The sequence below is a fragment of the Erpetoichthys calabaricus genome, chromosome 2 (assembly GCF_900747795.2).
Source record: "Erpetoichthys calabaricus chromosome 2, fErpCal1.3, whole genome shotgun sequence".
NCBI classification, from domain to species: domain Eukaryota; kingdom Metazoa; phylum Chordata; class Cladistia; order Polypteriformes; family Polypteridae; genus Erpetoichthys; species Erpetoichthys calabaricus.
This window is the reverse complement of record NC_041395.2, coordinates 76832939-76977117: the sequence shown is the minus strand read 5'-3', so window position 1 is coordinate 76977117 and position 144179 is coordinate 76832939. Positions and strand designations below refer to the sequence as shown.

At 40.3% G+C, this 144179-nt stretch overlaps 3 protein-coding genes and 2 long non-coding RNA genes across 9 annotated transcripts; 4 read left to right on the top strand and 1 right to left on the bottom strand.

Moving 5' to 3' along the window:
• Positions 1-55995: 55995 nt before the first annotated feature.
• Positions 55996-67438, top strand: LOC127526680 (uncharacterized). Its single transcript, XR_007934112.1, has 2 exons — positions 55996-56197; positions 67084-67438. It is a non-coding gene; the product is annotated as an uncharacterized LOC127526680 (long non-coding RNA).
• A 2450-nt stretch (positions 67439-69888) lies between these two features.
• On the bottom strand, positions 69889-127694 carry gabpb2b (GA binding protein transcription factor subunit beta 2b). Of its 5 annotated transcripts, none has more exons than XM_028793956.2 (9): positions 127524-127691; positions 118650-118757; positions 115068-115235; positions 109466-109660; positions 109093-109246; positions 106041-106130; positions 105600-105764; positions 94910-95025; positions 69889-71689 (listed from the first exon to the last, which is right to left on the bottom strand). In XM_028793956.2, the coding sequence occupies exons 2-9, from the start codon at positions 118755-118757 to the stop codon at positions 71363-71365; spliced, it is 1323 nt and encodes a 440-aa protein (XP_028649789.1). In that variant the 5' UTR covers positions 127524-127691; the 3' UTR covers positions 69889-71362. The 5 variants fall into 5 exon arrangements, with proteins under 5 accessions (XP_028649789.1, XP_028649791.1, XP_028649793.1 ...); XM_028793958.2 differs by lacking the exon at positions 127524-127691 and adding an exon at positions 122394-122569; XM_028793960.2 differs by lacking the exon at positions 115068-115235 and having other exon boundaries at positions 127524-127694.
• On the top strand, positions 83505-85063 carry LOC127526673 (uncharacterized). Its single transcript, XM_051922786.1, has 3 exons — positions 83505-83643; positions 83720-84826; positions 84921-85063. Exons 1-2 carry the CDS (start codon positions 83512-83514, stop codon positions 84764-84766), a joined length of 1179 nt encoding a protein of 392 aa, XP_051778746.1. The 5' UTR covers positions 83505-83511; the 3' UTR covers positions 84767-84826; positions 84921-85063.
• Positions 85151-86657, top strand: LOC114646001 (uncharacterized). The gene is made up of 3 exons (XM_051922787.1): positions 85151-85587; positions 85702-85950; positions 86033-86657. The coding sequence occupies exons 2-3, from the start codon at positions 85706-85708 to the stop codon at positions 86622-86624; spliced, it is 837 nt and encodes a 278-aa protein (XP_051778747.1). The 5' UTR covers positions 85151-85587; positions 85702-85705; the 3' UTR covers positions 86625-86657.
• Positions 126879-127767, top strand: LOC127526677 (uncharacterized). Its single transcript, XR_007934107.1, has 2 exons — positions 126879-127295; positions 127663-127767. It is a non-coding gene; the product is annotated as an uncharacterized LOC127526677 (long non-coding RNA).
• Positions 127768-144179: the final 16412 nt, after the last annotated feature.

The window sequence follows — 144179 nt, the reverse complement described above, 5'->3', positions numbered from 1 at the left end:
AGGACAGAGGGAGAACATGCAAACATGCAAACAACACTAAGCAACACTACGCACTGTATATATACAGTATATATAACATTTAGGCTCACGGACCACAGAATGCGTCTGTCATTAATGTGCTGCATACGTTAACTTTATTATTGGCCTGATTTTTATTTCATAATGCTGTGGGTGATACTATTTTAAATGATCTTTTCACTCTCACTGTCATGTTGTTTGTGACAATGACTCCAACTGCAAGTCATGTTATTCTCCAACATTGCAATGTTTCACATCACAACGTTGGTACTATAGTTACAAGTGACATCTCTGTATGGCCGGTGGAGTAATCTTCCCCCAACATATAGCACAGTTGTACAATAATTAAATAAGTATTAAACTCTCCTCATTAATTAAAAGTAGTACTAGAAAAATATTATTTTTGGAGTATGCGAAATTTTCTTGCACCTGGTGCTGCTAGCCTGTTTCCAGTTTTTCTTGGGCAGGTCCTTTGACCCTCATGCCTTTACTCAAGTGTGCACATGTGAGATCTGAACTTTTCAGTTCCACCTTGGGGCTTAATGTCTAGAGCCCTTTAATGTGACCCATTAAATTATTTTTTGTGATGCAATTTAAAGGGTGCACAAAGTTGAACATCTCACTATTTTGGAGTAGTCATTACTGTTATCATATATTATGTTGGTTATTTACATACAATATTATTTACCACATTCCCCTAAGAACAAATCTGGAAATTTGTGAATATTCATTTGAGTTTTTGCTTTCAGTGTTGAACATTTGATGTTGAAATATCTTTTAATATTGTCGATCACTGGTTGTACTATAACACAGTATGTTGATAGATCTCCATTTTGTATGATTTTGTTTGGAATTATTAAGCTGACATTTCATCATCACTAGTGCTGGTAGCCTAATAAATTGTGAAATACAATGTCTCTTACTTATTGCAATGACTGCCTGCACCAGCTCCTTTGGAAACTGCTAATTTGGGGTTAGAGGTAGCAACATCAGCACTCCCTTTCTCCAGCTCTGTGAGTCCATTCAAAATGGGGTCCTTTCAAAGAATTGCAGAGGCCATGTAATATGACCAGAGGAGCAGGGCTCGTAAGTTCTGCTCTTTTAAAGCTTCATCAAGTCACTATCTCTCTCTTGCTGGCTCCTTTTACGGCCGGCTTCTTAGGATGGCTCTGCCACATCTGTCAGTCCACGGATACCTCTGCTACATCATTCTCCCAGGTCCGTGTGGTCCCAACAGGATTTTCATGCCAAAAATGTCCCTGTTGGTTATTTAAGATGGTGACAAGCATAAGTTGCTGCCCTGGCTTTGAGAACAATTTAAAAAGCAGAAAACTCATTCTTTGTGGAAAATGTAAGCAAAGGTATTTAGTCTAGGGTTGATAATTCTTTGATTTTTAGCCTTTCTCTTTTTCACAATCAATGTTCCTCTTACCTTTGTGTATTGTGTATGACCCTTACTTACTCACTGACCTCTTATTTGTCATGTTCTTAAAGAAAGTTTCTCATCTCCTGGTCTTCTGTCTGTAAAAAGTCATTGTGTCTTCTCTGCTTCTTTTCCCTGTATCTATAACAGTCTATTATGCCAAAAATGTGTTGGTACATTAATTATTAAAGTAACTAGAGCTGCTGTACTGTATGAACTATCAGGCTGTCCTTTGGACACATTACATGCTGTGCATTTATTTCATACCAGATGTTTAAGAAAATAAATTGGGTTGATATTCTGGGTTTACACATGTGAAGCCTTGGTTGACCTTAGATGATCAGTGTCCTGAATGTAAGACATAATAACCCTGCACAGCAATGTCACCATAATAAAGCATTGGGGGTTGTATACATTTTAGATATAAAAACAAAGACGGAGCAGACAAAAGGTCCAGAAAGGATAATGGGATAAGAGGAAGATGACAGATTCACAGAGAGAGATAAAGAATGGCAGCTATAGGCACACTTGGATTGCAGAGAAAGTGGCTATGTTCATTTAAATAAAGACCATGCCACATTATACAAGTTTTCCATAAATTTTCAATCACAAACTTCATTTACATGACCTTAGTGCATTGGAAGCAGTCGCTGTGCACTCCCATTATTAACATCATGTAGTTTGACATACCCATAAATCATTGACAGATTTGATTTTGAAAATGTAAAACTGTGCTGAAAAGTCATTACCCAGTAATCTAATTTAACATACCCTGCAATTACTGGCCATGTAGTATGAAATGTTAAGGCGACTGCAGTTGTGCGTTCCAACTAGATGTCATGTAATCTGACATGGGCTTAAGACAATGAGAGGTCAATCTTAAGCAGAAAGTTTGGACTCCTTTAAATGGACTTCTCACATTTGCCAGAGGGTTCCACAAGCAGTGGTGTACTGAATTGTTCTGCTTCTTTTTTTGAAGTGTTCCCTTTCTCTAACCAAATCTAAATCTTTTCCAGGTCCAGTTGCCCAATCGAGAGCCAAGATGGAGCATGACCACCTGAGTAGCACCCTGTCTGCCTCCGGCTCTGCTCTACCTGTGACTTCTTCTCTAACCATGGAGCAGAAGGCTGCCTTCGTTTTTGTCTTCTTCTTGTTCATTTTCTTGGGCCTTCTTATCGTGCGGTGCTTTCGCATCCTCCTAGACCCGTACCGTAGCATGCCTTCCTCTACATGGACAGACTACATGGAGAAGGACACATTTGATTACAGAATAGCATGAGAGACCAAAATCCTAGTTTCTCCAGTCCCACCAAGGCTAGAATACTGGGAAATATGTAAACCTAGTGACACTAAAGCTTGGGGGCTTCTTTAAATGAAATCCTCCAATGTGAAGGAATTTCTAAGAAAGAACTCAAGTATGGTATTACCTGTCCCTGATGTTTCCCATATAAAATAAGACTGTTTCTTCCACTTTTGACTCAATCACAGCTCCATTGACAGCTCCCTACAAAAAATAGTGGATGCACACACTGGCCGTCATTTTTAACTAAACTGAAATCAACGGGCAGAAAAAAGGGAGAGGATTGCCAAACATGAAGCCTGATAGAAATGGCCACTGCCTAAAGACAGCTCCAGGTAAAGAGCCCTGGCTGCCACTGGGATACAGCGTGGGAACAGTTTTCAAAATGGCTGACCCTTACCCACAGGGTAGTCATAGTAAACACCTACCTGTGAAGCGAAAATTCGGTAAAAATGTGAGAACTGGTTCAGCGTCGCTCACTGTTAGGCAAGTTGATGTTTACATTGTGCTGTGAAGCTCAGTATTTTGTCAATCTGTTTACAAATTTGTAATACCAAGTGTTACTTAAAACGTAAGTATTCCTCGGTTCTCTTGTAAGATGCACCAGAGTTTGAATCCTTGCAGTGTCTGTTTACTCACATTGTTTAGCCTTCGATACTTGTGAACGAAAGCACACTTTGTTGACAATCTGGTTTGTTTACCTCATCCTGCTCTTCCGTTGGGATGCAGGTACACTTTTTACTGCTGCGCTATTCCTCAAACCAGACACATACCACCTACACCATCTTTGAAATGTAAGGGTGGGAAGGCTGCTTTCTGAATGTATGCAAACTAAAAATGCAAAGGGGAACATGAAATATGAAACCAACATTAAAAAACAGTCCTTTTCCTACTCAGATCGGTGCCACCATGGCTAAACTGTCAGGCTAGCTGGTTAGCAAGAGAAACATTCACAGCGTAAGGATAGATAGCCGTGAATGCTGGGAGTGCTACCATTGTGATCTGACTGTGCCATGTGCAAGCTATCAACTGATTTGCATAAGGTTTGGAAGCCAACAGTACAAAAACACTGAAAGCCTTTTCTAAGCATCTCCAAGTATTTTTGGTAAAAGTGTTAAATTGGACCATAAACCATGGAATCATTCGAAAATCAATTTGTTAAAGAGCTACACTTATTACAGCGCATTTTTGGCTACCTTTTCTAATATTGAATCAAATGGTGAATTCCGTTGCCAGTAAACAAAAGAGTAGGAAAGATAGCCCAGACAGAGCAATTTTGCAATTTGCCATCTATTTTCTGTTCCCACTGAAGGAGATTCTTCTTTTAAAGCACCTTTCCGGAAGAGCTTATTTCTATCAACATTAACATTACCATTAGCTTCACAGACAAAGTAGATAGGTTTAACGCAGAAACAGATGGAGGCCTCCCTTTTACCAGTATCTTCAACGTACCTCTATGTCAGTCAGCCATCACAGGTTTGTTGTGCTTGATATGCTGATTTGTGGATTAAGAGTGCATGAACCCCAAAACTGACGTAGCCAAACCCCTGAAAATCCCCTACAGACTATAGAATAGTCCCGAGCATCCTTCCAGATCTCAACATTCATTTTTCAATGCTGCCTATTCCATTACAGGGGTCATTTCAACATCGGGCAACAGGGAAGAATTTACATCATGCATAGTGTTTTCAATGATCTCGTCTGTGCATCTTTAAGATGTGAATGAAAACCGGATTACATGTAAAAATGCCACAAGGCCACAAGGAGAATGAGTAAACTCTGTACGGACAAGTTTATTGTCACATGCACAGAGTAAGGAGGAATTCTGACTTACACATCACCACGTTCTGCAGGTTTTATTATTCTAGCAAGGACCTCACATTTCCAGGGACCAAATTCATAAAATGAACCCAGCTTCTCACAGCTGTGATGTATTTATGGTAGCAATTGCAGTATGAAAATTTTGAACAAATGTAAGTGGCATTGGTTTATTGCTATCTGGATGTCTAGGATTATACATTGAAGGTGCATGGAATGTGACGTCCTGGACACAACAATTTAAAGGGTTAAAGACAGGCATTTCCATGTTGTCCAAATTTATTTTCTCTCAAAAGTTTCATAGCAAGTTTCATTATTTCTTGTTAATGATCTTTTGCTTATTAACATTTGACTAAGATTTAGATCTAGGATAGGATTTTGAAGACAGATAGGAGAGATTGCCAATTTGACATTTGCCGCTTCTTTCTCAACACCTTTTTTTCTGATTGTTACCAAACTCAATCAGCCTTTTTACTTTGCTAGGCCTGAACGGGCCCTTTTTGACTGGTAAGCTACAGATTTATGGAGAACTAAAAAACTAGCAACTGTGCCTACTGAGTTTGAAGAAGACATTTGAAGAGAATTTGGAACTTGGCATCCCTGAGTTGAGCAGCACCACATAACACAATTCAACACATTCTCTCCTCATCTCTATTACAATATAATGGATTTTGTTGATAAATTACATTTTAGACAAGAGATCATTTAATGACGTCTGCATTATTGCCTTATTCTGGATCCATTTTACCAGTTAAAAATTTAAACAGTCTGATTCATCTCACAGTTTATGTCAGCCATCTGTTGCATTTGGCTTGCTGCGTTTTATTTATGTTGTTTGACTGAATCCAGTTGCAGTTCTGACTTTAATAGCCTGAGACATAGCAAATAGCTTTTAACCCTTTAATGCAACGCTTAACAGAAAATGTCCGTTTTTTACTTATCCTGTAGATGCCAGTAACTTACTGATCCATGAAGGGAGAAAAGAGACACTCAGTTCCATGCTTGTTCATGTGAATTTGTTTTTGTTTAACTGTCACACAAGGCTTACTGTGTTTTTGCTCATATAAATTTATGGGCATGATGGCATATCAAGTGCATTTCAAAGAACAAAAACATCCTGCTATTTCCTAAGCTCTGAACTGACCTCACATAATCTATTGTTCTTTTTTTTTTCTTACTCAAATTTGGGAAACCACAAATGTCTTTATTTGCAAGGGCCTAATTTTAAGTAAACATACGGAAATCAAAGAAAAAGTAAATCCTGCTCATCACTTTTATTATACATTGGTTTTTGTGTAGTAAGCAACATAGAATTGGTGGATGTAACTTGTATCCATTGTGGTAGGAAATAACTTCTGAGAGCTCGAGCCAAATAACTGCTCCTATGTTAGAGAAGCTCTCCGTATCTACAAAACAATTCATGTATTCAACACATTTTACCTTTACTTTGTGTAAAGTACCTCAGTTGATTTTGTGGAGAAATCTCGTCCACAACATTATATTATTACAAAACAACAGAGAAAGGCTAATTTCACACTCTAATGGCATATAAGAAGAAGACATTGCATTTATATAGGGAGTTTCAAGACTCTCAGAGCATGTTTTGTTGAAACTCTTCAACAACCACCTAGATGATGCAGTGGCAGCCATTTTGTACCAGTAAGCTCACTGCACATTAGTGATTAGGTGGTAAAGGTGTACGAATGATGGATGGCCAGTTAGGGACGGGGGTGATTAGGAGGTAGTCATGATGTAATTTAGCTGGGACAGCAGGATACACCCTACTCCTTATGAGAGATGCCCATGGATCTTTTATGACCACTGAGAGTCGGGATGTCAGTTTTACATCTCATCCAAAGGATGCGTTTCTAGCTTTCCCTTAATTTTTTATCATCCAATTAACTTTCACCTACTCATTTCTGTTCACAAACATAAATCTTAGCCTTGCCCTAATTATTACTCCATGCTGTGGCTTCCTCTTTTCTGAAAGAAACTGGCTTATTTTCATCAGAGGTTCACATTATTTTAGCCTTCTTCTACCTGCCAAACTATACCGAATCAAATTGCTATGCTTAATGTTGTTGGGCTCAATTTTTTTCATCCTTTCATTGTTGACACAAATCTTGCCAACTTCCTGTCATCATTCCTTTTGTCAGGCCAGCAGTTGGAACCACTAGCGCATCTTGATTAGAGTCACTTATCTTCTTCTATACAAGTGAAAAGTCTTCTGTCTCTCTCTCTCTCTTACTTAAAAGTCAAGACATAGCTTGTCTCAATGAAATGAATTTACTTCTGGGCCATGAAATATAGGCTGCCTTTTTGCCAGAACTATCCCACATGCCCCCTGGTAAATTTCAATTAGGGTCTAGATGCAGCCACATCAGTTTGTGACTAAAATTAAGGACTATTCTGCAGAACTGACGAAAGGCAAAGTAATCTCAAAATCATCATCATCATCAAATATTTAAAAGCCGTTTTTTGGGTTCATCTAGATTAGCCAGTTGTCCTCCAAATCTTTTTCCTCCTCAGTCTTGGGCGTCCTTTGGAGTGAGACCAGCAGGTCTTCTTCCTAAAACAAATGCCTCCAATTTCTTCAGTCTATGTGTTTATAACCACACCTGGATGTTTTAAGTAGAAAGCCAAAGATAGTTTAAAAAAGACCTGATGATTAGGGAAAATAAAAAAGCTAAAATGCTGTTATCAATTAAGGAGCTCAGTGGCCCAAACTTAATTGAACTGAAGCTTAATAATTAATTTACACATTGTAATTAGCACTGCAACAGTAGAGACAGACAGACAGACACACACATAGACCACCTGGGCTCCAGATATTTGAGAAGTACTGCTGTCTGCTACGATATCTTTCTGTCATTTAAACTATTGCATCACTATATGACGTAACAACAGCAAATAGAGTTTAGATAAGCATTGTGGCCTATACACTACGTGTTAAAATTCTGTATCTGTTTTGTCACAACATATTTGCATTTAACATTATACAATAATGTTAAATTTCTTTAATTATACTTTTAGAAGTGCAATCAGAAGTTGGATGTTGTGCAGCCTCGTCTGTGCATCTACTGGTGTTATTACTCAGATTTGTTGATTCGGTTGTTTTGAGTACTGAAATCTACATCTTCTGTGGCTCTTCACTGTCGGCTCTCTTAATGGCAGTCCTTTTGACACACTGTTTACATCAAGTGTATATTTTGCAGGTCATATTTTCATGAATATAGCTACCAATTTTTTCAAGCTTACATCGAAGTAATGCTGAACAACAGAGAGCACACACAGCACCTGCTGCAACATACGGTATCATTCACATTTACCACTCATCCATTGATGCCATCGAATGCCAATATATCTCTGATGCTCCTTTGCATCGGGTTGTGTTTATTTTTAAAACATGTAATGAGCTCACTGAACATGCAACCCACATTTATATGTCTAACGGGGTTTTTTAGGAGATTTTTCGACTTTTAATCATAAACAGAAGCTTGCTGTTGGACCAGTCGAACGAGAGAAACTCTGACTTTTGTGGCTCAAAATCACAGCCCCTACTTTGAGCACCGCCTTTTTGAGCCATTGGATTGGTTTAGAAATGTGACATTCAGTCAGCCGTCTAATTGGACCAACCCAGTTTTAGGCAAAATTCACACAAGGTGGTTTCCAGATGTATGTATTATACGTCTGGCTTCAGTGACACTAATGATACGCTATCATGATATAGTGGAAAGATAATAAATATGTGCAACTGTGAAATTTGTTTAAATTATAAATAACAATAGCTAGATACTAATGCTAACTGTAATTTTGAACCGTAATGAGTCAAAGAAATTATTACATTGCTTTTATATGGTGTGACAGGCCCTTGGAACCCAGACAGAGACGGACTCAGAATGTCCCAAAACACTCTTTTATTTTGTTCCTTCTCCTCTGCACAGCACAATGCAGAGTCCTTAACTGCACACTCAGTGCACAAACCAACAAGAATAATGCTCACAAATACCCAGTGCGTTACTTTCTTTCTCTTCTCTTCTCTTTTTGCTTCTGCGCCTCCGCTCTTCTCTCGCAAGCTCTGTCCTCTGCCACCTGACTCCGGCTCTCCGAATGGAGTGATGCGGCCCCTTTTTATTTTGCACCCAGATGTGCTTCAGGTGCGCCCTGATGAACTTCCTGCAGCACTTCCTGGTGTGGCGGAAGTGCTGCATGGGCACCCGGAAGCACTCCACGTGCACTTGGTTCCTCTTCCTGCAGCACCTCCTGGTATGGTGGAAGTGCTGCCATCCAGGTCTCCGGGATTGTCCTGGCGTCCCCTGGCAGTTGCCACGGACCCCAACAGAGTTGAGCTTCCAAATTCCCAAACCGTGGCCCTGATGTAATCCGGGGGGGGCTGCCCTCTTGCACCCTGGGGAAGATATTGCCCCTCTCCCGGTCCTTTTCTTCTCCAGGCATCCAAGTGGGGCAAGATCCCCGGTTGTCTGCCACAATGGCCACTCATTCATTTCCTGGACCTACATAAGCAGTATAGGATGAATCGTTGCTGGTGCCACTGTCACTGCCATCCACTGTCTATAGTACTACTTCATGGTGACAAACACCTCCTCCAATGGCAGTGCGCTCAAACCTTTTTCTTGTTCCATTCCCAGGCGTATTAAACTATTATTAATTGTGGCAGCAGCTAGACATTAGTAGAATTTCAACGCACAGAGCTAGTTGGGCTCACAGCTTTGGCATTCTAAAGCATGAAGTTAACTTCACAATGCAACAAAATGTGCCTGCCCTGGACAAACAAAAAGCAGCTGTGACAAAAAAACAAATAAGATGCCATTTTATTTTGAAGATTTGCGTAGCGTGTTGTATATATCCTAGCCGGCCATAATTGTCCTGAATACAACAGCATCACTGATGATTTGTCAAATGAATGAATGGGTGAAATTTGTGCTCAAGGTGGAAGGGAATTTACAGATCGTGATCTTCATTTTGGTCTAAAAAATATAAATTCCATAATCTTTACCTTTTTATGGAAAAACAAACCTCATAAGGTTAAAAAAAATAATTTTTGCAACTTTTTTCCAATTAAATCTGGTCACATATTCCCAAAACTACATTTATTCATCTATTTTCTTGACCTGCTTATCCTATATTACAGCCTCACAGAGGATTTGTTGGCTATCTTGGGAGGATCTGATGCCCAAAAATAATTTGATTTTAATAACATATGACTATAATTCAAAGAGGCTGCTAAGCAGAAGATGACATTTGAGAGGCGTCACGATGTTAATGTTTTCTCCTGTTGGTCCTCTGGAGGAGTGATCACATCTGATCTCCAAAAGTAGGGCAGTTTTTGTTTCATTCAGGCCGGACATAATTTGTCCTATTTAAGCCTTTCTGAAGATGTCAATGGCAATGTAAAGGGTGCTGCTCAGGCTGTAATGATTTCATTTTCAAATGCAGGTCTAACATGAATTTTAAAGTGTGTGCCCAGTGTCAGACAACAAGGCATTCTCAGGTTTGGCAGGCTGAAGACAAGTACATCTCAGGCCAATAGCTGTAAAAACATGCACTCAAATCAAGTTCACCAGTAGAAATACAAGGGGGACCCAAAAATAACCGGAAATATTTTTAAAACGTGTTTAATTTAATTTTCTGTACAAACTACAATTAGTCTCCTTCAAAGTACTCTCCATTGGCGGAAATACACTTATCTAACCGTTTGTTCCATTGTTCGAAACATTTTTTAAATTCGTCTGAAGTAATGCCCATTAATGCTCAGGTCGTTTCTTGTTTTACCTCTTCGACGTCAGGAAAACACCTTCCTTTCAAGTCTTTTTTCATCCGAGGGAACAAAAAGAAATCACACGGAGCTAAATCCAGTGAGTAGGGTGGGTGGTTCAGAGTTGTCATACCGTTTCTTGCCAAAAATTGGCAAATGCTGAGAGCAGTGTGAGATGGAGCGTTGTCATGATGAAATAACCAATCGCCCGACTCCCACAAATCAGGGCGTTTCCTTCTCACACTGTTGTGCAACCTACTTTTACAAAAAAATTCACTGAACACAAGCACAACCTTCCAGACTGATGGCACTTGGCAGACTGACTTGTGAGGAGTGTAACTAGATCGCCCTAGCGGCCCAACCACGTACTACAAGTACCAACCTAACAACAACAAAATTCTGGTTATTTTTGGGTCCCCCCTCATAGGTACCATTAACATGATAGCACTTTTTCCGTTTAATACCCCAACGAATGGACAAAAGAGATCTGTGTGACAGCACAAATAAAGCAACATTCATCGGGCCAGGCCAAGTAAAAGTCATATCTCACAATGTCTCCATTTTACATATACGTTTTCACACAAAAGCAACCTCCAAATAGCATGTGGACTATAAAACTGATGGTTCGTTTAAGCAGTGAGATCATGGACTTGGTGACATGCATGGTTGTGGTGAATAGTCCAACACCTTTGCCATTGGCAATTGCAATTTCACTTTAAAACTATCCGGGGATGCCAATGGGGGATCTCTAACGTCAAACCATGTCTTACAATGTTCATCTGCACATTGAATATGTCTTTGTGGATTGAGAGCTTTTACACTTAGTCACGTTTTAAGATACCCATATGTCTCAACACTTCAGCCCAAAAGTAGCCAATGAAAGGAAAGTGTGAGAAATATATACCGACTCTGGGAATTATTCAGAGACAAGTAGGTTAAAGACATCAACGAATGGGACAGAGAAGGGTTAAATTTTTCTGTTGCTGTTAGTTAGAAAAAAATGTACTCAATGAGTCAAAACTGCCATTACAAATCAAAAGATGTAAACTTGTGGTGCATTTAAATGCTAGCTAAGTCACAACAGCGGACTTGGAGTGAAACACACACAACCTCGCCACGAGTCTCCTCTCCTTTTCAAGTATTCTTTTATGGATTTGAGTTGACGGGGCTAAACAGCCTACTCTGCAAAGTCACAAAGAGTTTCTTGACCAGTTCATGGGTTCACCATGCTTGGGTGCTTTGGCGTCAGTGACTGTTTTTTGGGACTTTCACTTGCATGAGAATCTTTGTCTTCAATGTGGCCTTAAGTGACAGTGCCATTGTGGGCTGAGTGGCTTCGTTGCCAAGGTACATCATCAGTGAAAAGCTCGAGAAGAACCATATGCCATGCAGTAAAATAAAAATATCCAAGTCCTGCAGTGGATCAGCCCTTGCACTGCAGTCCATTATGTTTCAATCACAACTGACTCTAGCTACACATTTATAGTTTTAGAGATTTCTAGTTTTTTTACAATAATAATAATAATACATTTTATTTATATAGCGCCTTTCCCATGCTCAAGGCACTTTCAGAATATAAGAAAGAACGGAAGGGAATAAAGTATATAGCATTGTACAAACCAGATAAATAAATAAAGAAGATTACGACAGTGAATAAACAAAACAAGAACTTTTCATTTTTACTCCTGACAAGTGAATACAGAGGATGGGTTTCTTTCATATTTTTTTACTAATTTCAGTATTCCAATTTATTCTCATACACCCTAAATATACTTCAGTAGGGAACAGTGAACATTACTAGAAATTTTGCCTGTCAGAACAGTCAAGCAGAAAATGATGCAGGAGGACTTTTGTGAATGAGCATTGCTCCTGTGTGATATAAGTAAAACATTATATTAAATTTTGTTATTATCCCTCTGGGCACAGTTTTCATAATTACGCCATCTTGTATAAGCATCGTCATTTTAACATGTGTTTTTATGCTTCAAACACAGACATACCATACAAAAGAAAATAAGAAATCAAAACAAAAACTACACGTAATGTCATGGGGGAAATGCAAAAGTGTACACCATGTTGTGAAATGGGCACCGCTGCAGTGACTTTGTGCCCAGATTAAAATGACCGAAGCGTTCAGGTCCAGAGGGATGAATAAATAAACCTAATGGATAGGGTGCAGAATGACACTGCGAGCTGTGAAGCTGGGATATCTCCTATCCAGTCCTGTCGAGTGGTGTAAAGCACAATCAAAATGTTCAGACATACTGTAAGACTGGGCGGACGGCTCCCGACAAAGAGCCAGCAGCAAACAAAGGAGATGAGTTACAGAGCACTTTCTGTCATTTAGCTGAGATACTAACCAAATTATGGCTCAGGAGGACTGAGGAGCTTTGCTAAGTGTCCGAGTTAAGTGCCAAAGCCGGCACTGTTACTTCACTGTGTTTTACCAGCCTCAATGCTGAGGTTACTTTGATTATTTTAAAATGACTGAGCAGCCGGACGGACGTCATTGAATGACTCTTCATTGGGGAGGTGCACCCAAGCATGCAAACATTCTATACTTTCTTACTTTCGCCATTCTTTTACAGGCTGCTGAGATGTCCTTCATACTTACTGGTAATCCAGGGTATATAAAAAAAAAAAAAAAAAAAAAAGTGAATGTAATGTTTATTATGGTTTATTTTTCTATAACTGTTAAGGCTGAAGGTTTGTTTTTTTTAACTGTGAAAATAATGCTTACTTGTGATGTACAGTATAAGGGTTTTTCTTGTGCTGCTGTAAAAAAATTTTGTTTACAATTATTTTTTTCTTTTCTGGAAATAAAGATTTATCGTTTTGCTAAAGTATGTCTTGCCATGTTTGGATTAACAAAATTATATTTCTTTTCTGAATCCTTTCTATCCATCAGTGAGAGATGAAGGATATCCTGGCAGCCTTGGGCACAAAGCAGGAAGCAATGGTGAATAATACGCCACAGCAACTTCTCAAACGGATGCTCATTCACAGCATAGCAAAGACACCAACGCCTTCAATATGTGGGAGACAATCCGAGTGGACATGGGGAGAACATGTAAACACCACAAAGACAGAAAGTGACTAAGAATCAAGCCTACTGAAACATCCATTTTTCTGCATATTACCATATATACTCACGTATAAGTCTGGTCTTGAAACCTGAAAAATCGATCATAAAATCAGATCTCGATTTATACGCCCTTTCAAAAATGCGACACTTAATTTTTTTTTACATCTTCTTGCCTCCTCGAATTTTGCATCAGTTTCTCAGATGCACAAATTTTGTTGCAGCAGCACAGTTACCAATTTCTTTCGCTACTTCAACGACATTTAAAACCAGCTTCATATTTTCTTCTGATCAAACTCTCCATCATACAGTAGATAAGGGATGCTCTTATGATAAAGGTGTTTGAGGGTGTGAGATACAAAAAACCCAAACCAGTGTAAACGTTGCTTCTGAATAGTTTGGGTGTTACCGTGTGGTCACGTAGGCACAATAGAGAGAGAGCGGTTAGGAGTACGCGCTGATACAGCGCAATGCCACACCCACATAAAAAAAAAAAAACAGTGTGCTCCGTGGTTATTCTCTCAGGTGGGCATTAGCATATCATAATCTCTTGGACCAATAGCATGAGTTTTCTGCATTCGACTTATACGACCAATATTATAAAATTCCAGAAATTATACTGTAAAATCAAGTCCGACTTATCCACGGGAGAACTTGTCCGCGAGTATATACGGTATTTATAGTCACTGCTCCAGTAAAGAATCATGGGAGCCAGAGCAAGTAGAAACCATCCCTGGACAAGGCGCCATTCCACTGTGGGACTCACTTATGTTCAGTCATGCTCTTTGAATTTAGATGCAGTTGCCAGTTAACAGAATACCAGTCCAAGGAGGTTATGCTCAGGCTTTATAACACAATGGTGAGGCCTCATCTAGAGATCTGCATGCAGTTTTGGTCTCTGGCTACAAAAAAAAAGACATAAAAGTGCTAGAAAAGGTCCAGAAAAGAGCGACTAGGCCCATTCTAGGGCTACAGGGGATGAATTATGGAGAAAGCTTAAAAGAGATGAGCCTTTTCAGTTTAACCAAAAGAAGACTATAAGAGCCAGTCTTAGAAAGGTAATGTTAATGTTAAATGTACATCTAATTTCAATGGAATACCAGCTTCCCATAGTTACTTATTTATGGTATAGCCTTTTACCCCCTGTATGTTAACATAAAATAGAACCTGGTTAGCTTTATCTGTGTAACATTGTGTTAATAAAGCCAGTTAGGAAATAGTCTTACTGCTAGCATGGGCTGTTAGATAAATTTGCAAATAAGATATTGGCATACAGTTTTCTGATCATTCTACATGTGATTTGACTGTATGACCAAACTTAGAGAGAAATAAGCCTTAAACAGCACTTTCTGTAAACAAGAACTTTTCTTTTCTTTGTAATATCAATTTTTCTCTATTTTTGTATGAATTTTGACTTTGAATTTTTACTAAAAGTTTTAAAATGAAGATATTTGGATTGTAGGACTATTTGAAAACACGTCATACTATTGCCTGAACTGTCCTATGAAGCAAACTGAAAGTTGCAGAACATTAGTAATTTTGAAGAAATGCAGCTACAAAGATTAAGAGGTGACATGATTGAAGTGTTTTTACAGGTTATTTTAAAATGAGTTCATCAAGAACACAGGGACACAGTTGGAAACTTGTTAAGGGTAAATTTCGCCCAAATATTAGGAAGTTTTTCTTTACACAGAGAACCACAGACACTTGGAATAAGCTACCAAGTAGTGTGGTAAACAGAAGGACTTTAGGGACTTTCAAAACTCGACTTGATGTCATATTGGAAGAATTAGGTGGATGGGACTGCTTTGTTGGGCTTAAAGGCCTGTTCCTATCCAGATTGTTCTGATGGTCAACAATCAACCAAAACTTCACATAGATGGTAAGTTTCAAGGTACACTGCTGCTGCGTTACTACTGCGTACTGTAGAAGTGGTTGCTCAGCTTCTCTGACTGAACGTTTTCACAAAATAAACACCTCAAAATGTAAACAAAATTAGCTGGGTGATGATCACAATTTGATCAGAAAAATCATTTATTACAATGGAGTCAGGTTAGGCACACAAATGAACTCAAGTTATTTAAGGTGGTCATCTGTACAAAACCAGATAAATACTGTGGATTCAGAAAGTATTCACACCCCTTCACTTTCTGAACTTTTTAATGTGTTGTAGATTCATTCTATGTCCTGCGGTGGGTTGGCACCCTGCCCAGGATTGGTTCCTGCCTTGTGCCCTGTGTTGGCTGGGATTGGCTCCAGCAGACCCACGTGACCCTGTGTTCGGATTCAGCGGGTTGGAAAATGGATGGATGGATTCATTCTAAATAGATAAATATGGCCATTATTGCCCCTCAATCTATACTCAGTAACCTATCATGACAAAGTGAAAACATGTTTTCAGAAAGGCTTTCAAAATTATTAATAATCAAAAATGGAAACCTCTAATTTATATAAGCATTCATACCCTTCACTGTGGCAATCCATATTATGGTCCCATTTGCTTTAATTATTCTTGAGGTGTATGTAAAACTGGATCGGAGTCCACCTTTGGCAGCCTGTTTACAGAAGGTCCCATAATTTACACTGCATTTCTGGACAAAAAACAAGCCATGAAGTCCAAGGAACTCTAAGTAGACGTCTGTGATCAGATTGTGGATGAAGCACAGATCAGGGCAAGAGTATCCACATCTAAAGATCTCAATAATTGTGAAGTTGAAGAAATTCAGAGCCACCAAGACTCTTCTTAACATTGGGCATCTGGTCAAACTGAGTAACCAGGAAAGAACATCCTTGGTCAGGGAGGTGACCAGCAACACAAAGGTAACTTTCACTTCAACAGAGCTTCAGAAGTCCCACACTCGGAATCCCGGTTGGCAGTCCCCCAGGCAGACACGTGTTCCAGTACCAGCCTCCGGAAATGACCATCTATGTGCCACAACCAGGTGTTACATGGGCACCCCCTTGGCTTGGGCCAGCCAGTCAGGTCTTCAGCAATGAGGATACTGCAAGCCAGATCACCCTCGGGGAATCGCCCTTCAAGCAGCTCAGCTGCAAGATAGTGGGCGTCTAGTGCCCTCCCCCGGCGGGTTGGCAAGCGAAGTGAGCAGGGGGAGAAGCCCCCGAGTTTGTCAGAAGTACTTTTAGATGATACCGGATGAATTTGTTTGCTGCCTTGCTTCTGCTGCTGCTGGCATATGTTCTGACTACCTGCATCCTCGCTCTGGTATAACAGCCATTTTCTGGGCTCTTGCCAGTTGTCTCCTAGATTTGGGGGGTATAGGAGCAGATGTTTTATGTTGCATGAGTGCCCTTTGAAACATAAACCTCCTTTACTCATCTTTTACAGCACAAAAGAGGAATGGTGACTTCATTCTAACTCCATGTCACATGGATATGCTTACCTGTGACACTGTATTGGATAAAGCATGTTCAGAAAATGAAGGGATAGATGGAATTTAATAAAGACTGAAGATGCTTCTCTTTAAAAAAAAAAAGCTGAGAAAGATACATGGAGCATAAAATAGACCAAATGACATTCATTTAAATGCAAACAGAGTAAAATAATGCAAAAAGCAGCCCTTGCACTATCTTGTTCTGCCACTGGAAACTGATTAATAGCCATTGGCCAAATCTAGCAAAGAGAAGGAATGCACCATCAAAACAATTTAATTATACCTCAGTATGAGTCACAGAGTTGGTATTTTTGCATAGATTATCATGAACTGGTAGACATCAATATATTAAATATAATTGCCTCTGTAATTTTACTCAATAAATACTGTCAAATATAAAAGCTCAAAAAATGGCATAGGCACAATATTGTGACTTACTTTCAATTTTTATTTTTTTGCTTCAGTACAGCGTAAACATATGTTGACGGATCTTGGCTCAGGAATATTTGTACAAAATATCTACGCCAAAATAAAATCCTATCAGCAGCACCTACATACCATTTTTGCATTTGAAGCAGTCCTCCATTGTACATGTCAGGACCTTTCAGTAGTCAATAATTGTCACAATTGTGCAAATGTTGTGTGTTGTGTTGTGTGGGTGCCACCATTTTGTGTATTTGCTTGTATAAGCACTGTCATTTTGTGTTTCTAGTTTTCAAGGGTGTAGCCACGGCCAATGTGTCTAGTCACAATGATGTTTCATGATTGTTAGACACTTGATACATGTGCCACATAACCCTTGATAGGTGGCCATGTTATAAAAGACGGTGTGGACACCATGGGATGCTCCAGCTCCCCAAACACCCAACACAAACAGGCACGGACACAACAGTCTTTATTTATGGGAAACTCTTCTTTATCAAGTGTTTCCCACCATCACAATCAAGCATATGCAATAAGCACAATTCTTGGCACAATAAAGCAACTATTTTCTTTTTTCTCTCCGTCACTGCCTCCTCCACTCCACCTTGCAAGCTTTGTCCACCTTCCACCCTACTCTGGCTTTTCCCTGTGAGGTGGGTAGCTTCTTTTATCTCTCATCAAGGAGTTCTTCTGGTCCCCCGTACACATGGTCCAAAAGCAATTTCAGGTGAAGTTGGAACCCTATGAAGTAGGGCTCCCTAATACCTGCAGCACCCCCTGGTGGCACCTGTGGAACCCATCAGAGCTGAGCCAAAGAACTCCATTTCCCATGATGCCCTTTGGGAATCCGAGGCACCACGGCAACACAGGGGGGCTGCCATCTAGCACTCTAGGAGAGATAATGCTCTGTGCACGCTGTCTTCCCCAGCCCTTTCATCCTGTGTGTGGGTAAGGACCCTCACAATGATCACAAGCATCCCAACTTTGTAGCAACTGCAAGGCACTCAGATTCTCTACTGGATGTAAAATTAAAGAACAACTTAGTGAAAGACCTTTCTGAACACTCTTTTGTTGTAGAATTTTGTGGTTATTGCTATAATTTGGTTAGTGATTTTCGATTTAGTGAACTCTCTAAAAATGTGGCAATCTATTGACCTTTATTTTTTGACTTAAAAGTCTGTCTGTACTTAAGTCGTATCTGGAAATATCATAAACTCAGATTGACAGTTGCCAACTATGCCTCCAAATTACAGAGCCCTGCAGACATCTGAAAGAAAAACTTAAATCCAGAATCAGGAGTGTGAAAAGTCTTGCTGTTATCATAAGATGACTCAATGGACCAACATGCATTAACAGGCACCTTCATGATTCAACACATAGAAGCAGCTGATCCCATTGGTGAAAGGGAGGACTTGAACCTTAACTCATCTGTGGACTTTGCTTTGAATCTTCAAGTAGCTTTTTGGATCCTGCAACTTTGGACCGCTCTGTAGAAAGAGCTGACAATGCAGGAGCAAAATGTCTCTGAAGCAAAAGAAATAAAAAGGCAAACCTGTCAGTAGCCTAAATTAAAATGGACACCTAACTGCTTCCCTCAAGGCTACATTTGGGAATGATATGTACAGTCATATAAATCTTTCAGATTGTTTAGAAACAATAAACCTTCTTTGTTTATCTTCAAAATAAACTCATTATGGAATTAGTGAAATAAAATACCAAGTCCCTGACTCACCTCCATCACACTGGGAAAATGTTCTAGGCAGAGGCGGCTCACACATTCTGCTGTACTCACCTGCAGGGTATGGTGTTTGTTCTTCGTGAAGACGTATGCAGCAGAAGTAAAGAGCAACGCGCTGCCCCACTACAAGCTGCTGATCAGGTGAGACACATTAAGAGCGTGGGCTCAGAAAGGTAATTATGGTGAACTTGGATATTGGAGCCAAGACAAAGAGCCAGAAAGACAATTTGAGAAACAGTCAGACTGTATGTATAAAAATATGTATATATAATACTTCATTATTCAGAAAAGTAAAACAAACAGGCAAGAGGTTAAACATACAGGGAGGCAGCCAAAGTAGACACAGAAATCCAAACAAGATCAAAAAAGGCAAAACTGCCAAACTTTCATAAAAAAAAAAAAAAAGATTCACAAAATCACTAGACTATAGAAAACACTGCAGTCTGCAACTGTAAGCAAAAGAAGCATTCCTGGGAATGTTTACTCCTTTATTTCTAAAGCTCTCCGATTGCCTGACTGACACATGGTTAGTGTGTTCTGCTTGGAAGTGAATAGGCAGATAAATATTTTAAAAAGATCAGGAGATGAAGCACAGTCGATAGTGATGAGCAAACCCCAAGGAGTTCGGTAAAATTGCAGAAATGTTTGAGAACTCTGCAAAATACCTTGTAAGGAAGGAGGAAATGAAGTAGTTTTGAGCGGACAATAATGGCGCAATGGACTTTTAAGTCCCTGAGACCTAGAGAGGCATCTATGCTGGATTGATTATCGTGGCCAAAAATAATGAGCTGTGATACAGCAGAGCTAACTACTGTGCCACCCTGTAGACAGAGCGATAACCACAAAAAAATGACAAAAAACTAGCAATCAGTTAAAAAAAGTACATGACGTATACCATTGTACTTACAGAGTTCAAAATCTTCATGGCACTGATTGGCTGTGCCACAAATCAGGGAGCGCAAACCGACCTTTGAGTCCCAACAGCTGGAGCCACAGCCTACTTGCCATAATATAACTTAAGGGGGCCTGCATGTGAAATTGCGCCAAGACAATAAGCAAACCTTAAACCCTGTGAAGTAATGATAATACTAGGGTGTTGTACCATGTTAGCCATTATGAATGTAGTGAGAAGTCAAGCAAAATGACACCTTTTATTGGCTAACTAAAAAGATTACAATATGCAAGCTTTCGAGGCAACTGAGGCCCCTTTGCCTGAAGAAGGGACCTGAGTTGCCTCGAAAGCTTGCATATTGTAATCTTTTTTAGTTAGCCAATAAAAGGTGCCATTTTGCTTGACTTCTCACTCGAAAAGTGATGTAATTTGTTTTTGAAATTCTTAATAAATAGAGTTAAAACAAAAGTGAGGGAACATTTTGAACATCCCTCATATTTACAAGGCACTCTTAACTTTTAAATGGAAGAAAAAAGCACAACTGCATCAGCACAGACAGACCAGATGTAGCTGACACATTTTTTTGTTCCCCTCTATCTGCACTATTTTGCTACTGCTCTGGGATGTCGCGCTGGTCTTGCAAAGCATCATGGGGTGCTGGGAAAAAAATGTTCATCTATGCAAGCAACACTGCAAATTTCCAGAAGAAATTTGGACAACAAGGTCACTGGCCAACACAGCATGTTTGCTGCAAAAAAACACTTTAGTCAATTACCAAGCCAAAATTCATTACCAAAAGCTTGCAATTGCCAAATCAATCAAGACAAGCAAGTCTATAACTAGAAAACCTAACATTTACATAATGAATAACTATACACAGAGCAAAACTAGTTCTTCAAAAAGTGAGAAATGAAAAAAGAAACATTTTTAAAGATGGCAAAATCATAATATAGTGCTGCCTAGCAACATAACAAAATCGCAAGCATGTAGTATGTAAAGAGAGTTCATACCTGAAAACAAGTCAATTCACTGATGAGGCCGCTAGTGGGTATTCATTTTAGTCTGACAGCATACAGTTTTCTAGTTCTACACTTTAATTTGTCTGAGATTGAAAGCAGTGAGGGAAGACATTAATGAATGAACTAATATCAAAAGAAAGTGCCCTGCATTTTTATTTTTCTTCTAAAAGCTTGTGTTATCACTTGATAATAATTGTTCTGTCATTTTCTAACCCATTTAGTCCTGATCAGGGTTGCAGGGAATGCTGGAGCCTATCCCAGCCAGCACAGGATGCAAGGCAGGAACAAACTCTGGACAGGGTGCCAGTCCATCACACATAGACACACACACACCCACACACACACACACACACACACGCACACACACGCACACGCACACACACACACACACACACGCACACACACACAACACACAAATCCAGGCCAATTTAGCATCACCAATCCACCTAACATGCATGTCTTTTTACTGTAGGAATAAGTTAGAGCCCCTGGAGAAAGCTCACGCAAACACAAGGAGAAAATGCAAACTACACACACACTGAAAAAAGTATAACCTCCATTCAACTTAAAATAATTAAGGTAATGATTCACACTTAATATTTTCAATCTGAACCAATATAATTCTTTTTATCTTATTGAACCCCCAATTTTTAAGTTGAGGCAAATCATTTAGAGTGACTGGGTGTAATTCACTTGTTTCATACTGAAGTATGAAAGTAATAAAGTAATAAAGTATCTATCTATCTATCTATCTATCTATCTATCTATCTATCTATCTATCTATCTATCTATCTATCTATCTATCTATCTATCTATCTATCTATCTATCTATCTATCTATCTATCTATCTATTTTTGAGTTGTTACAATTTAAAATGGTTTATTGGTCGTAACCTGTTTTTATGCTATTAGAAATATTATGAACATAATACATTCCAATACTGTACTTTTTACATTTATTATTAAATCTAGTGCAAATACACAAGCATTGTGCAGTGTAAATCTTATATATACAACAAAAAATTATTAAACGTTTCTACAGCTTTCTTCAAAGTATGTTTTATTACGAGTTCTTATACTTAAAATTAACAGTTGAGAAACAGGATTACTTACCAGAAATCCTCCGTTATAAAAGTCTGCTGCTGAAAATGACCAGACCTGTATAGCCACGTCCACTCCACTCGGGAAAGTGTTCTTCTTTTTTGGCAGTTGGAAAGCCAGCACGCTGGAAAGTTCGACCAGAAGAATATACAAACGGCCCCTCTCACACAGCACATGAACAACCTAAAATATTAGGTTAACTGAAATAGGATTTTTATGTTTATTCCCTCCATCATAACTTACTTTGGTACAAACAAATTTTTTTACTTTGATTGAGATCTGAAACCAAATATTTCAAGCTACAACACTAAATGACTAATCCTGTTGCTTGAAAGAGAAAATTTACATTGAATGAACAACATCAATGTTATACTTTTTTCAGTGCAGGGTGGACCCTGAATGGAAATGCTGGTCTCCTTATTGCAAGGCAATATGATAATATTTTTATGTTATGCTTTTCATGCATTGCATTTAAAATGACATACAAAACAAAATAACAGTTTGTTAAAAGAAATTAAAAAGAGCACAGCAAATTTTCATGTTATCTCATTCTCAGACCCAACTTAATTTAATTCATGTTTAAGGTCCCCGCGAGACGTTCGGTGGCCAGAGTTTTTCTGGGCAGTACTGGGCCTAAGACAGGAAAACAATAGTCCACTCCTGAAAACAGCCGTTTTGTTTTACAGAATCATAACGTGTACACAATATGATGCCAAGGGCCTCACAGAGCCTTACGGTTGAGATTGTCGACTGAAACGGCTTTTATTTCAAAAAACACGGCGCATAGCTGACCACTTTACACATTTATGTCCCTGTAAATAATAACAGTTTGATCGGCTGAAACTTTAGTATTTCATTTATAGTATACTGATTAGCAGTCTGTGTGTGTCCAAGCCATTTCTGGCTTGCACAGTTCTGTACACACGCCTACATTGGTGCTTTGGCCAGGTGTCTGTGGGCAGATGGATGGACTCACTTTGATTGGCTTAGGGATTGTCAGTGTTTTAAGGAAGTCCAAGTTCAGTTTAACTTTTTAGGAATTGTTTAGTCTTCTTTGTATGAGTGTCTTTTTTTTCCATAATACGTGTGTCTTTTGTGTCTTGTTTAAGAGCTGCAGTACTGTGGGTAGTGTAAAGATGTAAACGGTTTCACACCTTTGTAGGGCTCAGAAGCCAAGATGGGATAGGTGAGCAAGAAACAGTTTTCTTTTATTACAAACAGCAATTGCTGGAGAACGGGGTCAATCCATCTAACGGGTACAGCCAGGGTACTTCATGTGAGCAGAGCTAGCAAACTGAAGAACTGTGTGGTGGTGCTGCAATTGGCTGCCATATAGGAGCTGTAAGTTTACTCCAAAGAGCCATTTTATTCAGCTCCTATAGGGGAAGGCTACAATGGGGTATGCCTATGAATGACTTCATTTGTGTGGACTCAGCGTTGATTCAACTTTTGTTTTGTTGGAACTTTCTGCATTTTTTTTAGAATATGTTCAATCTCTGGTTGGTTGAAACCTGTGCATACAGAGTACCGACTGTATATAAAATGCGAAGAGTTGTGTATGTCTGTCGCATGATTACTTGTGACCCAATGGGGCTAAAATGTTGATCTCTGTCTTAATCAAAAGCTTATGATGTGATCTGCGCTGGTGTAGCACAGAATATGCCTGGCGGCAGCCTTCACAACATTATCAGAATTTGTGTTTTTCCTCTGGTAAAATGCATAGGGAAATGGATTGAGAAGGTGACATGTCAAGAAGAAAAAGAACAACAGTGACATCTGCAGAGTGTGAAGCGAATTTCAGAAGTTGACTACATGATAGGAAGAAGAATGACAGCTCCAGCCTCTGTAGCACTCTGTAGCGCTATATAAATGTAATGAATTATTATTATTATTAAAGTTATCAGGATTTTTCTCTTTCTAATGGCAAACTGCATACACTGATGGGAGTTGTTTTGCTTTTATTTAGCATAAAAATCTGCCAATGGGATAAGCAAAATTTACTTGACAAGATTTCTTAAAGTATGCAAGGCAAATAATCATAAATACAATTATTTTTGATAAGTCAATAATTCCCACAAACAGAAAAACAAGATTTAATGTCATGATATAAGTACTTTTTTCATTTTTTGCAGTGTAGGCAAACTGTTTGGGAAGGTGACTTGGCTACTGAGCGTGAAGCAGAAGGCAGAAGCCGATTATGTGAAGAAGAAGAAAAATGACACCTCCAGCACCCACTGCCAATCAAAAACATGTGGCACAGCAACCTGCTGGTACTTTCACAATACTGGTGCTGAAATCTTGATCATGGGAGCACCAGAGGTCTGTGTGTTTTAGTAGTTTTAATAAAAAACATAATAGGACAAAAATACAAAGAAAAGACAAAACAGAATTAATAACAAAATGTCCAAAATAACAACACCGAAACCAAATGAACAAGAAACAAAACTGAACCAGGGTGCTAGCCCTGGCTGCCCTTTAACAGATGGCTCAGCATACAAATTAATGTAAGATCTTCAGAAGATGTAAAGCCATGAAAGTTCCAAAAGATTACAGCAGAGCTAGTTCTAGGATTTTTGCTGCCCTAGGCGAAGCTGTAAATAGCGCCCTGCCACTCTCTTTGCTTTGAGAGGAATCATCACTGCCAGACATGTACATAGAGACTTGGAGACAGGACTGGGGACAGAGAAGTATTTAGGACCTCGAATTCACAATTTGAGAATGTCGAGTTATAGCAATGTCTGTTTACAAGACTGTCTCATTGCTTTTAACATTTCTCTAAAGAAAATGAAGAAAGAAACACTTAAGTTATTACTAAAATTGTGGTTTAGTTTATATAGTTGTCTATTTAAACCACCAAGTAAATGTGTGCCTTTTGATGATGGTGACATTCAACATATATCTCTCTATTATAAAAAAAATCCTGTAGAGAAACAGTACGGCTATGATACATGATCTTCACTTTAAGATCACAGAAGACACTTAAAGGACCCACGAAACTAGAGAGACTGGCCAACGAACATTGTGCGGGGACCTTAAACATGAGACTTTGTGCCAAGAGATTGACCCAGGACTGTCTCGCGATGACGTAGAACATGAGATTCTTGTAAGACACGCCCTACTTACAAATAAATAAGAGCAAGGGCAGCCAGCAATACACTCACTCGTGTTTTGGCTTTGAGCACACACAGATCCAGGGCTCTCAGTGCATATAAAGCGTACAAGGACAATACGTTATAAATGAAACGTAGACGACAAAGCGAAGAAGAAAGCAGCACGAAGAAAAGAGACTCAAAAGCGTTGGAGAGACAAAAAAGAAAAAGAATAATCTAGGTGCAAATTCAGAAAATAAGGAAAGTAATTATCAGCCCGGAACAAGTGGAATTGAAAAAAAAGCATGTCCATTCTGGACATTGGCGCTATACACATGCAGAGCAGGTTAGAGATTATGAAAGCAATGGAATTCGAAAGGCTCAAAAAAAAATAGTTGGCACGATACACATGTGGAGAAAGTTAAAGAATATGAAAGGAAAATTAGAAAGTATAAAAAAAAGAAAGTAAAGATCGCAGGAGTGCAAAAAAACAGAAATTATTACTCGAAAAAGGGAAAATAATCACCACGGACCAGGTGTCATTAAAAAAAAGCAGGATAAAGCGAGGTCAGAAATGAAAGACAGAGTAGAAAACAAAGTAAAACGTCATAAAAAAGGTTAAAAAACAAGGGGGCCAAACACATGCAGAGCAGGTTAGAGATAATGAAAACTGGAATTCAAAAGACTCAAAAAAAACGTAAGCACAAAACACATGCAGAGCAAGATATGGAATATGAAAGCAGAAAAAGACAACAGTGTCAAAAAAAGAAAGTAAACATCGCATTAGCGCAAACAAATAGAAATCATTACTCGGAGAAATAACTAAAAGGTGAATAGAGATTGAATATATGGACATAGGTGATATGTCACAAGTATGTAAATATTGTAAGGCTTTGAAGTTTAAGTCAGAGAATTTCAAAAACAGTTTACCTCACATGCATTTATTGGTTACTTTGCAAAATAAATTATTAACTGCTGATGATGTAGATCATTTTGTCTGTGCTGAAATTCCAAACAGAGAAACCTATCCTGAATTATGGTACAAAGTGGCTCTGAGGCTAAGGATCTGCGCTGGTATCCAGAAGGTTGCCAGTTCGAATCCCCGTCACTGCCAAAAGAGATCCTACTCTGCTGGGCCCTTAAGCCAGGCCCTTAACCTTCAATTGCTCCAAGGGCGCTGTACAATGGCTGACCCTGCACTCAGACCCCAAGGGGTATGCGAAAACTAACAAATTCCTAATACAAGAAATTGTATAAGGTGAAATAAAGAACAAAAAAAAAAAAGTCATTAAACACATGTCTCACTGACCTCATTTAAAAGATTCAGCATGTTGGGACTCAAAAGATTCCAAATATAGTTTTTACAGAAGCTCAGAAATAAAAGTGAAACTAATGAAATAGCAACAATTCAAAGAAAAAAAAAATCTTAAAAGTGTGTATCCGGAAAAACAAAAATGGGGGTTGGCGAGCGAAGCGAGCAGGGGGCAAACCTCCCTAGTATATATATATATATTGTCACACATGTGTGAATAGGAGACGGTTGAAGGGCTTGGAGAATAATGGTAACACATCTGCCCAGGGGGTGGCGGGGTGCACTGACGCTCTTTCTAAGTTCCCTGCAGACCTTTCCCGGAAATCCCACCAGGAGTCACTACCTCGACTCGGGACACACCACTTCCAGTCCCGGCCCCGAGGATGACATCACTTCCCCCAGACTTCCTATAAAGCCTCACTCCCTTCCTTTGGAATTCAGTTCTGATTTGGACTCTGTCTTGTAAACTTCACTTGCTACCAAACCTTTGACTTAGGAACACATTATACGGGTGGCTGCCCCAAACCTTTACAATGTCTCGGGTCTCTTCTTGTCACAATATATATATATATATACAGTGATCCCTCGCTATATCGCGCTTCGCCTTTCGCGGCTTCACTCTATAGCGGATTTTATATGTAAGCATATTTAAATATATATCGCGGATTTTTTGCTGGTTCGCGGATTTCTGAGGACAATGGGTCTTTTAATTTCTGGTAGATGCTTCCTCAGTTGGTTTGCCCAGTTGCTTTCATACAAGGGACGCTATTGGCAGATGGCTGAGAAGCTACCCAACTTACTTTTGTTTCTCTCTCTCTCTCTCTCTCTCTTGCGCTGACTTTCTCTGATCCTGACGTAGGGGGTGTGAGCAGGGGGGCTGTTCGCACACCTAGACGATACAGACACTCGTCTAAAAATGCTGAAAGAGTTGCTACCTTCTGTGTGCAGCTGCTTTGTGAAGCGACATGCTGCACGGTGCTTCGCATACTTAAAAGCTCAAAGGGCACGTATTGATTTTTGACTGTTTGTTTTCCTCTGTCTCTGTCTCTCTCTCTCTCTCTCTCTCTGTCTGCTCCTGACGGAGGGGGTGTGAGCTGCCGCCTTCAACAGCTTTGTACCGGCGGTGCTTCGCATACTTAAAAGCCAAACAGCACTATTGATTTGTTTGGTTTTCTCTCACTTTCTGACATTCAGTGCTCCTGACGCGCACTCCTTTGAAAAGGAAGATATGTTTGCATTCTTTTAATTGTGAGACAGAACTGTCATCTCTGTCTTGTCATGGAGCACAGTTTAAACTTTTAAAAAAGAGACAAATGTTTGTTTGCAGTGTTTGAATAACGTTCCTGTCTCTCTACAACCTCCTGTGTTTCTGCGCAAATCTGTGACCCAAGCATGACAATATAAAAATAACCATATAAACATATGGTTTGTACTTCGCGGATTTTCTTATTTCGCGGGTGGCTCTGGAACGCAACCCCTGCGATGGAGGAGGGATTACTGTATTAACTAAGACATTACTATAACTTATACATGTCATTTAACTTAATAAAATAGATTGAAAACTTAGCATATTGACAATATTCAGTGAAACTGAGACTATAATGACTGTCTCTTATGCTTATGTATGCAAATAATGCAATCTACTTATTCAAAAAACACACAACTGCTTTACTGTGCCCAGAGCGAATCTCCCAAATAGTAGTGAGCAACATATGATGATATTTGCTAAGTTTTAACACAAGTTTTAATGTATGTCCATTTGGGAGACGATCATAGTTTGGGTTAAATCAGCTTTTAGCAATTCACTCAGGAGCTGCATTCCTGTTGCCATTTTGAATGTTTAATTTTAATTCATCATGTCTGTCTCTTCTATACTATAGTTTGAGGACTATTGTTATTGGCATCATCATTGTTGTTGCTGTTCATGTTATTGTTGAACTCTGTAGGTCGTCAGACTGTAATATCGAACATCACTAGTACACAAAACAAACAAACATTCGCTGTGAGTTGAGTGTTTGTAGGTCTGTATTGTTTAAAATAAATGTTGTATTGCTCAGGGCAGTTTCTGTGCAACAGATTGTGCTGCGCATAGTGCAGATAGTCCATGCGCTGCTAAGGCACACAACATAAACATTTCTATGTTTTCTGGTCCAGTTTGGAGAAATTTTTCTAAAGAAAATAAAGATAGGAATGTCTACATGGGGTGGTAGTAATGTACCAGTAGAGGGCGCCCTAGATGCTTGCCTAGACCACCTATGCCCAGAAAAGGCCCTGAACTACAGATATCTTTGATGCAAAATGGGAAGCCCCCACCTCAATTGTTATCTGTAGGCTTATTAATAAACACAGGTAAAACTTTTAAGGGACTTTGACTATGGGCAGTGGCCCACAGACCTATAAATAATGTATTTGAAATAGCACTGTTTCTAGAGTTTTGAGGTACTATAAAATCATACTTTACTTGGGAATGAGCCACCAGTCAAAACACATCCAACAAACAGTAGTACGGTACTGTGGTGAGATCAAGTTTGTTGAGGAAAATGAGCAGCAGAGATAGATACAAAAAGGAGAAGGCCATCCAATAAAGTCAGCTTAGATGTGCCAATGCACAATAAGTTTATTGATGATCTATGTAAGTATGGACGTTGTATCAATAGTAATGAGCATTAATGGATTTACCATGAAATGATTAACAATACTGAAATATATGATATCATGGCTAGTAAATAATTTCACACTGTCACTCTTTTGCACCGTGACGCTGGCTGCGAACTCAGGACCTCTAAATCATAATACACCTGCTCACTCAGTTGAGCTGAAGGGAGCTCCCACCACCCAAGTAAGCCAGTGGGCTTTCTATGACTACAGAAACTCCAAGGGTATCATATTATTCGGAGACAGTCTCTTTCTCTCTCCTCAGCCTCACTACCCTTTACTCAATGTTCATAGCTCAATAAATGTTAAATTATGCTCATCTGAAAACTAAATCAATAGAGGACATGATGGCATTGAAAAATTGTCTTAAAACAAGAGTTAGGATACATCATCTGTTTAAAGGCAAATCAAAGTTATCGATAGTATTAAGACTTGTCAAGAGTACAATCACTATTCTGCCTTTACATAGAGCAAATTAAAGAAGACAGGGTAAGTTGTGGGACATTTACTTCAGAAACTTACTGACCTGTGTCTTTCCTTCCCCTTTGCTGTGGCACAGACGGAAAAAAGGTCATATGTCCAAAACCAAGATCTGTCCGATGGTCTCTCTATAAAAAGGACCTGAAGACTTTCATCATCATCAGACTGACCAGAATGCATGGTGGACATTCCTTTCAAAAGGAGGAAACAAAAGGAAAGGACTGCAGTACATAATCGGCTATTCCACACTGCAATCTTCACAATCATTGGGTGGCTCCAACTAGACCCACAAAACCTTTTTTTGCTTTGTCTTTGAAGAGTAACATACCTCTCACAGTGAAATTCAATCAGTTTTGTTTTTTTCTCATTTCCAGTACAAAGCTCTTAAAACATTTACAAATGCATTATGTTTAATTGTCCATACAATGTTGAACCATCACTGTGAATCAAAGACTATCCTAGCAGCATCTGGTGCAAAGTGGGAAACAACTCTGCAGTGCCAGCCCATAGAAGAGCTCGTTCATGCCAACCTAGAATTAATGTCACATGTATGTCTCTGAGGGGTACTGTAGGTGGAAAAATGGGGAACCTCAAGAAAACCTTCTCAGAAATAAAAGCAACGTACACAGTGGTTAGGCTGGGATTTGAGTTGTGAGGCTGGAGGGGCTAACCATTATACCACTGTGCCATTTCAATCAAAATACTTATTGTGGTGGTGCCAGTTATGACACTGGATCCCGATAAATATTGGGCTACCAACTGGGTCACCCTATTTAATTAACAAAAAAAAAGTTTAAACAGAAATAGAGCATGATGGCATGTATAAGGCAAAATAAAGAACTGCTGACACAATTCTATACTCTTTCAAGTTTGGTTTGGAGCTCCAACTCTGTTGAGCACCTTCTGTGAGTGCCTCAAATATATACTCCTCCGACTGGAAGAGGCAGAGTCAGTTGTCCTCATTGGGCATCTTCTCTGTGCTGTCAGAACAGAAAGAGACAATACCATTTGCAGCAGCACCCCCTCTCTTCCCAGAGTGGGATTGCTCATCAAGAATGAGCCAGGAGGGTCATCCTCAGATACACAGGATACAGTATGTCAGCTGTCCATTCAATTTATAGTCCTCTGACCGTAAGGGGAGGAGTCAGTTGCCCTAAATGTGGATCTTCTCTGTGCTGTGAGAGACAAAAGAGATGATATACCCACAGAAATAAAGGATTGCTGGGAACAGCCTATCCTGGCAGCAGCAGGAACAAGACAGGAACCTACCGTACCTAGGATGGGGTGCTAGTTCATCCAAAAGCCCACTTACACACATGCACACTCACATAGGCCCAGTCTGGAAATCACCAGTTTGCCATCCTCTTCACCTAATGTCCCCAAAATAATATCAAGTTGAGTTTTAAAGGTCTTCAAAGTATTATTTGGCTTCTTTGGTGCTATCCTTGGGAGGTGAATTGTTACTGTATAATAGCAACTCCTTTGTGCAACAGCATGGGTCTGGTCAGGTCAGGCCGGGATGGGGAGCACCCACCACATGACAAAACAGCTTAGGATCCCAGTTGGCAACCCCCCAGGCAGACACACGGTCCAGTCCCACCCTCTGGAAATGACCATCTATCTGCTGCAGCCAGGTGTCACATGGGCGTCCCCTTGGCCTGGTCCAGACCCTGGGGTCCTGGGAGCCAGATAACCCTTGGGGAATTGTGCCACATGGCCATAGTGCCGTAACTGACACTCCCTCACAATGCAGGTAATGTGCCTCATTTGGGACTCCATGAACAACCACTCGTTCAACATAAAGTCAAACCAGAGGTACCCTTGGATTCTCTGAAGAGACACAGTACCAAACGAGTCCAGTCTTTGTCTCAGGTCACTGGATGGCATCCGTGTCTCACAACCATATAGCAAAACAAGAAGCACCAAAACTCTAAACACAGACATTCTTCCATTTCCAAAGATATCGGTAGCGCCACACATCCCTTTCCAGCGACCTCTCCATTCTCTCCCAATCCGTCTACTGGCTTCATAGGAAGAGTCACCAGAGACATGAATGTCACTCCCGAAGTAAGTGAACCTCTCGACAAGGTCGACACTGTCTCCACAGACAGACACACTGCTAATGGCTGTGCCCAAGAGGTCATTAAAGGCCTGGGTGTTGGTTTTTATCCAGGGCACTCGCTGTGTTTCTTAAGAGCCCCGATCAGAGCCTCCATTGACTCCGCAATGATCACAGCATCGTCTGCAAAGCCAAGATCAGTGAATTTTTCTTCACCAACAGAACACCCAGTCCATGCAAGCATTGAACAGAGTAGGAGTAAGAACACACCCCTGACGAACCTCAGAATCAACTGGGAAAAACGCAGAGGTCCTGCCTCCACTCTGCACAGCACTTACAATACCAATGTACAGGCCGGCCATGATATCCAGCAACCTCGAGGGGATCCCGCGAACCCTCAGGATGTCCCACAGGGCAGCTCGATCAACTGAGTCGAACGCTTTACAAAGATCAATACAAACTAACATAAAATAAAAATATTTCTATATTTCACAGCTCCTATGTCCTAAGACTAAGCAAACATAAAGCAAACAAAATCAAATCCAAGCACAAAACAGATCTCAGAAGACGGGTTACTTCTGATACTTCAGACATTCTTGAAAGTAAATAATTGACGGAACTATTGAGCATTGTTAAGATGGCAGAGAACACTTCCATAACAGTCCGGCAAGTTATCTGCTGTGTTGCTGTAAGTGAAAATCAATGAGGAGAATATTCCGGTATGTCTTGATGGGTTAGTATGCCCTCCTTATTTGGTAGCTCCTAGAGGGTAAGCTAACTCGTTACCTACATGGAGTTGTTTGGCGACATGTCCTGTTTACACCATAAGGGCAGTGGTCATTCGCCTGGCACACATTATGTACTACTCTTTTATTCCGGTGATTGTTCCCGTAAAGTGAACTTCACAACAAAGCACAGCCCAGGTCAGTGCTAAAGAGTACAGATGTGTGTGAGCCCAGCTTACGTGCATCAATATAACAGCAGCATGGCCAGAGGAAGGTGTCTTTAAACATTATATCCAACAAGAGTGTTCACAAAGGCCCCCCCAACTCGGCTGATTTTCACACCATTCCTGTTTCCATGGAAACTATTCTTAAACAGGAAATAGGCATTGATCAGACTGACACCAGTGTGTAACTGTGAGATACCCAAAATCGCCAAAAAACAAAAGGTAGAAAGAGGAACTATTGGATAGAAACAAGCAAAGAAAAAGGCACAAAGCGACAATATGCTTGTTCCACTCCGGCCCCCTGTAAAGACTCAATTGAACTTGTCATATGGTTAGTCCAGTACTTTGCTCACCTTCTGGGAGATAAGATATTCTTACAAAAATAGGTTCATTCATTATATCTTCTCTGGAATGGAGATGACAGAAGAGCACAGAAGTGTGTCCCTTAACGGAAATGAAAACCAATGCCTGTAATTGGATCTCTTCTTTTTAATCAACTGATAAATGAGTCTCTTATCTGTGTTGGGCGATAAAGTCACAAAAGACATCCAAAATGTTAATTGCATTGCACAGGAATCTTGAAATATCCTTTTTGGTAATTTACAGTTTTGAACTTGGTATTAGTTTGTATTCATTCTAAGTATCTCAGTAACCTGAATTTATTATTTGGAAAACTCTGTGGAACATTTTGAGCTCAGCAAGTGCTCAGAATAAACACTGCACTTTTGTGTGATTTTAGCCAAAAGATGAAATCTGCTAAAGTTTAGGACATTCGTATAATCCAAGTTGGTATCATAAAGATCTCACGCCTAGTGGAAACTAAATACAAATACTGTGCGAAAAGACTTCATCTGCAGGTATGGTAATCAGCAACTGTTGTGACTTATTCATTTCAAAATTCCTTCACTATTAAATAGATCTGAATTCTGATGTATTATACAGCAGAAAGTAACAATGTTGTTAAAGGAGCGCTAATAACTCATTTAATAGCCAAGATGTTCACATATCAGTACCCTTTGAAACACAATGTGACGGCTTTGAAGAGGGCCTTGCCCCAAAAATACCGGTCTCAATAGCTTTGTAGGGTTTTATCAATTTTTTAATTCTTTCAAAACTTTCTTAAAACAGAAAAATATATTATGAATTTCAAAGACAAGAAATTAACTTTTTTACTAATTTTATTACTGAAGCAGGGTGGTTATCCAGGCAATGAACCGTACACGGAAAGGCTAAGAATTTGTTGACAAAAGAATAATTCATAGTCCAAGCTTTTAGCTTTGTCATGTCATTTTCTAACCCAGTGAATCCAGACCAGATCCATCTTGGCTATTAAATGGCGGCTCTGAGGCTAGGGATCTGTGCTGGCATTCGAATCCTGTACATGCCGGAAGTGATTCAACTCCATTGGGCCCTTAGCAAGGCCCTTAACCTGCAATTGCTCTGTCTTGGGTATGACGTTACCTTCATCCAGCCCTGCAAGCAGGTCCTCCAACTTGCAAGGAAACATGGGGGTTGGTGGCAGGATTGGCCCGCCAGAGACTTATAAAAAAAAACTCACCCTGTTCCATTCCATTCGAACTTGTGTGGTGCTGAGGTGTCACCCGTTGGGATCCTGTGGAGGGTGCGGCAATGTGCTGTATCAGTGCATGCCACCAACCCCTCCTACAGACAAGGGTCTCACATCCAACATAGGGAGCAAGGCAAGAACAAATCCTAGAGACGGCGTCACTCCATCGTAGGGCAAATACACAAACTACAGCTGATTTAGTTTCACCAATTCACCTAACCTGCGTGTTTTTAAAAGTGGGAGGAAATTGAAGCACACATTGTTCAAAAACCAAACTAGACAAACAAACCCAACCACAATTCTTTTTGAAACTAAACTCAAAGCACACATGAGTTTATCCCAAAATGAATACTTTAAACACAGTACATATTAAGTAAGGTGGTGCAATAACGTCACACTTAGTGACTCTACCAATCGTTTGTATTAACAAAGCACAAAATGGCGCTACATACGATGCCAAAATACAGTCACAAAATGGCAACACATGACATCATCATCATAATGATAAAAATAAACAAAAATTAAAAGGTCAAAACTATTATAGGAATAACGGTGACTGATATTTGGCAGATAAAGTGGTGGCTCTGTGGCTAAGGATCAGCACTGTTATCTGGAAGGCCGGCCGTTCAAATCCCATTACTGCCAGAAGGGATCCTACTCTGTTGGGCCCTTGGGCAAGGTTCTCAACCTGAAAATTGCTCCAGGGGAGCTGTACAATGGTAGACCATGTGCTCTGACCACCAAAGGTCACGTGAAAAAGCAATTTCCCCTTAGGGATTAACAAAGTATATCAAAAAATAATTATATTGAAATTATATTTTGTGTCAGTAGTGGTATAAAATGACTGCTTATTAGGATCTTTCTAATTCCACTGCCTGTTGGTATTTGTTGCATTTCATCAGTAAAACTGCCATACTGTTTAATGTCTTGGCAAATCATACTGGGCAAAGTGGCATGGTGGACTTCAAGCATGCCAAAGAGCTTCTGAGACATGCCACCCTCCAGGGTGAGGATGATGTGAAAAGTGTGGCAGAGCTACAAGTAGCTAGGGGTCCATATAAACAACAAACTGGACTGGTCTGACAACACAGTGTCTCTATATAAGAAAAGTTAGAGCAGACTGTACTTGCTAAGGAGACTCAGGTGTTTTGACGTGTGTAGCAAGCTACTGGAAATGTTCTACCAGTACATAGTAGCCAATATGGTGTTCTATGCTGTGGTCTCCTGGGGAAGCAACCTGAGTTCAAAAGAAGCACAATGTCTGAACAAACTTATCAGGACTGCCAGCTCCATCACAGGCCGAACCCTGGACACACTGGAAGCTGTTGTGGAAAAAAGGATGGTGGCAACATTGGATGTTCTGTCATCACCTCCAGGAGGCGCTCTCTTGGAGCACTATTAGCCATAGGCTCATTCCACAACTGTGTGCTAAGAAGTGCCTCTGGGGGGCTTTTCTGCCCATCAGGTATTGCAATGGTTCTTCCCGGGGCACTCAATCAGTTTATTTTCAAATACCATTTTGAAATATCTGAACAATATGCATTTATTTATTTATGCATTTACATATAGATTGATTGATTGGTTGTATTATCTGTCATGTGAGTCTGTATCCGTATTTTTTTGTTTCTCTTGTTGTTTGCTTGTGAATTTCCCCTTCGGATTAAGTACTAGGATGTTATACCATATTAGCCATTATGGATGTAATGAGAAGTGCAGCAAAATGACACCTTTTACTGACTAACTTAAAAGATTACAATATGCAAGCTTTTGAAGCAATTCAGGCACCTTCTTCAACGTCTTCCCTTCATAATTTAAAACACTTCAATCACGTCACCTCTTTCTTTGCTTCAACTGTAAAGGCTCAGCTCTTCTCATATTTCCTCAAAACTCATCTTCTGTAGTCCTAGAATGAGCCTGGCTGCTCTTCTTTGGACATTTTCCAGTGCTGCTATGTCCTTTTGTAGCCTGGAGACCAAAACTGCACACAGTACTCCAGATGAGGCCTCACCAGTGCATTATAAAGGTTGAGCAGAACCTCCTTGGACTTGTACTCCACATACCGTGCTATATAACCTAACTTTCTGTTAGTCTTGTTAAGGGCTTCTGAACACTGTCTGAAAGTTGATAGTGCAGAGTCCACTATGACTCCTAAATCCTTCTCATAAGGTGTACTCTCGATTTTCAGACCGCCCATTGTGTATTTAAACTTAACATTTTTATTTCCTATGTGTAATACTTTACTTACACTAAACCTGCGGTAGGTTGGCACCCTGCCCGGGATTGGTTCCTGCCTCATGCCCTGTGTTGGCTGGGATTGGCTCCAGCAGACCCCCGTGACCCTGTGTTCGGATTCAGTGGGTTGGAAAATGGATGGATGGATGGATACATTAAATTTCATCTGCCACAAATCTGCCCCAGCCCATATGCTATCCAAGTCCCTCTGTAATGATACAACAGATTCTAGACAATTTGCCATTCCATCTTTCTTGGTATCATCTGCAAACTTAACTAGCTTGTTATTTATATTCCTATCTCAATCATTTATATATATGATGAGGGGCACCACTCTTAACATCAGCCTATTCTTATAGGGTTCCTCGCACCATCACCCTCTGCTTCCTGAGTCTGAGCCAATTCTGCACCCATCTAACAACATCACCCTGAACTCCCACTTCTTTAAGTTTGATACTCAAAACCTCTCACTTGGTACCTTATCAAATGCTGTCTGATAATGCTTTTGAATTACATAGTAGTTGCATTGGGGAAACTCTGACTTAACTAGAAATTGAATTGATGCTCACCCATTAGGTTTGAATGCACAATGGGTGGTCTGAAAATCAAGAGTACACCTTATGAGAAGGATTTAGGAGTCATTGTGGACTCTAAGCTATCAACTTCCCAACAGTGTTCAGAAGCCATTAAGAAGGCAAAAAGAATGTTAAGTCATATAGCACGATGTGTGGAGTACAAGGCCAAGGAGGTTATGCACTGGTGAGGCCTCATCTGGAGTAGGGGAAGACAGGGCAGGTTGTCTCAGGGGTATGCTGTCTCAGGGGTTGTCTAGCAAAAGTTATTATATCTATGGTGTGCTGACGTCACTGGATAGTGTGTAAACAATACAGTGATGAGTAGCAGACAGTCAGGTAAACAGTAGGATTGTTAGTTACATCACAGATTAAAACTCGTATTTTTGTCAACGAAAAAGCATCTTTTCGTGTATCAGAGAGTTTCACATTTCCGGAGAGTATTTCAACACAGGTTACTTTTTCAAGCACTGATTTGAAGATCTTTGAATCTTGAATTTATTGTGTAATATGCTAGTTGTTTAAGTTAACTTCGTTGGTGCTGCTGAAAACTGAAATGTACTGAGCTCTACTGGGGCATGTTGTCACATGCATCGAATTTCGTCAAAACAAGACTTCATTTTCATCTTCCTGGAAAAGGATGAATTATGGGAGCATGACGCCACTGATATCATCATGAAGCTGCCTGTTTGTGTTGGTTTAACTGCCAGAAGCAGCAAGCAGTTTAAGTTTCATTATGGATTGCTGTGCAACTATGGAGCTGACATAGGCCTGGACTAGACCTGTAACAGTGCACAGCCTATGACAGTAAAATTGTGTTTTGTTACAGGAACATGATGCTGTTGCAGCTGAGTTAGTCTGTAGTAGTTGGTATGTTCTAAAGGCCTACTTGATGACAGCTTTAACTATTCGTGACAACATGCCCCTGCTTGTGAGACAACATACCCCATCCTGGGGTGTGTTGTCACATCTCAAATGTTCCGGTTTAAATTAGTTTATTACATACTAAGTATCTCTGTTGATAATGCTTGTTATTTTGTATCTGTTTAATGGTAATTTACCTAATCAGTGCAGGCCTTTGCTTGGCAATAACTTTATATTTGACCCATCCACAGCTGACTAAGTAAAACTTGAGACAACTTGCCCTGTCTTCCCCTACTGTGTTGCAGTTTTGGTCTCCAGGCTACAAAAAGAACATAGCAGCACTAGAAAAGGTCCAGAGAAGAGCGACTAGGCTGATTCCAGGGCTACAGGGGTTGAATTATGAAGAAAGATTTAAAAAGCTGAGCCTTTTCAGTTTAAGCAAAAGAATATTAAGAGGTGACATGAGTGAATTGTTTACAGAATTAGTACAGTGGATCGAGACTGTTATTTTAAAATGAGTTCATCGAGAACACGGGGACACCGTTGGAAACTTGTTAAGGGTAAATTTCGCACAAACATTAGGAAGTCTTTCTTTACACAAAGAATGACAGACACTTGGAATAAGCTACCAAGTAGTGTGGTAGACAGTAAGACTTTAGGGACTTTCAAAACTCGACTTGATGTTTTTTTGGAAGAAATAAGTGGATAGGACTGGCGAGCTTTGTTGTGCTGAATGGCCTGTTCTCGTCTAGAGTGTTCTAATGTTCTAATGTTCATTAATCACACCCCACAACCAATGCACACATGTGTACAGTACTGTATGGTACAGTGGTATACCAATGGATATGTTTAAGATGTTACCGTTGTGAGCTTTTTAAAAATTAAGAACAAACATTTGTAACACTTTAGGTACTGCAAAGATGCATCTATTGCTCATTTACTATGTAACTACAACTTAATAAACATTTCTTTGGGTCTTCATAACAAAGCATCAGTAAAGTGTTTACTCATCTCTCCAGTGTGACTTCAATATTTATACAGAATTTCCATGTTGTCCATGTGTCTCTGGGGGTTTTCCCAGGTATTTAGGTCTCCTTCTCATCTCTTGACTCAGAAATGATGTATTATGAGTGAGTATAATAGTGTGCAGTGATAGACTGACATCCCATACAGGATTTGTTTTTACTTTGTGCCTGATGCTGCAGAAGTAGAATACTACGACATTGTTTTAGGGAGAAGTCAGTTCAAATCAAGCATCCTGCCACTTCCAGTTTAGGCCATTTCTGTAATAACAATGTAAAATGTTTGGCTTCTTTGTACTTTACAAGGTAGTGCACTGTGCTTTTCATCCTCATGCATAGCGGCCATATACAATGGAATAAATTACATTTTACCTGGCCTTTAGCTTTCCTGTGGTTAAACTTTGTTGGATGCAAGAGTCTCCTCTGTTCAGAATGCACTATATATTTTTATAATACAATGAACTCATTAAGATGGGAATGTAAGTTTTACAATTTGATTCTTATCTCTGAAAAAAAAAGTCAATATAAATTATGAAGTCCTTGAGACACCCTTTAACAAATGAATAAACAGAAGTAGCTAAATTGAGCATGGTTTAATTTTGATGCATTTATTTGTGTCTAGAGGTCAAAAAGCAAATTTATTTAGGGCTGCTGTGTCAACAGTTATTGCACACTTATAATTCAGCAGTGCTAAATATAGTGTTATAAAACAGGCATTATTAGACTAACTGTAAAGTATCATTTTAATTAATATGACTAAATAGTAGCTCCAGTAGATCTGGATATGGATCTTTTTTACAATTAAAATTGAACATGATCCTCAAAAGTGCAGCATCGGTCCCAGAGATCTCCCAGTCAGACTCCTTACTCACCGTCATCAGCTAGCATGGCGATCTCATGGAGCCCACTGACACCAGAACGGTGGGCCGCTTTCATACTATCATCAGTCTGCGCTGCCTTGTCTGCACAAAGCACATTGCCATATTAAAAAGTGAAGGAGGTGTTGATCAGAAATGATGAAAGACAGGAAAACTTTAACTACCAAAGCATAAGGAAATGCACAAAAACTACAAGAAGTAATGAGGTTATTTTAAAATTACACGTAAAATGGGAATTGTGGTACAATATTTTAAATCATACATGGATTAAAAATATCATTTAATATTTAATTTAGGATTCTATCCTACAATCAAATTTCATATTTTTCATATTTATATTACCGTAACTACAAGGCAAAAATGAATTTCCAATAATGAATTCATGTTCATTACAATACTTATTCTTGTGGTATATTAAATATATCTAAGTTTAATCTGGCCATTTAGCTCCAACAAAGTCTGGTAGGTCATATTCACTTCTATCCTGCTTTCATCTTAGCATATGCGTTCTACTTGAAAAACTCAGTTTAAAGCAATGGACAATATTCACCCTACCAATTCTCACCATAATTCAAAATTCTTCTGTCATGACACCTCTTAAATTTTGTGTTGTTCTTCTCAAATCAAATGGAATCACTGCACTCATTCATTCATTTTCCACCACTTATCCAAGACTGGGTCATGGGAGCAACAGTCTTAGCAGTAAGGCCCATATGTACCTTTCCTAAGCCACACTTGTCAACTCATACTGTGACCCCAAGGTGTTCCCAGGCTATCTGGGAGATATAATCCTCCCAGCAAGCCTTGGGTCTTCCCTGGAGTCTCCTCCTAGCTGGCCATGCCCATAAAACTTCCTCAGGGAGGTGTCCAGGAGGCATTCATATTAGATTAGATTAGACGTATTAGACCCACCTTAATTGGCTCCTCTCGATTAAGAGGGTTAGCAGCTTATACTCTACTCCCGGATGCCTGCACTTCTCCCCCTGTCTCAATGGGAGAGCCCAGCCACAATGCGCAGAAAGCTAATTTTGGCCACTTGTACCTGCTATCTCGTCCTTGAGGCCATTACCCAAAGTTCATGACCGTAGGTGAAGGTAGGGACATAGATCAACTCAGCTCAGCTCCTTCTTCACCATTATGGATCAGTACTGCATTTTCTCCCCCTATCCACCTGTCAATCTCACCATCCCTTATCTGCTCACTCATGAATAAAACCTCGAGGAACTTAAACTCTTCAGGTTGAGACAGTAACTCACCTCTGACTTGGAGAGGAAAGTCCACCTTTTTCCTATTGAAGACCATGCCATCATATTTGGAGGTTGGAATCCTCATCCCTGCCGCTTCACACTCGTTTGCACACGATCCCTGTGCATGTTGGAGTTCTCAGCTCGATGAAGCCAACAGGACTATATCATCTGCAAAAAGCAGTGGCACAGTTCTAAGGCCACTGAACTGGACATCCTCCCCTCCATTGATGCGTTTTGGTATCCTTTCCATGAAAATCATAGACAGGATAGGAGACAAAGCATAGCCCTAGCAGAGTCCCACATCCACTGAGAATTATGCAGATGTTCTTCTGAGTATGAAGACACAGCTTTCACTGCAAGTATATGGGACTTAATAGCTTTTATTAGGGGCCCCGAAACCCCATACTCTCCCAGCAACCCTCACAGAATCTCTCCAGGAACACAGTTATACTGTGAATCAATCCACTCATTTATGGCCATCATTTCTCTCTATTATAAGAAAAAATCCTGGGGCGAGACAAAACTTTTTCAGAGAGATAATTTCTCATGAGACGAGATTTTGTACCAAAAGATTTAACCATGCTCACAGTCCACTCACCTCTCATTCATGTAAATCCTATTGTCAGAGCTAACACATGGAAATTATTACTCAGTGAAATAACGGAACAGCGAAAAGAGATTGAATGTATGGAACATAGGTGTTATAACAGAAGTATGTAGATATTGTTCGGCTTTAAAGTTTAAGTTGGAGACTTGTAGATCGTCTAATTCGTGTTGCTATCAGGGAAAAGTAGTGTTACTTCCCAATGAAGACACGTATCTGCGAGAAATAAAGGATTTGTTATTTGGTGAAAGTGAAATCCACAAACACTACAGGCAAAATATCCGAATCTACAATAATCTGTTCGAGTTCGCATCATTCAATTTTCAAAACGTAGAATTACATGATTCAGGACCATACGCTATGAGAATCTGTGGTCCCGCAATAATTAAAGCTACTACAAGTTTAATTTCAAAGAAACCACAATTCGGTCAGGTTTATATTTATGATCACGGAGAACATAGAATCAAAACAGTTAAATGATCGGCTGTATTAGAAATTCTACCGCCAATAATGGATAACAAATCCATATGTCCAAAAGTATTGCACTTTACACGAAATTTATCTGAAAAACATGGACAAAGAAGTTTTCTTGGATTTCTATATGAATACAAAAGATCATGCTCGCATATATAATAAATCAAGATGTGACGAATTGTCAGCGATGTTTTGAAAAACAGAGATATCAAAGACAGAGTTGATATTCATGTTTATCCAAAAGTACAGCACAATTCATCGCAAGCAGCAGATCCGGGACATGATGAGCGTGTAGGGCCCACATGGGGGTTGGCGAGAGAAGCGAGAAGGGGGCAGAGCCCCCTAGTGATACAAAAATCATACAGCACTGCATACAATGAAGATTAAAAAAACAAAAGGCATCCTAGGAGATTGCTTCTCTCCTAGGGATTGCGATCGTTTTTAAAAATCTAATTACAGAGCTCAGTTTTACTTCTGCAAGAGGTATTACATTTATTTCTTCTTTTTTTAAAAAATTTGATGAAATAAATATTTAGTTTGTTAACTATTTTTTGCTCATTTTCAATGGGTCTTCCCTACACATATTTGAATTTTTGATTTTTGTTATACAGCCTTTTACTGACGAGGTGTACTCATTTTTTTCTTTGTTAGGTGTCCCCCAGCCCCCCAGTTACCAATTTTGTTGAGATTAAGCATACTTATTCTTCCAAGAAATTTGTTGAGACAGCTCAATTTTCATTCAAAGTTCTCAAACAGACCCCGTTGAATGAAGTTTTAAAACTTCAAAATTTCCCATTGGGAAAGCATTGGTGAATTTGCAAACCCGTCCATTTTAACACATTCTGTGCATTTCAGCTAAGAATTAGTTTCATTTATACCCTGGGAGCAGTTCGCAGAACTTGTATATTTTGCATATTTTCTTCTTTAGCTAATCTGGCAGCCAAATGGACGCCCAGTGCAAGTGAGTCAGACGCCGGGCAGAGCGCACATGCGCAGACAGCTCACACAGCGGTGCTCTTCTCCTGCTGCTTTAGGTAAATTAACAGAGTAAAAAGAAAGTCACTTCTCTGGAAATTAATAAAAGGGGAAAGCAATTATGTAAGCATAAATAGGTCTGAAATGATTGCATAATATTATCTGTAGATTACTGTAAATAACCAACATTATCAAGCTGCAGCTAAATGGTGTTTGAACTAATTAATGACATGAGAAAGGCATAGCTGTCCTTACTGATATGAACACAGGACAGGTTTAAAAATGGACAGTGGCTTAGGAAAGTAGGAGGCTTCAGTGGCTGATCCTTCAGTCCCAGGTGTACAAAAACAATTACAACAAGCCCATCGTGTACCCTTTGTATTCCCATTATACAATAAATCAGTTTGGCTCCAAGTTTTTACTTATTTATATAATCTTAAAGGATTGCTGTGTTTTAACTAATATTAATAGCTAGATGGGAAACTTATTTTAGTTCCTGGTCTCCTTTAATAGGTTAACTATTATTATTTTTATTATTATTAATATTGATACTGATTTTTTTGCCAGTATCATTTTGCATTAATGGATATTTTCCAATTGCTAATTATTGGATACTACTCTATTAAGTAAACTTTCAAAAATGTTATGTTTAAGAAAATTGAACAACGTTTAGTCACAGACCCTCCACTGCTAACACACATCAATCGATGCCATTTTCACATTTACTGCGTATGAAAGCCATTGAGCCACCAGAAGCCTATCTGTGCTCCATTATAAAGTGCTGCAGGTAGTTAAAAGCAGCATTTTATTGTTGTTAGTACTTTTGAAAGTGACTCTATTTAATAAACAAAAATTTAATAACTGGCTCTTGCATGAAGTAAAATGTGAAATGCTCCAACTTTCACCTGAACGCACATGTGTGTTCATTGTTGAACACATTCATCTTTCTGTTTTCCTTTCTTTCACTCCAGTTACCATATTTTTTAAGTTTAATTTATTCATTTGGTACTTTTTTGATGCCTACTTGCACTTTTCAGTATTACTGTCACTTGTGGCTTTGAAAGGTCCCATCTGTGGTCTTAGGTTCTTTGTCAGGTAATGACAAGCATTGTGCTTAGTTACTGTCAGAACTGTCTGCTAATTTTTATCTAACATTTTGTATTTTGTTGATCTTGATTTTGACTCTCTGCACGGTATACACAATTTATCTCTGTTTTCTTCTGTGGTTTTCTAATCTCCTGATCCTAATAATATATGCTTCACTTTTCTGGTCACAATAATTTCAAAGTTAACCATATTGTGTTTACTGTTGCTCACAGGATCAATTGTTTCTTTTACTCAGCTTCCTCACATCCCTTTATTGAAATGAATGGATGAAGTGTGAAATACAAATAAAAGGGAAGCCCTTGACACTTTTCAATACGAAAGCAGTACAAGCACCTAAAGGCTTGATATGTCTGAGGAAACAGTCTATGCATAATGATGGCTGGGGTATTCTGAGCCACTTAAAACATATCGCCAGATAGTTTCCTTCAGGCTGGCTTGTTCACTGCTTGTAGTTTGATAATGGATCAGAATAAAAAATTCTGACATGTTTCAAGAACTGCTTTTTTTTTGTAAATTAATACCCAAAATGAAATTGGGATGTCCCAATGGAAATACGTGAACTACTGTTCTTACCACTCTAATCTTAAAACTGAAAATTTGAATAACAAATCTGTTGATTTTTTTTAATGTAAAGCAGTTTTAAGACATTGGTAAATTATTATTCAATTTGGAATCAAAAATGATCGTAACTCAACTCAGTTCTGTTCAGTTCATGTTTTGTATAGCGCCCTTCACTGAGTGTAGGCAAAGAGCACTGTGACAAGTCCTCAAGTGAAAAGCTCGTATAAATACAAGTAAAAATATTCCAAATTACTAAATACAGAAATGGTACAAATAAAGACAGATTTGTTTAAATATACTGAAAAACAAAATAGTTTTAAACTAAACATAAATGGAAACATACAGCATTGGTGTATTAATTAATTAATTATTGAACTATGGCCAGTGGACACCAGAGGAGAGGACTTCCCATCAGCAGTGTCCCTGAAGAAAATTGGCCATTGGGGGTTTCACAGTGAGTTATAAAAGGGAAAGTCAAAAGACAAAGTCATACGCAGTCACAGACCTGGGGGGTTTGGCCAACTGGACATCCAACCCCTTCTGGGCATTCTACAGTAGGCTATGTGCTGGCGATGACCCCACTTGATGGGAGAATCTTTCAAACTGATGGTTCCAAGGCTCCCAGTATCATTTCCAATGTCAGGACAACAGCTTGGCAGTACAGTGTCACATCAAGATACAGAGAAGAGAAATAGATTGTCACACACATGCACTTAGAAGGCAGTCAACAAGCCCGGAGGTGAGTGAAATATCGCAAGACAAGGGGTTGATATATGGTATTAACGCCTCTCTCTCTTTCTCTCTCGACAGACAAAAAGTAGAAATATAATGTACCTTCCATATTTCCGGGTTCCCAAGATGGCTGCCAAGCGCCACTTCCACATGTGATTCCTGATGATGATGTCACTTCCGGCGTCCTCGCCATGATGTCACTTCCGGCCCCACCTCAATGATGTCACTTCCAGTATCACGTCACTTCCAGCACCCAATGATGATGTCACTTCCGTCTGACAGCTGTGATGTCATCTCCTGCCAACTCATTTCCATCACCCATTTTTTCCTCAGTAGAAAACAACATCTTATCGAATGCATCTTTGTCAATTGCTGTAAAAGTATTTTGATCCAAATTATTGCCTTTTTTGCACTTATTGTCCATTGGACATTATACGGGGACAGTCCCCAACTCTTTTCCATCGTTGTGGAGTTCTATTTATATCACAATATATATTTTACATTTACATTTATTTGCTTGTCAGATGCTTTTATCCAAAGCAACATACAAAAGAGGTAAACATAATCAAGCAGCATTGGGCTCAGCTCATACATTTACAACCATAGATTACAATCACTAAAGCAATTAAACTTAAACAAATTAACGATGAATATAAAATATCACAGAGTAAAGTTGTTTTTTTTTCATCAATTCAACAGATGTTGACAGAACAGATGGGTCTTCTTAAATACATTCAGGGAGGCAGCAGTACAGATGGAGGTGGGCAGCCAGTTCCACCAACTAGTAACTACACAGGAAAAGAGTCTGGATTGAGACTTGATACCATGCCGATGTGGCATCAACAGATGGTGTTCCCTGGCAGACCTGAGTGGGCAAGAAGGAGTATAGCACCTCACCAATGTCTCCATTTACTCAGGTGCTAACACACTGACTACTCTGTAAGCAAGCATCAGGGATATGAACTTAATGTTTGCTGCTACAGGGAGCCAATGTAGAGAACTGAAGACAAGAGTCACATGTGTTTGTCTCGGCTGTTTATATACAAGACGGGCTGCTGCATTCTGGACCATCTGCAGTGGCATGATGGCACATGTGGGTACTCCTGCCAGAAGTGAGCTGCAGTAGTCCACATGCAACAAGACCAGAACCTGGACCAGAAGATGTGCTGCATACTCTGTCAGATCAGGTCTGATCTTGGCGATGTTGTATAGTGTGAACCTGCATGAATGAGAAACAGTACAGATGTGGTCAGAAAAAGATAGCTGCTCATTAATCACCACCCCAAGGTTAACTTGGCAGGTGTAAGCACCAGTGAGCAAAGGTGTACAGAGATGGAGAGTTGAGCAGACTAGCTGGCCAGAATGACAAGAAGCTCTAACAAGTTAACTGGAAGATACAAATGTAAACTTTACAAAATGAGTTCATATAAAGACACATTTGTTGAAATTGACAGGAAACAAAGTAGTTTGAAACTGATCAATAAAAATGGAAGCCAATAATATCTATCCATCAAGTATTTGCTGAACTATGTCAGTTGACAACAGAGAAGAGGAAAACAAAACTTCCAGTCAGCATTTTTTTTGCACCCACAATCAGTTATAACAGAGGAAGTCAAAAACAGACACAGTGCTGAAGACCTCAGACCGTGTGATTTATTAGTAAGAAACAATAAAGAAACACTGAATCAAAGAGTCCATCCCAACACTGTCTTGCATCATGCAGTATCTCACAACACAGAGAAGAACATACAGCAGTGATGTGTAGTGAATGGAGACACTGGTTGTTTTGCACTTGTCTTGGTCTCTGAACGAACGTACTCATACAATGACATTTTCGAGACATGCACAGTGTGTGCTGCATTTTAGATTGCATTCTGTGACAGACCATGGTTATCATCTTAACTTCACTTAAATAGCTCCTGTCTTCAAAAAATAGCCTATCAGGAAATGGTTATGACAACAACTGGCCAATGACTGAATTGGTAGCTGACACCATTGATTGGTTCACTCTGACTGAGTGATTATGACCATCAAACACACGGACTGATTGAATGAACCAGTATGCCCCTACTGATCTGGAGAACCATTGCAAGTTCATTCACAAACTGCAGGCAGTTGACTTGCAGTACAGTTGTAGTGAGGCTACATAATAGTAGGTATTTTTTGTGTTTGTGCTGAGTCGCGTTTTGTTCACATCGCCCCGTGTGTGTGTGGAAGTAAATGTTGTCCCCGGAAAATAAACAGGGAAGGACGATGCGGGGAGACCGAGACCCCAAGACCGGAATTTCCTGTTTCCACAACCACTGCCATCCGGGATATTTGTTATTTCAACAAGAAGAGCGAAGAAGAGTGAGGAGAAAGAAGGAGAAAGGAGCTCGAGAGGAGATCGAGAGGAGAAAGGAGCCAGGAGCCACTTTTCGCATTCATTTTCCAAATCATCACTTACGTTGATTGCACAATTTCACTGCTTGCTTTTTTCATTATCAGGAAGATCATCACGACAGCCAGTGCAGAGAAACCCCGGGATTTGGATTTCAATCAGCCATTGCTGAGGACTTGCATGGTGAGATCGTTTTGCATTTTCGGGAAGGAGCAAAATATCACTTCAGCCAGTATTCAATTATTGCAGGACTTTAATAACTTTGGACTCATATATCACATACATTTCAACTGCCATTTGTTTTGATTTATGTTTGTGTTTCGTGTTGTGTATGTATTCATTTATTCTTTAGGGGCAAGGGAGGGCCTTGTATTTTTTTTATCACTGTATATTTGTGTGCTTGGGGTAAATAGGAAATATATATAATTTTTCACTGGTGTCTTTGGGATAGGGGGAATTGTGTACACATATATAATATTGAGTATTTGTCTGTCCTTGTATATATACAGTCATATGAAAAAGTTTGGGAACCCCTCTTAATTCTTTGAATTTTTGTTTATCTTTGGCTGAGCTTTCAAAGTAGCAACTTCCTTTTAATATATGACATGCCTTATGGAAACAGTAGTATTTCAGCAGTGACATTAAGTTTATTGGATTAACAGAAAATATGCAATATGCATCATAACAAAATTAAACAGGTGCATAAATTTGGGTAACTTCAACTTTGTGACTGATGCTTGAACATTATCCTGAAGAATTTGTTGATATTGGGTTGAATTCATTCGACCATCAACTTTAACAAGGGCCCCAGTGCCTGAACTAGCCACACAGCCCCACAGCATGATGAAACCTCCACCAAATTTGACAGTAGGTAGCAGGTGTTTTTTTTGGAATGCGGTGTTCTTCTTCCGCCATGCAAAGTGCTTTTTGTTATGACTAAATAACTCAATTTTTGTCTCATCAATCCAAAGCACTTTGTTCCAAAATGAATCTGGCTTGTCTAAATGAGCATTTGCAAACAACAAGCGACTCTGTTTGTGGCGTGAGTGCAGAAAGGGCTTCTTTCTCATCACCCTGCCATACAGATATTCTTTGTGCAAATTGCGCTGAATTGTAGAACGATGTACAGATACACCATCTGCAGCAAGATAATCTTGCAGGGTTGTCTGTAACCATTCTCATAATCCTGTGCATATGCCGCTCCTGTATTTTTCCTGGCCTGCCAGACCTGCTGCGTTTAACAGCAACTGTGCCTTTGGCCTTCCATTTCCTGATTACATTCCTTACAGATAGATAGATAGATAGATAGATAGATAGATAGATAGATAGATAGATAGATAGATAGATAGATAGATAGATAGATAGATAGATAGATAGATAGATAGATAGATAGATAGATAGATAGATAGATAGATAGATAGATAGATAGATAGATAGATAGATACTTTATTAATCCCAGGGGGAAATTCACATACTCCAGCAGCAAAAAATATTAAATTAAAGAGTAATAAAAAATGCAGGTAAAAAACAGACAATAACTTGAATAATGTTCAACGTTTACCCCCTCTGGTGGAATTGAAGAGTCGCATAGTTTGGGGGAGGAATGATCTTCTCAGTCTGTCAGTGGAGCAGGACAGTGACAGCAGTCTGTCGCTGAAACTGCTCCTCTGTCTGGAGATGACACTGTTTAATGGATGTAGTGGATTCTCCATAATTGATAGGAGCCTGCTGAGTGCCCGTTGCTCTGCTACGGATGTCAAACCATCCAGCTCTATGCCAACAATAGAGCCTGCCTTCCTCACCAGTTTGTCCAGGCGTGAGGCATCCTTCTTCTTAATGCTGCCTCCCCAGCACACCACTGCGTAGAAGAGGGTGCTCGCCACAACTGTCTGATAGAACATCTGCAGCATCTTACTGCAGATGTTGAAGGATGCCAGTCTTCTAAGGAAGTACAGGCGGCTCTGTCCTTTCTTGCACAGAGAATCAGTATTGGCAGTCCAGTCCAATTTATCGTCCAGCTGCACTCCCAGATATTTATAGGTCTGCACCCTCTGCACACAGTCACCTCTGATGATCACGGGGTCCATGAGGGGCCTGGGTCTCCTAAAATCCACCACCAGTTCCTTGGTTTTGCTGGTGTTCAGTTGTAGGTTGTTTAAGTCGCACCATTTAACAAAGTCCTTGATGAGGTTTCTATACTCCTCCTCCTGCCCACTCCTGATGCAGCCCACGATAGCAGTGTCGTCAGCAAACTTTTGCACGTGGCAGGACTCCGAGTTATATTGGAAGTCCGATGTATATAGGCTGAACAGGACCGGAAAAAGTACAGTCCCCTGCGGCGCTCCTGTGTTGCTGACCACAATGTCAGATCTGCAATTCCCGAGACGCACATACTGAGGTCTGTTTGTAAGATAGTCCACGATCCATGCCACCAGGTATCAATCTACTCCCATCTCTGTCAGCTTGTCTCTAAGGAGCAGAGGTTGGATGGTGTTGAAGGCGCTAGAGAAGTCTAGAAACATAATTCTTACAGCGCCACTGCCTCTGTCCAAGTGGGAGAGGGATCGATGTAGCATATAGATGATGGCATCTTCCGCTCCCACCTTCTCCTGGTATGCGAACTGCAGAGGGTCGAGGGCGTGTTGGACCTGTGGCCTCAGGTGGTGAAGCAGCAGCCGCTCCATGGTCTTCATCACGTGTGATGTTAGAGCGACAGGCCGGAAGTCATTCAGCTCACCAGGACGTGATACCTTTGGGACTGGGGTGATGCAAGATGTTTTCCAAAGCCTCGGGACTTTCCCCTGTTTCAGGCTCAGGTTGAAGATGCGCTGTAGAGGACCCCCCAGCTCCGATGCACAGACCTTCAGCAGTCGTGGCGATACTCCATCTGGACCTGCTGCTTTGCTGGCACGAAGTTTCCTCAGCTCTCTGCTCACTTGCGCTGCTGTAATTGTGGGTGGGGATGTCTCTCCTATGTTGGTATCAGCAGAAGGATGGGTGGAGGGTGCAGTACTCCGAGGTGAGAGTGGGTTAGGGTGGTCAAACCTGTTAAAGAAGATGTTCATTTCGTTTGCTCTCTTCACGTCTCTCTCGATGGTGGTACCCTGCTTCGAGCTGCAGCCAGTGATGATCTTCATCCCATCCCACACTTCCTTCATGCTGTTGTTCTGCAACTTCTGCTCCAGCTTTCTCCTGTACTGCTCCTTCGCTGCCCTGAGCTAGACTCGGAGTTCCTTCTGCACGCGCTTGAGGTCATGCTGATCACTGTCTTTAAAGGCCCTTTTTTTCTGGTTCAAAAGGCCCTTGATGTCACTTGTAATCCATGGCTTGTTGTTAGCATAGCAGCGTACTGTTCTTACTGGAACTAAAGTGTCCATACAGAAGTTGATGTAGTCAGTAGTGCAGTCAATAACCTCCTCAATGTTCTCACTATGTGATCCCTGCAGGATATCCCAGTCTGTAGTTCCAAAACATTCTCTCAGAGTACTCTCAGCCTTCGGGGTCCACTTCCTGAATGATCGTGTGGTTGTAGGTAGGACTCTCACTTTTGGTTTGTAGTTAGGCTGAAGCAGAACCAGGTTATGATCTCCTTTCCCAAGCGCAGGCAGCGGGGTGGCACTGTATGCGTCTTTAACGTTTGCATACAGTAAATCAATAGTCTTATTTCCCCGGGTGTTGCAGTCCACATACTGGGAGAATGCAGGTAATGTTTTGTCCAGCGTCACATGGTTAAAGTCTCCAGCGATTAGCACAAGCGCCTCAGGGTGCTGCGTTTGTAACTTAGCAACAGCGGAATGGATGATGTCACTCGCTGACTCCACGTCCGCCCGAGGAGGTATGTACACGATGACAACAATGACATGTCCAAACTCTCTGGGCAAGTAATAGGGACGCAGACTTACGGCCAACAGTTCGATGTCCCTGCAGCAAGTGGAGATTTTGACTTTAACATGTCCAGAGTGACACCACCGTGTATTAACATAGAGAGCGAGTCCTCCTCCTTTGTGCTTCCCACAGGTACTTGCGTCTCTGTCCGCTCTAACTGTGCTAAACCCGGGTAGCTCCACATTAGCATCTGGTATGGTGTTAGTTAGCCACGTTTCGCAGAAACACAACAAACTGCATTCTCTGTAGGTTCTGACATTTTTCACCAGCGCAGCCAGTTCGTCGATCTTATTTGAGATTGAGTTCACAGTCCCCAGAATAACAGAAGACACCGAAGGCTTAAAACACCACTTTCTCGCAAGCCGCTTCATTTTTAGTTTAGTGCCGGCTCTGCTGCCACGATACCGCCTTCTTACCATCCATCCATCCATTTTCCAACCCGCTGAATCCGAACACAGGGTCACGGGGGTCTGCAGGAGCCAATCCCAGCCAACACAGGGCACAAGGCAGGGAACCAATCCTGGGCAGGGTGCCAACCCACCGCAGCCGCCTTCTTACCTCGTCAGGTAAATAGGGAACCACACCGGCACTGGCATTTGTTCTCAGCGCTCGAAGTTGAGTACTTGAATAGGCGAGTCTCGGCGTGTAAAAATCCATGCCCACGTTGCAAAAGTAAGTGTGTCCAGGGAACAAATCCACATAAAATAAAGTGGTAGGAGTGATCAATAAATAAAAATAGAAAAATAAAAGTAGAAAAATACACATACACATATAGTCATACACGGAGCTGCTGAAAAGGCTGCCACTCTCGGCGGCGCCGGATGTAATCGTCTCTCAGTTGAAACTGATAGTTTAAACCTCTGAGATAGCTTTCTGTAGCCTTCCCCTAAGCCATGATACTGAACAATCTTTGTTTTCAGATCTTTTGAGTTGCTTTGAGGATCCCATGCAGTCACTCTTCAGAGGAGAGTCAAAGGGAAGCACAACTTGCAACTGACCACCTTAAATACCTTTTCTCGTGATTGGACACACCTGTCTATGAAGTTCAAGGCTTAACGAGCTAATCCAACCAATTTGGTGTTGCAAGTAATCATTATTGAGCAGTTACATACATTCAAATCAGCAAAATGACAAGGGGACTCAAAGTTTTGCACAGCCAGTTTTTCACATTTGATTTAATTTCATACAACTAAATACTGCTTCACTAAAAATCTTTGTTTGGAAAATACTGCAGTACTCAGATGTTCCTAGGAAAAGAAAGACATAACACTGTTATCTTTTTTGTTGAAAGTAGAGTAAATTATTATGCAGGCTAAGAGGGGTTCACAAACTTTTTCATATGACTATCTATCTATATATATATATATATCGTTCACTTCCAATATATTTGCACTTGATTTTACATCTCTGATTTGCATTGCCTGTTATTTCGTTGCTTGTGGAAAAAGGACTGTTTGTAAGGAGTACGGCTTGTTCTTATCTGGAGAATCCTCAGGTTAGCCAAATTAGTACTCTTGGTTGTGTAGTTGTCGGTCTGGGTAAAGGGCTCGGCCGTTACACAGTACAATGAATCAGTTCACCGAAAAAATCAGCTTGTGTGCCGAATGGAGGAATGAACTGAATGCACATTTCTCGCAGTACATTGAATCTCAGTTCAGTTCATTGATGATAAATATATGTAGGGGAGATTGCACCAGAAAGGTTGGGATATAAAAGAAGGAAACTGTGGGAGATCGAAGGGGATGATTCAGAGAAGGATCGAGAGTGACAGCCAGGAGGGTGTGGGTAATTTTTTGGTTTGTGGAAGGTTGAATAAGGTAGAACTACACCTGCTGTGTATCCCATCTGCATTTGTGCAAAAAACACAAAAACAGACAGACTGTAGGATGCATTAGAAAGCCATCTAATATTGCTAATATGTTAAATTGCTAATATTTTTACGGAGCTACTGTATATTTCTAAATGTACAATTATAATATACCAGTAACGGCACACTGCACACTAACGTGCAGTGAATACACTTGACCTGAGCATTCCTAGTTTTCATCCTCTTTCTCTGTACGTTTGCCATTCGTTTTCTCAGAGGTTGATGCGCTTGCTGCTTCCTGAGCAGCTCTTCTGTTCTCCACCCTAGCGGCCCACTTCTCTTCTTTCGTCAGCATCTCTTCACATTAAAACTGATTAAGTCAGTGTTTGTGTTTCAATTACTTAGTATGTTTTCCTTAATTTTTCACTTAAGCTGGCACTTAAGTCTTCAATCTACTTCAAGAATGATTTAAGATATGAAGAGGTAGGGGAATTGACAGTGAAGGTGGTAGTGATGAGAATGGTGCCCGTATGCATGTGCCGCATGGCTGCCCTGCTGGCTGCTGCCGAGAGTTGATTCTACAATAAAGTAAAATGAAAACAAAAAGAGGAATAACCTTGCAGGTCAATCATCACCCTGAAAGCGGATAGTGGATGTCACGTAGTATATGTGTACCAAATTTCAGGTCAATAGATCAAACGATTTGCGAGCTACAGGTGATTTAAAATCCTGGACAGACAAATGAATAGCCACGGTAGCGTATTATATATAAAGATAACAAAATAAAATATAATAAAACAACTAATTATAATATGAACAATACAACTTTATTAGCCTACTTTTTAAGTGTAGCATGTGCCTATACTATGCTGTTAGCATATTGAACTTCGTCATACATCATCTACCCCACTTGATTTATGTAGGTTACATTCTAGCTTAATCCAAAACTGAAATCAGCTTTATTTAGTCAGAAAAGATGTAAGAACTAACATGTTGTGTTTCTTTCACCATCTAGGCTGTAAGAATGTTTACTTATTTGATTATTATTATGTGTGAATTATTTATCTTGGTGCTTGCTTTTTATATTGTTTGGTGGTTAAAATTGTTACACTCTTACACTATTCTAGATTTTATACTAGAATATTGCTTGTTGTTGTTTTTGAAGTGAACGAATCAGTGATTCAAAGATTTGAATCATTTTGGCGAACTGAACGAAATGAATCAAATCACTAAAAAAGAATCATTTTGCACCTCTCTAACATAACCCCTGTGGCACCCGGATAGGGCTCATGCCCTGCCAGGACGCCCAGGAAGACAGTAGGAGGGCTCATTCCTCCTCCAGACCGTGAGGGGGCGTCCGCCCTGGTTGTATTGGGGGCCACGGGTACAGGGCTTGGAAGCCCAACCCTGCAGTGGCCCGTGGTCACCGCCAGGGGGCGTTCCCCTGCCTGAAGGACCCTGGACCCCAGTACTTCCGCCACACCAGGAAGTGCTGGGGGGAAGAAGAGAGGGAACACCTGGAGTGCTTCCGGGAGGACAGCTGGCATTTCCGCCACACTGGGGCGGTGTACACCTGGAACACATCTGGGTACAGATAAAAGGGGCTGCCTCCATACATTCAATGGCTGGAGTTGGGTGGAAGCAGGACACAGTGCAAGAAAGAGAGAAGGAGGCGGTCCGAAGAGGCAGAGTGGTTGGCCTGGACTTTGAGGAAAATTGGGGTTTGTGGCACTTATGGACATTTGTACGTAATAGGTATTGTAAATAAACGTGTGTTGGGTGACATGAGTGTGTCTGCCTGTCTGTGTCCAAGCCAGTCTCCATATTGGCATCCCAGATGAGACGATCCGCCTGTTTCAAGGCGGGGAATCCCAGAAAAAAATAATTTTGTGGACGGCTCGGCACAGCAGGTGCACCCACACAAGTGCCGCGGGAGCGGCGTGCCTACAACCCCGCGGAAAAATCTTGCTTCACGGATCGTCAGCGGACCGCGGTCACGAGGTTCTCTCCTGGTGCGGTGAAACATCGACGGTCCTTACCTAAATGCAGCATGCTCCAGGGAGCGTGCCATTGCGGAAGGCGCCCGGGATGGCGCGGTGTCGAGAGAGGCCATGCCGGGGACGTTTCCCCGGACAGACAGGACCCGTGAGGTGAGTGCCCTGCTTGTCGGCAACAGGCCCTGTGGGGCCACGTGTGTTCTGTGTTTAGCAGGCAGGGGCTGCCCGGATCCTTGTCGGTGGCAGACTCGCACTGGTCTGCGGGGCTTCCAAGAAGCCGCAGCAGCAGCAGAGGCTGCGGAGAGGGAGACGCTGCAACCCAAAGAGCCAGCTTGTCACTGCACTAGGAGGCGAAGAGCCAAAATGGCCACGGACCAGATGTCCCTCCCCGTGACAGGCACGGGATTGGTTGGTGTGTCTTATGTACCCGCCAATGACTGTAGAGAGGCGGGACCAAGGAATGCCAGTCTCATGCCGGGGTGAGACCCGATTAGGCCGGAGGAGGAGGCCCACAGGAAGTAGTCGAAGCAAGGGGCTGATAGACAGGTAGGCTCTGCTGCTCCAGCTGACTTCCTGTCTTTGCCAGTAGTTCTGCGTGTCTTGGAGTAGTTCCTTCAGGCTGCAGCACCGCTGTTACAGATGCTCAGTGCGCTCTGTGCAGACCTGCAGGAGCTGGAGGTGAAGGCGGGCGCGTCATCACAGACGCTGCATGCTGAGGTGGAAGGACGCGTCGCTGGATCCTTTGGCCGGAGTCGTACGGTGGGGAAGGTAAGTAAAACCGACCCCGTACAGCATAAAGGAGAGCCCACTGAAATTGGCCGTGATCCAAACGAACGATATCGAGTAGAGGGATCTCCGACAGCGGATGCGGCAGTGCAGGCTGTTCGCGAGGTGAGGGGAGCAACATCGAGAGGGCAGGCAGGACAGGGGCTGATGAGTGCCCTGGGTCCTAGCGCCCGACGCCCCGAGCCTGCGACAGTCTCCCGTTGTTCTGTATGGACACAGACGGGCTTGGATCTGTGCGTTTCCATGCACAGACACAGACCGTCGGGGCGTCCAAGAGTGATAGGAGGAATCGAGGGGTGAATGCCGGTTCCTCCGATAGAAAGGGACATGCAGCTGGGTGCGCATGTCCAGAGAAGGGCCGTTCTCTGCGGAAGCAGAGGGAAGTTCCAGTGCCGGCGGAGGAGACGACAGTGCGAGTGGACCCATCAGATACAAACAGATGGGCAGGGAACCTGCGGAGGAGGTGCCGAACAGGCAAGTCGCGGGGTGCCGATAGGAGGGGAGAACGCTGCCAGTGCGCGGCACAGAGGGACATCAGGTGGAGGCGTCCAGGCAGCACTTCTGCCCCTCTTTCTGTTTTAGTTGCAGGAACGGACCCCGGATGCGCAGTAGGGCCTGCTTCGTTGGGGACCTGCCCTCCCAGGATGGACTGCTGCACTGGAGGACTCTTCACTGGCGATGTGGCAGCCCCGCGACCGGCGGAGACAACGAAGGCGCGAGCAGTGCAGCACAAAGGGGCGCGAAGACCTCGGAGGGGGTGCCGAAAAAACGAGTTCCAGGGTGCTGGATTGGACCCTGGACAAATAGTAGGACCCACTTCGGGGCTGTGTCGTTCAGACCGACATGTCTTCACTGGCGATGGGGCACTGTGGCACCCGGACGGGGCTCATGCCCGGCCGGGACGCCCAGGAAGACAGTAGGAGGGCTCATTCCTCCTCCAGACTGCAAGGGGGTGTCCGCCCTGGTTGTATTGGGGGCCACGGGTACAGGGCTTGGAAGCCCAACTCTGTAGGGCCCCGTTGTCACCGCCAGGGGGCGTCCCCCTGCATGAAGAACCCTGGACCCCAGTACTTCCGCCACACCAGGAAGTGCTGAGGGGAAGAAGAGAGGGAACACCGGGAGTACTTCCGGGAGGACAGCATTTCCGCCACACTGGGGTGTGTCCGCGGAATTGCCGGTGTACACCTGGAACACATCCGGGTACAGATAAAAGGGGCCGCCTCCCTCCATTCAATGGCTGGAGTCGGGTGGAAGCAGGATAAGGTACAAGAAAGAGAGAAGGAGGCAGAGTGGTTGGCCTGGACTTTGGGGAAGATTGGGGTTTGTGGCATTTATGGACATTTGTACATAATAGGTATTGTAAATAAACATGTGTTGGGTGACATGAGTGTGTCTGCCTGTCTATGTCCGAGCCAGTCTCCACACCCCTCAAAATAGCCATGTGGATGCAACCCGGTATATACAGCATGCGCATGTTTAGTTGTTATTTGACCGAACATTAGAAGGTAGAAGACTCATGGTCTAAGTGCCTTTACTGTGGTAAGATTGCTTGTGTCAGATGTGTTGGTTCAGCCATCTCTGAAACAGCTACCCTTCTGAGATTTCAACACCCTTTGTTCTCCAGAGTTTGCAGAGAAAAGTGTGAAAAACAACAAAAAAATAAATAAAAAAAACAACTTCCTTTGAGTATCGTAAAAAAGAAAGGTCAATGGCCAGAATTGTTCAAGCTAACAAGAAGGCTACAAATACACAAGTGTGTTGTAGGATGCACTCTACAGACAGACATACAAAACACAGGGTAAAATCACCAAGAAGATATTTAATTGCTTTTCTTCTTTTAGTAGTGCCCTGAAGCACCTCCACCACCATATACAGGCAAAGCAATAACAATACAGCAAATCCACACAAATCTCTCCTCCATTCCTCCCAGTAAGTTTTGTCCTACTACTTCAGAACTCTGGCTTGCTTGCTGGGTCTCCAGCAGGCCTTTATATAGTCCTTGACCTGGAAGTGCTTCTCCTCTTCCATTCACGTGACTTGCCAGCACTTCCGGGTCAGATGGAGAACTTGCTTTTTTCTTCAGCCCGCAAGTACTTCAGGGCGTCTGTCCCTGTGACTTGATAGTACTTTCTGGCTATGGAAAAGATATGAGTCCCCAGGTCCCCTGGCAGCGTCTCCTGGCGGCACCCACGGTATCCAGCAGCGCTGAGAAGCCGAACTTCAAATCCCATGGTGCCCTGCAGGAATCCGGGGCACCGCTAGGCTGCAGGGAACTTGCCATCTGGCATCTTGGGGGAGGCAGTGTCCCACAGTAGCTGCCTTCCCCCATCCTTCTCTACTTTGGGCGTCCTGGTCGGGTTGAGCAGCTGGCCATCCGCCACAGTGTATTTACAACAGCAGTGTGCAGAGGAGAGTGTCTTAGAACCCTTCAAGAATTGAGGATTACTAGTTGTGTTGCCAATAGCAGACACTTACACAGACAACATGGTGGCCGTGTTAGCACCACTGGTTCACAGCTCTAGAGTTCTGAATTTAATAGGAGGTCTTTGGTGTGGTTAATGGGCGAGGCTAATTTGGCCCTGTATGCGCATCACTGTGCTCCACAAAGGACTACATGCCATACAGGTTTGGGTCCTTTCTTGTGCCCAGTACTGGCAGTATAAGCTCTGCCTTGCTGCAACAAGTAAATCTGCTTTGAGGAGGTCTGGGAAAAGTATGGATTGAAATAAAATTAAAAAAAACATTCATCCCCCTCTATTGTAGATGTCTAAAACAAGCATATTATCGTTCCATTTTATTAAATTCACACAGCATGACTCTGCCTGGCCTGGCCAGTTGTGGGACCATAATCTAAACATGTTTTACTTGTATACTCTTAGATGAACACTCTTTGCTATGTCCTTTGAAATTTCCTTTTCCTTCCTAAGGGCTGTCATTGCCATTTTTTGGTTTGTTTAAAGCATCCTGCCCTAGAGACCATAGCTTGAAATGATTCACCTAACAGAAGAGTCTGACTCACCACGATCAATACACCATTCACTCCTGAGAGGATTGATGAGATTTGTTCAATTCATCATTTGTTTCAGTTGTAACAAAGTTATTCCCTTTACAAATTGCTCTAGGGGAGTGATTACCAGGAATGGTGCTATATTAATTACTTTTACTAGGAAGAAAACCGGCAGCTGAATGACCATAGAAGCATCTTCTTCTCGGTGCAGGAGTTAAGGTAACTGTCTGCCATCAACAACAGCAGCACTTCGGGTTTCAAAATTAATGAAGAAACATTATTTAATTCTTGCTTCATCCAGGATTGGTTTCTGCCTTATGCCCAGTGCTAACAGGACAAGCTCATATCTATGCGACCCTGAAATTGATTAAGTGGCTTCAATAACTGATGGATGGACAAAGTAATTGGACTCTGGGAATAGTTCTTACCTTGAAGCTGGTGCTGCTAGTTTGGGCTCTCATTCTGCAAGATCCTTCACTGGAATAAGCAGATACAGATGAATGAATGAATGAATACAGTCAAATGAAAAAGTTTGGGAACCCTCTTAATTCTTTGAATTTTTATTTATCATTGGCTTAGCTTTCAAAGTAGCAACTTCCTTTTAATATATGACATGCCTTATGGAAACAGTAGTATTTCAGCAGTGACATTAAGTTTATTGGATTAACGGAAAATATGCAATATATGCATCATAACAAAATTAGACAGGTGCATAAATTTGCGCACCCCAACAGAGATATTACATCAATACTTAGCTGAGCCTCCTTTTGCAAATATAACTGCCTCTAGACGCCTCCTATAGCCTTTGATGAGTGTCTGGATTCTGGATGGAGGTATTTTTGACCATTTTTTCATACAAAATCTCTCCAATTCAGTTAAATTTGATGGCTGCCGAGCATGGACAGCCTGCTTCAAATCATCCTAAAGATTTTTGATGATATTCAAGTCAGGGGACTGTGACGGCCATTCCAGAACATTGTACTTTTTCCTCTGCATGAATGCCTTTGTAGATTTCGTGTTTTGGGTCATTGTCCTGTTGGAATATCCAACTGCTGCGTAACTTCAATTTTGTGACTGATGCTTGAACATTATCCTGAAGAATTTGTTGATATTGGGTTGAATTTATCCGACCCTCGACTCTAACAAGGGCCCCAGTGTCTGAACTAGCCACACAGCATGATGGAACCTCCACCAAATTTGACAGTAGGTAGCAGGTGTTTTTCTTGGAATGCGGTGTTCTTCTTCCATTATGCAAAGCACTTTTTGTTATGACCAAATAACTCAATTTTTGTCTCATCAGTCCATAGCACTTTGTTCCAAAATGAATCTGGCTTGTCTAAATGAGCATTTGCATACAACAAGTGACTCTGTTTGTAGCGTGAATGCAGAAAGGGCTTTTCTCATCACCCTGCCATACAGATGTTCTTTGTACAAATTGCGCTGAATTGTAGAACGATGTACAGATACACCATCTGCAGCAAGATGTTCTTGCAGGCCTTTGGAGGTGATCTGTGGGTTGTCTGTAACCATTCTCACAATCCTGCGCATATGCCGCTCCTGTATTTTTCTTGGCCTGCCAGACCTTGGTTTAACCGCAACTGCCTGTGGCCTTCCATTTCCTGATTCCATTCCTTACAGTTGAAACTGACAGTTTAAACCTCTGAGATAGCTTTCTGTAGCCTTCCCCTAAACCATGATACTGAACAATCTTTGTTTTCAGATCTTTTGAGAGTTGCTTTGAGGATCCCATGCTGTCACTCTTCAGAGGAGAGTCAAAGGGAAGCACAACTTGCAACTGAGCACCTTAAATACCTTTTCTCATGATAGGACACACCTGTCTATGAAGTTCAAGGCTTAATGAGCTAATCCAACCAATTTGGTGTTGTACAGTATGTAATCAGTATTGAACAGTTAAATGCATTCAAATCAGCAAAATTACAAGGGGACCCAAATTTTTGCACAGCCAGCTTTTCACATTTGATTTAATTTCATACAACTAAACACTGCTTCACTAAAAATCTTTGTTTGGAAAACACCCCAGTACTTTGATGTTCCTAGGAAGTGAAAGACATACCACTGTTATCCTTTTTGTTGAAAGTAAATTTTTATCCAAGCTGTGAGGGATTCCCAAGCTTTTTCATATGACTGTAAGTAAGACTAACGTCCACAGTGTAAGGTAAAAAGGTGATTAAGCCAATTTACCTAGGAATGAAAAAAGGTGTTTAAACTTAAGCTGTTTTGAAGATGAAAACTACTGAGAAAGTATGAAAAAAGAGAAGTAAAATGGGCACTAACATGAGTACACCACGGAAAAGCTAAAGTCTTGTGTGGCTTTTACAGTGAAAATGATTCCTGGTCCAGTTGGTCTATGACATTCTATCCTGCACCATCAACCTCTACTGTTGGGGCATGGCAGAAAGCACCAGGCTGCCCTATCTATGCCAAAAAAGAGGATCCCTGGAGCACATTCTAAACTGTTGCCCAAAGACCCTGGGAGAAGGATGTTACCTCTGGTGCCATGACCAGTTGCCCAAGGCAGTTATGGGTGCCATATGCACAAGATTTGAAAACAGTAAAGAGATCCAGGCAACCAAGTAGATCATCGGGTTTGTGAAGGGAGGGGAGAAGCCACCATCATAGCAAAGTAATCCACGTGGGATACCTGGGAGCGCAGCTCAGGTTACCATTTGCCATCATAGTAACCATCCTCAAGCCAAACATTGTTTTGATGTCTTCAACAAGGCAAGTGGTCATGCTGGAACTGACTGTCCCCTGGGAGGACCAAATGGAGAAGGCAAACAGTTGCCATGCTCAATGTGAGCCAATCAACTTAGGCTGCAGAGGCTTTGATGGTCAGTTCTTACACTGGACCCTCAAGTACCTAGGCATTACAGGCCTGCACATGATGAAGGCCATCAAGAGCATCATGGAAATGTGTCTAGAGCAGGCCATCCACAAAAACTAAATGATCATGCAAGAAGACAACTAATGGGGGAGGTCACAAAGAGGCCTATGAGAACTGAAGGAGTTACAAGCTACAGCTGCTGAGACTGGCGAGACTGTGCAGACAGCAACTGTTGCCCTGGTGCTTCACAAGTCGCAGCTTTATAGGAGGGCAGTAAAGAGAAAGCCACCATTAAAAAAAATAAAAACAAAAAACACATGTCATCTCAGCTACAGTTTGCCAGAAGGCACACAGGAGACTCCAAAGTCAGCTGGAAGAAGTTTCTATGGTCTGATGAGCCAAAACTGACGTAAGCTGAACACTGTACATTATCAAAGACACACCATCCCCACCGTTAAACATGCTGGGTGGTGACAGCATTAGACTGTAGGAATGCTTCTCTGCAGCAGATGCTGGAAAACTTTGGAGTGTACAAAAGTTAAAGGAATGCAGGAAAATACAGAAATCCTGAAAGCTGATTCAGTCTGCAAGAAACCTCTACCTTGGGAAAAGATTTGTGTACCAACAAGACAATGATCTCACGCATAAAGCCAAATCTACACAGGGATAACTTACAGACAAAAATGTTAATATGCTGGAATTGCAGAGTTGGAGTCATTAGTTTTAGGTTAAACTGTTTTATGTTTTCACGCAAGTAAACAGAGAAATCTGATCCTTATTTCACTGCTATAAAAAAAGAATAAAGTGGCCTAACAAAATGACATTGAAGGATAGTAACTTGAAATAGGATTACAGAACATGAAACCAAACTATAGTTAAGTGCAAATGATAATTCACTGGAAAGAAGCATTACAGGTCCAGCATTACATAATAATGTGAATGATAGCCTAATGTTGTTAACTATACATGGCAGTGGTAACACCACCACGTAACACCAAGATCAAAACAGCTTCCAGGACATCCCATCAAATTCAGTCCAATGGATGGCTGAAAGACACTCAAAGAAGTCTCCAAGAGGCACAAGGAGCAACCAAAGAATTTAAAGTCATCCCTGTGAGTGATTGTGTGTGTGACTGAGTGCTGCAGTGGATGTATAACATATCCAGGGTTGGATCCAGTCTTGTGTCCGGTGTTGCAAGGGCACATTCCAGACTCACAAAAACCTAAACTGGAATGCGTGATTTTTGAATTGTTATGCTATGCTTGCAACACACAATGCCAAGATTCATGAATCAACTGTCATAAACAGAATATACAAATGAGATATAAAAATCAGGAAAGAAAAAGTTACTGTTCTCAAAAAGAACAAACACTACAATATATGGCCAAAAGTTTGCAGACACCTGACTATCACACCTATACAAGCTTCTTGGACATCCCATTTCAAAACCGTAGGACAGCTTTCCACAAGATGCTGGAGTGTTTCTGTGGGAATCTGTGTGCCCATTCAGCCAAACCAGGATTTGCGAGGTCAGGCACTGATGCTGGACAAGAATAACTAGCTTGCAATCGGTGGTCCAATTAATCAAAAAGTTGTTCAATAATGTTGAGGTCATGGATCTGTGCAGGCCAATTGAGTTCCTCCACACAAAACTCAGCAAACCCTATGTTATGGAAATGGCTTTTTTACAGGGGCACAGATAAAATGGGACAGAAAAGGGCCTTCGCCAAAGTGTTGCCACAAAGTTAGATGTGCACAAATGTCTAACATGTCATTATATGCAATAGCATTAACAGCACCCTTAACTGGAACCAAGGCTCCTTGCCCAAACTTTGAAAAGGAGGCACTACACAGTTTGGAACATAGCATTCTCTTGGCATCTACCCATCCAGACAGTTAAGCAAGATTCATCACTTTTTTCAGACTCCAATGGCAGCATGCTTTACACCGCTACAGCCGACATTTGGCATTGCACATGGTGATCTCAGGCTTGCATGCAGTGACTCGGCCATGGAAATCAATTTTATGAAGCTCCAGACGCAGTTCTTGTGCAGACGTTGCTTCCAGAGGCAGTTTAGAACTCTGTGGTGATACAAAAGAGGATTGGTGATTTCCACGTTATGTGGTTTAGCACTCAAGAGCCACCTGCTGTGAGTTTGGGTGGACTACCACTTCATAGCTGAACCGTTACCATTTCTAGTTGCTTCCACATCTTTATAATAGCACTTAAAAGTTGACTGAGGCAGAGCTAGCACAAAAGAGGTTTCACATACTGAGTGGTAGCATCCTATAACAGTTCCACAGTTACAGTCACAGCTCTTCCGTACAACCCAAACTACTGCCAATGTTTGTCAATGGAGATTGCACAGCCACATGCTTGATTTTACAGACCTGCTAACAACTGGTATGGCTGAAAACCCAGTAATTCACAGGACTATCCACATACTTTTGGCCATACAGTGTAAATGTGCAGATAAAGTTTAGTCGAATTAGTCTTAACATAAAGCAACATTACTGGATCGATTAGCTTCAGACAGTCAAATCAAATTTGGAGTTATTTTACCTCAATACCAGATGTCATGTTTGGTGTAAACAAAACTGCCACCAAGCTGAAGAAACACGTTTCATACATAAAGCATGGTGTTAGACCATTGAGGTTTGCAGTGGCTTTGCTAACAATTCCTCATCAATGAATTCCACAATTAATCAGAAAACAGAACTTGAAGCCACTTAAAGCAGAAAGAATAGAACTTATAAGACAAGATATAAAACACTATCAAAACCAGAATGGCTCAAAAGAAGAAATGTACAAGTCAAAAGTCATGCCTAAATCTTACTGAACTTCCACAGTGTAGTGGATCTAAAGTTACAGTTTCACAAATCTTTGAGTTGCTCATAAATGTAATTGAATGTAAGGCTTAATTGTCCTTTTATTCCATTATTTGCTTTAATCATAAATTTATCCTGGATGATACTTAAAAAGAAAACAGCGAAATTTAAGTTAAACATTTAAAGCTATAGCAAAAATACTAATTTTATAATTTCTTTAATTCATCATTTTCTGAGAAGTTTGCTCGATTAATTATATCCAAATACTGACAGTTTGTGAGGAACAGGGCAGACACAAATGCAAATGACAGTGAATGCTAAAATGGAGCAGCTACTTCAATGCCACAATCACATGTGGGTTAATTAGTAAGAAAAGGTCTAAAACAGTAGATTTCTCAAGTTCATTCCTGTGGACCATCATAACTTCAAGTGCCCATCCCATTCAACTTCTTTTAACAGGACTCCTGACTGCATTAAGTAAACTGTAGTTTCTCCAATTTGACAACTCAATCCAGAAATTACCAAATAAGCATTCTAAATGTGTATTACAATGTAGCAAACATTTGTGTTTGTTACACTGAGGTTTCTTACTAAATAGGACACTGTATACCACCGGAGTAAGTATCTGGCGTGCTAATTGATAGTATTCTTGACATAGTAAACTCATCATTTGATACGGGGGTTTTCCCAGACTGTCTTAAGACTGCTGTAGTTAAACCCCTGCTCAAGAAAAATAATCTCGACTCCTCTGCTTTTGAAAATAGTACACCTATTTCTAATCTGCATTTCTTAAATAAAATCCTTGAGAAGGCAGCCATAATGCAGCTAAATGACCACCTCAATAAGCATGCTATTCTTGATAAGTTTCAGTCGGGTTTAAGAACAAATCACAGTACAGAAACTGCACTCCTTAAAGTAGTAAATGAGTTGCAGGTAAATGTAGACAGAGGCCGTTTATCTGTTGTCATCCTCCTAGATCTGAGTGCCACTTTTGGTATCATTGAGCACAATATGTTTAGAAATCACCTTAGTCAATGGGCGGGCCTCTCTGACAGTGTCTTAAATTGGTTTGAGTCCTATCTGGCAGGTACAAAATTCTCTGTTAGTTGTGGTAATTATACTTCAAAGACACAATATTGTATATAGTGTTCCACAAGGCTCTATCCTGGGTCCACTGCTCTTTCGATCTACATGCTTCCATTAGGTCAGATTATCTCAAGGCATAACGTGAGCTACCACAGCTATGCTGATGACACACAACTGTATTTATCAATAGTGCCTGATGACCCTGACTCTCTTGATTCACTGATACAATGTCTTATTTGTGTTTCTGAATGGATGAGTAGTAATTTTCTCAAACTAAATAAGGAGAAAACAGAAATTTTAGTGATTGGCAAAAATGGATATAATGAGGGTATTAGAAATAAAATTGATCCATTAGGATTAAAAGTCAAGATGGAGGTAAAGAATTTAGCGGTAATTATTGCCTCTGACCTAAAATTTAAATCATATATTAATCAGATTACTAGGACAGCACTTTTTCACTTAAGAAATATAGCAAATGTTAGAACTCTTATAACATTGCAAGATGCTGAGAAACTAGTTCACGCTTTTGTATTCAATCAGTTAGATTACTGTAACGCACTTCTCTCAGGACTACCCAAAAAAGACATCAATCGATTGCAACGAGTGCAGAATGCAGTTGTTAGAATCTTAACTAGGACAAGAAAATCTGAGCACATCTCTCCAATTCTGATGTCACTACATTGGTTACCTGCGCCATTTAGAATTGACTTTAAAATACTGCCTATGGTTTACAAAGCCTTAAATAATCTCGCTCCATCCGATATTTCAGAATGTCTCTCACCTTACACTCCAAACCGTAACCTTAGATCTTCAAATGAGTGTCTGCTTATAATTCCAAGAGCTAAATTTAAAAGAAGTGGTGAGGCAGATTTCTGCTGTTATGCACCAAAAATATGAAATAGCTTACCAATAGAAATTCACCAGGCTAATACAGTGGAGCATTTTAAAAACCTGCTTAAAAACACATTACTTTAACATGGCTTTCTCATAGCTTCATTTTAGTTTAACCCTGATATTCTGTATATGCATTTAATTATCATTATCATTCATGATGGATCCGAAATCCATACTAACCCCTACTTTCTCTGTTCTTTTTCCAGTTTTCTGTGGTGGCGATTTGCACCACCACCACCCAATCAAAGCACCGTGCAGTCCCTACATTGATGGATTGAAGACCAGATATCCACATGGCCATCATCATCAAGTTCTTCCATGTGAATCCTGAAAACCATAAGGACTGATTGAGATTATTCATGTTAGGTAGAATGCCTAGAGGGGGCTGGGCGGTTTTTTTGTCCTGTCCATAAGACCTTACTTTTTTCTATGTTAATTAGTATTGCCTAATTTTATTTTTATATGTTGTCTTTTTTCTCTTTCTTCATCCTGTAAAGCACTTTGAGCTACATCATTTGTATGAAAATGTGCTATATAAATAAATATTGTTGTTGTTGCTGATGTTGCACTGTCACCAACTGTATTTGGATACAATTAAAGGAACAAATACCACACAAAAAAATTAATTAAAAAAGAATCAAGTTAGTAATTTAAAGTTATGGCAATATACATATTTCTGAATTTAAAATAAAACATCAACAATTCTAGCTAATTACACAATAACATTAAAAGGAAGTAGGAATGACCCACTTGTGAAATTGGTCGGAAGGAAAACAGCAGATGCAATGGGCATCCTGGGATCGAACCTGAGAAGCTTTACTATAGTGCAAATTGAAGTGGCACTGTACATGCACGAACTGACCTCTAAGAAATACAAAAATATTCCTCTGCCAAAGTGGGCAACAGTGGGTTCAGAGGTGGTGGGTACATCAGATTTTTCTAAACCATTAAATTGCATGTTTTTTTTTTCCTGCAATATACATTTATGCATAGCGGTAAGATTTGCTGACTTGTAATCAAGAGTCCCCGGTTCGAACCCGACTCACTCCTGTATTTATTCCTCACAGGTGGCACAGTGGTAGTGCTGCTGTTTTGCACTAAGGAGATTGTGGGTTCGCTTCCTGGGTCCTCCCTGTGCAGAGAGCGCTTTGAGTAGTGAGAAAAGCGTTATATAAATGTAAAGAAAGAATTATTAAAGAATTAAGCATACCCTTTCAGTGTTATTTGTTATATTAGGTCTTTGTATTCTATTGACATCACAATGACAGATTAGCAATAATAAAATTTAATTGTTCTTTGTGCAAACTTGAGCTCAATGAAAGATGTTTTGACTTTTTCACTACGCACAGAACCTCCCAACTTATCCCATCAACAATCGGGCACAACCCTAAACCTTGAACTCTGATTCACACATCAGGCATACAATCAAAACTTCTTTCTATCATCTATGAAGCACTTGCAGGTTCAACCTCCACTCTCCATTTTTGAAAAATTATTTTATTGGTCTTCCTGCAGATCACTAAAGGTTTAAAATCAATGCTGTGGTTCCAGTGTTGTATCTTTTTAAGCATTCTGCAACTAGCTTGGAAAGCTGTAAATAGTAGCAATATGAAATACTAGCTGCATGTGGTCTTCAATACCAAAAATAACCTAAAGACTCCATAACAGTTTTACTTTATAGGTGAACTTGCAGATGCGTCAGGTAAGTGGGCCGGGACAGGTTGTATCTTGTCCGAGACGGATGTATAGTCAAGTGCAGCCGTGGGACAAATTGAGCAGAACAGGCTGGAACCACAGACAAATGTAAAGGTAGCTCGTTGTGTGTACCACAAAGCTGATTTTGTCTGCATGAGTTGAATAAGAAATGAGGTGTATGCAAATGCAGACAAAACATAAAAGTGTATGCATGTGCCATCTCATCAAGTTCAAGTCACACTTGTATAAACTTCTACATTTTCCATAGAATTCACACCAACTAACAAACACACAGGTCTTTCATTTATAATTTATCATCTATCAGTTCCTTTTACCCCATATTAAGACAACTCTATTCCAATGACAAGTGTCTCTAGTATTCCACCATCACTTTGAACACTTTTGTAGCTTCTCCTCTTTGGAATGTCATTTACTAATCTTGAAGTACAAGAAGTTGATGAGACATTTTCACCATTGTATTTTTATATCATTCCTTTTGTTCCATGCATTTATATCTGATTTTCTATATTGCCATATACTCTGCTGGGTTGAATGAACTCAATGAACCAAACCACTATTCACACATATACATTTTACTGCTTTAATATTGTTCCTTAGTGTCAGTAGCCTATTCCCTCTGTCTCTATGTAATACCTTAAATATTACCTACCTTATGTTACTTGACATAATCTGCTCTTTTAAAAACACTACATAAGTGTTAGTTGACTTGAGATGTCTTGCTTAGTCTCAACTAAAATCATATCAGTTCAATGGCATTTAGCTTTGAATATGATGACTAAGTTTAAAGTCCCATTGCTGAACTGTTACCAATTCATCTTCAATGATTAAAAAATCTCTCATACCTATGAAACTCCGTGTTCTGCAGATTCTTAATTCAGAAAGTTTGATTGATTTCCTCAATCTGTACACATTAAACATAAACATAAATTAAGTACTTGCTTGTTCAACAGAAGCAATTCTGCCTTCTGCATAGACATTCACCTTCCATAAAAGATCTACGGACTAGTGGAATTTCTTTCTCACTGTTTATGCAAAACACTAAAGTAACCAGACAAGCTAATGAAAAAAACTTCCCTAAGTTGGCTAACAATAATTAAGACAAAAAAGCAGAGAAAAAAAGATTCATAATCCTTGCATGAATACTAATATGTACATATACTGCATGACATTCTCAAACCACATTATAGTTCCCTCTGTTTGTGATCTAAAGTAGGTTAGAATAAAAGATACATTTACAAAAAGGAAAAAAAAAACAAGAACAATATAAATGCTAACATAAAATTAAAGAAAATACCTACACAAGTATATGAACATTTATTGAACTCTAAAAATATAAAAAAAGATACAGATTTCTTACAAAACTGCTATTTTACATGTTTAATTTTTTTTTTCTTTTCAAAATGCCAACAAGACAATACCTGATAGTGTTTGATCACCTTCAAAAATGTTTAAATTCCTGTATGTAAATTAGAAAAAGTCCTTGGTATTAAAACTATGGCAAATACCCTTTTTTCTTCTTCCATCTCCTTTTTATTGGGGAAAGAAGTGGTCCGGACTCTTGCATATGCTTTTTACATACACAATGCCTGAGGAATATAGCTTAATGTATAATGCCACCTGCTGCTCACTTAAAAATACTGCACCAAAACCCCACATGTCAAGCTATTTTAATTTTCAATTAAATACCAGTATAGTGTGTACCAGATCTCCAGTGAGAAATCCCAACCAGTGAGCCTAAAAATCAACAACACAAATATTCGCTGATGGCAATACAGTGTTAAATATGTTGATTTAACATGAAAACATGCTGTGCTGGGCTTCTGACCAGTTCTTTAAATTTTCATATTAAGGCTAATTTCCAAATGCTTCAAATATATTTAAATTACATATACGAAAACAAAACAAGTATTCTCTTCACTTAACTTTTGTGTTACTAATTAAAATAAAAATTCAATCTGAAATGGCCCATGGAAGTTAACAGTGAAAGGAAAATATTATGTCACTTATTACACAATTCAGCACTATTAGCGCTAGTATAAAGTCTCTGTTTAGCCTTACGGGGCAAAAAAAAAAAAAAAAATACTGGTCACTACAACATGCTTTGTGCATTTAGCCCTTAGTCTTAAGGAATATCGGTGTGGAAAGTAGGTAGAGTGAATCTCCAAAAAAAAAAAAAAGATGTCATCAAATCCAAATATTGGTTTTAATTATTTCTACTGTATGCAAAAGATATTTGTAGTGTAATTATTTAAAGACTTTTCAGATCTAAACCAGGGATATACACAGTTGAGGTATTAGAAGTAGGAAATTATCCCAATGGATGTTACATTTCTGTATTAAAAAATGCATGGGGTGCATTTAAACTTGCTAGTGACACTGTTTACAATCAATTCAAGGTGTCTTTACGTGAAGTGTCTGATGCTTCCAGGAAAATACATGACTAAATAGAAACTCCCTGATAAAAAAAAATTCTTGAGGAACAGCAACTCTTAGAGCAATGTCTTAATGAGAGTCTATAAAAGACTGGAAGCCAAACACTTTTCAATACTTTATTCTTTTCTGTTGTCTTGAAGGCATCTAGAGGCTTTGAAAAATGATGGCTGCATAGCAGTCAAATGTACAGTGCAGCTTTAGGGTTGTGGGGCACAGAACAACATTGTAATCCACATTTCTGTAACACTTCCAATAAACCATGAATGTTTAGTTTGGGCACTTACTGATAACTGCCCCATGGCTTCCAGAAGATATAAAAAAGCAAGGAACAAATCATTATGATGTAGCTGCCTTAAGGTCTGCATGAATCTGCGTTGTTTCCACCAACGTTACTTCTTCTTCTGTTTGGTCCAGATCTTCAGCCTTGATGATGATAGCTCCTTCAGGAAGTTCAGTGACAACTTCCTCTCCTTCCTCTTCAACTGAAAGGTCTACTTCTTGAATATTCCCATTGGCATGTATATGTGCCATGGCTGCTAGCTTTAGCCGACACTGCTCTGCCTCCTGTTCCTTCTTAAGCAGTTGTTGCCGAAACTCTTGAGCTTTGCGGTTTGCTTCTATCAGTTGTTTTTGAAGCATTTCTCTTTCCAAACTCTCTTTCTCCTAAAAAAAGGAATAAAGAAGTCACATTAAAGGCAAAACTCTATTATTTCAATCCTACTTTTTATTATGCATTATTTTTCATGGTAGTTATACAAGGTTTTTCTATTAATTCATGTGGAGAACAGAGTTATTAAAGATATGCTGTGCCACAAAACAACAAGAGGCATATTATGAAATAAAGAGTATCAATGCTGATTGAAGCATTATTCTAGATGCCTTCTTAAACTGTATATATATATATATATATATATATATATATATATATATATATATATATATATATATATATATATATATATATCCATCCATCCATTTTCCAACCCGCTGAATCCGAACACAGGGTCACGGGGGTCTGCTGGAGCCAATCCCAGCCAACACAGGGCACAAGGCAGGGAACCAATCCTGGGCAGGGTGCCAACCCACCGCAGTATATATATATATATATATATATATATATATATATATATATATATATATATATGATCCTCTTCCCCTATGATTTCTTCATTTTGGATAAATTAGATCAGAAAAGTGAGGTTCCCACTTTCTCTCTTCCACATATTCCACCGAAATTCATTATTTTCAGTAGAAGTAATCTGTAAAAAAACACAATTTTCCTAAATTTAAAGTGACATGCTCCCTTTTCTCACCTCCCAAAATGCACAACAAAACATTTCTTGTTACTTTCTGCCTGTTACTGTCTCAAAATCTAACCACTTTTCTTCCCCTTTTGTTAAACTCGCTCATTCTATATTAAACATGTAGTGTTTTTTTAAATTGTACTGGGTGCATCCATGGAAAACTCTAGAAGTACTTCCAGTGACCTACCCAAGTGAGAGTACCTATCCATCAATAAGCCTTTCTTTGAATCTGGCATCACTGTTAGCATATCAGAATATGACACTAAGCAAAACTGCACATAAATACAATATGCAAAAAACAAACTTCTCTTCTGTTATAAAGGGTTTAGCCAGCCAAGAATGGAGAAAACACATATTGGTAAGTTGTTTTCAAATGTTATTTGATTTCATGTAAGCACTGCATTTTTACTTTTTGACTTCATCTATTTTCCTCATCATTCACAAAGCAGCTTTTACAAGATAAGACCATTTCCCTCAAAAATCAAATCCTGGAATTTATGTTACACACTTCTCACAACATTTGCCACTGTGTGCCATGAGGTGCTTCCTCTCCCAGCCTGACCCTGAACACTGCCAAATGAAAAGCTTTTTGTGTACAACAGAAGAGAGAGATATGTCAACATCTGAAGTAGGTATTAGTAGGCATCTGTTTTGCTCCAGCATTATTGGAGATATCTGGCTACATCCAGTAAAAATATCTCAGCATTCATTAGTTGTTGCCGTCTCCCTTCTTGTTGCAACATCTGCTGCTTACCTCCATTTCTCTACCTCGAGAAGGTGGCTTTTAACTCTTTTAGGGCTAATTTTTTTTGTTTCTTTTCTCCCAGGGCTGAATATTTTTCCAAAAACTAACTTTAAAAAAAAAAAAAAAAAAAAAAAGAACACAAAGCAATGGTTTAACATATCAAATCAACAAAAAATATTTATTTTGACATATGTTACTGTCTTGCATGTTGTATGAGCCTGCATACTATATGATTTCCACATACTATGATTTCACATACACGTTACACAGCAAAGTCCTGCAAGGTATGATATCACTCAAAGCAGCCAATAGCATGCGTTGCCACATTACACTGCATACAAAATGTGCTGCACTGGTGCAACCTTTTCAATTTTCTGTTGCTGCACTTTCTCACATATATTGTTAGTGTGTACTGTAGAGAGACAAGTCACCTGTTTGACATTGTGCCATGCCACTGCCACCAAGTTTTCCACCCACATGAAAACCGGATTGTCACCTCTTTTCATCTTCAGCCTGTCTGGCTTCAACTGTGAAGGCATGCATCTCCTGTTCACCCTCACTGTGCCAAAAGCTTCAATTCCCCTGCTCTGTAGTTCCATGAACAATTCTGGTGATGTATAAAAATTGTCCATGTACACAACATGACCCAAATGTTCATAGCCCTGAAGAAGCTCCAGCGCAACCTGACTTGTCAAGGGACAGTTCTCTCTTTGAAAGAAATACTTTCCTGTATATGTAATTACTTTCAGGCAGAAACCAGTGTTTGCTTCTGCCAGTACAAAATCCTTTATGCCATACTTTGTGGGCTTGTCTGGCATATATTGCCAGAAAAAATGGTATCCCTTGAATTTTAACATAGATTCATCCAGACAAATCACGGCCAGGCTGATAAAATTGTTTATATGTTGGTTCCACAATGTCAAGCAGGGGCTAAACTTTATACATGGGGTTATAGCCTGGCTCACCCCTTGGGATTTGCTTCTGGTTATCACAGAAGTGAATAAAACTTTGCAGCAGCACATACCTATCACACAGCATAACCTGTCCAAAGCCACCAGGGGACAAAGCACATTTGGACCAATGTTCCCTGAAGTTATATCACCAGTCTAGTCCCGTCTCTATTTGTAATGCCACAAAGCTCTTCATCTTGTTTTTTGTTGTGGGTTTCCACTTTGAAAAAACGAGAATGCAATGCAAGCACAGCCCACGATTCAAAAAATTGCTCTGCATACCCGTTTGTCTCGTCTGACAGTAGCTGAAAAGCAGCATCAGGAAAGAACAGCCTGTAGTAGTCCAGTGGCTGGTAATCTGTCGTGTCCAACAGTAAGCCATGCAGTCTTGTGAAGTCCGGTAACCAGTTTGGCTCCCACGGATCAATGTCTGGGTATTCCTCCCACAGGAACCTTGCCTTAGGTGCATCAGCTGCACAAATGTGCTCAGCTGGCAGCCGATCAGCTGGGGCGGCATTGGCTGATGTCCGATCGCTGATGCCAGTTCCTCACTCTCTTGCTCGATCTCCTGATCACTGTCAACAAAATCAGATTCTGAAAAATCAGAGTCCGACTCAGCGATAATGCGCAAAACATCGTTTGCTGAGTATTTTCTTTTCTGTACTCGTTTCGCTCCCTCGTGAGATGTCGATGCCATCTTGCCTTTGTTTACATTTCATAACTCACAAACATGCCGAGTCAATGAGTCTAACATTCCTCCAAGCAGAGAGGGAATGCCTGTGACGTAACAGTAAGTTCTGTCGCCATTAACAGCTGACTGTTGCCCTCTACCCCGGATGTCGACTTTTGTCGACATGCGCCCTCAACCCCATGTCATGTTAACGTGTACATTACGTTTGAAAGTAACAGTCTTGTGAATTTCCCATTGGGATTAATAAAGTATCTATCTATCTATCTATCTATCTATAGAACTGGCACTGGTCATCTTGTCATTAAATGAAAGCAAAGCAAATGTTAAAACAAAGCCAAAAGCATTTAGCTCTATGTAAATTGTGAGTTAACAGCTCATAACATGCTCAAGAACTTTTGAAAGAAAAGGTAAGTGAGAGAAAGGCCAAAAATCACTCAGATTGCGATCATGTGGAAAAAATATGGAAAAAATTAGTTGAAAAGGTGGCTTTTTGGTAACCAAAAGTTTAAGGTTTTTTTTTGTTTTTTTTTTAAATTAAAAAAATTAATGTACAGTGCATCCGGAAAGTATTCACAGCGCTTTTTCCACATTTTGTTATGTTATAGCCTTATTCCAAATTGGATTAAATTCATTTTTTTCCTCAGAATTCTACACACAACACCCCATAATGACAACGTGAAAAAAGTTTACTTGAGGTTTTTGCAAATTTATTAAAAATAAAAAAACCGAGAAATCACATGTACATAAGTATTCACAGCCTTTGCCATGAAGCTCAAAATTGAGCTCAGGTGTATCCTGTTTCCTCTGATCATCCTTGAGATGTTTCTGCAGCTTAATTGGAGTCCACCTGTGGTAAATTCAGTTGATTGGACATGATTTGGAAAGGCACACACCTGTCTCTATAAGGTCCCACAGTTGACAGTTCATGTCAGAGCACAAACCAAGCATGAAGTCAAAGGAATTGTCTGCAGACCTTCGAGACAGGATTGTCTCAAGGCACAAATCTGGGGAAGGTTACACAAAACGTTACAGAAAAATTTCTGCTGCTTTGAAGGTCCCAATGAGCATAGTGGCCTCCATCATCCGTAAGTGGAAGAAGTTCGAAACCACCAGGACTCTTCCTAGAGCTGGCCGGCCATCTAAACTGAGCGATCAGGGGAGAAGGGCCTTAGTCAGGGAGGTGACCAAGAACCCGATGGTCACTCTGTCAGAGCTCCAGAGGTCCTCTGTGGAGAGAGGAGAACCTTCCAGAAGGACAACCATCTGTGCAGCAATCCACCAATCAGGCCTGTATGGTAGAGTGGCCAGACGGAAGCCACTCCTTAGTAAAAGGCACATGGCAGCCCGCCTGGAGTTTGCCAAAAGGCACCTGAAGGACTCTCAGACCATGAGAAAGAAAATTCTCTGGTCTCATGAGACAAAGATTGAACTCTTTGGTGTGAATGCCAGGCGTCATGTTTGGAGGAAACCAGGCACCGCTCATCACCAGGCCAATACCATCCCTACAGTGAAGCATGGTGGTGGCAGCATCATGCTGTGGGGATGTTTTTCAGCGGCAGGGACTGGGAGACTAGTCAGGATAAAGGGAAAGATGACTGCAGCAATGTACAGAGACATCCTGGATGAAAACCTGCTCCAGAGCGCTCTTGACCTCAGACTGGGGTGACGGTTCATCTTTCAGCAGGACAACGACCCTAAGCACACAGCCAAGATATCAAAGGAGTGGCTTTAGGACAACTCTGTGAATGTCCTTGAGTGGCCCAGCCAGAGCCCAGACTTGAATCCGACTGAACATCTCTGGAGAGATCTTAAAATGGCTGTGCACCAATGCTTCCCATCCAACCTGGAGCTTGAGAGGTGCTGAAAAGAGGAACGGGCGAAACTGGCCAAGGATAGGTGTGCCAAGCTTGTGGCATCGTATTCAAAAAGACTTGAGGCTGTAATTGCTGCCAAAGGTGCATCTCAAAGTATTGAGCAAAGGCTGTGAATACTTATGTACATGTGATTTCTGTTTTTTTATTTTTAATAAATTTGCAAAAACCTCTAAACTTTTTTTATGTTGTCATTATGGGGTGTTGTGTGTAGAATTCTGAGGAAAAAAATGAATTTAATCCATTTTGGAATAAGGCTATAACATAACAAAATGTGGAAAAAGTGAGGAGTTGTGAATACTTTCCGGATGCATTGTATATCCTCACAGAGTAGTGAAAACTAGAGTTAGATGTTCTTTAGGCACTCAAGCACTGAAGACTAACAAAATTAATGGGTCTGGTGGAATTTTAGCAGTGGTACTGTAAAGAATATATATAATTGATAGCTCTTTATTAATCATAGTGTGATTATCACTTAAAACTAGAAAAGTAGCTAGTAACTCTTGTCAACGCGACTCCATTCCATAAGGAGGGCAACAATACAGACTCCAGGAATTATAGGCAAAGAACCCTTGATGCTGTCAATTCTGTCTTGTGTAATAAAATGAAAGTACTGTATTATCAGAAATAAATTGGAAGACTATATAAAGGTCGGTATGGTAGGACCATGGCTAGCACTGTTCCTTAAGTCCAACATCCTGGGTTCAACTTATGTTGTTGTGTACAATTTGCACATTCTCTCCATGTCTCTGTGACTTTTTCTCCAATTTTTCTCTCACATCCTAAACAGACAATGTGAGAGTTGGAACATACATGAATATGGTTTGTGATGGACTGGCAAAGCATCAGTTGCTTATTTCAGATGCGACTGGAATAGGCTCGGGCTCCTCACAGCACTGCCTTTAACACCATTCTGCCTTACTGACTGGTGGAAAAGCTCAAGGCTTTGCATCTTGATGCCCACACAATCTCCTGGGTCATGGATTATTTAACCAATAGACAACAGTTTGTTAAGTGACTATGTGTCAGAGCTGGTGATGTGTAAAACCTCAGGGAATTGTCCTGTCTCCCTTCCTGTTTACACTCTACACAACAGACTTCCAATACAATACCAATGCTTGCCACCTACAGAAAATTTCAGATGACTCCTCTATCATAGGCTGCATTAATAATGAAGAGGAGTCAGAGTACAGGAAGGTTGTGGAGGACTTTGTCTTGTGGTACAGGTAGAACCACCTGCAACTCAACATTAGCAAGACAAAAAAACTGGTGGCTGACGTGCAGCATGCCATGGAGCCTCTGAGACCAGTCACCATTCAGGGGGAGGACATGGAAATGGTGCAGAGTCACAAGTATCTGGCTACCGGACTTCACAAAACAACAAACTCAATGGTCTGACAACACAGTGTCTCTGGACAAGAAGGACAAGAGCAGACTATACTTCCTGAGGAGACTTGGGCTGTTGATGTATGCAGCAAGCTACCGTAAATGTTCTATCAGTTCATAGCAGCCAGTGTGCTATTCCACACTAGTTTCCCAGGGAACTCAAAAGATACACAATGCCTGAACAAACTTATCAGGAAAGCCTGCTCCATCACAAGGGTGAACCCTGGACATACTGGAATCTGTTATGGAAAAGAGGATGATAGCAAAATTGGATGCCTTCATAAAGAATCCCCTCCATCCCCTCCAGGAGTTTCTCTCTTGGGAGTACTTTTAGCCGCAGGCTCATTTCACCATGGTGTGCTAAGAAATGCCTCTGGAGATCTTTTCTGCCCATTGCAATCAGGCAATTCAATGTTTTCTATAAACACACTACAGTGATCCCCGCAATAGATGAAAATCCGTGATATAGAAAGACCACATTTTTTTTTAATAGTTTAAGCCTTAAAATACCCCTCCCACATGCTTTAAACACATGTAAACTTATTAAAACACACTTTGGATACACATGATAACACGGATGTCGGGCTAAAGATATGAGTAACATCTCTCTATTATAAAACATTTTAACATCACGCAAAACAAAGCAGTGAGACAGAAGGACAGCTGCTGTACAGGCTTTTACATGAATGCACGTGCAGAGTGACAAGCAGTACAAGCATGGACAAGGTCTTCCTCTGGCACTTAGGCTCACTGCTACCAGAAGGCTTACAAGATGCAGGACGCTTGGGAATCATCGTAGGGCTTAAAACAAAACGAAAAGTTCACAAAAGTTTGCTCAGAAAAGTTGGACCACATGCAAGGTACGCGATACGCAATTTGTCGGGGACCCACACTCGCTGTTCTTGCGAGATTACACCATGTTAGCAGCAGCTAATCAGAGCCCAAGAAAATAAAATTCGCTCTGATTGGTTGAGTCTCCTCTTTCAGCCAATAACGGGCTTTGTAAGAAATCATCTGGGTGCTGTAACGCGAAACTCTGTCTGCTGAAAACCGTATGCTTTGTTATGAATTGGCTGCAAAGTACACTACAGGTAGGATGTACTTATTGAATTTTTCCGCAATATAGCGGGGGCGTGATAGCTGAACCGCGATAGAGCGGGGGATTACTGTACAATTTTATTAATTATTTATTGAGTAATTGGCTGTATTATATGTTATCTGAGTCTGTACCCTTGTTTTTTATGGTTCCGATTATGTATGCATATGAATTTCCCTTTGGGATTAATAAAGGTTACCTAATCTAATTAGGATGAGAAAATACTATTTTATTTGTATGAAAATAATCTACTAAATGCAGCCATTGTGGGTTCATGAAAAAAGATAATGTCAAACCAATCCAACAGACTTTTTGGAACAGATAACTAGAGTAGAAGAATAAACGTAAGACAGTAACGTCCCACAGGCGAGGAGGACATTACTGGAGTCTTTCAGGAATCTGTAATCAGACCATACTCGTTTTAAGTAATAGTAGAAGCAGCAGCCGGTATTACACAGGTAAATAATTTTAAGCTTTTGTCCATCTGTCTGCTAGTCTGGCTACATTCTGTTCTTGCGTTTCACTTGCTCTGAGCGGGCAGTTGGCACTTGTCATTCACACATTAATAAAAAGAAAAAAGTAAAAAGAAAAAAAAAAAAAAGCCCAAAATTTTAGGTTGAGGTATAGTCTACAGCCTTCCCCAGACCAAATGAGTGAGATGTGCATGAGCGGGATTACTCTTGAGGTTTCCTTCATTAGAACAGTCTAGATGAGAAAAGGCCATTCAGCCCAACAAAGCTCACTAGTCCTACCCATCATATCGGGATTCTTTCAAAATAACATCAAGTACAGTTTTGAAAGTCCCTAATATCCTATTGTCTACCAGACTACTTGGGAACTTATTCCATGTGCCTATGGTCCTCTGTGTCCCAGTGTTCTTGACTAACTCATTTTAAAGTAACAGTCTTGACCCACTGTACTAATTCCCTTCATAATTTTAAACTATTAAATCATATCTCCCTTTGCTTAAACTGAAAAGGTTCAACTCTTTTAATCTTTCTTCATAATTTAATATTCTTTGCAGTCCTGTAATCAGCCTAGTCACTCTTCTCTTATTTTTTTTCCAGCACTGCTATGTCATCTTTGTAGCCTGAGGACAAAGACTATACACAGTCTTCCAGATGATGTCTAACCAGTGTCTTATAAAGCTTAAGTATAACTTCCTTGGATTTGTACTGTTCACATTGTGCTATACAACCTAACATTCAGTTGGCCTTCTTAATGGGTTCTGAACACTGGCAGTTGATAGTGAGGAGTCTACTATGACTCTTAAATCCTTCTCATAAGGTGATTTTCAGACCTCAGATCTTGTATTCAAACCTAACACTTTACTTCCAATGTATTCTGTCTATCCATGTATCTATCAAATACTTTACATTAAATTCCATCTGCCCATTGCGCTTGCGGAGAGCCGATCTTCGTGCCGAGTTCATTCCGAGTTCATTCCGAGTTCTCGGATGATTGACAAGCAGCAGTGTGCAGCAACGTGCAGCGATTGGTCGAGGCGCTCTTGTGCCGAGTTTTTTGTAAACTTTGATTGGCTGGGAAAGAGATGCGTTCCGAGTTCTGCTCCGAAAGACCCGCCTCCCCGTCTAAAAGCGGCGATGTCTTGTTTCGAGTTTTATTGTAAAGGGGGGCCCGCTGATACTATTAACATGGTACCATTGATGTTACAAGGATTATAGAGAAGTGAACTAAAACAGATGTAGTTTAATCTAATGAGAATTCATTTGTTTTGTACATATTAATAAAAGTATTCTTTTTTTTTCATTTTAGTAAACTGGTTTCAGTAATATAAATATCTGTAAACAGTCTGGACAGAATTGCGTTATAATTATGTTTGTTAATAATAAATAATAATAATGCTAATAATAAAAATGCTAGCAATGGGAAAATGCAGTGTAACAAGGTAGTTGTAATATTATTAAAGGCCTTAAAGAAAGTCAGTACTAGTATTACTAACCATTTATATTTATTTATTTTTTTTGTGTGTCCCTTTACTCTTTCAGAATTCAGAATTAACAGTTTCTGGTATCTCATACCATGGCTGGCAGTAGTATTCCTACGTGAGTCTTTGTTTGTAGTAGCAATGTTCCTCTCAAAACAAAGGAATCTTTCTGTAATTGACGTACTGGTTGATTGCGTTGTTTTAATAGACCCAACATCACCTGCGGTGTTGACATGTAAGTATTCATAGGTTAAATATCGCGAAGGTTCGTTCATTTGAAAAAAAAAAAAACCCTTTTGGAATATTGGGTTTGGTGCCTATAGAATTTGTTCAAAGGTGGTGGTTTATCATCCTATTGTTCCCTTTTTCCTTTTTGCATGCTCAGTTACTCTTTATTTGATCTCTGTTGGAGGCAACGTCGCTTGGTGCAGACTATATGGTGGTTGTAACCTATTCGTTGTTCCCTGAAGGCCAATTTGTAATATTCTGAAATTTGTTGTAAAACTTTGGAATGGAACTGTAACTTTGTCTTGGTTTATCTAATTTATCCAGCTTGAACCCTGTGCCACAGTTCCGCCACGAGACCTCTGGCGAACTGACCCTCAAGGCCTCTGCCGAGGCGATCCAGGTCGCCAAGGCATATGGCCTGAGCGGCCCTGTGCCGTTCAAGGTCAAGTCGGCCGAGATGGTCAGGGAGCAGGCCAGGAGACGGGTGCGGGCAGCAGGTGGTGACCCCGGGGACTCCAAGCTGGTGCGCAGCGCCAGCGAGCTCCAGTTTGGACAGTACCGGGGTCAGACTTTTAAATGGTTGCTGACCCATGACCTCGGCTATGCCGTCATGGTGTTGGCAACCCACCTGAGGGAGCGCAAAGATGGCCAGGTGTCGGATAGCCCGCTGGCGAGCAATAAAAACGCCCTGGAGTCGTACGCCTGGCTCTTCCCCGACGTGAAGAAGGCCATCCGTCGTCGCCAGGAGAGAGACGGGTCGGCCAGGACTCTGGACGAGGGCAAGAGGCTCGTCGGCTTCGGCCAACACGGACACCTGACGTTTGAGGCCCTTTACGATACAGAAGATCGGGAGGCCAAGAGGTGAGAGACTTTTGGGTGAGGTCTGAGGGGAAGGGCACAGCAAGGTAGTTGGAACCCTGCTTCCATTTGTTCACCTGTTACCATTCCCGCTGTTGTACCCCAATACAGTTACATCAAATGGCTCCGGCGCCAGACCACCAAAGTCGGGACCAAAATGCATGCACTCCAGCTGTATGTGCAGCGGAGAGACAAGGCGAAGGCGGCAGCAACCTCTTCCCTTCCCAAAACCACCACTGTTGCCCCCAAAGCCTCTCTCTCTGCAGCAGCCTCCGTCATCGAGATTCCCGATGACGTGCTGTTGTCGGCCAGCATGGAGTTGGACGCTGGTAAGTGACAGCCACCCATGGAAACTGGTGGTGGCTTCTTCACTTTTTTTGTTTAACCTGTTATTTGTTTGAATTTGTTAACAACCTTCCCCAGCATCTACCTCCCAGTCTGCAACCAGTGGAGGGCCCTTGCCATCCCAGCGCTCCCAACCGACGGCTGATCCGGGAAAGCAGCCTTCGCAAACGCTGTCCGTAGCCAGGAGAGAGGTGAGTTAAAAGGATGTGTTTGTTTGAATTGCATTGCCAGGAAAGAAACAGGCCCTGTCTGATCGCTTTTGTTTGTTTTTCTGTTGTTCATGCTGTCTGTGTCTCTCTCTCTCTCTCTCACACACACATACACACAGCTACTTTTTCCCGAGGGCTGGAGGAGTTCACTACCAAAAGAACAGCACGCGTGGTTAAGTCGGGTCCTTTTCACCAGGGGCAAGGACGGAAAGCCTGTGCTGACCTCCAACCTTCGCCTTTGGTGGCACCCTCCCGGCCCCCGCAACGTGTACCTCCAGCCCCCGACATCGCCCGACGCCTTTTTTCAGCGCCCGTTTTTCCTGTGGATGCCGTACCGCATGTGGGGCTACAAGCTGTCCTGCACGGCGTGCAGCCACAGGTTGTCGGGAGCCGGACTCTACAGGACCGTCCGGAGGGTCCTGGACACAGACGGATGGTACTTTATGGCCACGGAGTACCTGGAGTGCCGGCGCTGCAAGAAGAAGGTGGCGGGCTGGTCGCAGGATATCTTGGATCAGCTGCACTGCACCCATCGGGATCAGTTTCCAGCTATCCTGACTTACAGGTCAGACAAGGAGTCTCCGATGGCCGGGTCAACTCTCCACAGGTAGACGGGCACACACACGGGCAGTCCTAACGTCTCTGTTCTGTCTTAACACAGATTATCCTGCGACAAAAAGCTGATCGGGCAGATGCGTGAACGCACGCTGGGCAACGGGGCCACCCGGCTGCGCAAATATCTGCTCGAGCAGCACGGCAACACCTGGTTGGAGCGGTCCAGACTGTTCATGTTCGCGGTCACCAAGTTCATTACACCGGGTGCCGAGGCACCTACGACTCCGCCTCTACCGCGGATGACCCCAGTGCCCGGTACAAAGTGGTTGCTGTCCATCTATGCCAGGGTGGTGGCTTCGAGGCTAGATGAGACCAAGGCCCGGATCACCTCCATCTTTGGCTCAATCCTGAAGATGGACTCAACAAAGAAGGTGAGCGATATCGTCATCCTCTCCTTCCTTCCTTCCTTCCTTCCAGCTTACCGTCACTCTCCCTTTCATCGTTCAGGTGATCAAGAAACTAGCTGGTGCCGCGGCAGGAACGGCAGCCTGGGTGACCAACGTGGGGAACGAGCACGGCCAGATCTTGATCAGCGTCCTCACTGCAGCCGAGGGCGCTGGCCTGCACCCCATGGCCACCGGGCTGATGCGGCGATACCGTGATGCCAGTGTGTCCCCGCCTCTGGTCCTGTATGTGGACCGAGACTGCTGTTCCCACGGGGGACCCTGCAAGGTGTCCCTCTTATTCAACCAGTGGGATCAGCTGGTGGTGCGGCTCGACGTGTGGCACCTGATGCGACGCTTTGCAGCGGGTGTCACCACGGAGAGCCACCCACTGTACAGCCTCTTCATGGCGCGTCTCTCGTTCTGCATCTTTGAGTGGGACCAGGGAGACGTCGCCAGGCTGCGACAGGCCAAGGCTGGCGAGGCGGGGAACGATCCCCGAGGCTCCGGCTACGGAAAGATCCCACTAAAGGAGCTGGCCCGCCACTGCCGCCGCCGCACACGTGGGGCGGAGGAGACGGGCCGGCTCATCGACGAGATGCTGGAGGCCTTCGGGGACGCCACTGACACCATGGGTATCCCGCTTTTGGGCCGCGCAAAAATACAGGAAATATGGAAAACTCAGAGGCGCCACCTCCACTGCATCCAGGACCCACCCGGCGTGCACCTGTACATGCAGACCGGGCAGCTGGTCAAAGGGGGAATCACGCTGCCGGTGTTCAGGTGTGGCCGTGGTTCAACTTCGTTGGAGTCGTTCCACCTGCATCTGGACCGCTTCATACCTGGCAAGGGTGCTCAGAAACCTGTTCTTTGTGACCTGTGTTGTGCGAGGGAGTGGGTGGCATTGCATTTTTATCTCTGTGTCTCTCTCTCTCTCTCACTCACTCACCGTGTCTTTCAGGCACTTCAGCCAGCGCGGCCCACTTTCAGGCCTATCTGCTGGAAGGCCTGGCACGGTGGAACGAGGACCGTGCGGCAAAAGCAGTGGAGGAAGGAGACCGTGATATCGTCTGCTACAGTGGCCAACTCCAGCACTCCGTCAACGAGCTGAGCGACATTGTATATCGCATGAAGCTGGTTGACGATTACACCCGGCCTGCGAAGTACACTGGTGAGGCGGGCGTCCAGCTGTCTGTCTCTCTCTCTCTCTCTCTCTCCCCTCTCCCCAACCTTTTCATTTTAAAACACTTCCGTCCTTTTCACAGGTGAGCTCATAGGTATCGAGTACCTATTTTCGCAGACCGGTCGAGTGCTGGAGGAAGTGATGGGCAGGGATCCCGACGCTCCGGATGGGACTGATACAGACGACGACGATGACAGTGTCGACGAGGGCTTCCAAGAGGACGAGGGGCTGGTGCAGGAACCTCTGGACAACACCGTCTTCGGCCTTGAGGAGGACTTCGCCCGACAACCGTTGTCGTCTGACAAGTCCCAGTCGCGCCCTGCCATCGGCGCCTCAAAGTCTGGGCCAGCCGACCAGGACACCTCCCCTGGAGACGAGGCCACTCAAAGCGTGTCCCACGAGCTGGTAAGTCTCTCCCGACGAGTTGTGCTATACCTGTGGAATATCTGAGGAGTGCTCCCCTTTCTCACTTTCGCTCTCTTCCCCCAACAGAATAGCCTTGGACCTGACACTGGCCCAGGTTACCAGCACGTGGTCGACCTGGCCTCCAGTCTCGTGAAGCTGCGTCACCATCCCTACGTGACGCAGCAGCAAGTGGCGGAGATCGTCACCCTCTGGGAACGATTGCCAGAGGGCGACAAGGCCCCAGTTCGCTTTCCGCCACGCCACCAGGAAAGACTGGTGCAGGGGAGGTTCCGACGCAAGCACTCACAGACCAGTGTCACACCGGGAGTGGAGAGCTTGCAACGGTAGGTGATCAACCTCTTTGGTGTCGCATCTTTCCTTTTGATGGGATATCGATGGCATGGCTGACTGACTGATCTCTCTCTCCCTCCCTCCCTCCCACCCCCCGAATTTTGTAGGTGTATGGTCGGCCAAGGCGGCCAAGCCGCACAGATGCCAAACATCAGCCGCCTTGTGGAGGCCGTTTGTGTACAGCTGTCCAGGATTCACCCCGAAGGAACCACCATCAGCGGCGTGAGGGTGAACCGCTGGGCAGCTGTGATGCGGGATTACATCTGCATCCAGGAAAATATCCTGACAAATCCGGTACTCGTGGCCCAGACACGCATCCAGTTATTCCCCCTCAATCAGCGCACCCTGGCACAATGGTAAGTACACACTGGACAAGTACCATCCACATGCCCCTCTCCTCCCTCCCACCCTGACTTACTTTGCTTTCTGTCCCTGTAGGCACTACACTCGCACCAGGGAGCTGGTACGGCGGGCTCTGGAGATGGCCGTGCCACTGCCAACCAGCTCGGCCCTTGCTTCAGAGCCCACCCCTACCGTTCGACCACGACCCACGGGCCCCGAGCTGTCCGCTGCACAACCACTACAGTTCCATAACCCGCCTGACCTATCTGGTCAGGCGACGCAGCGACGTCGGGGCCCCGTGGATGTGGCACCAGCCATCATTGGGCACCCCCCCGAGCCACATGAAGCACCCGTCACCCAGCCACTCTCCCCGCCGGCTGACACTGCCACTGCTCCGCTTCCACCGCCGCCGGCAGGACCCTCAGTACCCCGCACCACTGCCTGGCGGCGAAAGAAAAAGGAGGAGGCGGACGAGCTGGCACGACAGCAAGGAAACCCCCCCAAGCAACGGAAAAAAATCGAAAATTACATTTGCAAGTGCTGTGGCCGTCCTAAAACAAAAGAGTTCGGCCACAGCCAATTTGGGGGGGAATTCTTTTGCTCCACCTCAGCCGGCAAAACTATACAGGAGTGGCTGGAGGAAAAGAGGAGGGAGAAGAAAAATCGTGCTGGGGGGGATAGCCATTAAAGAATTGTATTTCTTTCTTTCTTTATTTATTTATTTATTTGATTTGTAGATGGGCCCATACAGTGTTTATTTTTTTTTTTTTTTTGTTCACGAGGAGGTCTGCTGTTTTTACTTTTTTTTTTTTTTTTTTTTTTGCAAATGACTGGCACTTTATATATTGTCAAGGAGGCCTCCTTCTTTTTTCAAGATGTTTTTACTTTTTTTTTTTTTTTTTGCAATGACTGGCAGGCCTCCTCTTCCTCTCAATTTTCTTTTTTAATTTTGGGCTACATCTACTGGTTCTCTACTCTGTTTGGTAGTTATTTTTTTATTGCAAAAATTGTTTGATATTTATTTATTTGTTTATATATAGTTCCTTGGATTGTTAGTTTGACTTTTATTTATTTATACTTATTTCATGTTATTTATTGTATATAGTTGTTTGATCGATTTCTATTTATTATGTGTATATATTTCATTTTATAAACCTTGTTGATTGAATCGTTGTGCCTGCCTGCCTGCTTCTGTCCAGCCGCCGCTTTAAGGGCTCTCTGTTTACCTTCCCGCGACCGCGTGGCTAATCGGCTATGCGCCCGCCCCTTTCACCTTTTACGGACCCGGCTCTGCAGAGCAGGCGACCTTCTTCCGCCACGAAGATCGGCTCCCTTTTTCAAGCCTATATGCTCTCCAAGTCTCTTTGTAATGATAAAATGGATGTTAGATTATATGCCAATAAACCTAGCTTGGCATCATCTGCAAATGTAACCAGCTTGTTATTTATATTCCTATCCACATCATTTACGTATACTAAAAATAGCATTGGCCCTAGCACTGACCCTTGTAGGACATCACTTTTAACATCAGCAAATTCTGATGGGGTTTCTTGCACCATAACCCTTTGCTTACTGTGTCTAAGTCAATTTTGCACCCACTTACACACTACATCCTGAACTCCCACTTCTTTTAGTTTAATGCTCAATCTCTCATGTGGCACCTTATCAAATGCTTTCTGAAAGTCAAGATAAATCATATATGCCCCACTTTGATTATATCCTTTTGTTGCTTCCTCATAGAATTGCAGCATGTTAGTAAAACACAACCTCCCTCATATGAACCCATGCTGACTGTTCAGTAAAGCTACTGTACTTGCCATGTGTTGCTTAATATTTTCCTTAATAATTCCTTCCATTAATTTACCTTTGATGCACGTTAAGCTTACTGGCCTATAGTTACTTGGATCTGCCCAATCGCCCTTTTTATGTAATAAGATATTTGCTATTTTCCAGTAATTTGGAATTTCCCCTGTGTGCAATGACTTCCTAAGTAATCCATTAAGGGTTTATATATGTATTCGCTAACCTTCTTAAGAACTCAAGGAGAAATATTATCTGATCCTGGTGTTTTGTTTGATTTCAGCCTATTTAATCTAAGCAGTACTTCTCCCGCTACAATTTCTAAATCACTTAGTACCTCCTCAGTACTTCTTTTTAAAGCTGGGAGTTTATCCATCTTCTCACATGTAATGACATCAGAAAAATGCAAGTTTAAAGCATCTTGCTATTTCACTATCTGCATTTTTAATTCACCTTAACTATTCCTGATGCACTTCACCTCCTCCACGATTGTTCTTTTACTGTTAAAACAGTGAAATAATCTCTTTGGGTAGTCTTTCGCCTATTCTGATATATTCCTCTTTAACTGCCTTTCAGATTTTTTCTATTCTTTATTAACCCACTGTGGAGATTATTTTTTTAACCATACCAATTCTAAATTTAAGTATGTATCTGTCCCGCATTATATGTAAAATGTATATAAACCTGTTCCACTGCACTTCAACTGTCCCCACACTTAAAAGCTTATCCTAGTCCATCCTCCTTAGACTTTGCTACATCTGCTCAATATCTGCCCCACCAAAGTTAAACTTAACAGATTTGGTCTTTGCATCCTTGCTTTTCCAAAACACTGAGAATGTTATCACATTATGGTCACTTAACCCTAGTGGTTCAATCATCTTTACACCCTCAGTTCTATCCTGATTATTACAAAATGCTAAATCTAATCAGACATCCCCCCCCTGTGTTCATGCTTTAATATATGGCGTTAAAAAACAGTTACTGATTATGTCTAAAACCTCCTGCTCTTGTGCAGTGCTATTTGCAAGGTTAGCCCAGTTTGATATTTAGGTAGTTTAATTCCCATTTGACTATGATATCCCCCATTAAATCTGCCTTTTTAACATTAATAAAATGATGTACACTGAAATTATTGTCTGCACTTGTGGTCTATAATATATTCCTAAAATAAGGCCTCTTTCCCTCATACTTTCCAGACAAATCCAGAGGTATTCACTAAGATGGGTCTCACCATCCAATTGAAAAAGATTTATGATTAAATTCAGCTTGACATAAACATCAACTCTGCCTGCTCTTCTGTTTAATCTTTCCTAAAATTTGTATTCCACTATGTTATATTCTTCCCCATCTTTGTTATTTAGCCATGTTTCTGTTATTTCTATAATATCATAATTATACTCAGCTACATAGAACTCAAACTGATTTATTTTATTTTCGATAACTACTAGTATTAATCCTGTAAACGCCATAAGTGACTCTACTCTGTTGGGCCCTTGAGCAAGGCCCTTAACCTGCAATTGCTTTGTCCTGGGTATTACGTTAACTCTTCAGGGCGGATGTCAACTTTTGTCGACAGGAGGGGTCGATGGTGCATGTCGACAAAAGTTGACATCCAGGGGTAGAGGGTGACAATCAGCTGTTAATGGCGACAAAACTCACTGAAGCGAGTGCAGAAAAGAAAATACTCAGCAGACGATGTTTTGCGCATTATCGCTGAGTCGGACTCTGATTTTTCAGAATCTGACTTTGTTGACAGTGATCAGGAGATCGAGAAAGAAAGTGAGGAACTGGCATAAGCTGATTGGACACCAGCCGATGCCGCCCCAGCTGATCTTGTGCCAGCTGAGCGCATTCGTGCAGTCGATGCACCTACGGCAAGGTTCCTGTGGGAGGAAAAGACGGACATTGATCCGTGGGAGCCAAACTGGCTACCAGACTTCACAAGACAGCATGGCTTGCTGTTGGACACAACAGATTATCAGCCACTGGACTACTTCAGGCTGTTCTATCCTGAGGCTGCTTTTCAGCTACTGTCAGATGAGACAAACGGGTATGGAGAGCAATTTTTTTTTTTAATCGTGGGCTGCACTTGCATCACATTCTCGTTTTTCAAAGTGGAAACCCACAACAAAAGACGAGATGAAGGGCTTTGTGGCATTACAAATAGGAGATACAGTCATGGCCGAAATTATCGGCACCCCTGGTATTTTCCCAGAAAATGTACCATTTCTCCCAGAAAATTATTGCAATTACAAATGTTTTTGTATATACGTTTACTTCCTTTATGTGCATTGCAACAACACAAAAAAACAGAGAAAAAAAGCCAAATCAGACATCATGTCACACAGAACTCCAAAAATGGGCTGGACAAAATTATTGTCACCCTTACAAAATTGTGGGTAAATCGTTTTATTTTAAGCATATGATGCTCGTTTGAACTCACCTGTGGCAAGAATCAGGTGCTGGCAATATAGCAATCACACCTGAAGCCAGTTAAAATGGAGAAAAGTTGACTCAACCTTTCTGTTGTGTGTCTGAGTGTGCCACACTAAGCATGAAGAACAGAAAGAAGAGCAGAGAATTGTCTGAGGACTTGAGAACAAAAATTGTGGAAAAATATCAACAGTCTCAAGGCTACAAATCCACCTCCAGAGATCTTCATGTTCCTTTGTCCACTGTGCGCAACATAATCAAGATGTTCACAACATATGGCACTGTAGCTAATCTCCCTGGACATGGACGGAAGAGAAAAATTGATAAAAGACTGCAATGAAGGATAGTCCGAATGGTGGATAAACAACCCCAATCAACTTCAAAATATATTCAAGCTGTTCTGCAGACTCAGGGTGCAACAGTGTCAGCTCGAACTATCCGTCGACATCTGAATGAAATGAAATGCTATGGCAGGAGAGCCAGGAGGACCCCACTGCTGACACAGAAACATAAAAAAGCCAGACTGGAGTTTGCCAAAATGTACTTGAGGAAGCCAAAATCCTTCTGGGCGAACGTCTTGTGGACAGATGAAACCAAGGTAGAGCTTTTTGGTAAAGCTCATCATTCTACTGTTTACAGAAAACAGAATGAGGCCTACGAAGAAAAGAACACAGTACCTACAGTCAAACATGGTGGAGGTTCTAAGATGTTTTGCTGCCTCTGGCACTGGATGCCTTGACTGTGTGCAAGGAAGGCATCATGAAATCTGAAAACTACCAAAAGATATTGGGGCACAATGTAGGGCCCAGTGTCAGAAAGCTGGGTCTACGTCAGAGGTCATGGGTGTTCCAGCAGGATAATGACCCCAAACATACCTCTAAAAGCACTCAGAAATGGTTGAAGACAAAGCGCTGGAGAGTACTGAAGTGGACAGCAATGAGTCCGGATCTAAATCCGATTGAACACTTATGGAGAGATCTCAAAATTGCTGTTGGGAGAAGGCGCCCTTCAAATCTGAGAAACCTTGAGCAGTTTGCAAAAGAAGAGTGGTCGGAAATTCCAGTTGAGAGGTGTAACAAGCTTGTTGATGGTTATAGGAAGCGCTTGATTTCAGTTATTTTTTCCAAAGGGCATGCAACCAAATATTAAGTAGAGGGTGCCAATAATTTTGTCCAGCCTGGTTTTTGAGTTTTGTGTGAAATGATGTCAGATTTGGCTTTTTTTCTGTTTTTTTTGTGTTGTTCCAATGCACATAAAGGAAATAAACGTGCATACCAAAACATTTGTAATTGCAACAATTTTCTGAGAGAAATGGTGCATTTTCAAGTAAAATTCCAGGGGTGCCGATAATTTCGGCCATGTCTGTAGGACTAAACTGGTGATATAAGTTCAGGGAGCATTAGTCCAAATGTGCTTTGTCCCCTGGTGGCTTTGGACAGGTTATGCCGCGTGATAGGTACATGTTGCTGTGAAGTTTTATTCACTTCTGTGATAACCAGAAGCAAATCCCAAGGGGTGAGCCAGGCTGTAACCCCATGTATAAAGTTCAGCCCCTGCTTGCCATTGTGGAACCAACATATAAACAATTTCATCAGCCTGCCTGTGATTTGTCTGTGGATGAATCTATGATAAAATATAAGGGACACCTTTTTTCCACCAATATATGCCAGACAAGCCCACAAAGTATGGCATAAAGGATTTTGTACTGGCAGAAGCAAACACTGGTTTCTGCCTGAAAGTAATTACATATACAGGAAAGTATTTCTTTCAAAGAGAAAACTGTCCCTTGACAAGTCAGGTTGTGCTGGAGCTCCTTCAGGGCTATCAACATTTGGGTCATGTTCTGTACATGGACAATTTTTATACATGACCAGAATTGTTCATGGAGCTACAGAGCAGGGGAACTGGAGCTTGTGGCACAGTAAGGGTGAACAGGAGACACATGCCTTCTAGTTGAAGCCAGACAGGCTGAAGATGAAAAGAGGTGACAATACGTTTTTCATGTGGGCGGAAAACTTGGTGGCAGTGGCATGGCATGATGTCAAACGGGTGACTTGTCTCTCTATAGTACACACTAACAATATATATGAGAAAGTGCAGCAACAGAAAATTGAAAAGGAGGCCCCAGTGCAACACATATTGTAAGCAGTGTAATGTGGCAATGCATGCAATTGGCTGCTTTGAGCGATATCATACTTTGCAGGACTTTGCTGTGTAACATGTATGTGATATGTATGTGAAATCATAGTATGTGGAAATCATATACTGTAGTACGCAGGCTCATACAACATGCAAGACAGTAACATTTGTCAAAAATAAATATTTTTTGTTGATTTGATATGTTAAATCATTGCTTTGTGTTATTTTTTAAAAAAATATTTGACCCTGGGAGAAAAGAAACAAACAAAAAAAAGCCCTAAAAGAGTTAATCTGCACCCAGCTCTGCAAGCAGGTTCTCCAATTTAAAGGGAAAAACTTGGGGGTTGGTGGCAGGACTGGCACTCCAGCCACCATAAAAAAAACCTCACACTGTTCTAGTGTGGAGCTGAGGTGAAACCCGCTGCACTCGGGTCCCAATCCAGGTGGTTCATCATGTGGTGGGTGTGACAATGCCCTACCAGCGGATGCTCCCAACCTCTAGCCATTTTCAATGTGTTACTCATCTCACCAAAGCACTTAAAGTTTGGGTCAGAATTTATGTTACTAAGTATATTTATTTTTACACTATTGTTTGTTCCTTCATGTACTATTGTAAACCTGCCGTACCCTACAATACCCTGCCCCATCACCTCCTTTCCCTAGATTCTAATCTCCTCAATATTACCTGGACTGCCACAGGCAGAACCTCAAAGAAGACTACCTTGTCAGTTCTGCACTCAGTCTGGCACCTAACTCTTAACATTTGGATTGTAAAACTGAAAGACCACAATTATGTATATCAATTATTCCAACATAGACAATTGGGGCCCCTCATGCTTGCATTTCAACCTCAAACTCTTCAGAGACACTGTCCAGTTATGCAAGGACCTGAAAACAGTTTGACGCTTCCAATTCTGAGGTTGATGCCCCTGGACACTGTGCAACCTTTATCTTGCTACATGTAACCAAGACCCACTGGTCTTGACTGGAGCAACAATAGGGGCACATACTATCTTTCTAAAGGACACCTTGGCCAGGTCAGCCAATTCTCTACTACAACGCAGGCCAGCCAACTCCTACTCCAGTTAAGCAATCCTGAGCTCAAGATGCAGGATAAGCTGGAATCTTCTGCAGATGTAGCATTCATGAAAGACTGGCCTCTCCAATCAATGCTCCAAAATGTATAACATCCAACAGGACTTGCACTGCACTGGCATCATTGTTAAAATATGACTTTGAATTATTAAAACAGACTCAACTTTTTTTTTTATTAAAATTAAATGATTTACCTTAAATGACTCGTAAAGCTAAGAAACTAAAGCTAAAAAAATCAGAGTAAAGAACTGCTACAGTTATTTTACTCCTTCTGGCCCCATAAGCTCCTGTAATATTCTCCTCCTCGACTCCCTTCTTTCTTTGGTGTTACCCTTACATTTCTCTGTCTGGTTCCAAAATTTACTGCCCCTTTTATTCCTTACTTAAAAGCTCTCCACTTACAGTTAGCATTCCTTTGTATTAAAGAATCCTTAGGCTTCAGCCCTCCTAATTAGTCTACTTTCCTGACCGCTAAGAACTGTTCAATCCAGTAAACCTTTTACACATTTCTTATTAAGAAACCTCGCTTACGCAATATCCACTGCTTGTTATTTCCTTCTTCGGTTCTCTGTTTCTACACCTGATTGACGTGTTCTCATTATATCCAATTCTTCTTTATATGCCTTGATCTTTTATGCCCCTAAGGAATCGCTGTTACATTAAATTAATTGATGCTATAACGTCAGTTATTTTACTGCCCTGCCTCATCAACATTAGTTGGAAAACACATTACAAGAACAAGTACAAGTAACTTTTCTAAACGCTCCCCCAAAACACTTAGCTAAAAAAAACCCTTCAAAAGAGGTAGAAAAGCTTTAAAAATTCCTGAATGACTGCTTAGCAGCAAACAAAAAACAAAGTTTTTAGTAGCAAAATTGGTTTTCTAATTAAACTCTTACACCTCAGAACACAAAACTCTTAGCACTTTCTCTTCCACTCGCAAGGATCATGTCACCACATCAGTATGTCTCAGTCTCCAATGAAACTCCTTTCTCATGCTATACATATGACATGAGCATGTTTTTGAAGTGGAAGCTTTGATATTTTTTAAAAAGTATCTGGAAGTAAAGCTGGGACAGCTTAGTGATTAGCTAAGCAAACAGGTTTAAGAGGCTGAATGGTTTCTCCCTTATTTACCCAACATCACATTCTCTATGCTCCAAACCCATTAGCCAATGCAGTAAAGCCCTGTAATCAAAGTAAAGACTTGCTGGGGAACATGATCCAGATGAAGTATGAATATCAAAAACTGACTCAAACTTCTGCTGTTTATTGGACTAATATTACAACTAATTCATATTCTGTAATTTTTGGATAATACCCCGTTGATCAACATAACTTCTCCATCTACGTGATCAATAAAAAATATGTAATAAATAACAACAGTTATATAAATAGGACTACAAACACTGATTTCAATTATCATCACAGCAGCCTCAATGTTGTTTTGAACAATGGCTTTAATACTTGCTTTTTTAAAATGGGACAATACCCAGTAACACCAACCTTGTCGCCAGTGTCTATATGATTGATTATAGCTTCAACTCTTCTTTTTTTTGCTGGCAGAGATGGTTCCTCTTCCAAAACTTCTTCTGCCATTTGGTTTCCAGGAACTGCTATTACTGAAAAATAATAAAAACAGGAGCAATAAGACTGATACAAACAACAACTATTCAAGTTCTAAATACTTATGGAACTTTGCTTCTCTCTTAAGCTATAAACTCAGTATTTCCATTACTATACTGCCCTACTCTTCAGTACACCTCCAAGTACACTCCTTTATAGGATTAATTTTAAAACCAATAAACTTGTCGGTATATTTTTGAATGTAACTAGATCTTGATGATGATGTAACACATCATTGAGCTATGGGAATAGCACCTCACTGACCAGTGAACCAATGAAATACATATATGTTTTATTCAGTTTAACAATTCAGTAATTTAAACAAAGAATAAAATTATTATAATGAAAAAATAAAGACAGTAAAAAGTAGAAAGATGAAAGTGATGAGGGAGCATGGAATGTGACAAAGCAGCTATATTTTATCAGTTTAACATACATTTCAAGATTAGAAGGCAATCAGAAGGAAAAAAGAAAACGAAAAATTTGTGCTGTATTATCTGGAATCAAAATACTTAACAAGAGTATAATAGTAACGGATTTGCAAAAAAATGCTATGAAGTAAACATCATCTGTAGAATCTGAATGAATTTATATGAAGTCTATTCGCTAGACAACTTTGGAAACTATGTGATTACTGATATTTATAAATCTTTAATGAATACAAAAATGTCCAAAATGTTAAGAATTGAGACTTAAGTGATTTGACAGTTTTACCACAAAGACTTATATTTGCTTTCTGCGTGTCAAGGACAAAAGGGTAGGATAAAAAGCCATAGATTACTAATATTCAAAAATAAGCCATTTACAGAAACAAACAATCATCTCCCTTGAAAAACAGAGCCCCTTGTACCTCGTTTGTAACATTAGATCTTCAAAAGTAAAGTCATTGCACACTCTCCTCATAATATCTAAAAAATTATCAAAGTTTTGTGGCACCTCATTTTCTTAAGAAGTAGTTATTACTAGATATCTGCATTTTTGTTGCTTGGTAATTGGTCTTGTGAACACATGCACAAACAATTCATAAGTGTGCATGCGGGAAGGGTATTCTCCACAGCTGGTGACATTATGGTTTCACAGAGGGGATCATTTATTGGTCCTTACCAAAAAAAAAAAAAAAAATCTCTAAATTAATTAACATTATATTTTCATGATGTATAATAAATGTATAATGTATAAAAAATGTACTATGAGGTATATCTTCAAATGTTCACAATAAATGTCAGTTTTATATTGTGTACAGTGCATCCAGAAAGTATTCACAGCGCATCACTGTTTCCACATTTTGTTATGTTACAGCCTTATTCCACAATGGATTAAATTCATTTTTTTCCTCAGAATTCTACACACAACACCCCATAATGACAACATGAAAAAAAGTTTACTTGAGGTTTTTGCAAATTTATTAAAAATAAAAAAACTGACAAATCACATGTACATACAGTAAGTATTCACAGCCTTTGCTCAATACTTTGTCGATGCACCTTTGGCAGCAATTACAGCCTCAAGTCTTGTTGAATATGATGCCACAAGCTTGGCACACCTATCCTTGGCCAGTTTCGCCCATTCCTCTTTGCAGCACCTCTCAAGCTCCATCAGGTTGGATGGGAAGCATTGGTGCACAGCCATTTTAAGATCTCTCCAGAGATGTTCAGTCGGATTCAAGTCTGGGCTCTGGCTGGGCCACTCAAGGACATTCACAGAGTTGTCCTAAAGCCACTCCTTTGATATCTTGGCTGTGTGCTTAGGGTCGTTGTCCTGCTGAAAGATGAACCGTCACCCCAGTCTGAGGTCAAGAGCGCTCTGGAGCAGGTTTTCATCCAGGATGTCTCTGTACATTGCTGCAGTCATCTTTCCCTTTATCCTGACCAGTCTCCCAGTTCCTGCTGCTGAAAAACATCCCCACAGCATGATGCTGCCACCACCATGCTTTGCCACCACCGTGCCTTGAGACAATCCTGTCTCGGAGGTCTACAGACAATTCCTTTGACTTCATGCTTGGTTTGTGCTCTGACATGATCTGTCAACTGTGGGACCTTATATAGACAGGTGTGTGCCTTTCCAAATCATGTCCAATCAACTGAATTTACCACAGGTGGACTCCAATTAAGCTGCAGAAACATCTCAAGGATGATCAGAGGAAACAGGATGCACCTGAGCTCAATTTTGAGCTTAATGGCAAAGGCTGTGAATACTTATGTACATGTGCTTTCTCAATTTTTTTATTTTTAATAAATCTGCAAAAATCTCAAGTAAACTTTTTTCACGTTGTCATTATGGGGTGTTGTGTGTAAAATTCTGAGGAAAAAAATTAATCCATTTTGGAATAAGGCTGTAACATAACAAAATGTGGAAAAAGTGATGCACTGTGAATACTTTCCGGATGCACTGTATATGTATTAGTCAAGTATATTTTAATGTACTGTATGATACTGTATCATGATACATATCATATTATTAAGTTGCTGCCAATACTAAGCTATAAATGGCCTCAAATTCTCCTCAAGAACACTTTGATAAGAAGCACAAATCATTGTTGACTTAATGACTGCAAGCTGCCCAGGTCCTAAAGCAGCAAAGTACAGTTATCCCCCGCTATATCGCGGTTCAGCTATCGCACCCCCGCTATATCGCGGATTTATTAATACTATTATTATTACTATGGGGCTCCGCCCTCTGCTCACTTTGCTTGCCCACCCCCGGGTTTGGTTTACCTGATAAACAATTTAAAGAGATTATTTTCATGGGAATTGTTACATATGCATTATTTTCTTTTTTACTTTAAAACTTTTGTAAAACCAATATTTGTCCTTTATTTCCTGCCCCGGGCGTGGTTAAATCTCTTTCGCGTGGCACTTATAATGCTGTCCGTGTTGTGAAGGGGGGTGGGGGGTGTTGTGTGAACGCACGCTAATGAGATGCGATCGGTTCAGCTGGTGTCTTGCTGCTGCTGCTGGCCAGCTGTGTGTTGTGCTTGTCGTGCTTTGCGTCAATCACTTAAAAGCCTGTACAGCAGCTGTCCTTTTGCCACTTCGCATCTCTGCCGCTCGCTTTGTGAAGAGGGGGGGGAGCTGAACGCATGCTAAGCAGAAGTGGACAGATCAGCTACTGGTTTTGTGCTGCTTCTACCAAGATGCTTGTTCTGCTTGTCGCTCTGCACGTTCTGAAGGAGGAGGAGGGGTGAGGGCTGAACACATGCTAAGGAGAGGTGCTCGGATCATCTGCTGGGTTTCTGCAGCTGCTGCTGGCAAGTTGTGTGTTCTGCTTGTCGTTTTAAGAGCTGGGATACCTGAAGTTTGTCTGCCAAAAGCATTCCAACAACTGCTAGGTTAGATGTCAGTGAACTTGTTTTAAATTGTTTGTAAGTAGGGCGTGTCTTCAAAGTGTCTGTCGAGATGATCTGGTCTCGATCACTTCGCTCAAATCCCCCCCCATGGAGGCACACTACGCTCCTGCCACTTCGCGTTGTGAAGGGGGGGAGCTGACTACACACTAAGGAGAAGTGGACTTTGTGCTGGCTTTGTGCTGCTTCTGCCAAGATGCTTGTACTGCTTGTCACTCTGCATGCGCAATCATTTAAAAGCCTGTACAGCAGCTGTTCTTCTGTCTCACTGCCTTGTCTTGCGTGACATTAAAATGTTTTATAACAGAGAGATGTTACTCATATCCTTAGCCCGATATCCACATATATGTGTTTACAAAGTGTGTTTTAATAAGTTTAAAAAAAATGTTTATTTATATGGTCTTTCTATATTGCAGATTTTCACCTATCGCTGAGGGGTCTGGAACGTAACTTCTGCGATAGGCGGGGGATCACTGTAACCACAAATCATTACTATGCTTCACATTTGGTAGGAGGTTCTTCTCCTGAAATGCTGTCTTTGGTTTGCACCAAACAGGTCTACAGTTACCGTGGCCAAACAACTCTATCTTCGATTCATCTGTCCAGAGCACATTGTTCCAGGAGGCCTGGTCTTTTATATTTTCAATGGCAAGAGGTACATGTAGATCTCGCAACCAGCTCATGGAGACTTTATATGAAATAGTCGCCTGTTGGGCTGAATTTGCTGGGCTGGTCAGTCCTGGACAAATTGTCATTTTAAAATTTATTCCACTGTAATGAAAATCATTCACAAGTGACATGATTGATTTCAAATAATCTGGCAATCTTTTTAAATCCCTTGATAGACTCATAGGCGTCCACAACCTTTTGAGGGCCTTATAGAGTTTTTCTGATCTTGACATGATGATATCACACGCATCAATATCAAAGAGAACACCAGACACTAGATATCTGTAGTTTAAATAAGTTCCAGCTGCATACTTTCTAAGGAGGTTCTAATCATTGGTACATAATCTGAAATACCTGATTCTAATTGTATGGCTTTGAAGTGGTGATACATATAGGGGAGTACTAATGTTTTCCATTTGACAAATCTTCATTTTATAAAATCTGAGGTTATGAGAATAAATGTATCATGTGAATTTTAGGAGTTATTTGCTTAAGTATATCACCTTTACCTGTAGGCACTGTTTGCATGAAGATCTATTGTTTACCTGTTCAAATATGTTGAAAAAGTCAGCAGCTTCTATGGGATGTACTTACTTTTTCATATGACTATATAAATTTCATTCATAGGTCTGAACTTCAATCTGATTAACTGGATGGTTGGTCAGCCAATCAGAAAACATTTGCCACATCTTCTCAGTTGTGAGAAGCAGATCATAGATATGTGATACAGTATCAGCCAAATAATACAAAGAGTACACGAAACGTGTTTTGCCCTAATTGGAGCTCATCAGTTGTTTGCACCTTTGCTTCTCCTTATGGGAAAAACTAAAGATGTCAGCGCCTGAGGTGCGTTGTTATTTCGGAGTTACCCAGGGTAGTGTTGAATTTATTTAGGATGGTTTTTGTTGGGTCGCTGGTTAATTACTCATAGCTAAATAACAAAAATAAGGTAAATAACAAATAACAACTGCTTAAACTTAGAAAATTACCAAGGCCCCTTTAAAATTTTGACCTGTGGTCAGCTTTACAGGTGGGCCAACTTATAACTTACTTAAAAGACTTTTTCAAGTGCTCAAGCATTTAATGTATGACTCAGATCATTCTGATAATAGTGCTGAGATGGCATTACAGCACCTGAAGAATGTATCCATTGCTGATGATGGTCTCATTTGATGTTGTCATTATATACTACAATCCCAATTCATCTGGCCACAGAGACTTTACTGACGAAACTAAACAATGACCCCACAGTAATGGCACAAATGAAGCTGACCACTAAGGACATAATGCATCTAATACACTTTGCCAAAATACCCACTTCCACTTTAATGGAGAATACCATAGACCGAAAGAAGGCATGCCAATGGGATCTCCATTATCAAGACTCTTAGCTGAACTGGTTATACAACGATTTGAAAGCGTGCCTCTAACTCAGTTCAGACTTAAACTCTGGATACGCTACATCGATGACACATTCGTCATATTAAAAAGTAACCAGCTGAATGAATTCTACAGCCACATCAACTCAGTATTACCTGCAATCCAATTCATGATGGAAAAAGAAATGAACGGAATTTCCTTGACATTTTGTTTGAAAGAGGTAACCACACCGGTTTAATTACGAGTGATATTACAAGGAATGTTATGCTGAAAAAATACGACACTTTCCAGCAACCACCCTCCATCCCATAAACTGAGTTGTGTTAGGACTTTGCTCAAAAGGATTAACACTCATTGTAACACAATGGACACAAAAAAGAATGAAAGACATCTTTTTCGTCGGTTCACATCAAATGGCTACTCCAAGACATTTGTTAAACAATGCCTAAATATGAGACGCCGCAGACCTCAGCAAACAGTTGACTCTAACTTGGTCCCCCACCGCACTTACCACACCCTCCCTTATCATTGTGGTGTCTGGGATCAAGATAGCGCACAAACCAGCAAACACTTTATGGACTATCCTTTTCAATGCCAAAAGCAAAAAGTAAATCACAGAAGCAAGAAAAGCAGTTTACATCATTCTATGCAGTGCATGCCCAGTGGCATACGTGGGACAAACTTCTAAAAGACTCGCAACACGGATAAAGAAACATTGCAATGCCATCAGAAGGAAATAACCACAGTCTCCTATTTACATACAAGTTCCACCAGACACACATTTAACTGGGACACTGTAAAAGTTAAATTCAGGGCCAATACTAAGAGTGCCTGAGAGCTGGCTGAAAGCTGTCTCTCTAACAAAAACGCCATTAACAAACACTTGGGCTTGAACCTAGCATATGCAGGCTTTAAATGAAGAACATCCTAATAATAAAAAAAGATTTTATGACCAACACCTTCTGAACCCCACCTTATTAATCCACCCACCCCTCCACCCCTACTCTTCACTATTTTAAAATATGTGACTCAATTTTCCCATTTGTGGATCTTTAGCTACAAATACACACACACATACACACACACAAACAGAGCCTTTCTGATGCTTTAAATATGAGATCATTTTCATATATGTAATACCAGCCAACCCGCGGCGTAGCATACGCCGCATAATTATGAATTGATGGGTGAACACTTCCTGAAAGACAGTTGTCCAAATGGGGTTGGTTTTGAGGATACGACTGTAAGTGAATGAAAAGATGTTACTCTGGAGAGGGCAACATACAATACAGCGTTTTACACGCTGCATACGGCGATTCACATCGAAGCATAGACACTGCTAAGACCATGGGATACCCCTCGCAAACTGTTTTACACGCTGCATACAGAAATTCACATCCGCGACAAATATGATTCTTCTTAGATGGTGCTGTCGCATCCACTCTTGCTCTCGAAGCATACACACTGCCTGGTCATGTGCCCGCTCGCAAGAGCAACTAACAGAGACCCTCCCACCAAATCTAAGACCATGGGATACCCCTCACAAACTGTTTTACACACTGCATACAGCAATTCACATCCACGACAAACAAACTGTTTTACACGCCGCATACAGCAATTCACATCCGCGACAAACATGCCTCTTCTTAGAAGGTCCTGCTGCGTCCACCCTCGTCCTCAAAGCATACACACCGCCTGGTCATATGCCTGCTCGCAAGAGCAACTCATGGAGACCCGCCCACCAACTCTAAGACCATGGCGTGTAAAACAGTTTGCGATGGTGGACGCGGTCGTGCGTCATAACCGAAAAGAATGCAGTGGAACCTCGGTTCATGACCATAATTCGTTCCAAAACTCTGGTCGTAAACCGATTTGGTCGTGAACTGAAGCAATTTCTCCCATAGGATTATATGAACTGTATGTAAATATATATTTTTGTAAGTTTTTAAGCACAAATATAGTTAAACCATAGAATGCACTGCGTAATAGTAAACTAAATGTAAAAACATTAAATAACACTGAGAAAACCTTGAACAACAGAGAAAACTAACACTGCAATAGTTTGCGCTATAGCAACAAAAAAATGAACATTTGAAAAAATCCGTAATTTAATAAACCACCAAGAAAAGTAACATTTCAAAAATGCACACTACGAACCGATCGCTGTAAACAGAAGTGAAAACAAAATCAAGCCCAGTGCATTCTTTAACTGCCTTCCTACCTTATGAGTCCAGCCCTCTCTCTCGCTACCTGGGTGTGTGCATCTGTCTCTCTGTCGCACTGCCTGTGTGTGTGCGTCTGTCTCTCTCTGGCGCTGCCTGTGTGTGTACCTCTGTCTCTCTCTGGCGCTGCCTGTGTGTGTGCGTCTGTCTCTCTCTGGCGCTGCCTGTGTGTGTGCGTCTGTCTCTCTCTGGCGCTGCCTGTGTGTGTGCGTCTGTCTCTCTCTGGCGCTGCCTGTGTGTGTGCGTCTGTCTCTCTCTGGCGCTGCCTGTGTGTGTGCCTCAGTCTCTCTCTGGCGCTGCCTGTGTGTGTGCGTGGCTCTCTCTCTGGCGCTGCCTGTGTGTGTGAGTCTGTCTCTCTCTCGCGCTGCCTGTGTGTGTACCTCTGTCTCTCTCTCGCGCTGCCTGTGTGTGTGCACGGCTCTCTCTCTTGCGCTGCCTCTGTGTGTGCGTCTGTCTCTCTCTCGCGCTGCCTGTGTGTGTACCTCTGTCTCTCTCTCGCTCTGCCTGTGTGTGTGCACGGCTCTCTCTCTTGCGCTGCCTCTGTGTGTGTGCGTCTGTCTCTCTCTCTCGCGCTGCCTGTGTGTGTACCTCTGTCTCTCTCTCGCGCTGCCTGTGTGTGTGCATGGCTTTCTCTCTTGCGCTGCCTCTGTGTGTGTGTGTGAGTGAGTGTGTGTGTCGCACAGGAAATGCACAGGGAAAGACTGAACCTCGCAAGAGCAACTAACAGAGACCCGCCCACGAACTGTAAGACTATGGGATACCCCTCGCAAACTGTTCTACACGCCACATACAGCGATTCACATCCGCGACAAACATACTTCTTCAGAGGTGCATGTGGAGTGTAGCAGAGACGAACGCGAATGACGCCCTGCTCTGTGAGTTGCTGCGTCTGAGTTGGTGGGCGTGGCTCTGCGAGTTGTCGTCATATCCAATGGTCTTAGAGTTGGTGGGCGTGCTGTCTTGCGTGCTTTCAATGGGTGTCTACTTGTCGGCGGCTTAGTGAATTATATATATAGATGTTCCTATAATATTACCAACTTATACAGTACATTTCTTCTATATTGGGAATGAGCAAACACACCATATACATTTTAAACTAACACAATGCTGGATGATCGAGAGTCTCAACTAGTAGGGTAAATTACTACAAAGCCTAAAACATTAAAGTACTTTAAGATAAACAGTACATTGGTAACAACTGAATGAAGAATTCTGAATACAGTACTTTTAACTATCTAGCCGAAGACCATTAGGTTGATCATTTCAGATATAGTCTATAATTTTACTTTCACAGCTGTAGTGGCACATTGGACAAATTTATTTTTTCCAAATTTCATATGGTTCACTGGTAAAAGCAATGTATTAGTTTAGAGTTCATACTTATAAAGAGCTTGCAAATCTTGCTAATGTGATTTAGTGCCAGTGAAGATAACTAACAGGTGTATGCAGTTTTTCTCAATTGTAGATGCTGACTAAACAGATATGAACTGTACACTTGCAAAACTAATTTATTATGAAATAGTTAGTGAGACCTGAAATGCAATGAAATGAACTAAAAATGTTTCATGCAGCACAAAACACAGACACACAGAAGATATTAAGTTCAGAAGTAAAGCCAAACAAAACAAGTATTGATGGGGACACTGTGCTTAAAAAAAGGTGCCATCCATCTGATGAGACATAAAACTGAGGCCCTGACTCTGTGGCCATAAAAGATACCTGGGAATCTTTAATAAAGTATAGGGTGTTTCCCAATGTCAAGGGTCAATTGTTCACCATGGCCTGGTCATTTTCACCCCCTAATCATCATCTGTCCCTAATTGGCTAAGTCTCTTTCTCACCCCTTCACCGCGTTATTCAGGTGGATGCTGCACATTGGTGGTGGTTGAAGTGGCTCCCCATTCTCTATGTAAAGTGCTTTGAGTAGTAAAAAAAAAAAAAAAAAAAAAGTTCTATATAAATGTAATGTCTTCCTCTTCATCACGGTCATCACTTTAACTATGCTTTCAATTATTGGTGGACCATTTGACCTCTTTAAAATAAATTACATGGATAAGAAATTCCACAGGAGAAAAGAACAAGACAGACATAGGAATTAATACTGAAATTAAATGCAAACAGAGAATAACAAGGAGAAAATGGCATTGTGAGAGATGGCATGCTGGGACTGGTATCCCAGACAGAGCAGAACTGGGATCCTTACCCGACAGGGATGCCAATAGCATGGAAGGACATTGTCTTCCCCAATACCCTAGAAGGCAGCCCTTCTGGGCTTCGTACTGCTACAGAGACCCACAGGGCATACTGTGAGTTGTACTTCTTTTGGCAAGCCCTATTGGGTCCAGTAGGTGCACCAGGGGGCGCCGAGTGGATTTATGAGCCCTAATTCACACAGACTCCAGACATACCCAGAAGTACTCCTGAGCCACAGTATCAGGACACTAGAAGTGCTCCCAGGTTTTACACAAAGGGAGCAGCCTCCATCATCCAGGCGAGCCATAGCTCGTAGAAAGCATATGAAGTTTGCCTGGAGGATCAAGAAAAGAGCCTTGAGACTTGTATTGTGCGTTGTTGTGTGCCTTTTGAAGCCTGTACTGTGAAGGTATTTAAAAAATTAAAACCTTTATATTAATCGGGACTTGTGTTTGCACTTTTGTCGGGAATGTGGGAGGCTGCAAAGCCACTGGTGGTCAAAGCACATTAATTAAATAGAAAATTTCCAATAGCAAACAAAACCAGGTATACTGTAGTCAATGATGAGTTTGAGCATTGAATTTGAAATCCAGTACTCCTAGATCTTGTAGCTTGCTAGAATGATAAATATTGTAAGCTATTTCACCAGACTTCTAGATGGCAACAGAAATAAAAACAGATGATGTTTGTGGGCAAGACAAAAAATTACAGCATTGTTCCATGCATCCAAATATATGGTTTCTATTTACTGTACATTACTCACCTTGCTGACCATCCTGCATCGTTACTATAAACTGCTGCCCCAGACTGCTGGTTTGCAGATTCCCATGTTGGTCTGTTACTATTGCGATCACCCTTTGACCTCCACTTCCAACCATATGTTGTAACGCTGAATCTACCGTATCAGCTGAAATTAATTCTTCTGTTTCTGTGAAGAAATAACCAATAATACATGTTTTACTTATAACCTTCAGAATTTTGTTAATGAGATATAGAACCATGTTCACTGTCTAGAAACTAAACCTGAATTTCTGCATTAGTGTACATCAGGCACTTGCTGCGTGAATAAAGCTTACTCAATTTTGCTTTGAAATTCAAAAGCATAAAGTGCCACTACAGTAAAATTCAAGAAAATGTCAGACTTGATTTAAAATGTTGTCTGAACAAGTGTTCATTTTTAAACTATTGTAATTGCTTATTTTACCTGCTCTGTTTGAACTGGATAGTGGCCCTGATGCTTCTGCCAAAGCTGCTAGTGTTGCAAGCACTGAAGTTGTGGAGACGTTTGGTTCCCCTAGACAAGTTTTAAAAACCCATTAATGTAATCAGGGCAATTAAACAATGAAAAATAAATTATTAAAATGTCTAAATACAAACTACAATGCTCGCTTTTTAATCCAGATGTTTTATTTTAGGTTTTTAAGGTTTCAAAAGCTTCAAATTTGTTGTGTAAAAGATGAATCCACTATAAAGATCATTAAATGAAAGTACAGTATTTCATATTTTTTGAAAATTGCTTTACTTTTTATGTCTACTTATGCCATAAAATGTGAATACCCATCATTCTACTTGTATATTATTTGTGTTCAATACTAATAAATGATGGCAATTTAAGAGCAATACAAACAATAAACAGAGGTTGCAAAACCTTTATACAAAAGAAAGTTGTAAAGGTTAAAAGGCTGCCAAATTTCAACCAATAATTATCTTAACTGTCATTTCTTCCTTGCCAAGTTATTACAAAGACAATTTTCAGTCAAAGCATATTCTTTGAACTATTAATCTTTGCACAACATGTGCTTAAATCTTTTTTGCAATCCTGCTTACTTATGTTCTAAGTAAGAAGATAAATAAACACTATCCAAGAATAACACATTATGTGTTTACTCCTTCAGACTATAATACATGAACTGACACTATTTTTAATATTAAAAATATCTCAGAGTAGACTTTAGGCAGGTCCATACAAACATGAATAAATTTGAAAGCTCTCTTTGGAATTCAAAAGGTTTCAGTGTGCTATAGTGTTTTCAGATAGTCACTGAAACACTAAAAACACATAAATCTTTTCTATTTGGCATGCTCCGTTTGTCACCCAAAAGCTAAGTTTGTTTACAAAGCAAATACAAAGTAAATTAAAATGCTGACCGCTCAAGAAAAGAAAATGAACCTGGAGAAAACACTAACCAAGATGTCTTTGCTTAGGCAGACAACGTACAATTGCTTTTAAAGGTTACCATAAGATAGCCAAAGCCCTGGAAAATATACTGCTCAAAAAAATAAAAGGAACACTTTTTAATCAGAGCATAACATCAAGTCAATGAAACGTCTGGGATATTGATCTGGTCAGTAAAGTAGCAGAGGCGGGTTGTTAATCAGTTTTAGCTGCTTTGGTGTCAATGAAATTAACAACAGGTGCACTACAGGAGCAACAATGAGACGAACCCCAAAACAGCAATGGTTTAACAGGTGGAGGCCACTGACATTTTTCCCTCCTCATCTTTGCTGACTGTTTTTTCACTAGTTTTACATTTGGCTATGGTCAGTGTCACTACTGATAGTATGAGGCGATATCTGGACCCTACATAGGTTGCACAGGTAGTCCAACTTCTCCAGGATGGCACATCAATACATTCCATTACCAGAAGGTTTGCTGTGTCTCCCAGCACAGTCTCAAGGGCATGGAGGAGATTCCAGGAGACAGGCAGTTACTCTAGGAGAGCTGGATAGGGCTGTAGAAGGTCCTTAACCCATCAGTAGGACTGATATCTGCTCCTTTGGGCAAGGAGGAACAGGATGAGCACTGCCAGAGCCCTACAAAATGGCCTCTAGCAGGCCACTGGTGTAAATGTCTCCTACGAAACAATCAGAAACAGACTTCATGAGGGTGGCCTGAGGGCCCGACTTCGTCTAGTGGGCCCTGTGCTCACTGCCCAGCACTGTGGAGCTTGACTGGCATTTGCCACAGAATACCAGAATTGGCAGGTTCACCACTGGCACCCTGTGCTTTTCACAAACGAGAGCAGGTTCACCCTGAGCACATGTGACAGACGTGAAAGGGTCTGAAGAAGCCATGGAGAATGCTATGCTGCCTGTAACATTGTCCCGCATGACCGGCTTAGTGGTAGGTCAGTGATGGTCAGGGGAAGCATATCCATGGAGGGACACACAGACTTCTACAGGCTAGACAACAGCACTTTGACTGCCATTAGGTATCGGGATTAAATCTTTGGACCCACTGTCAGACCCTATGCTGGTGTAGTGGGTCCTATGTTCCACCTGGTGCACAACAATGCCCGGCCTCATGTGGCGAGAGTATGCAGGCAGTTCCTGGAGGATGAAGGAATTGATAACACTGACTGTACCCCACGTCAGTCAACCTAAATCCAATAGAACATCTCTGGGACATTATGTTTCGGTCCATCCGACGCCGCCAGGTTGCACCTCAGACTGTCCAGGAGCTCAGTGATGCCCTGGTCCAGATCTGGGAGGAGATCCCCCAGGACAACATCCATCAGGTATGCATGCAAGCACATGGGGGCCATACAAACTAATGAGTACGATCTTGAGTTGCTGCAATGAAATTTTGGCAAAATGGACTAGCTTTCCGCATCATTTTTTCACTTTGATTTTTGGGGTGTCTTTGAATTCAGCCCTCTGTAGGTTGATAACTATCATTTCCATCAAATAATGTGGCATCTATTCGTTCCTAACACATTACCCAGTCCACATCAGTATAGATATCCAGAATGATTTTTTCCCCATTGAGATCTGATGTGTTTTCAAAGTGTTCCTTTAATTTGTTTGAGCAGTTTATATGCTAAGAGTCCTGCCAAACTAAATATGGAAAAATATTCAAGTGCTTCAAGGGCAGTACAGGTCAGCTAATGTAGTGACGTAAGGAAAGGACTAAGGTCATTATAAAAAAAAAAACAGTCTGTGCCTGATCATATGACAATCATATATCAGCATTACCAAAGGTTGTCTTTTTCTTTATGTACACTCCCAAGAGAGAGATGGTATTTTCAAATTTGTACTTCAGTCACTTTTGGAAGCATTTTTAAGAAGATTTGTTTTTGGAGGTCAAAATCACTGTTCAGTGTGGAAGGAGGGATGAAACAAAAAAAAATCTAAGCTTAAATGTAAACCAGAATTGTCGAATACCTTGTTTGACCATTATCTTTCAAAAGAGTGCATTAACAGCAGTCTATTACATTAGTTATTTTCACACTATGTTACTGTGCTTGCTGTCTTACCAGAGGTAGTCTTTGTGGTCGAAGAAGAGACAAGTTCAGAAAGGTTCACTACACCTCCAGAGGAGAAAATGAACTGAGGAGAAGAAATGGTAACAGGATTGCTGATAGAATTAGACTGGTCTGGGTTCATGTTGACTTGATTCTGCATCCCTTCCTAAATAAAAGAAGGCACCAATGACTTTAAACAATGTACAAGAGAAGGAACACATGTAAATTTATAAAACCACACAGATTTAAAAAAAAAAAAAAAAAAACACATTTTGATGCTGGCTCAAATTAAAATGTACATAAATGACAAAGTACTTAAAAAACATTTGCAGAATGACTAAACATTACATAATACCTATTTTAAAATTAAAACGCAAGTACCAACCTGCAGTAATAACATAATTTCTGTGTTGCGTTTATCCACTGCAATGTCAAAAGCAGTTTTATCAAATTTACTCCGTGCATGAACATCAGCACCATATTTCACCAACAACTCTACTACATCTTGGTGGCCATGTTCTGCTGCCCAATGAAGAGCTGTCATTTTCAACATATCTTTGGCATTAATATCTGCACCACTCTGTTGAATAAAGAAAAAATGTTTTTAAAGGTCTTATTGATAAAAAGTTCAGATTCATATAATGCATTAAGTGTGTTTTGAAACTGAGAAATGGCATTTTAAAGGAACTGTGGTCTATTGTATAATGACAGCCAAGAATCAACAATGATTCAAATAAATTGTTTTCACTTTATGAAATGTTAAGCTCTTCTTTTAAGTTTATTGGGTTTTCTGACTAGGAGAGGTTAGAATAACCATGCTTCTCTTTCCAGTGAACTCTCTAGCACACAATATTAGATTAGACACCTTCCTTTTTATCATCGCAGATAAGTTTAAATACCTAGGGATAAACATCACAAATAAACATAAAGCTCTTTATCAACAAAATTTTGTTGTCTGCATGGAAAAACTTAAACAAGACTTGCATAGATTGTCTACCCTTCATCTCACTTTAGATAGATAGCTGGAACAATTAACATTGTCAAGATGACTATCCTTCCTAAGCTTCTTTTTCTATTTCAAAGCATTCTCATATACATGAAAAAATCATTTTTTAAGATGTTAGATTCAATCATAACTTCATTTATTTGGAATTCAAAATATCCATGCATCCAAAGGGTAACTCTACAAAGACCTAAGGCAGAAGGCTCTACCTAACCTTCAATTTTATTACTGGGCGGCAAATATACATGCTATAAAAACTCGGGACATTGATACAAATAGATGAACACACAGAGGATTGGTCCACAATAGAAATAAAATCCTGTAGTACTTCTTTATATTCCTTGCTTTGTACCCCAGTAAATACTAATAATTGTCAATATACTAACAACCCAATTATGCTTCATTCATTCAGAATATGGAACTAATGTAAAAGTACTTACAAGATACAGAAGATTTTATCTGTGGCACCTCTGCACAATAACCACCTTTTTGCACCCTCTCAAACGCATGCAGTTTTTAATGTTTGGAAAACATACAGCAGGGGTGCGGAAATCCAACGCCCGACTCGGGTAAATTGACCGTCGGACAAGCGTGTTTTTCTGGTTTCAGTTGTCCACGGACAAGTGCAAGAGACAAGAGAAAAAATAATTATATGTGCTGTGCAGGGCACATCTTTACCACTACTTTCAAATTTTAAACATTTCGGTATGTACTTCGTGCGGAAACCGTCTACTTAAGCATGTTCTTCATGTCTGAAATTGGTCTTCAATACTGTTTACAAAATGACGGCTGATTTTTCAAAGGGGAAGCACTCTTATGGTCTTACATAAGTATTTTACCCTACTATTTACACGCTTGGAGATGCAGTATTTTTTTCATGCTGACATTACAATGTAATCTGATGATTTTTCATTTTAATCAATAACTTTTATATATTACCAGTAACGGCATACTGCACGATAACGTGCAGTGAATACACTTGACTTGAGCATTCCTAGTTTTCATCCTCTTTGTCTGTCTCTGTTTAGCATTCGTTTGCTTAGAGGTTGATGCGCTTGCTGCTTCCTGAGCAGCTCTTCTTTTCTCCATCCTAGCGGCTCACTGCTTCTCTTCTTTCGTTGGCATCTTTTCGCGTTAAAACTGATTAAGTTAGTTTTTGTGTTGCAATTACTTAGTACGTTTTCTTTAATTCTTCACTTAAGCTGGCACTTAAGTCTTCAATCTGCCACAAGAATGATTAGCGAAGGTGGTGGGGAATGAGAACGGCGCATATACACATGCGTCGCACGGCCTCCCTGCTGCGCGGTGCTGAGAGTTGATTCAACAATAAAATAAAATAAAAATGAAGAGTAATACAAATCATCACCCTGAAAGCGGATAGTAGACGTCACGTAGTATATGTGTACCAAATTTCAAGTCAATAGGTGAAACGGTTTGCGAGCTACAGGTGATTTAAAATCCTGGACAGACAAACGAACAGCCACGGTAGCGTATTATAGAAGACGATTGACAAAATTCATTGTTTCTACATAAAAATGTGGTCATTTTACTTATAATGCAAATGTTTTCACCACATAACAAAGCTTGTTAGGCAGTTAATCTTCCCTGAAATTTGCGATTTCGCGTAGGTTGTGATATATTGAGGAGTTAAGAAATTTATTGCGTGACAGCATCAATTTTGATGAGCTGTCTATAGATCGTTTTTGATTAGAGAATTTTTCATATAAAACAAGTTGGTTTCACGCTGTCAGTTTATTAAAAATAAAGAAGAAAACATTCTAACGGTTTCCAAATGTTATGAAATAGCTATAAAAATCTTCACTTAGACGTGATTATTTTTTCTTCTTATGAGAAATTATTCTCTTCTCTAAGAACCTGCCTGACTCTGGAAAACCTTCAAAACCAGATGCGCATTGTTGTTAATTGCAAACCTTTAGAAGAGTTTGACCCACTACCAGCTGTGGAATTCTGGCTGTCATCTGGCAACAAGCACATCATTCATAAAAACCTGAAAAGTCATCAGCAATCCACTTCTGCAGGACCATCAGTCCAAGAACCATGCAGTTCAGCTCAAGCAGAAATGAACAGCATTCAGCCCATGCTGTCTGAGATGGTAAAGATTCTTGGGGGAGAAGATGTTGCAACACAAAAGCTGAAGAACATGGCAAAAAATGAATCAGGACAGTGTTCTGTTATGTAACTGTAATATGTGAAACAGAACTAGTGTAGCTATAATGAAGGCATTGTTTATTAGTGAGTTAAAATGATAAGAGAATCTTTTATATAATGTTCTAGAGCAAGATGGCAAAATACTACTCCCTGAAAGAACTTTTTTCAGTTTTAAAATGGAAGGCAGTTTTGGTATCAATAAAAGAGATCAGAAAAAATAAACTATTTTTCACTTTTGTTATTTGTTTATGGGCAAGTGAATTTAACTGGCGGACAAGTGGATTTTCTAAGTTTACTTGTCCATGGACAAGTAGAAAAAAATTTGATTTCCACACCCCTGTACAGGACTAAATCCCTTACAGATTTGTACATCTTTGCATCTTACGAACAATTACACTCCAAATTTAACTTTCCATCAACACAATTCTTCCACAACCTCCAAATTAGAAACTTTGCTAAACAAAATCTACCCAATTTCCCTCACCTCCCACCTACCTGAGGATTCAAAAAGCATTTCTATAATATATAAAAACATTTTAAAGTTCTTTCCTTTCAAAGATCCCAGAGTACAGTGGGAAAAGGATCTCTTGCTTAATATTTGCAGAAAAGGAGAGGAAGGCAACCATGCACAGAATTCACTGTAGCTCCATATGCGCAAAGCATACAAATATTCAACTTAGAATAACCATGCTGATCAAGTTTAAAGCACAGTTAATTATTGTTCAATTTGAAACACCTGTAGCTCATACAAAAGAGATATCATAATGATTTTAACAGGACACCAATACAACTGGAACTGATGCATACTTTTACTTTTTTGGATAAAATACTAAGTGGAATTCTCTGTGGCATGATGACTGTAGGCAGGTAAGTGTTACTGGTATGAGTGGTCAGTTTATAAAAAAAAACAAAACAATTATACAAATGTGTTATTGCAATTACTATGAACAGAAGACAATGTATTAACTACAAGTTTTACATTTCTTCCAAAAAATGCTGTAGATTAACGGTGATTTTTTAATAACAGCAATGCAGCCTGATATAATGGTACTATCTATCCAAATTCCAGAGAAAGCGTTCACCAACCATTTAATTCTTACACATACCCAAACTTACATTAGGGCAATTTAGCATTTCTAATTTACCTAATACACACAATTTAGGGATGCGGAAGGAAACTGGAGTATGTAACTAAAAACAATACTAAGGGCTACTGGGGGAGGGAGAAAGAGAAGTTTATTTATCCCCAGGGAGAATTTTTTTTTCCCCCCAGCTCTTTAAATAATATATAAATAAATAAATTAATTAATACACACACATTATGGACTGAGCACACACCAGAATGGCTAAAAAGCAAGAAAACTACAAAAAAAAAAAAAAAACTTCTGTCACAATCACAGTGTAACATTATGGAGGCATATTGCTGTTGGTATAAAGACACCACAGTAGTTTTTCTCAGTGTTTCGTTGGCTGAAAGTCCTCAGTGTTAGTGTGTCATAGAGAGGACGTGTAGCATTGTTTTTAAATGGCATTCATTATTGATTTAATTCTTTGCTGCTACCTACAGGGGGACAGGAGTGCATCCTATAACGTAGTTTGCCCTTTTAATTAGCTTGTTGATTCAGTGGGCCTCTCACGAAGAGATGTTACAAGCCTAGCACATTACAGAGTACAAAACTGCACTGGCCATCACAGAGTTATTATAGATGTGAAAGATGTTACCTTCCACATTAAAGGAATGCAATCTCCAACGGAAAAAGAGCCTGCTCTGTTCTTTCCTGTATTGTTCCCCTGTGTTCAGAGATCAATCCAACCTGTCATTAATGTGTACCCCCCAAGTACTTATAGGAGTGAACCACTTCTACATCCACTCCTTGCATATTGACCAATCATAGAGGCTCACTGGTGTAGCAAAAATCAATAAACACTTAATTTGTTTTGCTGATATTAAGATGCAAACAATTTTCTTTGCACCAAGAAACAAAGTTAATCCATCTGACTCCTACATTCGGTCCCATCCACTTTATCAAAACACCCTATAAGTGTAGAATCAGCTAAGAAGTTCTGCAAGTGACATGATCTGGTGTTACATTAATAGTCTGAGATTGCACACTTCATGCAATGTCTGCTTGGGACAGAAACAATACCCAGATGTCTGGAGCTATGCACTAGTAGTAAGGACCATTGTGTCATCCAGGAGTGCTAATTTCACTATACCTATATAAAATTTGTACACCTAATTTAAAAAAGAATATTCAAATTTCTCATTAATAAAAAATTCCAATATGGAATAAACGTGAAGTATAATGTATTGAGGTATGCCAAGTTGTGTGGTAGTGGCAACACAGTTGAGGGTTAAGCTGACAACTGGTAAACTTAACTTAGATTTGAAAATATACAAATATTAAACTGGCATCCTTTATTTGAAAACAACCACCTGCAACCACCCAAGTAATTGTACATCTCAATTTTTTTCGCTTTATCTGAATTAAGGTGCAGTTTGTACAAAGGTAAATTTTAGATAAAGTATCTGGGTAAGAGATACGTACTAGAAAAAACAAATCTGGTAGTGACTTCTAATACCTTTGTCTTCTGTTCTTAATAAAACATATAAAGAACAAACAAATCTCTTTAAAATTGAATTATAAATTACAATACACATTAATTGTGAAAATATTATTGTTTGAATTGGACAGTACATCCAGATTTAGTTATCACCAGAACATCTCTAATAGTACATTATACAAAAAATATAAGCAAAATAAAACATATAAAATGAGTAATACAAGGATACAAAGAAAAGTCATAAACCTACCCTTACTAGCAACTCTACAATGACTGTATGGCCTTCTGCTGAAGCCATGTGAAGAGGGGTTCTATCAACTTTAGTTCGGGCATCCCTACTGACACCTGCTCTAAGAAGAACTTCTGCCGTGGAGAAATGGCCATATTGAGCTGCAAGATGAAGAGGCGATGTTCCCAGCTGAAAAAAGGTTCCGGGAACAAAAAAAAGAGAGAGAGAGAGAGAGAGAGAGAGAGAACATTTTCCACATGGACAGTGAACAGGTTACTAGTGAAGAACAACGAACAACATAACCAGATTTATTTAAAAGTTAAGCTTTATTTCATGTATTATAAATACTATTTTCAGACTTAATTCAATTGAGTATATACAGCTGTATGGCAAAACGCAATTGTGGAATATTAAACAACCTATGAAGGAATCAGTAACGTTCACAAGATCCTTATTTGATTTGGTTTTAAAAAAATGCTTAATTATCTTTTTAAATATTCTTTTTGTTAAATATTATTTTATATTGTTTGGTGTCATCTACATGTCAGATACCTGGAACCTCTAGACCAAGGGTTCCCAAAGTGGTCGATATTGACCCCCTGGGGTCGATTTGAACTTTCTAGGGGTCGATAGTTTCAATGAAAAAATTTGGGGGTCAACGACAGCAAAAATAGACCCCCTTACTACTGCTATTTGTTTGTTACTTCAAAATATCTATGATTCCAATAGGTACCTAATTAAGAAGTAAAATCATTTAAAAAAAACACATTACATACCAAATTTGCGAACGAAAAGGTAAAATGTGTCATTAAAAGAGTCACACGTAAGAATGCATGAAAATACATGTAGCACAAACATGTCTGTTCATTGTCTTATCGAACATATCAAAGCAAGTGCGGATATGAAAAACCATTGCATGTAATTAGGGGGTCGACGGTTTTAAAAGTTTTTGGTAAAGGGGTCTGCGGCTGAAAAAAGTTTGGGAACCCTTGCTCTAGACACTCAAGCTGAAACATAAAACTCTGGATCACAATGTACCATCAGAAATTATTCCGGAAAGGAACACACAAAAAAAAAAAAAAAAAAACTAAAACTAGTTTGGATCTCAATGCTATATTTTTTAGTATGTGTTACGGAAAATAATGGCCTCCCATCCACTTGTCATCTAATAGTTAAGGACTATCCGAGTGATGGATTCTACTTTCAAATTCAACTGCATTACATTTCATATCTCGTACTGAACTGCTGAATGAACAGAGTGAGCATTTAAACATAATAGCCACTGTTTACTACTAAAACAATGACCCAAGAATTTTATTCCTGGCACAAAAAGAATGAAGATAAGAAAATAGGTCCAGGTTACATTTTAACAGATTTCCTAAAATACAGTGCCCTCCATAATATTTGGGACAAAGACACATTTTTCTTTGATTTACAGCCTCTGCTCCACAGTCTAAAATTACAAATCAAACAATTCAAATGTGATTAAAGTGCACATGCAGACTTTAATTCAGGGGAATTTGCATATATTTTGGTCACACCGTATAGAAGTTAGAGCAGTTTTTCTATATTATTTGATATGTGGAGCAGTGGGGTAAATCAAGGAAAAAATGTGTCTTTGTCTCAAACATTATGGAGAGCACAGTAATAAATTTAGAACTGAAGTAAACTTCGAGTTACAATTTGATGATGGCTTAAAACTAAACCTTTATATTTTATCTATTGAGCAACTACATTTTAAATCACCTTTCACAACTATGACACAACTTGTTTGCTGTTCCTGCTGAAACATAAAAAATACATTTTTTGAAACAGCCAACATATTTGAAGAAGCTACACATAAAGTAGACTGCTCTAGACCAGTCTATTATCCAATATAGGGTTATAAGAGCCAGTGTTTATCCAGCAGAATAAGATGTATGTACCTGTATTAGAGTTTAATTTTATGTACTGCTTTAATATTTAATACTTTGTGTATTGCCTGACCTGGTCACAATGATACACTGATACTAATAGAAGAAGGAAGCATAATGTATTTAAGTGTTTTGTAAATTATTACAATTTAACAGCAGGTTTATTACTCCCATTTCCACTTCCAAGATCAAATAAGAGGTTTATGTTAGCAGCAATAAATTCAAGTTTTATGTATGACCTAGAAGGGTGTCTTTGAAAGTAAAAATGAAACAAATATAAGTGGACTGAGAGAGTATTTCTGCATTTTTATTTGTTGGCCACATTTTTTATGTCTCCACATAACATATAACTGTGGATAAACAGTGTGGGAAAGAACATTTTGATTTATTATTATTATTACTACTACTTAGCACTTTGAGTACTGAGAAAAGCGCTATATAAATGTAATGAATTATTATTAATTACTTATTTGGCTGACCCCTCTATCCAAGGCAATTTCCAACATTTGAGAGTAACAATTACTTATGTGCCTTTTATTTTTCCAATTAAAGCATGGGTAGGTGAAGTGACTTGGTCATGGTCAGATGGGTCTCAATAGTTGGATTTGAGATGGGAAGTCCAAAACCTCAACCACTAAACTTAAACATTAATTGGTAAACATTATCATGTTAACAGTATTTTTATTGCCAGTCCCATTCCACTACAAAAATATAAATTATTTAAGTTGCTTTCCAAGTGTATAGTAAATCAAAGTGGAAAGAATCTAAGAAAATGTTTCAGCAATCTCCTTAGGGAAGGGAATTATCAAAAAAGCCAATATCTGAATTGGTTACATTTAACAATGTAGATGTTTTAGTGTAGCTTCTGAATTTATAAGTAATACTGAAAATAGTGTAACTCTGAAAACCCTCCACAAAACTAAGAAAACTGATTAATGATTCAAGAATACAATAAAGCTGCAATAAAATATTGTAAATGCAATTTTCACAATTTTATGTTGAGGAGTTTCTCACAAAGCAGAAGCAATCTCTGGACAGGATGCACAGACATATCTTTTCAGGCGCCTTGTTAACATATGAGGACCGTTCACAAATACAATAATTAAGAGTGCTGGAGCCCCATCCAAGAATTTGCTTTGGGCCCCTTATCCCTGAAATGGGCTAAGTGGATTTGATGATGGCGGCACGGTGGCGCAGTGGTAGCGCTGCTGCCTCGCAGTTAGGAGACCCGGGTTCGCTTCCCGGGTCCACCCTGCGTGGAGTTTGCATGTTCTCCCCATGTCTGCGTGGGTTTCCTCCGGGTGCTCCGGTTTCCTCCCACAGTCCAAAGACATGCAGGTTAGGTGGATTGGTGATTCTAAATTGGCCCTAGTGTGTGCTTGGTGTGTGGGTGTGTTTGTGTGTGTCCTGCGGTGGGTTGGCACCCTGCCCAGGATTGTTTCCTGCCTTGTGCCCTGTGTTGGCTGGGATTGGCTCCAGCAGACCCCCGTGACCCTGTGTTCGGATTCAGCGGGTTGGAAAATGGATGGATGAATGGGAGTTTCTTAGCATTTTTTATTGCTGAAACTAAGTAAATGGCAAAACACAAATAACCACTATTACATTGACACCTTTTTTATGTAAAAAAATTTACCTTAGCTCTAATAGCAATTATCTCTACTAATTTAACTTACTTTTTATCAATACCTACCCAGTCTGTTGTAAAAGGTGCACCATTTGCCATTAATGTCCTTACATCGTCATCTTGGCCTTTCCGAGCTGCTTCCAACAACCGTTTTCCCAGATCCACTAATGACATCTATAAACCAAATTTTTGAAAAAATCATCACTTCTTATCACATATGCATTTATATTTTCACTAATTTGGCTGATATACATAACCTTATATTACTTATATCTAATCAACATTATAAAAATGAGTTCCAAAAGTAATTAATATGTTTATAATTCACCATTCAAAAACAAAACCTCTGTACACACAACTTCTCAAAAGGCAATGTGATTATAATATGTAACACAAATAGATGAATGAATTCATTTTCTGAATGGACTTATGAGAATCTACAGTTTATTAATGCAACTTCTGGTGCAACTATGTAACACAGTACATAACAATCTACATTATACACACATGCTCAAATCTTGCAAATTTAGATACAGCAGTTAAGCTACCATTAATATCGTTAGGCATGGTAAGGAAACCAAAGCCCCTAAAAAAAAAAATGAAGCAATCACAGGAAGAATTTGTAAAGCCTACACAGGCTGAGAACCGTGTAACTGTAACTGCAACTTCCTATTAACAAATAATGAATTTTAATTGGTGCTTGCATAAGGCCATCTAAATGTTCCATCTGTGGATGTAAAGCAAGTTCTTGTGATGCATAAGACTGACCAAGACTAATTTTAAACACTAGATGATGACTGTTATTTGCATAAGGCCCTTTAAATGGTCCATCCCTAAATAAACTATAGTAAGTTCCTGTGATGTGCGAGATTGATCAAAACAGTGTCTTCCTACTAGATCAGTGTTTCTTAAACTTTTTGGGACTGCAGAGCCTTACACAAAAAAGCCTGATCCACAGAACTCTTATGTAAATACTATGAATTCAATAGTGAAATATCTGTATTGATTTTTTTAACCTATCGAACAAATATTCTTTATTCGTTGATAGGTCATTCTTTACTTGTTCACTGAAATTAAATGGATCTAGAATCCACAAAAACACCTTCCCTTGAGTCTTGACTTTCCACAAAATGGTCATCAATTTTAAGCAACAAGATTTTGTAAATGACTCACCAAATAAGTTTTAGATGGTAAACATGTATCTGCATTTGTCTTTTCTGCCTCATTCATTTAGTCAGTTAAGATTTGAAGTTACCCTAGAATTTTTTTCAGTTCTTAGAATGCCTAAAGAAATAAATTAAACTTTGGTTTCAACTTTATTAGAACTCTCAGATATTCTTTTATATGATTCCTGAAGTGATTAGATTTTTTTTTTTTTTTCCCCCAAAAGCCAGAGTTTGAAGGGTAACACAAAATTCCCAGAACTGGTCAACAGCATGGGAGTTGGGTGTACTGCTAGGTATCATATGCCTACAGTCTTGTGCTGCAGTTGATCAAGTACCCATTTCTGACATTTACTCCACAACCATGTGCTTGACTTCACCATTTTTTCCACAATCCCCAAAAAAAAAAAAAGCTTGTCAGGTCATATCAAACATCAAGAATATATTGATGATTTCCATCATTAAAGGACTTGTTAGTAAAGAGTTTCCACATGAAAAGACTGGTCTGTTAATAAGCAACATTACACTGAACTGCTGAGGCGTCTGCAGAACAGCATCCAGAAAAAAAAATGTCCCAAGAAGTGGAGCAAACAGAACCATGACAGCATACATGTACACACCTCACTGTCAAAGGGTTTCTGCTGCAAAAATGTGGTTATTCCATATTTCCTGTATTCTCCAGATATCACTTCCTGTGACTTCTTTTTGATCCCAAATTTAAAACTGAGGCTGAAGGGAAGGCAATTTGCAGCCATATAAGAAATCCAGGAAAAAAAATCCCAGGAGGCTCAAAACATGGTAACAAAAGAGGAGTATATGAAATACTTCCAGGAATGGAAAAAGCACTGGGACAACTGTATTGCATCTCATGGGGAATTTTAACCATGATTTACTGTTAGTTGTATCATCTTTTTTTTTTTAATAATTCCAGGAATTTTTGAGTCCCCCATCGTATGTTTACAATGTAACATGTGTCTCTGAAGAACTGCATGAGGTCACAGTTTGTTTGATAGGAATAGAATTACTTCTGCCATCAGATAATCACAAAGATCTGACCTTGAGAAAACCAGAGCATTCACAGGTAATAACACTAAAAAAATCTAATTTGAATTGTTTACTCAAACTGGCAAAACATAAATAAAAAAACATAGTAATATTAATGTTTTGTTTAGTTAATGTACACAACTAGATACAGGGTGACAAATACAACAGAGATGTTTAGTAACTACTCTGACAGACAGTGGAACCTCTGCTTCCTGGTGTGGGTGAATGGCTCATGGAACTGCTATAAGGTTTCACAGAACCCTAGGGTGCCCAGAACACAGTTTAATAAACACTGTGCTAGATGACTGTGATGACATTTGAGCATAAAACAGTATGCATTATTTATTATGAAAAAATCAAGTGAGAATAAGATTGTATGATATATATTATTTTTTTTAAGTTCTATCATATCCTTAAAAGGCCTTTTCTGAAAAGGTAAATTAAGCTTTCCCTCATATGGTTTAATTTATAGCTACATAGCAATATACTCCTCAATGAGTTATGCAGCAGTTGTTATGGCACATTCGTATTATACACAATCAAGTAAGTATATTAACTTTATTCCATCATTTTCTCTCTATAAATATTTTGAAACTTTATTCTATTAGTTTGTAATTAGTAACATGTATCACATCCAGAGGAGGAGACCATTCTTGTTCCATGATGAAGTTTAGTTTCAACCATGTCTGCTTGTGACAAAACTAAACCAATGCAATGGTGACAAGTATTTTATTAGAAGTACATTTTTCAGACTAATATCAAAGACTGAATTTCAAGACCAGGTTTTAAATTTAAATATACTGTCACATGTATTTTCCAGTTGTGCTTTCAGTGTGGCTCAGGATATTAAAGATAATTTTTGAGTACCTTTAACTGAATTTCAAAAATAAAAAAACAGATTTTGGCATCTGTTAAGCATACTCTTGCTTTCCAAAACAGTTATTTTCAGATATGCAGTATCTTTAAAATGATATATAGAAACAAACAAAATACAACTGGTTATGATCTGTTAATAGCGTTTTTCCCTCTAAGCAATTTAGATATAGTCCAAATGACTCTGAAACTCAAAAAACCTGTTAAAAGACAACAACTGAACTGTGGTTACATTATTCACTTCTCACATGCAGATTTTTCCATGTGTTTTCAATCCATCCACCCGTCCACCTTCATTCACCTCCAACTGGCTTGATAGTTTCATATATGAATGTGATCAGCTTAAGTACCTTCCCTAATCACCTTGTTGTGCTGGTATATTAACTTTAAATGTGTGGCAGTATTAAAATGTCTCCGCGCACAAAACACTAGTCTTACATAAGTGAATTTATCATTTAAGTAAAATATTAATAATTTTATGAAAAACCTTAATGGTTCTAATTTGCTTTTATTTGTGAGTCAGCAGTATTTGAAAAATGTTTAAATTAACTTATTCGAGAATTAGACTTTTCCAGCGTATGTATTGCTAAATGCAAAACACAAGGAAATTTTTTTTTTTTGGCAAAACCAAATTTGTTGGATTAGTTAAAGGAGAAATTCACCCTTTATGTTTATGCTACCCCTCACTACACACTGAAATCTACACAATTACAAAATCATTCTTACATACCTTTACATAAATATACTTCACTCCATTCCATGTCTGCAATAGTCCCACTATATTGAGTGTTGGCACGATCTTATCACATAAACTTTGATATTAGTTCAACATTTAATTAGCTGTTTTCTGCTGCTTATACTTTGAAATGTAGGAAGTAACAATATATCAATGTGTGACTTGCCAGGTGGGCATGTTACCTGGAAGTGAAAAAAAAATTTGAGCAGAAAAATCAAACCTAGAGTTAAAATGATGTCGTAAGGAAAGTTAAAGAAAGATATATTATAATTGCACTGGCTAGGAATTCTTGCAATCAGTAATGTTTTCACTGTATTCAAAATTGAACATTTTGAAGGAAAATACAAAATTATTTAAAACTCAAGCAATACATATAAAAAGAGTATTGGTTATTGGCAAAAGACTATGCTAATATTAAAATGGGTTTTTCCATCAACACCAGTATATCTACTTTATAGTAATTTATCTACCCATTAATAACCAGACTTGAGTGTGAAGGGGCTATAGTTCCAAGAAAATCACTACCAGCTATGTGAAAAACGGTAACACTTTTTTGGACAATTCATGTTGTATTCCTGAAAACACACCTCAATAGTACTTTCATTAATTACTGCTTTTGTCAAAAAGTATTAGAACAGCAAAGATTTTCATGTTATTAATTAACAGAACTGGTGCTGTATCTATGGATGATTCATGCCTTGCCACCAATGGCAGTAGGTTAAAATAAATGGGCTAGGAAATTAAATGAATGAACAGACCACCTAAACATACTCAAGAATCAAGCTACATATTCAAGAATCAACCTATGATTATCTGTTTAAGAACTTATATATATTATGTTTTGTTCAGAGCAGTATACCATTTACATTTATTTCAATAAAGCGGTTTGTTTTACTTAGAAAATGTATTTAGTATAGATAACTATCATTTAAAGGAGTCAAAACTCCTGAAACTTTGTAATGTCATTAATTGTAATGCTTTACTCAGTGGACAATGTCTTTATTTACCTTTACTCCTTGTTTATTTAATTGGTTTGCCTCGGACATCATTGAGCAGACTCAGAAAGTTCACATCAGTGTACAATTACCTTCTGCACCAAATTCAGAATATGCATTGCTCCAGCTTTTTTTTTTTTTTTTAACTCTGTAAGAACTTTAGCCTTTCAAAAGATCATAAATGGTCTTCTTTAAAAGCAAACTTTATCAAAGCACAGAGATAAAATAGTTAATATACAGTGCATCCGGAAAGTATTCACAGCGCATCACTTTTTCCACATTTTGTTATGTTACAGCCTTATTCCAAAATGGATTAAATTCATTTTTTTCCTCAGAATTCTACACACAACACCCCATAATGACAACAGGAAAAACGTTTGAGATTTTTGCAAATTTATTAAAAATAAAAAAATTGAGAAAGCACATGTACATAAGTATTCACAGCCTTTGCCATGAAGCTCAAAATTGAGCTCAGGTGCATCCTGTTTCCCCTGATCATCCTTGAGATGTTTCTGCAGCTTAATTGGAGTCCACCTGTGGTAAATTCAGTTGACTGGACATGACTTGGAAAGACACACACCTGTCTATATAAGGTCCCACAGTTGACAGTTCATGTCAGAGCATAAACCAAGCATGAAGTCAAAGGAATTGTCTGTAGACCTCCAAGACAGGATTGTCTAAAGGCACAAATCTGGGGAAGGTTACAGAAAAATTTCTGCTGCTTTGAAGGTCCCAATGAGCACAGTGGCCTCCATCATCCGTAAGTGGAAGAAGTTCGAAACCACCAGGACTCTTCCTAGAGCTGGCCGGCCATCTAAACTGAGCGATCGGGGGAGAAGGGCCTTAGTCAGGGAGGTGCCCAAGAACCCGATGGTCACTCTGTCAGAGCTCCAGAGGTCCTCTGTGGAGAGAGGAGAACCTTCCAGAAGGACAACCATCTCTGCAGCAATCCACCAATCAGGCCTGTATGGTAGAGTGGCCAGACGGAAGCCACTCCTTAGTAAAAGGCACATGGCAGCCCGCCTGGAGTTTGCCAAAAGGCACCTGAAGGACTCTCAGACCATAAATAAGAAAGAAAATTCTCTGGTCTGAGACAAAGATTGAACTCTTTGGTGTGAATGCCAGGCGTCACGTTTGGAGGAAACCAGGCACCGCTCATCACCAGGCCAAAACCATCCCTACAGTGAAGCATGGTGGTGGCAGCATCATGCTGTGGGGATGTTTTTCAGCAGCAGGGACTGGGAAACTAGTCAGGATAAAGGGAAAGATGACTGCAGCAATGTACAGAGACATCCTGAATGAAAACCTGCTCCAGAGCGCTCTTGACCTCAGACTGGGGCGACGGTTCATCTTTCAGCAGGACAAAGACCCTAAGCACACAGCCAAGATATCAAAGGAGTGGCTTCAGGACAACTCTGTGAATGTTTTTGAGTGGCCCAGCCAGAGCCCAGACTTGAATCCAATTGAACATCTCTGGAGAGATCTTAAAATGGCTGTGCACCGACGCTTCCCATCCAACTTGATGGAGCTTGAGAGGTGCTGCAAAGAGGAATGGGTGAAACTGGCCAAGGATAGGTGCGCCAAGCTTGTGGCATCATATTCAAAAAGACTTGAGGCTATAATTGCTGCCAAAGGTGCATCGACAAAATATTGAGCAAAGGCTGTGAATACTTATGTACATGGGATTTCTCAGTTTTTTTATTTTTAATAAATTTGCAAAAACCTCAAGTAAACTTTTTTCATGTTGTCCTTATGGGGTGTTGTGTGTAGAATTCTGAGGAAAAAAATGAACTTAATCCATTGTGGAATAAGGCTGTAACATAACAAAATGTGGAAAAAGTGATGCGCTGTGAATACTTTCCGGATGCACTGTAAATAATACTAGTAGTATTACATGTTACATGTGGAGTACAGTACAATTTGTCCTTGCAAGTTGCCACTCTCCAGAGCTATGATAAACAAGAATGTAATAGAATGGACAGTATGCTTGAATGGGGGAGAGGAACTGACCAAAATGGCGCCTTCATACAAACTTGAAATAGCACAAGTTAACATAAGAACAGGCACAGTAGACCTCTATAGTGAAAACACAAGTCAACCCTTTTAAAAGTCCAAATGGGATAGATAGATAGATAGATAGATAGATAGATAGATAGATAGATAGATAGATAGATAGATAGATAGATAGATAGATAGATAGATAGATTCTTAACTGTGAATGGGTGGTTTATTATTTGTAAAAATGTTTAAAACTTTAGAAACCAGCTCATTTTTATTAACATTAACAGTTTAAAATTGAATAATCTTTTCAATAATGAAATTTGATGAAAGAATAATTGAAAATGACAAAGCAATCAACATCAAAAGGCAAAAAATATTTATTTTATATATTTCCCTACCACAGTAAACAAAACCTTTAGATGCATTATGTTTACACAGTAACAGTAAAATTATTCACATTTATATATTTATATATATATATATATATAAATATATAATTGGGTAAAGAAGGTTAAATTACTAGGTCTGTCATTATTTCCGTGATCCAGTGCTTCTTACATCTTCTTATCAGTGGGTTCTACACTGTGTGACAAATTGGGTACCTTAAAATTAAACTTTACAAAACTGATAAAATGTGTATCATTTAAAAGTAAGTAATTAATTCCTTTAAATAAAACAGCCAAAAAGTGTTTCTAGTTTCTTTTCACAGCAAATGTACAGCTTCAATTAAACAAACACTAATGTTGACATTTAGATTTTCACCAAAAACTCTAAAGCAATAAATGGAATTCTCCAATTGTTTTCTTACAATTTTATTTGGTTAACAAAGAACTCATATATAATACAGTAATGGCGAACAAATGTTTAAAAATAAGAAATTTGAGAAAAAAAATAAACACTCCAAGTGATTTCACTATATTCACCAAACAAAATTATAACGGTACATAACAATGGTAACTAATTATTGCATAATGTTTACCAAGCCACCTTTTAGTTTTAACATTTGTAAGTAGCTTTGGAATTCTTAACTCGCGCATATTGTCTTAGTAACGGTTAAAAAGATCGGGATAAAAAAATAGATTTTAAGAAAACCTCATTTCCTGTATTTAACAGGGTTTTTAATCAGCAGTTAAACTGATGGAATTGTCACTCTAAAGGCTTTAAAACTAACTCAGTGTCCCAAATGTGGTATAAAAAGATATTTTGTATTAGTATGACTCAAATGTATTATTAAAACTACTTCTGTATGTTACTTGAAGCCAAAATTAATGAATGCTGGAATTGATAAAATTACTCGCTTGTCAAGTACACTGTAATGCAGAGCTTTGCCTAGTAAGGCGTAACAAAAAGGTGAACAGAATGAGATTCTGAGTTATCTTCGGTCTTCTTTTTTTTTTTTTTTTTTTGGAAAGCATACATAATATGCCTGCATGTATTTATGCATGAGAAATAACCAGCCTTGAAGCAGAAACTCTCTCTCAATCAAGCATGGCACAAGCAGCCATCTTTGTACAACTTATTTAAAACACACATATACTATACATGCAAAAAGTGGGCAAACAAAGACCCAACAGCAATCGATACCTTAATAACTCCTTTAAAACTCAAAGATGACAGGAAATGGCCTTTATTATTTAGCCCATGTTCCGGAGGAAGTCGGATCTGAATTTTCAATTTAAACAGTAAGAAAAAAAACTACTTCCACATCCGGTGCGGAATAATTATCTGCTAAGCCAAAAAGCCAATACACTGCGCCAAGTCCGACTTTTTAATAACATGGATCAGCCTTTCGTCCCTAAAGGTAGAAGTTACAGAACTCGAATCACGCAAAAATGGAAGTCGCGATCGTATGGCAGCTCGGAAGATGTAACTTTGCACGAATAAGTGAAATTTCGGAAAGGTGAAACTTTTGTCTTTCTGTTTCCAAGACGATTGTCAAGAAAGTTCAAGGCGTAAAGGGTGAAGCTATCTTCCTATGAATAAATAAAAAAAGTCGGCGTGTTAATATTTTCTTTGTTTATGAGAACTGTCTATAACTGAGCAATTCCAAACATGAACCTAAACTATTTTCCACAGTATACTTTTAAGTACTTAACCGTTTCTTCACCGCGTACAAAGTTGCACTTACCGTGCCGTGATGGAAGAAAACGAGTTCAGTTTGAAAACAGACCGTGGTAGTAATCCAGCTTTTCCAGGGTACTTCGTTTTTCTCTTTTCTGTGTTTCTGTTTGTTTTACTGTTATTATTTATTTATTATTCTATTACAGCAGAAGCCCAAAGATGGCGCCGACACGACACCGGAAGTGGATAGTGAGACGAAGCCTCACGCTGTATGGCGGAGGGATACTAATAAATGGACAAATACAATCGGATCGCGTTCTCTTTGTTCTCAGTTCTGTCACTGTGATGTGAAGTTATGAAAATGTGTGTTTTTGTGGTCGCTATTATAAACTATGGACAATGCGAATTCTGTCGATATTTAAATGGAAAGCGCTATGTGATCCTGGCGTATTTTTATTTGATGAAAGCAGTGTGCGGTTCCGATGACGCGCAGCGATCTGGCCAAGTCTGGGGATAGAAGTTCCGGTGCGATGAAGGGGGACGATTTGGCGCCAAATAGTCAAATGTCATTAGTGCGTCGATAAGGCCGGATGGCAGGTTTAACAGTGGGGACATTTCTGTCAGCTTGATAATACATGTTAATAAACGTCTTTATCCTGAACAGCCATTGGCGCAAAGCAGATTATAATGTATTAGACCAGGTATTTGAATTGACTTCCACATTAATGTAAAATTAAGATGACGTAATTTTAACTGTTACGTATACCACACGTAAATGTTGCGTTAACTGATTACGATGTAACATTGTTTTTTAATTTAACTGAGTCCTTGGCTGACTCACTTGATCTGGTGCAGTGTATTGGGGTCCGTGCCTTTTGCAGTCAGAAATTTGAGCATTTTCATGCATGCCATGACCTTGAGTTCACGGCAAGCCCCCCATTTTTGGGGGGAAATAAGGGCCATGGTGGGAATTATGGGGGCACAAATGTAACATGGCAGGGATACTTCTTAAAGGATGATTTTTTTTTTTTTTTTCATGGGAATTACCTTTCTGTGGAAAAAGGATTTCATACCTTTCCACACCCCCAAAATGATTGCTGATAGCAGTTTAGTCAGTAATAACCAACATACCGAACCCTGCAACAGCCACCTGTCATTGTTCTGCCCACTCATCTCAATGCGCATGTACATTTGGTTAGGGGATAAGTACTTTTTTATGGAAGTGTATTTGTGCTAAAGTTAAATGCAATTCAGAGTGTTAAATACATTACAAAGCATATGCATGTGGTGTGTTTAATTTTGGTATGGATTATTTGTCGTAATTAAAAACGTCAATAAAATGATCAATTGATTTTTCACTATGGCAAACAATTTACATGTCAGCTTAAAATACAAAAGCTTATTGTATTTTATTTCATGTCCATAGATCTCGTGTGGTAATAAAGCAACACATTTCACTAAGCAGTTGCATTTCAATTCAAGACCATGCACTTCTTCTTTCGGCTGCTCCCGTTAGGGGTGGCCACAGTGGATCATCTTTCTCCATATCTTCCTGTCCTCTGCATCTTGCTCTGTTACACCCATCACCTGGCTGTCCTCTCTTACCACATCTATAAACCTCCTCTTGGGCCTTCCTCTTAGCTTGCAGCTCTATCCTTAGCATCTTTTTCCCAATATACCCAGCATCTCTCCTTCTGCACATGTCCAAACCTCTCTGTCTCCCAACCTTCCAACCTAAGCTGACCCTCTAATGTACTCATTTCTAATCCTGTCCATCCTCGTCACACCCAATGCAAATCTTAGCATCTTTAACTCTGCCACCTCCACTAGTCATGCCAAAAGCTAAATGTAATCATATGACCAATCAACACCAACAGGTAGGGTAAGACATTCCACTTCTAACCATTTCTCTGTTCTGGTGGTAAGCATAAGTTACCTCAATGTAGAATGATTGATCAAAATGGTGAGAAGTTTGTTTTAGGTCTTGCTGAAAAAAACCTTACTCTTAGGTTGAATTATAGATGAATGTGTTGCCTTCAATTGAAACGCAGTACACTCGGAGCAGCTGCAAAGTGAAATAAAGTATGATTTCTTTGCTTTTAGTTATGACATGCAATCTATGGATGATACAATTTTGTATTGCATTTTAAGCTGACCCTAAAATTGTGTGCTGTAGTGAACAGCTATTGATAATTTGTGTAATGTTTTTAATTATAATAAGATAAAACTGGCAAAAATCACGCATCACGTGAATTAAATTGCAGTGTACTTAACACAGTGGATTGAATTCAATTTTCATGCAAATAATCTTCCATAGCTTTGGGATTGATGGCCATCTAACAATAGCTTTCTCATCCTGCCCCAGTCTGTACCTTTTCATTTTTCTGTCTTTATTAATCACATTCACAATTCCTGCTAAGCATGAAAGCAAATCTAGGGCTTGGAGAGTTCTGTGAAATTGTCTTAGCTTGAAAATATTCAGATTTAATCTTTTGACTATATTTCAGTATGACAATTACCATTTGAAATGACAACTCCCAAAGCATCAAGCTAGAGAGGTTCAGCAGTAAATACAGTTCAGAATAAAAGTTTATTGGTAGTGTCTGTTATTTAAATGATTACTTTTGCTTTTCTAAATTTTTTGGGATTTTAAATGAAACTGACTGCATGTCATATTTTGGGATGAACACTATCTTGAGTTTTGCATTTTAAAATTAAGCTTTTCATATCAGGGCACAGAAGACTTTCTTTGCATTTTTAGAGTGCTATCTATCTATCCATCCATTTATCTTCCTAACCTGTTTATCCAGAGCAGGGTTGTGGAGGTTTCTGGAGCCTGTCCCAGCAATCATTTGGTGCAAGGCAATAACAATCCTTGGACAAGGTGCCAGTCCATGACAGGCTGAAAATGCACACACACACACACACTAGGGCCAATTTAGCAACAGCGATCCACCTAACCTGCATGACTTTGGCCTGTGTCCTATCAGAAATCTATAGGCAGTAAGTTATCCTCTACTTAATGCAAAAACATGGCATTCGTTTGCAGGTGGCATATAACAATGAACATAAAAGTTGGAAATTATTATTTTTTTATCTGAGCAATATGAAACATTTTAGTACAGCGCCTGTCTGAGCTAGTTAGTTAAGGGTTTACTAATTAGTTTTAAAGAGCTGAGCAATGTTATTTATTTTTACAAGTGACAAGACCTTTATTTAAAATAGATCAGTATTCAGTTTTTTTGAACCAGGCTTTATTAATTGTGTAAATTACTAAACAATACTTAACATTTAGTTTTTCAGACTTGGTAGGGGGGTGGTTCCTCAAAATGTTTGGAAACTGGCATGCTGATAGGGGGACTTTAAACGGAAGTACCTGGCAACCCTGCTGGAGCTTATAATAATTGATAAAATTAATAGCCAGTTGTTTATTCCACCCAATATCAACCCACTTTGCGAGTAATGGTATAATACTTCCAAGCAGACTACAAATGGCATGGGAAGGTAACAGTATAATATTTTTAAGTTTCTGCGTAAATAATAAAGCATGTCAATTTCATACTTTTATTTTGGTAGAAATTCCATATTTCACCTTGTCTGGATGAAGCCATTGTGTTTTTCTGGTCTGTCACAATTTCATGCTGTATTGAATAGTGTGGTTCCCATAGTTATGAAAAAAGAAAAGTATAGAATCTCCTGCCTGCAGTTAAAATTTGTTTTAAAATAGACTACAACCTCAAGGGTGGCCATTTTTGTTATTTAGGGGACCTGCCTTCGTGCACTTATTCAAGTGAAATCTCATTAAGGCCCTGTGCTAGATGTTCTTCATGTCCCCTCATTTGTACCTCATTTTCAGGCCTGCCTTTCTCACACTTAGTTGTGGAGACCTATTGTACCTTTGGTTTTCTTTTCAATCAATGTATTCACAAGAAGGCGGCTTCTGTCTGTGTTTGGACTCTAAACTGAACATACTGTTTTCATGTTTCCATATCTCAATGCAGAATATACCTATCTCAGTTATATTTTTTATTTTTAGCAAAATACATGCCTGAGAGTAAGCACAATGAGAATATATACTTTTATTTATGACATTTCCGTTCACACAAGCACTCTTTGATTTTCATTTACTCAGGAATCACTCCAGGACTGAGCTTCATAAACGCTGTCATACTACAGGGCAACCTTGGTGTTGATTCTGTTAACTTTGTGAATTCATTGTGTTGTTAATAGATTATTTGCCTAATTGAACGAAAATACTTACAAAACTTTTTTTCATTAATACAAGAAGCGTTTGCTGCTATAGTGTTTACATACAGTACTTGGAAAGCCAGAGCTTATTTCAGGAGCAATATGTCAGGAGTCATTCCTGGACTGTAGATGCGTCTGCTACAGGGCATACTTATTTGGTTCATTTTGTGAATCTGCTTTTTTGTATTTAGTTGCACAGACAGCTAAAACCTATGTTGATTCGTGAAGGGACAAGGCCAGTACCAGTCTTCTAAAAGAATACACCCACAATTACTAATATCATACCAATAAACAATCACTAGTTAATGTAACCTCAGATTCTTTGGGATGTAATATGGTATGAAAGGTACTGTAAGTCTTTCATTGACCAGCCAGATAACTGAACCCACGCTCTTGGAACTGTGAGGCATTATATTAAACTCTGGCACCTTACATACCACTTTTACATATACCCCCATAAAAATTCAAGCAAAATTCAAAACATTGTAAGGCATCAGTGCAATTGTTATATTATGTCCATTAAATTTTAAAACTAAATACATCAACTTTATACACTTGTTTGTAAGATAAAAAAAACTTGTAACATGAACTGAAAGAATTTTACTCCATCCATTTTTGGAGTGTTGCAGGGAATTGGCACCTGTACCAGCAATCGGCAGGGCACAGTCACACACAGCCCCAATCATATGAGGGTATTGTCCATCCATTTTCCAACCCGCTGAATCCGAATACAGGGTCACGGGGGTCTGCTGGAGCCAATCCCAGCCAACACAGGGCGCAAGGCAGGAACCAATCCCGGGCAGGAAGTGAACCCGGGTCTCCTTACTGTGAGGCAGCAGTGCTACCACTGTGCACCGCCGCCCATGAAGGTATTGTAGTATTTAAAAATACTCTTAAGTTTGGGAGGAAACCTAAATGTCCATGGGACACCCATATTGACACAAATAGAACATGAAAACTACTCTTGTACAATAGTATTTCTTGCAAGTGCAGTTTTCTCACAGGGTACAACTCACACATATATATTCACACTCATTCTTATGAGGCCAATCAGTCTAACACACAATGTTTTTGAGATATTGAAGAAACATAGGTGTGTGGCACCCGGCTGGGGGAGATACCCAGCCGGGACGCCCAGGAAGACCGGAGGAGGGCTTGGGCCTCCTCCAGACCACGAGGGGGCGACTGCCCTGGTTCCTTTGGGGGGTACGGAGCTGGGAAGCTCAACCCTTTAGGGGCCCTTGGTCACCTCCAGGGGGTGTCCCCATGCCTGGAGAGCCCTGGACCTCAGCACTTCTGCCAAACCCGGAAGTGCTGGGGGGAAGAGAAGCGGGACACCGGGAGTGCTTCCGGGTATGCAGCCGGCACTTCCGCTACACTGGGGAGTGCCGGTGGAAGATTGCCAGGAAGCACCTGGAGCACATCCAGGTGCATATAAAAATGGGCTAAAAAGAAGGATAAAAAAGTCGGGTGAGGAGAAGGACAGAGCTCGGGTGGAGAGGGAAACAGGTGGCCTGAAGAAAAGAGAGGCATTGTTTTGGCCAGGACTTTGGGGGAGTATTTGCGGGTTTGTGCACTGTAAATATAACAAATAAACGTGTGTGACTGTCTTTGGGGAAAAGTCACATGTACAAGGTAGAACTGAAGAAATACATATATATAGTGAGTAGATAAGAAACTGAACCGAAACCTCTATAGTCCTATAGCATCTGTACTAATACTGTACTGTACCATCAACAAAAGTGGATTCAAAAGACCCTGTGTACTAAAAGCTTTGTCAAAAATGCAAATCTGTAAAAGTTCTAATCAAAATGAATATTTGTTGTTTTTCCCAACAATGAAATAAGATATTATTGCTGCTCCTTTAGCAGTTTTAATTAAAGGAAAAGAATAGGCCATTGGAACATGAGGCTGCCTAGGCATTAAAGTGTGAATTTCCCCTTGGGATTAATAAAGTATCTAGCTATCTATCTATCTAAAGTGATTCTGGAGTTATGCTAGAAAGAGAATCATAGTTTGTAATAAAAATGCTCCCCTTCTGCTAGAGTGAGAGTCTGCAATCAGATAACTAGTTGGGTTTAAAAATCTTTGGCAGGAAAATCTTGCATCCAGCTACTTATGGAGAGGCTGGGGAGGCAGGCATTTAAATGTGTGTTTGATATAGGGATATGGATAAATTGCCCCATCAATACAGTAAGAAACTGCTTCTACACATGGGTAGGTTCAGTGGAGCAAATGTTATATTCCTTCTGATAATTATTCTTTTAATTGCTTTGTTTCTTTATTCTTCTCACATGTATTTTATTTAATAAAAGGTCAATTCTTTATATTTTGATCTTTCTTTGGCAAAGTTATTTCCAGAATGGAATAACCACTAGCGGGTACCTTATTACATACACAGTATTTCACAATGTGCAGTATGGCCCAGTCGTGCAAGTCATGGTTGTCTGTTCTGTCCCCATCAATGTTTGACTGAACACCCAGCGTTGAGCAAGTCAATTAACCTGTGAATGCTTTTACTACAGGTATATGAAAAACTCATTGTACTGTGAATTGTATTGATTTGGATTAAAGTATTACATAAATAGTTAAATGTAAATGTATATTAATAGGGGTGGCACAGTGAAGCAATGGAAGCATTGCTGCTGTGTGATAAGAAGACTGGGGTTCACATCCAGGGTGCTCCCTACATGGAGTTTGCATATTTTCCTTGTGTCCAGGTGGGTTTCTGCCCTCAGACATGCAGGTTAGGTGAATTGGTGTTGCTAAACTGGCCCAGTGATTGAGATGTTAAACTACATTTCACCAAATATGTTTAATTAAAATGGAAGGAAAGAGGTTAATAGTACAACATTCATACTGTATGATAAATGCTTACATGTGGTGATTAATGTCACTGAATGGAGTCTCTATGCTCTCCTCATTTCCAAGTAGATTTTCTCCATGTTCTCTGCATTTCACAGGCATGCAGTTAATGTTTATTGGTTATTTGAAAGTGGACAAGAATAATAAATGTTTGCATTAGAGCTGAAAATCAAACACAAACCTACCCGATGCAATTTGTACTTCTACATTAGCTTACTCTACACTTGTACAATAGAATTCCTTTTCCTAATGACTGTACAGTTGTTTGTTGTTAATTAACAATAAGCAAAATAACCGTACTCAAGGAGATGGTTGTATCCATGCAGGTTTATTTTGTCGGGAACAACTTCAGGTTTTGTTTTTTTTTTTCAGATCCCTGACCAGGCACTGACTGTAGTTAGTAAATCAAGTTCTTAGGGGTTCACATGGGCTTCATCCCACATCCTAAAGTTGTGGAAAAAAGAAAACAAACCAAATATAAAAATAATGGCATGTTCTTTCTTCCAAAGATAATCCTTAATATGTAAAGTAAATAAAACTGTCCAGAAGTGCATCACTTAAAAACTGGCTCATCATTTACAGCATCATACAATCATCTAGAGTTCAATATAACTCTGCAGTCCTTTGAACATGGACACATTACTTGCTCATTATATTAAATAGTTGTTCCATCTGACTTGTATTATATTTACTAGTAATTCGGCAGAATTGTTACACTTATCTTTTAAAGATACCTCTCTCCTTCTTCCTTGTGGTCCCTTTTCTCCACCTCTGGCTGAGAAAATCATCATCTGTCTACTGCCTGTGTTTTGGACATTATGCAGCAAAATGCATTTTAAGAGGTTCATCAGATATAGCGTCACATACGTGCAAAAGTTCGCTGACGACACTGCTATCGTGGGCTGCATCAGGAGTGGGCAGGAGGAGGAGTATAGGGACCTAATCAATTACTTTGTTGAATGGTGCGACTCAAACCACCTACACCTTAACACCAGCAAAACCAAGGAGCTGGTGGTGGCTTTTAGGAGGCCCAGACCCCTCATGGACCCCGTGATCATCAGAGGTGACTGTGTGCAGATGGTGCAGACCTATAAATATCTGGGAGTGCAGCTGGATGATAAATTAGACTGGACTGCCAATACTGATGCTCTGTGCAAGAAAGGACAGAGCCGGTTATACTTCCTTAGAAGGCTGGCGTCCTTCAACATCTGCAATAAGATGCTGCAGATGTTCTATCAGACGGTTGTGGTGATCGCCCTCTTCTACGCAGTGGTGTGCTGGGGAGGCAGCATTAAGAAGAAAGACGCCTCACACCTGGACAACCTGGTGAGGAAGGCAGGCTCTGTCGTTGTTATGGAGCTGGACAGTTTAACATCTGTGGCAGAGCGAGGGGCGCTCAGCAGGCTCCTATCAATTATGGAGAATCCACTGCATCCACTAAATAGTATCATCTCCAGACAGAAGAGCAGCTTCAGCGACAGACTGCTGTCACTGTCCTGCTCCACTGACAGATTGAGGAGATCGTTCCTCCCCCAAACTATGCGACTCTTCAATTCCACACGGGGTTTGGGGGGGGGGGGGGGGGGGGGGGGGGGGGGGGGGGGGGGGGGGGTGAGTGTTGTAAACGTTAACATTTAACAGTATACAAAGTTATTGTCTGTTTTTTTTACCTGCATTATTATCAATCTTTAATTTAATATTGTTTTTTGTATCAGTATGCTGCTGCTGGAGAATGTGAATTTCCCCTTGGGATTAATAAAGTATCTATCTATCTATCTATCTATCTATCTATCTATCTATCTATCTATCTATCTACTTGCATTTAGGTACTAGAGAGCAAACGTAGGCAGAGGCCATACCGAAACAAAATATAAATACAACTTCCTTAAGTTCAGTCCGCACTGTACAAGGTGCTATGGAAGGGTTTTGCCTGCGGATAGTAAGATTTAAAGTGCAACACAGTCCTAGCAGAGAAGGATATAATTGCCGCCCGCAATACCGGCGACCAATCTGTTGGGTACTTGCAGGATACCAGCATTGTTTTCGTAAAACAGTAGATGGCAGCAGAGAATGCATAAAAAACATGATACTTCATATGCTGGAATACATAGCGAAAAGGGTTATTTAAAAACAATGGCAGGAGTATCGGTTGTAGTGTGCTCTCTAAATCTCTCCAGCGAAGGATGGTACAGTGGTAAACACTGCTGCTTCAAAGCTCCAGAAACCTGGGTGTAATTTTTGGCCTGTACACAGTCTGTGTGTAATGTGCATGTTCTCTTCATGTTCATGGGGGTATTTTTGGTGTTTCGGACTCTTTCCTTCCACATCTCAAAAATATGAAAAGCACCTTCCGATTTTCCCAGTATGTGGAAATATGATCTGTGATGGACTAGTACTACGTTCAGAGCTGGTTAATATCTTGTATCTGATACTCATGAGAAAGGTTCTGAACCTGAAATTCTTAACTGAATAAAATCAGTTTTTTATTATTATTAGTTTATGCCTATTTGTCTTAAGATTTTATCCAAAATAATATACAACGTCAGTATTCATTACAGTTTTTTGTTTGTTCATTCGAATCGGCGGCAGCAGCAGTTTAGAGGCAGGACTTAAACTAGCAGTCTTATTGTTTGCAATTTAGTGCCTTATCAGCACTCAACACTAACTTTTAAAAGTAATTGCTAGGCTTGGCAAATAGGCATAAACTATTTGTTGCTGACACTGAAAATATGGTTGCCATTTTGAACATCATATCATATATTTGGAGTAATAAAGATGCTATGCAATTATACATCAGCTTGCAGCTACTTCACAGCATTTCAATCTAGACTCTACAGCGATCACTTAACGTCAAAATTCTGGTTGTGTACACCCATTCCTTGTGTTGCATATTTTGTTCAAACCTTACCCAAGGAGATTTGAGTTGTACAGTTCAGTTTATCGAGCAATTGTTCAAAAATGGTTTCACAGCTAAACCACTTCTTAGTTAGCAATTGAAGTTTAAAGTGCAAGATGGTTATTTTCAAAAGACCTATGACCAGATGGTATAAATACATCCTTCATTTACCTAAAGTACATTGAATATAATTCTATCCTGCTATATTTTTTTAATCTTTCTTTCATGTAATATTCTGCACCAGCAAATGAAAGTGAACAGCTCAAGCAAGTCAAAACTACCGGAGATAGGTTCACTAAGCGATCCCCAAACACAACAAAATGAAAAAAAAAAGGTTTCATATACTTTTGCCATAAATCCCGAGATCACAACAGTATAAGCAAAAGTATAGTAATTATTAGTAATTTAAACATTTTTAACAAAGTCCAATGTCATGTTTTAATAGATTCATTATATACGCGTATAGCAAACATCATAGGAATAAATATGTGTAGCAATCCTTCCCATGTTTTAATGTAAAATAAATCTAAACAGCAGACGCTTGCGCGAGTCATCTCTGCCTGCTCACCTTATGTTTTACATCTTTTTTTTCTAAAATATTAGCATAAGTTATCTTACTTGTCCCTTTATTGGGTTTCTAAAGTATCAATTCTTGCAGCTTGTATTAATATAAAAAGAAATAATTATTACTACTACTAAAATATATTATTGTTTAAATAATGTTTTTAACATTGCAGTGTTTTAAGGAAACATTCAAAAATAAATGAACAGATGCGTCAAAAGAACGCAGTTTGTACTCATTTGTAAAGAAAGCTGTTCAGTGTCAGCGTATTCTGCTGTGTTGTGTATTCTTAAATGTCTTCTCAAATTTGTGTGCTATACGTCATTACTTTAGTTCCATCACGGCTGACTTTTTCCACCACATGTTGGTAGCAGTTACCTTATCTTTCAGCTTCACTCACTTAACGTACTTCCACACAGCAGACATAGCGGCCACGGTTTCTGTGGGATTTTTTCAGCCCTTTACCATAGTTTATCTGGCTAAAGCAGATTTTTAATACTCCTGTTGAGTGCGCACCCGACTCGCACACACTCTTACACGGCTGGCTGGCGATAGACAGTTTTTTTTTAACTTGCTTTACCCACTTAAAGGAAAGGCATGAACTGCAGTGCGCATGAGCGCACCTTGCATTGTTTAATCGTAAAACTGGCTAGCGATTGGCAATTATACGCCAATATTCCACAGTGGAAAAAAAATACAGTTTATGATCCACTGATTAAAAGCAGGTAAATTACTAAAGTGGTTGACATTGTTGGCAAAGAAGGGCAAAAAGTGGTTTCAATTTGCCTATAAATTATGGCCAGTGCCAACCTGCCAACCGTTAATATCGAGCCTTGCTTATCCAGTATAGCACAATGATGTTTTAAATAAGAGAAAAATCCTATATAAAGGAAAATAATTTACACATGTAACATTTTTTTCAATGTTCCTATATTTTTGAAAATAAATAATAAAAGTAAAAATGTTTTTTTTTTGGGAAAGGAGATCATAACCTGGTTCTGCTTCAGCCTCACTACAAACCAAAAGTGAGAGTCCTACCTGTAACCAAACGATCATTCAGGAAGTGGACCCCGGAGGCTGAGAATACTCTGAGACAATGTTTTGGAACTACAGACTGGGATATCCTGCAGGGATCACATAGTGAGAACATTGAGGAGGTTGTTGACTGCACTACTGACTACATCAACTTCTGTATGGACACTTTAGTTCCAGTAAGAACAGTACGCTGCTATGCTAACAACAAGCCATGGATTACAAGTGACATCAAGGGCCTTTTGAACCAGAAGAAAAGGGCCATTAAAGACGGTGATCAGCATGAGCTCAAGCGCGTGCAGAAGGAACTCCGAGTCCAGCTCAGGGCGGCGAAGGAGCAGTACAGGAGAAAGCTGGAGCAGAAGTTGCAGAACAACAGCATGAAGGAAGTGTGGGATGGGATGAAGATCATCACTGGCTGCAGCTCGAAGCAGGGTGCCACCATCGAGAGAGACGTGAAGAGAGCAAACGAAATGAACATCTTCTTTAACAGGTTTGACCACCCTAACCCACTCTCACCTCGGATTACTGCACTCTCTACACATCCTTCTGCTGATACCAACATAGGAGAGACATCCCCACCCACAATTACAGCAGCGCAAGTGAGCAGAGAGCTGAGGAAACTTCGTGCCAGCAAAGCAGCAGGTCCAGATGGAGTATCGCCACGACTGCTGAAGGTCTGTGCATCAGAGCTGGGGGGTCCTCTACAGCGCATCTTCAACCTGAGCCTGGAACAGGGGAAAGTCCCGAGGCTTTGGAAAACATCTTGCATCACCCCAGTCCCAAAGGTATCACATCCTGGTGAGCTGAATGACTTCCGGCCTGTCGCTCTAACATCACATGTGATGAAGACCATGGAGCGGCTGCTGCTTCACCACCTGAGGCCACAGGTCCAACACGCCCTCGACCCTCTGCAGTTCGCATACCAGGAGAAGGTGGGAGCGGAAGATGCCATCATCTATATGCTACATCGATCCCTCTCCCACTTGGACAGAGGCAGTGGTGCTGTAAGAATTATGTTTCTAGACTTCTCTAGCGCCTTCAACACCATCCAACCTCTGCTCCTTAGGGACAAGCTGACAGAGATGGGAGTAGAGTCATACCTGGTGGCATGGATCGTGGACTATCTTACAAACAGACCTCAGTATGTGCGTCTCGGGAATTGCAGATCTGACATTGTGGTCAGCAACACAGGAGCGCCGCAGGGGACTGTACTTTCTCCGGTCCTATTCAGCCTATATACATCGGACTTCCAATATAACTCAGAGTCCTGCCACGTGCAAAAGTTTGCTGACGACACTGCTATCGTGGGCTGCATCAGTAGTGGGCAGGAGGAGGAGTATAGAAACCTCATCAAAGACTTTGTTAAATGGTGCGACTTAAACCACCTACAACTGAACACCAGCAAAACCAAGGAACTGGTGGTGGATTTTAGGAGACCCAGGCCCCTCATGGACCCCGTGATCATCAGAGGTGACTGTGTGCAGAGGGTGCAGACCTATAAATACCTAGGAGTGCAGCTGGACGATAAATTAGACTGGACTGCCAATACTGATTCTCTGTGCAAGAAAGGACAGAGCCGCCTGTACTTCCTTAGAAGACTGGCATCCTTCAACATCTGCAGTAAGATGCTGCAGATGTTCTATCAGATGGTTGTGGCGAGTGCCCTCTTCTACGCAGTGGTGTGCTGGGGAGGCAGCATTAAGAAGAAGGATGCCTCACGCCTGTACAAACTGGTGTGGAAGGCAGGCTCTATTGTTGGCATAGAGCTGGACGGTCTGACATCCGTAGCAGAGCAACGGGCACTCAGCAGGCTCCTATCAATTATGGAGAATCCACTACATCCATTAAACAGTGTCATCTCCAGACAGAGGAGCAGTTTCAGTGACAGACTGCTGTCACTGTCCTGCTCCACTGACAGACTGAGAAGATCATTCTTCCCCCAAACTATGCGACTCTTCAATTCCACCAGAGGGGGTAAACGTTGAACATTATTCAAGTTATTGTCTGTTTTTTTATCTGCATTTTTTATTACTCTTTAATTTAATATTTTTGCTGCTGGAATATGTGAATTTCCCCCTGGGATTAATAAAGTATCTATCTATCTATCTATCTATCTATCTATCTATCTATCTATCTATCTATCTATCTATCTATCTATCTATCTATCTATCTATCTATCTATCTATCTATCTATCTATCTATCTATCTATCTATCTATCTATCTATCTATCTATCTATCTATCTATCTATCTATCTATCTATCTATCTATCTATCTATCTATCTATCTATCTATCTATCTAAAACCTTGAAATTAGCCCTGACTAGTCAAGGCTGCAGTGGGTTTGGCTTTGACCTTCCTTCAACTGGAATTCCTGTCTTAATTAATCCTACTCTACTTCATAAGACCTTTCATTGCAAAACAACAAAGTAATATTCACCTTTTATAGGAATTGTTAAAAATATAATAACATTTTTCAGATCTTAAGATTTTTGAAATGCCATTGTTAATTAAGCAATTACCCAAATGTTTATGAAATAGTACATATTCTAAAAAGAATGAAATGAAAAGTAGATTCCCGTTTATAGGGAATTCTTAATTGCATGTGTTAATCAACATGTAGCCTGTCACCACTTTCAGGAACCATGATTAGTGAGTGAAATAAACTTCTGTCTTACTTGGCTGAAAAATCTTAGAACACATCTGTGAGATAGATAGATAGATAGATAGATAGATAGATAGATAGATAGATAGATAGATAGATAGATAGATAGATAGATAGATAGATAGATAGATAGATAGATAGATAGATAGATAGATAGATAGATAGATAGATAGATAGATAGATAGATAGATAGATAGATAGATAGATAGATAGATAGATAGATAGATAGATAGATAGATAGATAGATAGATAGATAGATAGATACTTTATTAATCCCAATGGGAAATTCACATTCTTCAGCAGCAGCATACTGATACAATAAATAATATTAAATTAAAGAATGATAATAATGCAGGTGAAAAACAGACAATAACTTTGTATAATGTTAAATATTAACGTTTACCCCTCCTGGTGGAATTAAAGAGTCGCATAGTTTGGGGGAGGAACGATCTCCTCAATCTGTCTGTGGAGCAGGACAGTGACAGCAGTCTGTCACTGAAGCTGCTCTTCTGTCTGGAGATGACATTACTTAGTGGATGCAGTGGATTCTCCATAATTGATAGGAGCCTGCTGAGCGCCCTTCGCTCTGCCACAGATGTTAAACTGTCCAGCTCCATGCCAACAATAGAGCCTGCCTTCCTCACCAGTTTGTCCAGGCGTGAGGCGTCTTTCCTCTTAATGCTGCCTCCCCAGCACACCACTGCGTAGAAGAGGGCGCTCACCACAACTGTTTGATAGAACATCTGCAGCATCTTATTGCAGATGTTGAAGGAAGCCAGCCTTCTAAGGAAGTATAACCGGCTTTGTCCTTTCTTGCACAGCGCATCAGTATTGGCAGTCCAGTCTAATTTATCATCCAGCTGCACTCCCAGATATTTATAGGTCTGCACCATCTTCACACAGTCACCTTTGATGATCACTGGGTCTATGAGGGGTCTGGGCCTCCTAAAATCCACCACCAGCTCCTTGGTTTTGCTGGTGTTCAGGTGTAGGTGGTTTGAGTCGGACCATTTAACAAAGTCATTGATTAGGTCCCTATACTCCTCCTCCAGCCCATTCCTGATACAGCCCACGATAGCAGTGTCATCAGCGAACTTTTGCACATGGCAGGACTCCGAGTTGTATTGGAAGTCCGATGTATATAGGCTGAACAGGACCGGAGAAAGTACAGTCCCTTGTGGCGCTCCTGTGTTGCTGACCACAATGTCAGACGTGCAGTTCCCAAGACGCACATACTGAGGTCTGTCTTTAAGATAGTCCACGATCCATGCCACTAGGTATGAATCTAATCCCATCTCTGTCAGCTTGTCCCTAAGGAGCAGAGGTTGGATTGTGTTGAAGGCGCTAGAGAAGTCTAGAAACATAATTCTTACAGCACCACTGCCTCTGTCCAAGTGAGAGAGGGATCGGTGTAGCATATAGATGATGGCATCTTCCGCTCCCACCTTCTCCTGATATGCAAACTGCAGAGGGTCAAGGGTGTGTTGAACCTGTTGCCTAAGGTGGTGAAGCAGCAGCCTCTCCATGGTCTTCATCACATGTGATGTCAGAGCAACAGGCCGAAAGTCATTCAGCTCACTAGGATGTGATACCTTTGGGACTGGGGTGATACAAGATGTTTTCCAAAGCCTCGGGACTCTCCCCTGTTCCAGGCTCAGGTTGAAGATGCGCTGTAGAGGACCCCCCAGCTCCGATGCATAGACCTTCAGCAGTCGTGGCGATACTCCATCTGGACCCGCTGCTTTGCTGGCACGAAGTCTCCTCAGCTCTCTGCTCACTTGCGCTGTTGTAATTATGGGTGGGGATGTCTTTCCTATGCTGGTATCAGCAGAAGGATGTGTGGAGGGTGCAGTACTCCGAGGTGAGAGTGAGAGTGGGTTAGGGTGGTCAAACCTGTTAAAAAAGTTGTTCATTTGGTTTGCTCTCTTCACGTCTCTCTCAATGGTGGTACCCCGCTTCGAGCTGCAGCCAGTGATGATCTTCATCCCATCCCACACTTCCTTCATGCTGTTATTCTGCAACTTCTGCTCCAGCTTTCTCCTGTACTGCTCCTTCGCCGCCCTGAGTTGGACTCGGAGTTCCTTCTGCACGCGCTTGAGCTCATGCTGATCACCGTCTTTAAAAGCCCTTTTCTTCTGATTCAAAAGGCCCTTGATGTCACTTGTAATCCATGGCTTGTTGTTAGCATAGCAGCGTACTGTTCTTACTGGAACTACAATGTCCATACAGAAGTTGATGTAGTCAGTAGTGCAGTCAACAACTTCCTCAATGTTCTCACTATGAGATCCCTGCAGGATATCCCAGTCTGTAGTTCCAAAACATTCTCTCAGAGTATTTTCAGCCTCCGGAGTCCACTTCCTGAATGATCGTGTGGTTACAGGTAGGACTCTAACTTTTGGTTTATAGTGAGGCTGAAGAAGAACCAGGTTATGATCTGCTTTCCCAAGCGCAGG

What these genes read in the sequence shown, in the direction of transcription:
- LOC127526673 (XM_051922786.1), top strand. Translation starts at nt 83,512, where the DNA reads ATGACCCCAGTGCCCGGTACAAAGTGGTTGCTGTCCATCTATGCCAGG. An exon ending in AGATGGACTCAACAAAGAAG is followed by an intron (nt 83,644 to 83,719) that starts GTGAGCGATATC and finishes TTCATCGTTCAG; the next exon opens with GTGATCAAGAAACTAGCTGG.
- LOC114646001 (XM_051922787.1), top strand. Translation starts at nt 85,706, where the DNA reads ATGGTCGGCCAAGGCGGCCAAGCCGCACAGATGCCAAACATCAGCCGC. An exon ending in CAGCGCACCCTGGCACAATG is followed by an intron (nt 85,951 to 86,032) that starts GTAAGTACACAC and finishes CTGTCCCTGTAG; the next exon opens with GCACTACACTCGCACCAGGG.
- gabpb2b (XM_028793956.2), bottom strand. Translation starts at nt 118,757, where the DNA reads ATGTCATTAGTGGATCTGGGAAAACGGTTGTTGGAAGCAGCTCGGAAA. An exon ending in CACCTTTTACAACAGACTGG is followed by an intron (nt 115,236 to 118,649) that starts GTAGGTATTGAT and finishes ACCTTTTTTCAG; the next exon opens with CTGGGAACATCGCCTCTTCA. An exon ending in ATATAGACACTGGCGACAAG is followed by an intron (nt 71,690 to 94,909) that starts GTTGGTGTTACT and finishes TCCTTTTTTTAG; the next exon opens with GAGAAAGAGAGTTTGGAAAG.